The following is a 114,324-nucleotide window of genomic DNA, read 5'->3' on the forward strand; positions in this document are numbered from 1 at the left end:
ATTTTATTTTATTTTATTTTATTTTATTTTATTTTATTTTATTTTATTTGAGATGGAGTCTCGCTCTGTTGCCTAGGCTGGAGTGTAGTGGCATGATCTTGGCTCACTGCCAGCTCCGCCTTGTGGGTTCACGCCATTCTCCTGCCTCAGCCTCCCGAGTAGCTGGGACTACAGGCACCCACCACCATGCCTGGCTAATTTTTTCTATTTTTTAGTAGAGACAGGGTTTCACAGTGTTAGTCAGGATGGTCTCGATCTCCTGACCTCATGATCCACCTGCCTTGGCCTCCCAAAGTGCTGGGATTACAGGCGTGAGCCACCGTGCCTGGCCTATCTTCATTCTATAGATGAAGAAACGGAGGCAAAGGAGGATAACAAGATTTTCCAAAGTTACTCATCCAGCAAATATTAGAGCTACGACTCCAATCCAAACTACCTAACTCTAGTGCTTGCACTCTAAATCACAATGGTAGGTGGCTCCCTGTAGTTTTAATTCACATTTATTATTTATCACTTCACTGGGCTCAGCCTACTCTTGAAAGAGATGGCCGAAGACATGCATCTATGTCCGGATATTATTATTATTATTATTATTATTTTTCAAGACAGAGTCTCATTCTGTTGCCCAGGCTGGAGTGCAGTGGCACAATCTCGGCTCATTGCAAGCTCTGCCTCCCGGGTTCACACCATTCTCCTGCCTCAGCCTCCCGAGTAGCTGGGACTACAGGTGCCCACCACCACACCTGGCTAATTTTTTGTATTTGTAGTAGAGATGGGGTTTCACCGTGTTAGCCAGGATGGTCTTGATCTCCTGCCCTCATGATCCTCCCGCACTGGCCTCCCAAAGTGCTGCGATTACAGGCGTGAGCCACCACACCTGGCTTCATGTCTAGATATTATTAAGTCTCAGTTTTCTTGTTAAGAACGTAGTATTTGGGTCGGGTGCAGTGGCTCATGCCTGTAATCCCAACACTTTGGGAGGCTGAGGCCAGTGGATTGCTTTAGCCCAGTAGTTTGAAACCACTTTGGACAGCATAGGGAGGCCTGCCTCTATAAGAAATTTTAAAAATTAGCTGGGTGTGGTGGCACACTTGTGGACCCAGCTGCTGGGGGCGTTGAGGGGAGGATCACTTGAGCCCAGGAGGTTGAGGCTACAGTGAGCCATGATCACACCACTGCACTCCAGTGTGGGCAACAGAGCGAGACCCTGTCTCAAAAAGATAGTATAAATAATAAAAAGAAAAAAGAACATAATATTTAATAAAATTTTGAAAAAGGACAACTTAAGGAAAAAAATCTTTAACTTTATCCCATTTGGAGTTTAAAAGCCTCTATGTAGTTTGCTGCACAAAAGCACTTGCAATTTTGTCATCAGAATTCTTCATGGTCAATTTTGCTCAATTTTGGATCTGTTTTTTGTAGAAAATAAGTTGGCCGGGCACGGTGGCTCACGCCTGTAATTCCAGCACTTTGGGAGGCTGAGGTGGGCATATCATGAGGTCAGGAGATTGAGACCATCCTGGCTAACACAGTGAAAGCCCATCTTAACTAAAAATACAAAAAATCAGCCAGGCGCGGTGGCACACACTTGTAGACCCAGCTACTCAGGAGGCTGAGGCAGGAGAATCACTTGAACCAGGAGGCAGAGGTTGCAGTGAGCTGGGATCACTCACTGTACTCCAGCCTGGACAACAGAGCGAGACTCCGTCTTAAAAAACAAAAACAAAACAAAACAAAAAAATCATGGACTATTTTGAGGAAGTAAATATATTCATAATCTTGATTGCATTACTGATATGGGTGTATACATGTCAAAACACATCAAATTATACAGTTTATTGCATGTCATGAGCTTAAATTTTTACAATTTTATTCTCTTAAAATTTTATTGTAAAAAGATTTAAGCCCATGAAAGAATGAGTGAACTATAATTATATAAAACAACACAGATTAACTTCACAAACATAATGTTGAACAAAGACTGGAAACAGCCAGGTGAAGTGGCTCACGCCTGTAATCCCAGCACTTTGGGAGGCCGAGGTGGGTGGATCACCTTAGGTCAGAAGTTCGAGGCCAGCCGGGCCAACATGGCGAAACCCTGTCTCTACTAAAAACACAAAAATCAACCAGGCACGGTGGCGCATGCCTGTAGTCCCAGCTACTCAGGAGGCTGAGGCAGGAGAATTGCTTGAACCCGGGAGGCGGAGGTTACAGTGAGCCGAGATTACGACATGCACTCCAGCCTGGGTGATAGAATGAGACTCCATCTCAAACAAAAATAAAAATTAAAAAAGAAAGAAAGAAGCCGGGTGTGGTGGCTCATGCCTGTAATCCCAGCACTTTGGGAGGCCGAGATGGGCGGATCACGAGGTCAGGAGATCGAGACTATCCTGGCTAACACGGTGAAATCCCGTCAGGAGGCTGAGGCAGGAGAATGGCGTGAACCCAGGAGGCGGAGCTTGCAGTGAGCCGAGATCGCGCCACTGTACTCCAGCCTGGACGACAGAGTGAGACTCCGTCTCAAAAAAAAAAAAAAAAAAGAAGAGAGAGAGAGAGACAGAAAGAAAGAAAGAAAAGAAAGAGAGAGAGAGAGAAAGGGAAGGAAGGAAGGAAGGAAGGAAGGAAGGAAGGAAGGAAGGAAGGAAGGAAAGAAGGAAGGAAAGGAAAGGAAAGAAGAAAGAAAAGAGGCCAGATACAAAGAGTACACCAATGTGTGATTCACTCTTAAGAGATGGTAGTATAAGGCAGTCTTCTGGGGTGGTAGTGATTTTCTGTTTCTTGAGCTGGATTATCACATGGGTATATTTACTTCATGGAAATTCATTGAGCTGTGCAGTTAAGATTTGTCCACTTTTCTGTATGTTATTCTTCAGTAAAATGTTTACCATAGTGAGGCACATGTGCTATAATAAAAGGGAAATAATATGAAAATCAACTGTCTCAATAAAAAATTTACAACTGATATTGCACTATAGTTATGTAAGACCTATTAGGAGAAACTGGGTGAAGGGTTCAGAGAACCTCTCTGCACTAATTTTTCAACTTCCTGTGAAGCTATAATTATTTCAAAATTTAAAAATACTATCAACACTGATATTTTAGTGTGTGAACCCCAATTAGATTTTCTTGATTTTTCTTTTCTTTTTTTTTTTTTTTTTTTGAGATGGAGTCTGGCTCTGTTGCCCAGGCTGGAGTGCAGTGGCACGATATTGGCTCACTGCAACCTCTGCCTCCCAGGTTCAAGCGATTCTCCTCCCTCAGCCTCCAAAGTAGCTGGGACTAAAGGTACATGCCACCACGCCCAACTAATTTTTTATATTTTTAGTAGAGACTGGGTTTCACTGTGTTAGCCAGGATCATCTGGATCTCCTGACCTCGTGATCCACCTGCCTCGGCCTCCCAAAGTGCTGGGATTACAGACGTGAGCCACTGCACCCAGCCTAGATTTTCTTTCTTTCTTTTTTAATTTTTTTTTTGGAAACGGAGCCTCACTCTGTCCTCTGTTGCCCCAGCTGGAGTACAGTGGTGTGATCTCAGGTCACTGCAACCTCCGCCTCATGGGTTCAAGTGATTCTCCTGCCTCAGCCTCCCGAGTAGCTGGGATTATAGGTACGTGCCACCACGCCCAGTAGAGATGGGGTTTTTTATTTTTCTATTTTTAGTAGAGATGGGGTTTCACCATGTTGGTCAGGCTGGTCTCGAACTCCTGACCTCGTGATCTGCTGGCCTCGGCCTCCCAAAGTGCTGAGATTACAGGCATGAGCCACCGTGCCTGGCCCCAGCCTAGATTTTCTACTTATACCCTTCTTCTAAAAATTTCCCTTTCCTGCGTACTCCTCAGAATTGAAGTTAAAATCATCATTTTCAATAGAGGCTGTCCCAACTATAGATGACAATTGATAAGTCCTGGGGTGGACATCTGCCCCAATGTGGGCCGGTTGGAGCCTTTTCCTGGGACATGGCGTTTGGACTGAGAAACAGCCATCTCTCTTCATGTGTCCACACTATAATTTGTAAACTGAAGAGCTGCCAGCATGTTCTGTTTTCCACCTTGTGGTTCGGGGAAGCAGAAGAACCTGATGGACAGAGAGAAGGCAGAATGAAGCTGATGTACAAAGGGAGGAGGACACATGAGACAGAGTCTCTTTGACATTCACCTTCCTGGCTCCTTATGTCCAGTTCAATTTGTGTCCTTGGGTTCTGTGAGACTCTTTATGTGTTTAAAATACATTCACCTTGTTATCTAAGAGAAATCAAGATCCATTCAGATTTCTATTACTCGCAACCATAATCCTAACTAGCACATCTACAAAGATGCACAGTTTTTGTCCTGTGGCTTATACCTGGAATATGTCTTTTTTTTTTTCTTTTTTTAAATTTATGAAGTATGAGACCAGGAGCAGTGGCTCAAGCCTCTAATTCTAGCACTTTGGTAGGCAGAGGCAGGAGGATTGCTTGAGCCCAGGAGTTTGAGATCAGCTTGGGCAACAAGGTGACATCGTCTCTTAAAAAAAAAAAAAATTAGCTGGCATGAACCTGTGGTCCCCACTACTTGGTAGGCTGAGCTGGGAGGATTGCTTGAGCCTGGGAGGTTGAGTCTGCAGTGAGCCATGATTGTACCACTGCACTCCAGCCTGGTGAAAGAGTAAGACCCTGTCTCAAAAGACAAACAAACAAATATAATAAAGTATGACTTTACTGTATGTAAGATAAAGATTGGCACTTGTGCATAGTACAATCACAGAAGATATACTAAAGATCATTTAACCCATCCCTCTTATTTTCAGGTGAGAAAACTGCAGGTTAAGGGCCTTAGCAAAAGTCATACAGCCAGTTGCTAGAAGCATCAGACCCAGCATCCTGTCACCTTTTCCACATCAATATTACACGGTAAGTCCTGGAGAGAAACATCAGGATGCTCCACTGAGGGTTTTATTTGTTTGCATATAGTATATTAACTGCATAATGAATTAATCAGAACATAGTCAACAAGGACCTACTTGAAAGATCAAATGAATAAGAGATGATGCATAGGGATATAAATAGTTATAATTATAGGTACTTAATTCTAAAAACAATCTTTAACTTTTATCATTATTAGTCATGGAGGTATTCCATGTGTCACTTAGAACAGATATACATAGTCTATTAAGAGTTAAAAAAAAAATTTGAGGACAGATTACTCAAACATTTTAATTCAAATAGTATCTAGAATTGAGAAAAAAAAATTAAGACTATATTCAACAGGATGTAAATACTAAGTTTGACGTAAACTTCCTGAGAAGTGGAGGTTTGTTCGGAAACTTCCTGCTCGGTCATAACAGAGAGCTGGAACATATCAGTCTACCTCTCTTGATCTGATCTGATACTGTTGATTCGAAATGCTGATTTGGGAGTATTCTTAGCCAAAATAGCCAAGCACAGCATTGTGTTGACTGTATTTTGGGAGGTAACTATAAGGTGGAAAAGAAGTATTATCCAGTTTTTAAATAAAAAGGAGTCTAATGAACATGTGACTTCCTGGAAAGCAAAGCACAGAATAGAAAATGTGTAATTAACAGCTTTCAGTCTTCTGTTCTCTTTATTGAAGTAGCTGTTCCTATCACTGCCAGCCCTTTGGCCATCCAAAGTTGCAGCTGTCTACTTTTTGTTTATTTTTTGTTAAGACAAGGTTTCACTCTGTCACCCAGGCTGGTGTGGATATGGATGTCCTATACCTAATCAATTTCCAGCTACTGGACGTTTAGGTGGTTTCTAATTTACTACCATTATAAAACAACACTGTAGCAAATCATCATACAAAAATCATTCTGCAAATACCTGATTATTAAGTTTTTAGAAACTGAACTCTTTAGTCAAGGTATTTAATCATTTTTAATGACTAAAAATGATTTGTGACACTTTGTGACATAGTGCTTTGTGACACTGCTGTAAGCAACAGATGAGGATTTCCTATTTTGATGGGTGGAACTTTTCTAGGGGTGGTAATATCTCTTACGTGAAGACTTGTTTTGTTTTGAAGATGCAGGAAGTGATCTAACAGAGACTTTCCTTGCTGGCACACTGTACCAGGAAGGAGACACAGCACTCTATCCACCCTACTTGGCCAGTTTGGTATTTGAATGGAAAGGGCAAGTTTGTGTTTGAGGTGGTGTGTCACACTTGTGTCATGTGAGACACAATACGTAGATCAAAGAGGAGAAAAACCTTTGGGCAGTTCTATTAGTCTCCAGTGTGCTTTTGCTAAATATCTTCAATTAAGCAATCTAATACAGATGGATGGTGCTGGTCTTTCTTCCCTGAATCCTCCCCTCTTCAAAGGTGATAACTAATATCATTATTTTCATTAAATATCCATAGACTGAAAGTTCAGGTTCTCAAAGATAGTTTCTTTCTTTAATTGTAATTTTTACTAAAACAAAGAAAAAGAAAACCAAGTGTCATTAACTTTGATTTGAGTATATGTGTGATGAGGGTTAATCTTTTCCTGTTTTAATGTGTATGATACTAAGTGTATCTGCCCAATTTTTATTTATTTATTTTTTGAGACAGAGTCTCACTCTGTCATCCGGGCTGGAGTGCAGTGGTGCAATCTCGGCTCACTGCAACCTCCACCCCTGGTTCAAGTGATTCTCCTGCCTCAGCCTACTGAGTAGCTGGGATTACAGGTGTGTGCCACCATGCCAGGCTAATTTTTATATTTTTAGTAGAGATGGGGTTTTGTCATGTTGGCCAGGCTTGTCTCAGACTCCTGACCTCAGGTGATCCACCAACCTTGGCCTCCCAAAGTGCTGGGATTATAGGGGTGAGCTACCATGCCCGGCCCTGTCTCAAATTTTAGTGCAGTGCAATCTATCACTAAGAAATTTCAAAGCTGTTATTTAAGATGTTAATTATATAATATACAAATATCACAGTTGTGTGGTTTAACCTGTTAAGACATGCTTAGAAAAGAGAGCGTTAAGTATACTGACTTTATTACAAGCCTATATTGGAAGATATATAGTAATATATAGGTACATATAACTCCCTGTAACAATAGGTTATGCGTTATTTAAAAACATAATGTCAAACAACATTACAGTTGGTAATTTATTTAAAGACTACAAGCTTGCCTGTTCACTGCTGCATTTCTATCCTGGACATTTGTGGATATATTACTATATATCAGGTTTATGTACTTTTACTATAGGTATGTAAATATTTGCTGAATGAATAAAAAATAGGAAGATAATTTTAAAAGGTAAAAAATGGCATTTAATTTACAAAACATAATAAACAAAAGTTCTAAGTGGTATTAAGTTCTAGAACAAACCAGATTTGTCAATATAGTTCCAAGTTTAATCTAATTCCAAACTTAAAAATGATGGCATGTAATATCAGTTCATTGAATATTGTAATGAGATATTAAAAGTTCAGAGATGAATAGTAAAGGCAGAGTGGGACTTTTAATACCAGGGTCAAAGGTAGCGCTTGGGGTCTGACTAAACATTTGAAAAAGGACATCAGCCTGGGTGGGCAGGTGTCTATGAAGGATGAGAAAGGAGGCAACTTCTTTTTTTCTCTGGTTCTGTGGGCTTCTCTTTAACGTTTGTTTTTTCACTCTTTATCATCCAAAACTAAAGGATTAATGAACTTTGGAGGATCTGAGCAATCGATCTTCAGTAAATAGGTAACTTGACACAGTCTTAGGGGAATTAATGATAGTGTATGATAGACTTAATGGAAGCTTAGAAAACACTCTTTTTTTGGTTAACTACCATACGCACTCTATTTATTTATTTATTTACTAAAGGTAGTCAAGTGAAGCAGTGCGAGTAGAGAAAGAACAAAGAAATCTGTAACCGGTTGTGATCAATTAGTCATAAACACCACTGCACTCGGACCAGCACATATGCACTCTTTAAAACTTAAAACTTTTTACCAAAATCTTAAATATCAGAACAAGTCAGAAAGCTTGTTTTTTTTAAACCTTTTTTTTAATTATGAAATGTATTACACACAACAAAGACTGTATAAAACATATATAGAGATTTAAAAAATAATAAAGAAACATTTATGTACTCACCAGCTTAAGAATAATTTTTTGGTTAGGCACAGTGGCTCATGCCTGTAATCTCAGCACTTTGGGAGGCCAAGACTTGAGCCCTGGAGTTTGAGACCAGCCCGGGCAACAGAGACCCCATCTTTACAAAAAACAGAAAATTAGGCCGGGCGTGGTGGCTCACGCCTGTAATCCCAGCACTTTGGGAGGCGGTGGTGGGTGGATCAAAAGGTCAAGAGATCGAGACCATCCTGGCCAACATGGCGAAACCCTGTCTATACTAAAAATACAAAAATTAGCTGGGTGTGGTGGTGCGTGCCTGTAATTCCAGCTATTCAGGAGGCTGAGGTAGGAGAATCACTTGAACTCGGGAGGTGGAGGTTGCAGGGAGCCAAGATCGTGCCACTAAACTCCAGCCTGGTGACAGAGGGAAACTCTGTCTAAAAAAAAAAAAAAAAAAAAAAAAAAAATTAGCCAGGTGTAGTGGCTCACACCTGTAATCCTAGCACTTTGGGAGGCTGGGGTGGGCGAACTGCTTGAGCCCAGGAGTTTGAGACCAGCCTGGGCAACTTCGTGAAACTCTGTCTCTACAAAAATATTTTAAAAATTAGCTGGGCATGGTGGTGTGCATCTGCAGTCCCAGCTACTTGGGAGGCTGAGGCTGCAGTGACACATGATTGTGCCACTGCACTCCAGCCTGGGCAACAGAGTAAGACCCTATACAAAAAAACAAACAAAATTTCTTAAATTAACTATTTATGAGAATTGTCAGGTTGACTGTCTGTTTTCCAGCTGAGTTTCACAAAATGGAGCCTGCTTAATAAAACAGATCGATACATTCAAATTCACAGGCTCTGGTAATTTGTACTAAAGAATACTTATTTCTAGAATTGACCAGAGTTATCACAGAACTAGGAGTGTATTATTTTACAGAATAGTAGAGAACTAATTAAGTACCTATGACTTGTAAAAACAGAACCTCATGGTTTTTAAATGGAAAAGTCTGACTGGAAACTACAGTCCTTTAATATTAATTTCTAAACTCAGAAGTGAGATTATGATACAATCAGTTGGCAACTATCTAAGTTTTTCCTAGGCAATACCTTCCTTGGCTGGGTAAAGAATGTATCTTCTCACATGCATATTAATTTGAGTGAAATCTGAGTTAGGTATAAGTTAATATTTATCAAACAGAATCTGTATTAGTTATCTCTTGCTGTATGAAAAATTACCCCCAAACTTGGTGCCTTAAAGCAATAAACAATTATTTTCTTACAGAGTCTATGAGTAAGGAAGCTAGGCAAAGGTTACTTGGGTCTCTTGGCTCTGGGTTTCTCATAAGGCTGTATAAAAGGTGTTGAGCGGGTGCTGCAGTCATCTTAAGGCTTGACTAGATGTTGATGTTGGTAGGACTTAGTCCCTATCAGGGTGTTGGACTCAGGGCCTCCATTCCTCACTGGCTGTGGACTAGAGGCTACCCTCCTTTTTTCTGCCACATGGACCTATCCTTTGGGCAGTTCGCAACATGGCAATTTCCTTTGTTGGAATGAGCAAGTGGGAGCGCAAGAGAGAGTGAGAGGAAGATGAAAGTCAGTCTTTTGTAAACTAATCTCAGAAGTGACATTCTGTCACTTTGCCATATTCTATTCTTTTGAAACAGGTCATTAGGTCCAGCCCATGCACAAGAGGAGGAAATTACACAAGGATGTGAAAACCAGAAGGTACGGTACTTAGGAGCCATTTTAGATGCAGCCTACCATAGTAACTCTAGAAAGAAGGAAATACAAAAAGTAAAAATGCTTCAAAAGCAAGTGGTGCTAAAAAAAAAAAAAAAAGTAAGAATAGGCTGGGCACGGTGGCTCATGCCTGTAATCCCAGCACTTTGGGAGGCTGAGGCGGGCGGATCACTAGGTCAGGAAATAGAGACCATCCTAGCTAACATGGAGAAATACTGTCTCTACTAAAAAAAAAAAAAAAAAAAATTTGCCGGGCGTGGTGGTGGGCGCGGGTAGTCCCAGCTACCCAGCTACTCAGGAGGCTGGCGTGAAGCAGGAGAATGGCGTGAACCAGGGAGGCGGAGTTTGCAGTGAGCCGAGATCGCGCCACTGCACTCCAGCCTGCGTGACAAAGCGAGGCTCTGTCTCAAAAAAAAAAAAAAAAAAAAAAAAAAAAAAAAAAAAAAAGAATAGAAAAAGGAAAAGAAAGTGAAAATGCTAACTCAGCTAAGAGTCATCATTAAAGAATATCTTTTGTATGCAGAGATGGCATTATTGAAGATGATTCCTTCGGGATAGGTGGTCGGGAATAGAAAGACTGCTAATTGAAGTAAGAATACTTCTCAGGCCGGGCGCGGTGGCTCACGCCTGTAATCCCAGCACTTTGGGAGGCCAAGGCGGGCACATCATGAGGTCAGGAGATGGAGACCATCCTGGTTAACACAGTGAAAACCCGTCTCTACTAAAAATACAAAAAATTAGCCGGGCGTGGTTGCAGGCGCCTGTAGTCCCAGCTACTCGGTAGGCTGAGACAAGAGAATGGCCGGAACCCGGGAGGCGGAGCTTGCAGCGAGCCGAGATAGCGCCACTGCACTCCAGCATGGGCGACAGAGTGAGACTCCGTCTCAAAAAAAAAAAAAAAAAAAAAAAGAATACTTCTCACAAAAACAAAGACGGTTCTATGATTTATAGCCATTGTTCACCATTTGTAGAGTTTCTTGCTGTTTTTTACTTTACAATTTTTATAGTGAAGCAAACATGAAACATGAATCAGCAAAGCGGTACTGTGATTTACAACTCAAAAAACAATTCTGGGATACACCAATCAATCAGTAAGAACTTACTGAGCACCTACATGTGCTTGAAAGTTACTGATACTAGAAAAATATAAAACAGTATCTGTCCTCAACTAGTCTGTGGCACGTCTCAAAAATCTATGCAATAGGAATTAACCCCTTACTAGGGTATTGTATCCGATCCTGGGCTCTAAATTCAAGAGATGAAGAAAATGGGAAAAAATCCAGAGGCATGATTAACCAAAGGATTAGAAATTAGAAAACACAAAATAGCAAAAAAACAAACAAACAAAAACCCAAAACAAACAAACAAACAAAAAAACTCCAAAAAATTAGAAAACAGAATTTATGTGGAAAGGTTAAAGGCACAGTGCTTATTTAACCTGAGAAAGGTGAAAGTTGCTCCAGTAATCATCTTTAAGTTTATGAATAGTTACACAGGAGATGGAAATAAATGTTTGTGCCCTCAATGAGAAATCTACAAGAGAACTGGATTTCTAATATAGTATGTACATTAAAAAGTCTTAGAATATATATATTAAGAGAATTGTTTAGGAAGGGTCAATGACTTTTTTTTTTTTAGGGCTTTCCTCACTGTTTTGACAATTATCATGAAAAAAATTCAGTTTAGAATCTAGAACTGACCTGGATGGGATTCAAGGACAGCTGGCAGGGGCTGCAGAGTCCCTGATTCCTCCCGGGCAGTGGGAGCTAAGCTACTAGAAACAGGAACTCAGTTGGTTTCTCGAGTCAGACAAGAAAGGGAAGGCCAGGCCAGAGGCGCCACAGAACTCCCATTAGTTTTGAATGACAACTTTTAAACCTGCAAAGTCTTTGCTCTGGAGGGAGACATTAACTTTACTATACAGGAAAGTAAACAAGCCTGATCTCTGCTCTGAAGGGAAATACTATCTCTAAATTAAGGCTCACCTGTAATCCCAGTGCTTTGAAAGACCAGGGCAGTGGCTGGGTGTGGTGGCTTACACCTGCAATCCCAGCACTTTGGGAGGCTGAGGCAGGAGGATCCCTTGAGCTCAGAAATTTGAGACCAGCCTTGGCAACACAGGGAGACCCCATCTCTACATAAAATTAAAAAATCAGCTGGGCATGGGGGCACGTGTCTGTAGCCCTGCTACTCAGGAGGCTGAGGAATGCACCACCACACTACAGCCTGGGCAACAGTGAGACCGTGTCTCAAAAACAAACAAAAAACTTTATTTGACTATTCTGAATATACCATATTGAGATAAACCAGCTGTTCTCAAGAGCCCCTTTACATAATAAGATCAGATAAATTATAATTGTTGAGGTTTTTATACTTTTTTTTTTTTTGAGATGGAGTCTTGCTCTGTCGCCAGGCTGGAGTACAGTGGTGCAATCTCAGCTCACTGCAACCTCCACCTCCCAGGTTCAAGTGATTCTCCTGCCTCAGCTACCCTAGTAGCTGGGATTACAGGTGCACGCCACCACACCCAGCTAATTTTTGTATTTTTAGTCGAGATGAGGTTTCACCATGTTGGCCAGGATGGTCTTGATTTCTTGATCCGCCCGCCGTGGCCTCCCAAAGTGCTGGGATTACAGACGTGAGCTGCCATGTCTGGCACCCCCTGCCCTTTTTTTTCTCTGAGACAGAGTCTCACTGTGTTGCCCAGGCTGGCGTGCAGTGGCACGATCTCGGCTCACTGCAACCTCTGCCTCCTGGGTTCAAGCGATTCTCCTGCCTCAGCCTCCTGAGTAGCTGGGACTACAGGTGCCTGCCACTACACCCGGCTAATTTTTTGTATTTTTAGTAGAGATGGGGTTTCACCGTGTTGACCAGGATGGTCTCGATCTCTTGACCTTGTGATCTGCCCGCCTTGGCCTCCCAAAGTGCTGGGATTACAGGTGTGAGCCACTGCGCCCAGCCAGGGTTAAAATATTTTAGAACAATTATTATGCTGCTGTATTAGGAAAGCACATCCTTCCCACTTAGTAACCATCCCATTTAGCCTCCAAAAGGACCAAAAGATGCTTTGTTCTTAGATGATTAGTGGAAGATGATAACCACATCTGTGCCCATTGGCACCCTTACACAGTGACATTTCTGCTATGCCTTCCTTTTTGTCAGAGGTAGCCTTCCGGGCTTATTTCATCCATTTGACAGGAGTGCTGACAAGAAACTCTTAGGTGATCAGGATCTAATAAGCCTGTGAGAGAGGTGGTTGTGTTTAAAACCCCTTTTCAGTTGTACCTTTTTTTTTTTTTTGAGACGGAGTCTCGCTCTGTCGCCCAGGCTGGAGTGCAGTGGCCGGATCTCAGCTCACTGCAAGCTCCACCTCCCAGGTTTATGCCATTCTCCTGCCTCAGCCTCCCGAGTAGCTGGGACTACAGGCTCCCACCACCTCGCCCGGCTAGTTTTTTTTGTACTTTTTAGTAGAGACGGGGTTTCACTGTGTTAGCCAGGATGGTCTCGATCTCTTGACCTCGTGATCCGCCCGTCTCGGCCTCCCAAAGTGCTGGGATTACAGGCTTGAGCCACCGCGCCCGGCCTCAGTTGTACCTTCTTTATAAAAACTGTGTTTGAAACTTTCCACACCTCTTCTTGGCCCAAAGGTGATTATTTTTGTTTGGAAAATATGAGATAACTCATCTTAGTTGAGGTTTTCTTTTAGTACTCCCAGGAGAAGATATATTTCTCTTTTCACTTTGAAAGTTTTCCTTTAAAAATAATTTCTTGTTCGTCCCTCTCCAAGATGGCTGCTGAAGATGAGTTACTGCTGCCACAGCTCCCCGAGCTGTTCAAAACCAGCAAAGAGCTTCTGGATGATGCAGAAGTAGTGACTGAACCTGCCGGTTCCCGGATAGTCCAGGAGAAGGTGTTCAAGGGCCTGGACCTCCTTGAGAAGGCTGCCGAAATATTATTGCAGCTCGACTTGTTCAGCTAAAATGAAGATTTGGAAGCAATTGCTTCCACCGACCTGAAGTACCTGTTGGTGCCAGTGTTTCAAGGAGCCCTCACCATGAAACAAGTCAAGCCCAGCAAGCGTCTAGATCATTTGCAGTGGGCTCAAGAACACTATAAACTACTTAACTGTGCCATTGATGTCATGTGGCAGAGTTTGAGCTGCCCAAAACCAAGAACTCAGCTGAAAATCACACTGCTAATTCCTCCATGGCTTATCCTAGCCTCATTGCTATGGCGTCTCAAAGACAGGCTAAGAGAGAGACACAAGCAGAAGAAGGAGTTGGAGCATAGGTTGTCTGCAATGAAATCTGCTGTGGAAAGTGGTCAAGCAGATGATGAGCTGTTCGTGAATATTATCTTCTTCGCCTTCAGAGGTGGATTGATATCAGCTTAGAAGAGATTGAGAGCATTGACCCAGGAAATAAAGATCCTGAGAGAAAGAGACTCTTCAAGAGAGGCATCAACTTCTAACTCATCTCGCCAGGAGAGACCTCCAGTGAAACCCTTCATTCTCACTCGGAACATGGCCCAAGCCAAAGTATTTGGAGTTGGTTATCCAAGTCTGGCAACTATGACAGTGAGTGACTGGTATGAGCAACATCGGAAATATGGAGCATTACCAGATCAGGGAATAGCCAAGGCAACACCAGAGGAATTCAGAAAAGCAGCTCAGCAACAGGAAGATCAAGAAGAAAAGGAGGAAGAGGATGATGAACCAACACTCTACAGAGCTCAGGAGTGGGATGACTGGAAGGGCACCCATCCTAGGGGCTATGGCAGCCAACAGAACATGGGCTGATCTTCCCACAACACAAGAGGATTGCAGGGTGCACACTTCCCACGCCAAGGAAAACCATGCAGTCCTCACCTCCCTGGGTTTCTGCTTCAGCTGTGTACAACGAAGGCAAAGATGCTAAATCTTGCTTTGCATTCAATAAAGTGTCCACCGATTAAAAAAAAAAATTCTTCTGAGATGCCTTCTCTGTTCTGTCATTCTGCAACTTGGGCTGGAAAATGATACTAATTATTTTTGGCTTCATTGGAGTAACTACTGGCCACTTGAAAATTAAATTTTGCCTGGGTGCAGTGGCTCAAACCTGTAATTCCAGCACTTTGGGAGGCTGAGGCGGGTAGATAACCTGAGGTTGGGAGTTCGAGACCAGCCTGGCTAACATGCTGAAACCCCATCTCTACTAAAAATACAAAATTAGCCGGTCATGGTGGTACATGCCTGTAATCCCAACTACTTGGGAGGCCAAGGCAGGAGAATCACTTGGACCTGGGAGGCAGAGGTTGCAGTGAGCTGGGATCATACCACTGCACTCTAGCCTGGGTGACAGAGTGAGACTGTCTCAGAAAAAAAAAAAAAAAATTAAATATTATGCTCAATATCTCCCACATTTAAAAGCAAAATTTTCAAATTTTACTTAAGAGCAAAATTGCAGTGGAACAGTGAGTTTTCAAAATGTTTCTAGTCCTGGAATCTGTTTAAGACTTGAAGCCGTAAAGTAGAAATATAGTAAGTGTTTGTGGGTGTGGTGTCTGCCACCTGTAATCCCACCACTTTGGAAGGCTGAGGCAGGTGGATCACTTAAGGTCAGGAGTTCAAGACTAGCCTGGTCAAATGGTAAAACCCCATCTCTACTGGAAAAAAAAAAAAGAGCTGGGCATGGTGGTGAGTGCCTGTAATCCCAGCTACTTGGGAGGCTGAGGCAGGAGAATCACTTGAACTCAGGAGGTAGAGGTTGCAGTGAGCCGAGACTGCACCACTATACTCCAGCCTGTGCAACAGAGTGAGCCTCTATCTCAAGAAAATGTAAATAAAAAAAAAATAAATAATAAGCATTTAGGCCAGGTGCGGTGGCTCATGCCTGTAATCCCAGCTCTTTGGGAGCCGAGGCGGGCGGATCACCTGTTAGGAGTTCAAGATCAGCCCGGCCAACATGGTGAAACGCTGTCTCTACTAAAAATACAAAAATTAGCTGGATGTGGTGGTAGGCACCTATAATCCCTGCTACTCAGGAGGCTGAGGCACAAGGATCGCTTGAACCCGGGAGGTGGAGGTTGCAGTGAGCAGAGATCGCGCCACTGCACTTTAGCCTGGGTGACAGAGCGAGATTCTGTCTAAAAAAAAAGAAAGAAAAAAGAAACATAATAAGGAATTAAAATAATTTTTTACACACATTTTCTAAAAGCCTTTGAGATATTACCTAAGTTGCTTAATAATTAGCTAGTACAATATCTTGGTAAAGTATCATGATTTTCCTATTTGTCAATTGTTCATTTTACACCTTTTTTTGCTTTTCTACTTTTAAAGATTCCTCCAACTTATAAAATGATTGAAAAAATTAAAATGCAAAATATGTTCTTATTAAATATTTGAATTATCCATATAACTAAGAAAACATTAGGAAATAAAAACTTTACGCTGTGACTTCTGCTACCATCCAGGATGGTGTAACAGGGACCAGAATTAACCTCCCACCTAAAATACTTAAAAAACTGAACAAAAATATGCTAGTTAATTGTTTTCAGATATCAGACAGGAGGCAGTGCAGGACAGTGATTTCTCAGAGAAGGAAACAAAAATGTTGAGTCCTATGATTGCTGTAGGAGAATTTCCAGGCTGCAGCACAGGGAGGAGCACCCCAAACAGATGTTGGCCACCTCTTTGAGTTGAGCAAATAGTTTGAAGATCTGGGAGGTGAAGGCATCAGAATTTACATGGTAAAAATCAGAGGAGAGAACTACATAATAGAAGAGCTCAGAAGGGTTCTCCTTGAGTCTTCAGCTGAGTTCTGATCATCAGAACATGTATGTGAAGAAAACGACCAAGATTTGAGGAAGAAGCACTGGAGAAGAACAAGTAGAACAAAACTTGGATTTAAACAGGACCAGAAACTGTGGTCCAACCACATAGAGTGGAAAAACCTCCTAAGATGCAAGGCATTGAGTAGAGTCTTGAGAAGGTATTGCTTCAGGAGCTGAGCCAAATAAACCCCATATTAAAGGCTGTAATGGACCTTCCTACAAAGATTCAAGGCTGGGCATGGTGGCTCACACCTGTAATTCTGGAACTTTGGGAGGCCGAGGTGGGTGGATCACCTGAGGTCAGGAGGTCGAGACCAGCCTGGCCAACATGGCAAAACCTCGTCTCTACTAAAAATACAAAAATTAGCTGGGCATGGTGGCACATGCCTGTAATCCCAGCTACTCGGGAGGCTGAGGCAGGAGAATTGCTTGAACCTGGGAGGCAGAAGTTGCAGTAAGCCTAGATAGTGCCATCGCACTCTAGCCTGGGTGACAGAGAGACACTCCATCTCAAAGAAAAAAAAAAAAAAAGGTGGCTGGAAGCAGTGGCTCACACCTGTAATCCCAGCACTTTGGGAGGCTAAGCAAGGTGGCTCATGAGGTCAGGAGTTCAAGACCAGCCTGGCCAAGATGGTGAAACCCTGCCTCTACTAAAAATACAAAAATTAGCTGGCATGGTGGCAGGCACCTGTAATCCCAGATACTGAGGAGGCTGAAGCAGGAGAATTGCTTGAACCTGGGGCAGGCAGAGGTTGCAGTGAGCCAAGATTGCGCCACTGCGCTCCAGCATGGGCGACAGAGTAAGACTCCATCTCCAAAAAAAAAAAAAAAAAAAGAAAAGAAAAGAAAAAGAAAAAAGGCTGGGTGCAGTGGTTTACACATGTAATCCCAGCACTTTGGGAGGCCGAGGCAGGTGGATTACCTGAGGTCAGGAGTTCAAGACCAGCCTGGCCAACATGGTGAAACCTCATCTCTACTAAAAATACAAAAATTAGCCAAGTGTGGTGGTGGGCACCTGTAATCCCAGCTACTTGGGAGGCTGAGGCAGGAGAATTGTTCGAGCCTGGGAGGCAGAGGTTGCAGTGAGCAGAGATCACGCCACTGCACTCCAGCCTGGGTGACAGAGTGAGACTCCATCTCAGCGGGGGGTGGGGTGGGGGGGGGGAAGATTCAAAGTAAGCCTTGAAACAACCAATCAAACTGTTTCCAAGTAATACAACTGCATCCCAGAACAAAACCCAAAACATTTAAATACAGAAAACTCCAGCACCATGGAATCCAAAAATTAGAAGGCTTTTGAACAAGAAAATACAACCTATAACAAGGAGAAAAAACAATCAAAAGAAACAGACCCAGAAGTGACAAGGACAATAGGATTTGTTAGTTAAGAACATTAAAACAGCTATTCTAACTATACTCCATATCTTCAAAAAGGTAATGGAAAGTTTGAGTATGATAAGAAGAGGAATGTAAGATATTTTTAAGACTCAAATAAAACAGCTAGAGAAGAAAAAAGAAACAATGTCTAAGATGGACAATATACTAGAGGGGATTAACAGCAGATTAAATACTGCTAAAGAAAGGATTAAGGCCGGGCACAACGGCTCACGCCTGTAATCCCAGCACTTTGGGAGGCTGAGGTGGGTGGATCACCTGAGATCAGGAGTTAGAGACCAGCCTGGTGAACATGGCAAAACTCTGTCTCTACTAAAAATACAAAAATTAGCCAGGTGTGGTGGCCTGCACCTGTAATCCCAGCTACTCAGGAGGCTGAGGCAGCAGAATTGCTTGAACTCGGGAGGCAGAGGCTGCAATGAGCCAAGATTGCACCACTGCACTCCTGCCTGGGTGACAGTGTGAGACTCTGTCTCAAAAAAAAAAAAAAAAAAAGAAAAGAAAAAGAAAAAGAAAGGATTAATAAACTTGAAGGCATAGCAATAGAAATCATCAAAAATGAACCACAGAAATATAAAAGATTGGGTTGAAAAAAATCAGATCTCAATGATCAGATCTCAGATCTCAATAATTTGATCTCATCGCACTGTGCGAAAACATTAAGCAGCCTAATACATGTGTAGTTGGAGTCTCAAAAGAGGGAGAAAAAATGGAGGGATAGAATAAATATTTGAAGAAATAATAGCCAAAAACATTTTCCAAATGTGATCAAAACTATAAACCCACAGATCCAAGAAGTGCAACAAACTCCAAACAAAAGAAACACAAAATAAAACACACCAGTGCACAAATAAAAGTCACAAAAAGAATATATTAAAAACAGGGCCAGGTGTGGTGGCTCATGTATACAATCCCAGCATTTTGTGAGACACAGGAAGTAGGATTGCTTGAGCCCAGGAATTCGAGACCAGCCTGGGCAATGTGGCAAAAACCTATCTCTAAGAAAAATAAATAAATAAAAAATAAAAATTAGCCAGGTGTGTTGCTGCATGTCTGCAATTGCAGCTACTGGGGAGGCTGAGGCGGGAGGACAACCTAACCCTAGAACGTCAAGGCTGCAGTGAGCCATGATCACATGACCACACTCCAGCCTGGGTGACAGAGTGAGACCCTGTCTCAGAAAAACAACAAAACAAAACAACAAAACAGCCAGAGAAACAAGCTACAAGTGCTGAGGAAGAAAGGCAAAAATGACAGAACAGTGTGGCTCACACCTGTAATCCCAGCACTCTGGGAGGCTGAGGCAGGTGGATTGCTTGAGCCCAGGAGTTCAAGCGGCCTAGGCAACATGGTGAAACCACATCTCTACAAAAGGTACAATTAATTAGCTGGGTGTGGGGATGCATATCTATGTCCCAGGGACTCAGGAGGCTGAGGTGGGAGGATCACCCAAGTCTGTAAGGTAAAGGTTGCAATGAGCCATGATCACACCACTGTACTCCAGCATGGGTGACAGAGAGAGACTCTGTATCAAAATAAAGTGTAAATTCAGTGGTTTTTAGTATCATCAGTTGTGCAAGTATCACCAAAATCTATTTTTAAATTATTTTTATCACCTCATAAAGAAACCCTGTGGCCGGGCGCGGTGGCTCAAGCCTGTAATCCCAGCACTTTGGGAGGCCGAGATGGGCGGATCACGAGGTCAGGAGATCGAGACCATCCTGGCTAACACGGTGAAACCCCGTCTCTACTAAGAAATACAAAAAATAGCCGGGCGAGGTGGCGGGCGCCTGTAGTCCCAGCTACTCGGGAGGCTGAGGCTGGAGAATGGCGTGAACCCGGGAGGCGGAGCTTGCAGTGAGCTGAGATCCGGCCACTGCACTCCAGCCTGGGCTACAGAGCGAGACTCCGTCTCAAAAAAAAAAAAAGAAACCCTGTACCTATTAGTAATCACTTCCCATCTTCTCTTACTCCCATCCCAGCTCTAAGCAACCAGTTATGTACTATCTCTGTAGGTTTGTGTATTCCAAACATTTCGTATACATTGAATCATATGATCTTTTGTGACTGGCTTCTTTACACAATGTTTTCAAGATCATTGGGTTGTAGCACGTATTATTACTACCTTTTAACCTACGTAAAATTTCATCATATGGATATAACACATTTTATTTATCCATTCATCAGCTGAGAGACATTTGTCCCCACCTCTCCTTACTTTCTGGCTTTTATACATAATGTGCTGTCAATGTTTATGCACAAGTTTTTGTGTTGGACATGTTTTCCTTTCTCTTGACTATGTAGCTAGGAGTGAGATTGCTAGGTCATATAGTAACTCCATATTTAGCATTTTGAGGAACTATCAAACTGTTTTCCAAAGCATTTGCACCATTTTAAATTCCTACCAGCAATGTAGGAGGGTTCCAATTTCTCAACATCAACATCAAGTAATTTTCAAGCTTCATTTTATCCCATAAATTGTGAGTCCCATGTTGTCAGAATGCAGATAGGTTTTAAGGAAGTTGCTTTCACTCATTTCTTTGCAAAGAAGCTCCAGATACAATCTTTTTTTTTTTTTTCCGTAAGAAAATGGAGTTGGACTAGTTTATTCTGAGACATTTTCAAACTTAAAAAGTCTGTGCTTTTCTGAATTCAAACAGAAAGAATGTCTCTTATTTTTGCACCCTGCAGTTTGGCTTAAATATTAATGCCTGTTTGACAAGGAAAATAATGTTTGTTTGGCAAGGAAATTAAACAAAAAATTGAGTCCAAAAATTGAGTCATTATAAGCAAATCATGTATAGTCTCTAAGAGTTGTCCCTTCCTGCCTGTTTTCAAGTCAAAAACTTGTCATATTTTGTATTTCTTCAGCTGCTTTTGAAAAGTTCAAGTATTACTTTATTAATGTATGAACAATTCAGTAAATGAAAAAAAAAAAAAAGAGAAGAAAATGAACCCACTTTCTATATAGGTAACTTTCAATGTAAAAAAAAATTACATCAATAATTCCCATTTAGGTTACTAGGTTCATAGTACTGGATGATACCAATTACAGTATTAAAGCTATGTTGTACTTTTATTCACAAAAGCCACAAATTTTGAACCTTTATTTTTTCCTCTTGGCTTAAGCACCCAGCAGATTTATAAATCATCTCATACATTTGACAATTACTCAAGCAACTCTCACATTATGAGGGAATGCAAAACCAAAATAAGGCAAAACACATTCTCTATTAGAATCTATTGATTTTTGTGGTTAATAGTAGGTTATGAAATTTAAAATACAGACGCAGCATAACAAAATAGCATGGTCTTTGGAGTTCAGATAGGAATAGGGTTGAGTACTGACTGCCATTTACTAACTGTATAACTTTTGGAAAGTTTCTTACCTTCACTAAAACTCAGTTTACTCATCTGTTAAATAGGGTTAATACCTCCTGCATCATTGGGTTGTTAGGGTCAACAGCTAATGCATCCCACATAAAATATGTGTAAGCAAATTTTATGTGTTTTTGTATTCTCTGAAAATCTTCCTTGAGGACTCTTGGTATAGGAGTCTGTGATTTAGGTCAGTATGGAAGCTGGTTTTTCTTCTTCTTATTTTTCAGATGGAGTCTTGCTCTGTCGCCCAGGCTAGAGTATACAGTGGCACCATCTGGGCTCACTGCAAACTCCACCTCCCAGATTCAAACGATTCTCCTGCTTCAGCCTACCGAGTAGCTAGAATTACAGGTGCTGACCACCACACCCAGCGAATTTTTGTATTTTTAGTAGAGATGGCGTTTTGCCATGTTGGCCAGGTTAGTCTTGAACTCTTGATCTCAGGTGATCTGCCCGCCTTGGCCTCCCTAAGTACTGGGATTACACGTGTGAACCACTGTGCCCAGCCCGTATGGAAGCATTTTAACAGAGCCTGCTTGAGATGATTTCAAAGCTTATGACCTTTTTCTGTCATTAGGTACAGTTGGGATTTTACACACTTTTTTTTTTTTTTTTTTTTTTGAGATGGAGTTTCACTCTTGTCACCCAGGCTGGAGTGCAATGGTGCAATCTTGCCTCACTGCAACATCCACCTCCTGGTTTCAAGCGATTCTTCTGCCTCAGGCTCCCAAGTAGCTGGGATTGCAGGCACGTGCCACCATGCCTGGCTAATTTTTTATATTTTTAGTAGAGACCGAGTTTTATCCTGTTGGCCAGGCTGGTCTCGAGCTCCTGACCTCAGGTGATCTGTCTGTTTTAGTCTTCCAAAGTGCTGGGATTACATGTGTGAGCCACCGCGCCTGGCCACCCACTTTCTTTTCTCCTCAGTCTACATAATTACATTTTCATTAATCCATAATCCATAGTTAATTTATTCCTAAAAGGTTATATTGGGCATTTTTTCCTCATCTCCCTCAAAGAAAGTAGAAATTTGAGAATACCAATTAGTGTTAGAGAACTTAACAACTGGATGATCATCATTGTTGGCAAAGAGCAACTTGAAGTTGAATGCTCTTGGAAATGAGGATCCTTGATACAAATACGATTACCGTATCTATCAATGTGGTTGGGACATTTCTTCTGATAAACAGATCAATTCCAATTTGTATTCTATTTATGTGTGTTTCCATATGTGTATCGGAAGGAGTGTTTATCATTCTCGATGTACATAATACTCTGGTGAAATCCATGGTCAGAAAAGATGAATTAACTTATTTTACAAGTGGATAAAACTGTAGCCTAAAGTGGCTGAGATGCTTAAAGCATAAGCAATACCCCAGGTTCCAAGGCCTGCCTAAACAATACTGTATCTATGGAAACAGTTACTTTTAAAGTAGGTGTCTGGGCAGGCATGGTGGCTTAGGCCTGTAATCCCAGCACTTTGGGAGGCTGAGGCAGGTGGATCATTTGAGCCCAGGAGTTTGAGACCAGCCTGGAAAACATGGTGAAACCCTGTCTCTACCAAAAAATACAAAAATTAGCTGGGTGTGGTGGTAGATGCCTATAGTCCCAACTACTTGGGAGGCTGAGGTGGGAAGGTTACCTGAGCCTGAAAGGTTGAGGCCACAGTGAGCTGAGATCATGGCACTGCACTCCAGCCTGGGTGACAGAGTGAGACCATGTCTTAAAAAAAAGAAAAAAAAAATTAAGCCAGGAGTGGTGCCTCATGCTTGTAATCTCAGCATTTTGGGAGGCCAAGACAGGTGGATCGCCGGAGTTCAGGAGTTTGAGACCAGCCTGGGCAACATGGTGAAACACTGTCTCTACAAAAAATTAGCCAGGCATGGTGGTGCACAGGTGTAGTCCCAAGTACCTGGGAGACTGAGGTGGAAGGACTACTTGGGCCTGGGAGGCTGAGAATGCAATGAGTTGAGATCACAACACTGCACTCCACTGTGGGAGACAAAGCGAGACCCTGTCTCAAAAAAAATTTTTAAACAGTACATATCTTTTACTATACTAGCATGTCCCCAGTGAAACCCTTATGTTTGTTTTCTTTCCGCAGCAAGATTCTTTTTTTTTTTTGAGATGGACTTTCGCTCTTGTTGCCCAGGCTGGAGTGCAATGGTGCAATCTCGGCTCACCGCAACCTCTGTCTACTGGGTTCAAGCGATTCTCCTGCCTCAGGTTCCTGAGTAGCTGGGATTACGGGCATGCGCCAGCACGAATGGCTAAGTTTGTATTTTTAGTAGAAACGACTGGCTAAGTTTCTCCATGTCAGTCAGGCTGGTCTGGAACTCCCAACCTCAGGTGATCCACCTGCTTCGGCCTCCCAAAGTGTTGGGATTACAGGCGTGAGCCACGGCGCCCATCTCCCCAGCTAGATTCGTATTTACAATGTTTAGAACTTTATTTTATGCCCTACCCTAATCCTTGTCTTCAGTGCAATTATCCTTGTTTATCTTATATGTGTGTCTCACCCTTGGCAGGTTCCTGTTCAAGCTATTGCTTTAATGTTTGCCTCCTGGCATTCTTTTTTGGCCATGTACTTAGTATTTAACTATTTTTTGTGTTGTTAATATAAGATTCCATGCAGCAGATTTCTTGCTATTATCTTTTGACTTAATGGATTTGCTGTAATGCCTCATTTTCTCAAGTCTCTTTGTAAATGTAATTATTAAAACTATTCACTTCCAGATTTATCTACTCCCCGCAAAGTGATGGGCCCTCCTAAATATTTCATGATTCCTTCCTTCTCCCTCCATTCCCATTGCTGATGCCTTAGTTCATTACTACTGGGTTTCCTGGACCACTCCAGTGGCTGACTTATTTTCTTTGCTGTTACTTTGCCCTTTTATTTTGTTTTTGAGACAGAATCTTGCTTGTCGCCCTGGCTGGAGTGCAATGGCATGATCTCGGCTGCAACCTCCGCCTCCCGGGTTCAAGCAATTCTCCTGCCTCAGCCTCCTGAGTAGCTGGGATTACAGGTGCCTGCCGCCATGCCCGGCTGATCTAGAACTCCTGACCTTGTGATCTGCCCGCCTTGGCCTCCCAAAGTGCTGGGATTACAGGCGTAAGCCACCACACCCAACCTTGTTTTGCCCTTTTAATCCATCCTAAATAATGTCTTCAGAATTATGTTTCCATAATTTTATTCTGACTATATCAGCATGCTAATGAATCTTGGAATGGCTCCTCCTTTCAGAATACAATGTGATCTTTGTTTGCCATGCCATGTCCTTCCCGATCTGGCATTCGTCTACTTCACCAACCTCATGTAATCCTAGCCTGGGCCCTGGTCATACTAAAATACTCTCCTCTATGCCACTGCATATGCCATTCCCTCTACCAGGGACATCTTTCCTTACTCTGTATCTAAACAAACATAGCCCCTCTCCCCTTAGACTGTGAGTTCCTTCAGAGTGGACCCAAGTGTTCCATGTTTGTATCCAGTCTGGCAGAGTGCTGGATAAACAGTGGACACTTAGTACATGCTTGCATAATTAGTGCAATTAATAGCTGAATGGCTGTGGAATTCACCATCAACAAAAATACCTTATAATGTCTACTAATGATGCAGTTTTCATCAAATAAAAATAAGCATTATTTGAAATGCAAATAAAATAAGCATTATTTGAAAAACAAACAAAAAATGAAAATTAAAAAAATAAATAAAAGCCAGGCGCAGTGGCTCATGCCTGTAATCCCAGCACTTTGGGAGGCTGAGGTGGGCGGATCACAAGGTCAGGAGATCGAGACCATCCTGGCTAACATGGTGAAACCCCGTCTCTACTAAAAATACAAAAAATTAGCCAGGCGTGGTGGCGGGCACCTGTAGTCCCAGCTGCTCAGGAGTCTGAGGCAGGAGAATGGTGTGAACCCGGGAGGTGGAGCTTGCAGTGAGCCGAGATCACACTACTGCACTCCAACCTGGGCAACAGAGCAAGACTCCATATCAAAAAAATAAATAATAAATTAATTAAATTTTAAAAAATGAACAAAAAAGAATGAGAAATAAGCCTTACTTTACCACCAGCCCTTCGATAGGGAGACAAAGGGCTTGATCTGACAAAGACGACACTACTAAGTGACTAACAGGTGGGTAGTGGAGATGAGTGTGGATCCCCTGGATAAAGAAATGATTCACTTCTGGGATACAGAGCAAGATGCTGTGAAATTTCATCATGTTACTCAGAATGGCATGCAATTTAAAACTTAGGAGTTTTTGTTTTTCTGGAAATTTTTGTGTGCTGTTTTCAGATTACAGTTGACCACAGGTAATCAAAACTACAGACAGCAAAACCATGGCTAAGGGGGGATCACTTTATATGCTTAACACATTTTTTAATAAATATGAGGCAAATATTCAAACTGTAGGATACCAAGGAGACATTACTACCACCAGCTTCAATATTCTGTATGTGGAGTTATTCAACTTAATTTTTTTTTTTTTTTGAGACAGTGTCTCACTCTGTAGCCCAGGCTGGAGTGCAGTAGCGCGATCTCAGCTCACTGCAAGCTGTGCCTCCTGGGTTCATGCCATTCTCCTGCCTCAGCCTCCCAAGTAGCTAGGACTACAGGCGCCCGCCACCACACCCAGCTGATTTTTTGTATTTTTAGTAGAGACGGGGTTTCACAGTGTTAGCCAGGATGGTCTCGATCTCCTGACCTCATGATTCGCCTGCCTCGGCCTCCCAAAGTGCTGGAATTAAGGTGTGAGCCACCGCGCCTGGCCAATATTCTTATATCCATTTAATATTCATTTATAAGCCATAGTTAATTCCCATTGGTTTATAATAGGATAGCAATATGTTATTTCACAGAAAATAAAACTGAGGCAGAAAAGAATAAGTACAGTGGCTCATGCCCACATGCTAGCACTTTGGGAGACTGGGGCGGATGAATCACTTGAGGTTAGAAGTTCGAGACCAGCCTAGTCAACATGGTGAAAACCCCATCTCTACTAAAAATACAAAAATTAGTTGAACATGGTAGCATGTGCCTGTAATCCCAGCTGCCCATACCCAGGAGGCTGAGGCAGGAGAATCGCTGGAACCTGGCAGGCGGAAGCTGCAGTGAGCTGAGATTGCACAAGTATAAAGGCCCACTGAGAAATGGTATTTTATTGTATCCCTCACTGCTAAGGAAATGTTGGATCATGAAATCATTTTATCTGTCAAAAATTAGATACACTGGGTGTCATCGCTCATGCCTGCAATCCCAGCACTTTGGGAGGCTGAGGTGGGCAGATCACTTGAGGTCAGGAGTTCGAGACCAGCCTGGCCAACATGGTGGAACCCCATCTCTACTAAAAATACAAAAAATTAGCCAGCCATGGTGGCACACACCTGTAATCCCAGCTAGTTGGAAGGCTGAGGCGGGAGAATTGCTTGAACTTGGGATGTGGCAGTTGCAGTGAGCTGAGATTGCGCCACTGCACTCCAGCCTGGGTGAGACCCTGTCTCTAAAAAACAAAAAAATTAGATACTATGTTTTACAAAGTTAGACAATCAAAGTTGGTTTTCATTTTATAAACAGCACTTTTCCTTATAATCTGTAAGGAGATTATACTCTTATAGCTGTCTGAGGAGTTGTCTTAAAAAAGTTTAACATGAAAACATTTCTCCCCTACTAATCTCTTTTCATATCTTCCTGGATATATTTTAATGACAAATTTCTTACTTGATAAAATAACATACCTGGTCCGTTCTGCCTTATTAATATTCAAAAGCATTATTCATGATAACATCAGCACTTTGCACAACTAAACCTGGTGTTCAGATATCTGCACGAAGCACCTAAATGAGTTCACAGACGAGAACAAGGATACTATAGCATACAAACACATAAGAAGTATTTATTGGTTCACTGATGTTGTGAAACAACATGACAGGTTAACACTTCTAAAAATTGGAGAAAGAACAGTATAATACTACCGCTTATGGGAGATGCTTATTATTTAGTAAAACCCATGAACCTGGCCGTGTGCAGTGGCTCACGCCTGTAATCCCAGCACTTTGGGAGGCCGAGGCGGGTAGATCACGAGGTCAGGAGATCGAGACCATCCTGGCAAACACGGTGAAACCCCGTCTCTATTAAAACTACAAAAAAAAATTAGCCGGGCGTGGTGGTGAGCGCCTACAGTCCCAGCTTCTTGGGAGGCTGAGGCAGGAGAATGGTGTGAACCCAGGAGGCGGCGGAACTTGCAGTGAGCGGAGATTGCGCCACTGCACTCCAGCCTGGGTGACAGAATGAGACTCCATCTCAAAAACAAACAAACAAACAAACAAAATCCATGAACCTGTCAATATTTATATATTTATTTATTTTATTGTTAAGGACTATTCTTTTTATTATTATTATTATTATACTTTAAGTTCTAGGGTACATGTGCACAACGTGCAGGTTTGTTACATATGTACACCTGTGCCAATATTTATTTTAGAAGCAACTATTCACTTAGTCATAACTATGTTCTTTGACTTCCAGTTCAGTTTTTCCCACCATAATTATAACACTAGTTGTAAGAGTCAAAGGACCTAAATTCAAATTCTGGCTCCATCACCAACTAGGTTTATACTCTTAGGTAATCAGTTTCTTCATAAATAAAATGAAGTAATATGTTCTAATTCACAGAATCAAATAGGACCATACAGACATTTTTAAAATGGGTTATAAAAAGTTATAAAATGTGAATATATGTTAACTGGTCTTGTTTGGCTTTTCATCAAAAAATCACTTAGGCCGGGTGCAGTGGCTCACACCTTTAATCTCAGCACTTTGGGAGGCCAAGGCAGGCGGATTACCTGAGGTTGGGAGTTCGAGACTAGCCTAACCAACATGGAGAAACCCCGTCTCTACTAAAAATGCAAAATTAGCCGAGTGTAGTGGCAGATGCCTCTAATCCCAGCTACTTGGAAGGCTGATGCAGGAGAATCACTTGAACCTGGGAGGCGGAGGTTGCAGTGAGCCAAGATAGCACCATTGCACTCCAGCCTGGCAACAAGAGCAAAACTCTATTTCAAAAGAAAAAAAAAAAAAAAAGAAAAGAAAGAAATCACTTAAATGTATCACCTATCCAAAAAAGTAAACACAACAATTTATTTAAAACCTATAGGAGAGGCCAGGCATGGTGGCTTACGCCTGTAATCCTACCACTTTGGGAGTCTGAGGCAGGCAGATCACTTGAGGTCAGGAGTTTGAGACCAGCCTGGCCAACATGGTAAAACCCCATCTCTACTAAAAATGTAAAAATTAGGTGGGCGTGGTAGCGTGCTAATCCCAGCTACTTGGGACGCTGAGGCAGAAGAATACTTGAACCCGGGAGGTGGAGGTTGCCGTGAGCTGTGATCGTGCCACTGTACTCCAGGCTGGGCAACAGAGAGAGACTCTGGACACTTGAATTGGCAGAGAGATGCTCAGAGGAGTGGTAAAGGCAGCAAGCCACCTGATGTGGAGACCAGAAGGTTTGCTGCAGGAGCATTCTGTAATGGAGCATAGCCAGGGACTGCCATGCCTCTAGGCTCGACTTGCTTCGATAGGAGAGTTTAGCTCTAGGGGAACTGTCAGACTTGAACTCTGCTGGGCAATCTTGCCCATCAGACAGGTGTTGCAGGTGATCAGTGTCTATCTGGGCTGGTGGCCCCGGTGGTAAGAATTTAGACAGTTGTAGGCAAAGAAAGGCAGATTTAGCCAGGCATGGTGGCTCACGCCTGTAATCCCAGCACTTTGGGAGGCTGAGGCAGGTGATTAACTGAGCTCAGGAGTTCAAGACCAGCCTGGTCAACATGGTGAAACCTCATCTCTACTAAAACCACAAAATTAGCTGGGTGCAGTGGTACATGCCTGTAACGCAGCTACTTAGGAGGCTGAGGCAGAAGAATTGCGTGAACCCGGGAGGTGGAGGTTGCAGTGAGCCAAGATCGTGCCATTGCACTCCAGCCTGGGCAATAAGAGCAAAACTCTGTCTTAAAAAAAAAAAAAAAAAAAAAAGGCAGATTTATGGCCAGGCCTGGTGGCTTACACCGGTGATCCCAACACTTTGGGAGACTGACGCAGGTGGATCACTCAAGGTCAGGAGTTCTGGATCAGCCTAACACGGTGAAACCCCGTCTCTACTAAAAATACAAAGAAATTAGCCAGGCGTAGTGGTAGGCATCTGTAATTCCAGCTACTTGGGAGGCTGAGGCAGGAGAATCGCTTGAACCCAGGAGGTGAAGGTTGTGGTGAGCCAAGATCATGCCATTGCACTCCAGCCTGGAAAACAAGAGCGAAACTCCATTTCAAAAAAAAAAAAAAAAGCAGATTTATTAGAGTATGAAAATACATTGCAAGGGTGGAACAGGTATGTCAGCAAGAAAAATGCTGACTGAAAACAGACAAAGGCTTGCTGTGAGTTTTTATAGAATGGTGCTTCTGCTGTGTATTGAAGAGGGCTTTGTGCAGTACTGATAATGCCAAGGTTTCGGTGACCTAACTTGCAGGTGTCTGGAGATAAGTTGGGCACACCAACTTGACTTATTTGTGCAGGAGGGCTATGTGTCTTTTTTTTTTGAGATGGAGTCTTGCTCTATTGCCCAGCTTGGAGCACAGTGGTGCAACCTCAGCTCACTACAACCTCCACCTCCTGGATTCAAGTGATTCTCCTGCCTCAGCCTCCCAAGTAGCTGGGACTACAGGCGTGTGCCACCACGCCTGGCTAATTTTTGTATTTTCAGTAGAGACGGGGTTTCTCCATGTTGGTCAGGCTGGTCTCGAACTCCTGACCTCAGGTGATCCACCTGCCTTGGCCTCCCAAAGTGCTGGGATTATAGGCGTGAGCCACCGCGCCCGGCTGAGGTGGGGTTTGACCGTGTTAGCCAGGCTGGTCTTGAACTTCTGACCTCATGTGATCTGCCCGCTTCGGCCTCCCAAAGTGTTGGGATTACAAGCGTGAACCACTGCGCCCAGCCAGGTTTTATTTTTTAACTGTTCTTTGCTGACCAGGGTCACAGAGTTGGCCTTACGTATCACTGTGGGTGGTTAGGAGGTTACATGGGCCTAAGTCTCTGAATTGGGAGTTACACTGGCAGGGTCGCTGTTGGACCATGGGGGAGCAGCATTTATAGCCTAAAAAGACACATGCACATGTATGTTCAATGCAACACTATTCACAATAGCAAAGACATGGAATCAAACTAAATGTCCATCAATGGTAGACTGGATAAAGAAAAGGTGGTATATATTTACCAAGGAATACTATGCAGCCACAGAAAAGAACAAGATCATGTCCTTTGCAGGAACAGAGATGCATCTGGAGGCCAAACTAACACAGGAACAGAAAACCAAATACCACATGTTCTCACTTACAAGTGGGAGTTAAATGATAAGAACACATGGACACATAAAGAAGAACAACAGATACTGAGGCCTATTGGAGAGTAGAGGTTGGGAAGAGGGAGAGGATCAGGAAAAATAACTAATGGGTACCACACTTACCACCTGGGTGACAAAATAATCTGTACGGCAAACCCCCATGTCACAACTTTATCTATATAACAAACTTACAAACATATCCCTGAACTTAGAAGTTAAATACCCCCCCAATACTATATACCTAAACAAATTAATTTACACTACAATCAACAAATCTTGCAGACAACAGGAAAGATAGTAAGAAGAAACATATTTGCTCAAGAGCAAAACAAAATTTTATTTTAAAAATAAGAGAAAACTTTACTTTGTATCATATGATTTCTTTTCAAATAAGCACACAGTCTTATAAATGTATAATATTCAAAATGTTTTGGGGTCTGATTTTTTTTTTTTTTTTTGAAAAGGAGTCTTGCTCTGTCACCCAGGCTGGAGTGCAGCAGCACAATCTAGGCTCACTGCAACCTTTGCCTCCTGGGATCAAGCGATTCTCCTGCCTCAGCCTCCCAAGTAGCTGGAACTATAGGCACGCATCACCGCGCCTGGCTAATTTTTGGAGTTTTTTAGTAGAGACAGGGTTTCACCACGTTGGCCAAGCTGGTCTCGAACTTCTGACCTTAGGTCATCAGCCTGCCTCAGTCTCCCAAAGTGCTGGGATTACAGGCATGAGCTACCATGCCTGGCCTGGGGTCTGATTTTTAAAAAATGTTTTCCTTCTTTTTTTAAGTGTTAAGAATACTAAAATATGGGCCTGGTGCAGTGTCTCATGCCTGTAATCCCAGCACTTTGGGAGGCCAAGGTGGGCAGATTGCCTGAGGTCAGGAGTTCGAGACCAATTGGCTAACTTGGCGAAACCTTGTCTCTACCAAAAATACAAAAATTAGCTGGGTGTAATGGCACACACCTGTAATCCCAGCTACTCAGGAGGCTGAGGCAGGGGAATCGCTTGAACCCGGGAGGTGGAGGTTGTGGTGAGCCGAGATCACACCACTGCACTCCAGCCTGGGCAACAGAGCAAGACTCTGTCTCAAAAAAAAAAAAAAACTAAAATAATAAATTTAAAGTTGGCCTGGAGCCTCTAAACATATTACTCAACACAAAGAAAAAGTCAATCATTTCAAACTTTTGAAACATGTATGAAATACATGAAATAGATATGTAAATTAACTTCCTGGTACATCATAGCTCTCAAACAGTTCCCCCCTTTTCTTTTCCATCTCTGTTCACTCTTTTCTCCCCATACCCCACAACTGTACAGACAGTGTAAAAAAGAATCACGTGGATCAATTAATTAGGCAGCCCACAGAGGTGCTCCTAAGGTCCCAGGAAAACTCTAAGGAATAGCTCTGGGCAAATTCTGGAATGCTAACAATGCAGAGGCCACAAGGTAGCTCAAATCAATTTAACCAGTATTTAATGGGCACCTCCTATGCACAAGATACTGTGCAGAGATATACACTGTGATGAATGAGACACAATATTTACTCTCAAATATGTTATCTAGTGAGGGGATTAAAAAAGCTACGTTAGTAAGTTCATACAGCTGCCATCAAAGGAATAAGCTAACACCAGGGATATGAATGAGGGAAAGTTTACCTCTAGCCTGGAGAAAAGGGAAAAAATAATTTCAATCCATAGGCCTTGCCTGTAAAGACAGTGGGTAAGAGACATGTGTCTACATTACTGAAATCCCATTATAATGACAGAATAGGGGTTTTTAAAAGAAGGTGTAAACCTTCAAGGAAGGGAAGGGAAGGGAAAGGGAAGGGAAAGGGAAGGGGAAGGGAAAGGGAAGGGGAAGGGAAAGGGAAGGGGAAGGGAAGGGGAAAGGGAAGGGAAGGGGAAGGGTAGGGAAGGAAAGGAAAGGAAAGGAAAGGAAAAGGAAAAGAAAAGAAAAAAAAGAAAAGAAAAGAAAAAAAAATGAAACGAAACGAAACAACAACAAAAACAAATGAAAAAGTAAAAATTGAACCTTGGAAGCTAGCTGGATTTCAACAGATACAATAAAAAACAATCCTGGAATCCTTTCTGTTAATTTTAAGATCCCTCAAATCTATTTGTCTATAGCTTCAAGGAAGGAAACTGTTAAGGTTTCTAAAAGTCATAAGGTGGTATAAAAATACCGGGTGCGGCCAGGCGCAGTGGCTCACGCCTGTAATCCCAGCACTTTGGGAGGCTGAGGTGGGCAGATCATGAGGTCAGGAGATTGAGACTATCCTGGCTAACATGGTGAAACCCCATCTCCACCAAAAATACAAAAAATTAGCTGGGCATGGAGGCAGCTGCTTGTAGTCCCAGTTACTTGGGAGGCTGAGGCAGGAGAATGGCGTGAACCAGGAAGCGGAGCTTGCAGTGGGCCGAGATCGTGCCACTGCACTCTAGCCTGGGTGACAGAGTGAGACTCTGTCTCAAAAAAAAAAAAAATAAAAATAAAATAAAAAAATAAATAAAAATAAAATAAAAAAATAAATACCAGGTGCAGTGACCGAGGCCTGTAATCCTAGCACTTTGGGAGGCTGAGGTGGGCAGATCGCTTGAGCTCAGGATTTCAAGACCATCCTGGGCAATGTGGTAAATCCCTGTTTCTACCAAAAAAAACACAAAAATTAGCCAGGTATGGTGGCGCACACCTGTAGTCCCAGCTACTTGGGAGGCTGAGGTGAGAGGATGACCTGAGCCCAGGGAGGACTCCATCTCAAAAAACAAAAAAAGATGGTATTAAAAAAGTTTTGTTTATTTATTTATCTGAGACAGAGTCTTGCTGTGTCGCTCAGGCTGGAGTGCAGTGGCATGATCTCAGCTCACTGCAACCTCTGCCTCCCGGGTTCAAGCAATTATCCTGCTTCTGTCTCCCAAGTAGCTGGGATTACAGGGCAGGTGCCACCACACCTGGCTAATTTTTTTTTATTTTTAGTAAAGATGGGGTTTCGCCATGTTGGCCAGGCTGGTCTCAAACTCCTGACATCAGGTGATCTGCCTGCCTTGGCCTCCCAAAGTGCTGGGATTACAGGTGTAAGTCACTGAGCCGGCCTTAGAGTTTTTATTTTTTTTTAAGAGACAAAGTCTAGCTGTTATCCAGGCTGGGCTGCAGTGGCATGACTGTAGATCAATGAAGCCTCAAACTGCTGGGCTAAAGGAGTCCTGCCTCAGCCTCCCAAGTAGCTGGGACTTACAGGTGTGTGCCACCATACCTGGCTAATTTTTTTTTTTTTGGGAGAGATGGTTTCTCAGGCTGTTATTGAACTCCTGGCCTCAAGCAATCCTCCCACCTTGGTCTGCTAAGGTGCTGGGATTACAGGCGTGAGGCACTGCACCTCGCCAAAAAGTTTTTATCGGGTTGCTGATGGCCACAGAAGCTACAAGCCAGTATGTGGATGGGTGTCTGTCTGCATATTTTCCTTTGAAAAGGGGTAAAAAAAATCTTCAAAAATGTAAATAAGGCTGGGCGCAGTGGCTCACACCTGTAATCCCAGCACTTTGGGAGGCTGAGGTGGGTGGATCACAAGGTCAGGAGTTCGAGATCAGCCTGGCCAACATGGTGAAACCCTGTCTCTACTAAAAATACAAAAATTAGCCAGGCGTGGTGGTGCTCGCCTGTAGTCCCAGCTACTCGGGAGGCTGAGGCAGAAGAATCGCTTGAACCTGGAAGGCAGAAGTTGCAGTGACCCAAGATCATGTCACTGCACTCTAGTCAGGGCAACAGAGTGAGACTCCATCTCAAAAAAGAAAAAAAAGTAAGTAAATATGTGTTTTGTATACCTTTATTATCTTCTTTAAAAAGAAACCAACAAAAATTACTTGGTTATCCATTTATAAACCATGATTTTTAAGAGTTCATAATTTTTAAATCTCAATTTTCAATTATATTGATTCTATTAGTTATGTGATTCTTATGTAAGAGCAAGGTATTATTGTTCACCACATATGGGATAGTGAGAAAATACCATGAACTTATTATTGGACAATGAATTTACTCTGATCATTTGTCTCTCTACCTCTAATATGAGCAATTGAGGGAGAGAGAGAGAGGTGGGAAAGAGGAGGGAATGAAATAATTTCCTTCTATAAAAAAGGGGAGGCCAGGCGCGGTGGCTCATGCCTGTAATCCCAGCACTTTGGGAGGCTGAGGCGGGTGGATCACGAGGTAGCAGATTGAGGCCATCCTGGCTAACATGGTGAAACTCCGTCTCTACTAAAAATACAAAAAATTACCCAGGCGTGGTAGTGGGCTCTTGTAGTCCCAGCTACGCAGGAGGCAGAGGCAGGAGAATCAGCTGAACCCAGGAGGTGGAGGTTGCAGTGAGCTGAGATCACGCCACTGCACTCCAGCCTGGGCGGCAGAGCGAGACTCCATCTCAAAAAAAAAAAAAAAGTTGGGGGGAAGACTACATCCTTAATCTTACTGAGGTACGTCTTTCCACATTAGATTGCACTTGACATCAGAGATACTCAATATTTCTCTGCATTGCCATCAGAATTATAGAACTATTAGTGAAATGATAAAGATTACTGCATTAACCAAAAAAATTCCTTTCCCCTTTTTTATTTTTCTTCTTAAATGTGGGAAAGAGAGAAAACCTCTGTTGTAGCCTAACCTATGGCATCATTCCCCCATGAACTGCTATTCTGTGGCATACACAATACCTGCTGAAAAAGAGGTATTGTGAGCATTACTTAGGCCTTTTATGTATTTTCAACATTCAGAGATTAAATACATTTCTAATCAACCTCTAGAGATTCAAAAATGCTGCTACCAAAACTGTATCTGCTAGGAAGACAATTCAAAAAATTTTACTTTCCAATAAAAGCAGCGAAGAGAGAAATATGTGAATAGGATATAATCACAACAATTCATCTCTGTTAATGTTTTAAAATATTTGAGATCATTCAATCTGTTTCTATACAATGGCAACCAAGAACAGATTGGAAAACAATGCAGAAGAGAGTTGGCTAAGTTAAAACGTACCTTTATTCTGTCAGTGAACAGGTATTTTTTTATGACCATTTTCTGCAATTGGGGAAAGTCTCCTTTCAATTCTACTCCATAGAGTTGCACTGCTGAACTGGAAAGATAATCCTAAAATAGGAAGATACACTATGATACAAATGAATGAACTCTTACTGGTGGGTTTATTTCTACTTGAAATTTAAAAAAATCGAGCTTTAAAAAATATAGTTTGGTCAGGCACGGTGGCTCACGCCTGTAATCCCAGCACTCTGGGAGGCCGAGGCAGGCGGATCACCTGAGGTCAGGAGTTCCAGACCATCCTGGCCAAGATGGCGAAACCCCGACTCTACTAAAAATACAAAAAATTAGCCAGGCATGGTGGTGGGCACCTGTAATCTCCGCTACTCGGGAGGCTGGGGCAAGAGAATTGCTTGACTCCGGGAGGCAGAGATTTCAGTGAGCCAAAATCGTGCCACTGAACTCCAATCTGGGCAACAGAGTGAGACTGTCTCAAAACATATAAATAAAAATAATTCAATAAAGTAAAAATAAAATGAAAGTAATATCTTGTAGTTTATCTAAAACTTACAACTTCCTGAACTGAAAAAGGCTCTTACTGATCAAAGCCTTGATTATAGTTTATTAATTCCCATTATCTAAAAGTTGCATTTTTAAAGATGGGTTTCCTTTATTTTTGAGACAGGGTGTCACTCTGCCGCCTAGGCTGGAATGCAGTGGCATAATCACAGTTCACTGCACCCTCATCTTCCCCAGGCTCAGGTGATCCTCCCACCTCAGCCTGCCAAGTAGCTGGGACCAGGAGTGTACACCACCATGCCTGGCTAATTTTTGTATTGTTTTTGGAGAGAGAGAGAGTTTCGCCATGTTGCCCAGGTTGGTCTCGAACTCCTAGGCTCAAGTGATCCTCCAGCCTTAGCCTCCCAAAGTGCTGGGATTACAGGCATGAGCCACTGTGCCTAGCCGGCCACATGTTTTAATAAGTCTACTAATGACAACCAGAAATCATATTTCGGATTTTGGTAAAACCATTTAAGAACCTAAGAAATAAATACTCATGATTTAATTTTTAAAAGTCCACACTGAAGTGATGTTTTAGAAATAAGCATTGAAACTTAGGATCACAAAAACTTGGAGCAAGATGTGTCCTTGGATAGCATTTAGTTTGCTCATTTACAAATGAGGAACTAGAGGCCTAGACGTGTTAAGTGGTTTGCTTATGGCCATACAGCAATATCCTAGGTCAAGTAAATTTGTCAGCTTTATAAAAGCTCTTATCAACATACTATTTTAGTATAGTACCAAAAAAAGAAGGGGTTAGAAGGCAGGCAATAGTGACAAAATAGCAAGTGTTACAAGAAAGAGTCATACGCTTCTGTTTTGCAGATATTCCTTAATTTGCGTTGCAGAGACAAAGTAGTAAAGGAAGTAAAGGAAAGTAGTAAAGTAGTAAAGGAAATCAGACAGCTTGTCTTTGAAATCCCAGTTGTCATCATAAACTAGAACGTAAGTGGCTACCTATGTCATATCTTATTCTTTTACTTTAATAAAGCCACGCTGTCACCTTGGATGGTGGCAGGCAAAGCTGTTGCTAGCAGAAGAAAATATTTTCCAAATGTTGATGTCTGCAAGTGAGAGGTGACAATGTACTAGCAGCTCTCACTTGCTCTTGGTGCCTCTGCAGCCTCAGGGTCAGCTCTGGCCACGCTCGAGAAAGCCCTTCAGCCCCCCGCTGTGCTGTGGGGGCCCCTCTCTGGGGCTGGCTGAGGCCAGAGCCGGCTCCCTCTGCTCACGGGGAGGTGTGGAGGGAGATGCGCGGGTGTGAGTAGGGGCTACGTGTGGCCCTCGTGGCCAGCGCGGGTTCCAGGTGGGCGCAGGCTTGGCGGGCACCTCACTTGGCGCAGCAGCCGGCACCTGCTGGGCTTGATCAGGGACGAGCTCCCTCTGGGCTGCCGGAGTGCCTGGGTGCCGCAAAGCCCCGGGGGCAGTGCCAGTGAGAGATGAAGGTGGCTGGGCTTCTGGCACTGGTGGAGACTTGGAGACCTTTTCTGTCTAGCTAAAGGATTGTAAATGCACCAATCAGCACTCTGTGTCTAACTAAAGGTTTGTAAATCACCAATCAGCACTCTGTCAAAATGGACCAATCAGCTCTCTGTAAAACGGACCAATCAGCTCTCTGTAAAATGGACCAATCGGCTCTCTGTAAAACGGACCAATCAGCAGGATGTGCCTGGGGGCCGATAAGGGAATAAAAGCAGGCCACCTGGGCCAGTAGCAGCAACCCTGGGGTCACTTTCCATGGTGTGGAAGCTTTGTTCTTTCACTCTTTGCAATAAATCTTGCTGCTGCGCATTTTTTGGGTCCACACTGCTTTTATGAACTGTAACACTCACTGCGAAGGTCTGCAGCTTCACTCCTGAGGACAGCGAGACCACAAACCCACCGGGAGGGACAAACAACTCCAGACAGGAGGAATGAACAATTCCAGATGTGCCACCTTAAGAGCTATAACACTCACTGTGAAGGTCTGCAGCTTCACTCCTGAAGCCAGCGAGACCACGAAACCCACCAGAAGGAAGAAACTCTGACCACGTCCGAACGTCAGAAGGAAGAAACTCGGGACACACCATCTTTAAGAACTGTAACACTCACCCTGAGGGTCTGTGGCTTCATACTTGAAGTCAGCAAGACCAAGAACCTACCAATTCCGGACACACAAGCTGGACAGTACCCTATAAAGGACTATGCTGGGCCTGGAGCTGATGTCAACCAAGACCTTTCCTGATACGTCAGAGTGTACAGGATGATAAATGAATTTCATTTCCATGAGGGAGAAGTAATGAGAAATAAATCCCGGAGAATTAGAAGAGTGAACATCAAATTTTGCTTGGGTATAAGCAATTGCATTCTGGACTTCTAATTCTTTCATCTATATTTCATCTATAAAGTATATTTCATATTTTTTTCCTTAATGAAAATCATCCAGAAGTTTAGAAAAAATTTGTGTGATAATTTTTTACTCATCCACTCTGACTTACATTAGAGAGAACAAATATTAAAATATTAAGTCTGACATTTAAAAGGCCTTTAGGGAACAGCTACTTAGAAGACCGTCTCTATTCCTGTGCCCCTCATCTCCTTCTTGCTGCTGCTTTAGAGATTCTGACTTTTTCCTTCCTCTACTTTCTATGGCCTGTTGCTGCCTGGGACAGCGTCATAACTTCCATACCATCTGGCTTTCTCACCTTATCCCAGAACTAACCTCAGAAGTACTATGTAATGCTGCGTAGACTGTAGACTACCAAACGTATGACTGGCTCTGGAGCTATGCTGAGTGGCAGCCCTAATCAACCTGGAGTAGATTCTGGAGGGCAAGAGAGGAGTGATGTGAAAGATTCACATACACCCATAAATTGCTTTTATCCCACTTAAGTTTACCTGCCACCATTTCTAGCTTCCTAATCTATCTTCTCACCCTAGTTTCTGTCATGAAATATCTGAGATAGGCTGAGTCTGGTTTTCCTCTGATATGTAGGTAACCCAATGACTTATTATATATGTTCTATGTAATAATAATGATTAGGAAGGGGAAAAACCTTGGTCCTAACAGAGGGTGAAAAGTAAAATGGAAGCAGGTAGGCCAATCCCTTAGAAGAGAATAAAAGGTGTGAGGAGGCCTCTGAAGTCATTCTTGGGGGTTGGGCTGTAAGCAGTGTAGTCGTTATCTTCCTAGGATCCTCATCTTCTCTACCCTCTGCCACACTGGTGCTGCTTTGGGTTACAGTCACCACCATAGTCTTGTAGCTAGACATGCCCCTTGTCATAGAGAGGGGGAAAGTCCCTCATGGTGATAAATGTTTCAGATTCATTATAGTTCTCTATAATGGGGAGGCTGGCTTGTTTACCCAGTAATTAAAAATAAGATTTTTATGGGAAGACACATCCTAATCTTTAAATTTTTATCTGTCAAACATAGCTCTTCTATACATATTTTTAACAGGATATTACAGTTATTAACTTTTTTTTTTTGAGACGTTATCTCACTTTGTTGCCCAGGATGGGGCTCACTGCACACCTCCCACATTCAAGCAATCTTCCCACCTTAGCCTCCCAGGTAGCTGGGACTATGGACGTGTGCCACACCACACCCAGCTAATTTTTGTATTTTTATTAGAGATGGGGTCTTGCCATGTTGGCCAGGCTGGTCTCAAACTCCTGACCTCAGGTGATCCACCCACCTTAGCCTCCCAAAGTTATTAATAACTTTTTAGTGTTTCTTCTATTATTGTCCAAATCCTTTTCATTCTGTAAATTTTAACTACCTCAAATGGAAACTAGAAGTATTATTGAGTAATAGGATCTTAAATAAATCAGGGAAGTTTAATCTCAAATTATAGTATAGGTACAATATATTTGTATTAGCAACATATTCCAAATTGGTAGTTAATCTTTGATAATGATATTATCTAAGATCAGTAATATAAGCACAAGATTATTTACCCAGAGGGGTAGCCCACTCTATGTAATAATCCTAAATGTAAGTGAGCAGGGAAATATACGTCTAAAGTAACAGACTAGACAAATCTATCCAGTCTGAACAAAGAAGACTTTCTGTCACTAGAGAAGTTCTCTAATATGGATTGGGATGCTTCACTCGGTCAAATTATAGCCTGAATGAATGATTTCTCAAGATTATCTATCTCTGTCTTCTGTGTCCATGCCCACCCAATAATATCTGATCACTATCTGATTTCTTAAGTAGATTTTTTCTTTTAGACAGTCTTGCTCTGTCACCCAGGCTGGAATACAGTGGTGTGATCTCAGCTCACTGCACCCTCCACCTCTTGGGTTTAAGCAATTCTCATGCCTCAGCCTCATGAGTAGCTGGGATTACAGATGTGTGCTGCCACACCCTGCTATTTTTTGTATTTTTAGTACAGATGGGGTTTTACCATGTTGGTCAGGCTGGTTGCAAGCTCCTGGCCCGAAGTGATCTGCCCATCTCGGCCTCCCAAGTGCTGGGATTACAGGCATGAGCCACTGCACCCAGCCAGATGTTTTTCTTTTAAGTGACTGGGTCTCCTGTTGTCCAGGCTGGAGTGCAGTGGCTATTCACAGGCCCAATCACACTGCACTGCAGCCCTGAACTCCTGGTCTTAAGCAATCCTTCTACCTCAGCCTTCCAAGTAGCTGAGACTACAGGTACACACCACCATGTCCAGCTCAAGTAGATGTTTTTATGGGGAGAACATTTCAGCCTCCTTGGAAATTGTATTTCTCATTCTAAATCAATCAGTGTATGGTTTATCAATCTTTGTTCAGTATGCAGAGTGAGTCAGTTCCTTTGTATTGTCACTTCTGTTTAGTTTCTGAATCTGCAGTCGCCTTTGATTAAATAGTTTCTAGATGTGAAAAACATCTCACTGCCCTACTTGACTAGGAAAAAAAATTGTGAAAAACAGTTTCTAGGCTGGGTGTGGTAGCTCATGCCTGTAATCCCAGCACTTTGGGAGGCCAAGGTGGGTGGATCACTTGAGGTCAGGAGTTCGAGACCAGCCTGGCCAACATAGTGAAACCCCGTCTCTACTAAAAATACAAAAAAATTAGCTGGGTGTGGTGGCGGGCGCCTGTAATCCCAGCTACTTGGGAGGCTGAGGCACAACTGCTTGAACCCAGGAGGTGGAGGCTGCAGTGAGCCAAGATTGTGCCACTGCACTCCAGCCTGGGCGATAGAGGGAGACTCAGTTTCAAAACAACAAAACAAAACAACAACAAAAAAGTTTCTAAATATATCCCGGGGGACATTAAGTGACCTATTCTCCTGAGATAATATTCGTTTACTCTCCCTAACTGCAGTATTTGGTAATAACCATGCCACAGGTTGGCCTTTTGCTTTCAGAAAACATTGAATAGCTTAGTCCAAACTTTGCATACTCATGACATGTAAGAAAAAATACACATAAAGTCGTCACATTTGTACACCTAAGTGCCTACCTAAAGGTGCTGTCTGGTGTGAGCTGCACATCATACAGTAGTTTCTGCTCATTTTTCCTTTCTCATATAATGAATCAATAAGTCTTCATCATAAAGGAATGCACCAAGGTGAACTGTGGGTTCCGGCTGCTGCTGCACCTGGTGGAGAGAAAAACATCAAAAGAAACAAAGTACAAAGAAGTATCTTTTTATTGCTAAATAAAGTAAAATGTCAGTGGTCTATATGCTAACATTCTGAGAGCAACAAAAAGGCACAGTAAGACATTGTTTTGCTTATGCAAGTAACTGCTCTACTTTCGTTTTATTTCTGAGACCTTAGAAGTATATAAAACTCTAGTTGAAAGGAATCTCATAGATCATTTTGTCTATCCTAAGTAGTATATTTTACAAATAGTTACCCAGAAAGATTTCTTCAAAGAAATTATATTAGTTAATAATAGGGGAAAAGTTTAATACCAGGTCTTCGGAGTCCTGCATGTCAGTGACTTACCATTAAAATATTTAACAAGTAATCTTTTCCCAGAGTGCAGTTTTCAAATAATAAAATGCTATTAAAACTTTGTGCTTATAAATAGTAGTCATTTATCAATATTAGTGGTATAGGATATACTAGCAAGTGGCTACAAAGAAATAAATGTTTGATTCCTTTTACCTTAACGGTAATAAACCACTCTGCTTGAATACCTAAAAATGTGTCTACATTTAAACAGAGAAACCTTGGTTGGTATATAAAAATCAGGTATGGATATATAAGGATCAGAAGGAAATTTAAGATAAAAAGTTGGGCCAGGTGCGGTGGCTCATGCCTGTAATCCCAGTACTTTGGGAGGCAAAGGTGGGTGGATCATGAGGTCAGGAGATCGAGACCATCCTGGCTAACATGGTGAAACCCCATCTCTACTAAAAATACAAAAAAAAAATTAGCTGGGCTTTGTGGCAGGCACCTGTAGTCCCAGCTATTCAGGAGGCTGAGGTAGGAGAATGGTGTGAACTCAGGAAGCAGAGCTTGCAGTGAGCCAAGATCGTGCCATTGCACTCCAGCCTGGGCGACAGAGAGAGACTCTATCTCAAAAAAAATAAATAAATAAATAAAAAATAAAAAGTTGAAGTTTGTGGGTCAATTATTAACATATAAGGATTACTTTTCTCATTGTATATATTGTGGATTTCACAAAACTGTTTATATGCATAGCACTATTAAGAATGTGCAGATGGCTAGGCGTGGTGGCTCAAGCCTGTAATCCCAGCACTTTGGGAGGCCAAGGTGGGTGGATCACTAGGTCAGGAGTTTGAGACCAGCCTGACCAACATAGTGAAACCCCGTCTCTACCAAAAATACAAAAATTAGCTAGGTGTGGTGTCGGGTGCCTGTAATCCCAGCTACTTGGGAAGCTGAGGCAGGAGAATTGCTCGAACCTGGGAGGCGGGGGTTCCGGTGAGCCGAGATCGCACCATTGCACTCCAGCCTGGGCAACAAGAGCAAGACTCTGTCTCAAAAAAAAAAAAAAAAAAAAAAAAAAGTGCAGAATTTAGCTCCTTTATTCAGTCATTCACAGTCTGAAAACCACACGGAGAATTGCTGTTTTCAGGTTAGTGGGTGGCAATTTTTTTTTTTTTAAATAGAGATGGGGTCTTGCTATGTTCCAGGCTGGTCTTGAACTCCTAGGCTCAAATGATCCTCTCCCTTCAGCCTCCCAAAGGGCTGGGATTATAGGTATGAGCCACCACACCTGGCCAAGAAGAGATCATTAGCCTTGCTTTACAAAACAATATTCATAACATAGGTTTCCCATTAAGGGTTAGGATTTGAAGGAACTTGAAAGAGAGGACTGCCTGGAGAAGAAACATAAGAACTTTTTTTTTTTTGAGATGGAGTCTCACTCTGTCACCCAGGTTGGAGTGCAGTGGTGCGATCTTGGCTCACTGCAAGCTCTGCCTCCTGGGTTTAAGTCATTCTCCTGCCTCAGCCTCCCGAGTAGCTGGGACTACAGGTGCCCGCCACCACGCCCGGCTAATTTTTTATATTTTTAGTAAAGACAGGATTTCACCGTGTTAGCCAGGATGGTCTCGATCTCCTGACCTCGTGATCCACTCACCTCAGCCTCCTACAGTGCTGGGACTACAGGTGTGAGCCACCATGCCAGGCCAAAAATGAGAACTAATTCTAAAAATAAAGGAATAGAAGAATAAGTAAAAGTGTAAGGTGCAAATGTAGGAGAAGGAAACAAAAAAGTGAGCTTCATCCTTAATACAACTGAGGGAAATGGAACGGAGGAAAAAACAAGGACATGGATGTAGTTAGGATCACACCATTGGCCCTTCTTGGGCTTTGATTGTTTTTCCTGTTTGCCTGGCAAACAGGATACTCTCAAAAAATATTTGTTGAATGAATAGTACTGATGAGTCAAAGGGGTGAGGACTCAAAAGAATTGGGGACATGGTTGAAGCGCTACATGAAAAACTGTTTAAAACCAAATTTAGGGCTGACTAGGCTGAAGAGACTGGGGGGTTAGGAAGAACAGGAGAACCTTTAAGAAACACTCAGAGTAAATTTAACATATTTACTTTTATTTATCTCTTCATGAACTATCCTCAGTCAATGATGTCAGACATTCACTTCTCTTGCTTTATGATCTAAGTGTTGCATTATCAGACTGCACATCATGTGCATTCTGGTGTGACACCATGAGCTGAGACTTTTCCATTGCTCATGAGTGAATGCTAACTGACCTGATTTCTTAATTTTCTTTCTGTATGCTCTCTGCAGCGTGGTCTCTGGAATCCCTGCTGGTGTCTGCCAGTCCTGGTGGTAGTTTCGCATAGTTGAGCTGGTTTCTGCAGCATGATATAATGCTGCGGAGGCAAACTGCGGCAATGTTCTTGCTGTTATTTTTAAGGAAAAAGGATGACTTGGCATAAGGAAAAAATTGGGCCCGCCTGCTCTCTCAAATGACTTTCATGCCTCTCTGAACTTGAGTATCTCTTCTATTACCCTAGGGATTAAGATTAAAGCAGAACCAAAATACTAAAGAAAATTTTTTTTTATGAACAGCATAATCATCTGGGGTTCTTTTGTGACTGATGAATCTGAGCTATGAATGGCTGCGCAGTTCCACTAACCTTAGTGGAAAGTATCCTGATGACAGAATAGTGGCACCACCTGTACCCTGCCATTTTAGATACATAAGTAGCGATGTCAATTCAAGAGTAGTAGACATGCAGCTGGGTACGGTGGCTCATGCCTGTAATAGCACTTTGGGAGGCCAAGGCGGGTGGATCACCTGAGATCAGGAGTTTGAGACCAGCCTGGCCAACATGGTGAAACTCCGTCTCTACTAAAAATACAAAAACTAGCCAGGTGTGGTGGTTGGCACCTGTAATCCCAGCTACTCGGGAGGCTGAGGCAGGAGAATCACTTGAACCTGGAAAGCAGAGGTTGCAGTGAGCCGAGATTGTGCCACTGCACTCCAGCCTGGGTGACAAAAGAAAAACTCCATCTCAAAAAAAAGTTGTTATGCTGTATTTGTAAAAATATTATATTACTATTTTTGAAATGCTTTCAATTCTCTGCTGGATCAATCTACAAATGTAGAATCTGTGGATATGGAGAACCCACTGCACATCCTAAGCATTTACGCTATGTCATTAAATTTAAAATTTGTGGAAACTTTACTTTTGAAGGTTGTGTCGTCTCTATTTAACCATTCACTGCTACCCCGAGACAGTTAAATATAGTTATAATTGTGAAAAACTGAGAATATTGCAACAAACATTTTGACAAACATCATCTCTTTGCATCTTCGGTTATTTCCTTACTATAAATTCTTAGAAGTGCTTCAACATTTTAAAGGCTTTTCCTACATATTTGCACATTTCTTTCTGTCTTGAAGGACATCAGTTTAACAGAAATAAAAAAGAACACAAGCCTCTGGCTGGGCGTGGTGGCTCACACCTGTAATCCCAGCACTTTGGGAGACTGAGGTGGGCGGATCAATTGAGGTCAGGAGTTTGAGGCCAGTCTGTCCAACATGGTAAAATCCTGTCTCTACTAAAATACAAAAATTAGCTGGGCATGGTGGTACATGCCTGTAATCCTAGTTGCTTGGGAGGCTGAGGCAGGAGAATTACTTGAACCCGGGAGCTGGAGGTTGCAGTGAGTTGAGATGGCTCTACTACACTCCAGCCTGGGCATGAGACTGCCTCTCAAAAAAACAAACAAACAAAAAAGAACACAAGTCTCATCAAACCCTCGCAACACTGATTATTATTATAAAAACAAACTTGGGCAGGGCACGGTGGCTCACCCCTGTAATCCCAGCACTTTGGGAGGCCAAGGCAGGTGGACTGCTTGAGTCCAAGGGTTTGAGACCAGCCTGGGCAACATGGTGAAACCCCATCTCTACAAAAAAAAAAATTAAAACGTAGCTGGGTGTGGTGGTGTATACCTATAGTCCCAGCTACTTGGGAGGCTGAGCGCCGTAGGAGGATCACCTGAACCTGGGAGGTCAAGGCTGCAGCGAGCCGTGATCACATGACTGCATACCAGCCTGGGCAACCAGAGTGAGATCCTATCTGAAAAAAACAAAACAAAACAAAACAAAAACCAACTAAAAACAAAAACTGGTTGTTTTAATTTGCATTTATTTAATTACTACTGAGGTGGAACATCTCTTAACATGTAAACAGCGAATGTGTGGTAATACTATGTTGCTTGGAAAAAGATTAAAGGAAGGTGCTAATCAGCTGCCCAAAGGACAGTGGAGTTTTTCTCAAATTACGTATGTAGAGGGGAAGGGAATGGAGAAAGAAGAGCTTCTCTAAAGGGCAAAATCAATTATTTAAAATTTCCTACTTACATCTAATTTAATATATAGGGAAAGAAAAGTCCTCAAAGCTGACAGCCTATGAATCAAACCTCACTTTTTATATCTAGTCAGGTATTCAGTCCCACCACTTTTTCTTTTGAAACCTATTTTCCCTTCATTCCCAATTCAACTATCTCATAGCCATAGTCATCATCTCACAAATGGAATACCATCACAAACTCATAACCAGTTCCTCAATATCGGCTTCTCCCCACTATAAAATACCTTGTTCACCTAAGCTAATCTTGCTTAAACCTCACTTCTGTATCACTCCCTCTCCTTACAAATTTTTAATGATTTTCTGTTTTTCAGTGTATCAAATCTCGAGATTTTTAAGGTCCTCCATATCACAAGTCTACTCATCCATTTTCTTAAAATTTTACTTTTAATTGATAATAATTGCATATATTTATGGGGTACAGTGTATACATTGTAGAATGATCAAATCAGGCTAACATATTCATCATCACATATTTATTATTTCTTTGTTTTTCTTGAGATGGAGTTTCGCTCTTGTTGCTCAGGCTGGAGTGCAATGGTGTGATCTCGGCTCGCCGCAACCTCTGCTTTCCCGGTTCAAGTGATTCTTCCGTTTCAACCTCTTGAGTAGCTGGGATCACAGGCATGTGCCACCACGCCTGGCTAATTTTGTTTTTTTTTTTCAGTAGGGACAGGGTTTCTCCATGCTTGTCAGGCTGGTCTCGAACCCTCGACCTCAGGTGATCCGCCTGCCTCAGCCTCCCAAAGTGCTGGGATTACAGGCGTGAGCCACTGCACCCGGCCAGATTTATTATTTCTTTGTGTCAAGAACATTTAAAACTCACCCTCTCAACAATTCTGAAATATAGTCACATACTACACAATGACGTTTCCATCAATGACAGACTGCACACACCATGGTGGTCCCATAAGATTACAATGTCATATTTTTACTGAACCTTTTCTATGTTTAGATACACAAATACTTACCATTGTGTTACAACTGCCTACAGTATTCAGTACAGGAACATGCTGTACAGGTTTGTAGAAAGTGCAACAGGCTATACAATCTAGGTTTGTGTCAGTACTGTACATTCCATGATGCTCGCACAACAATGAAATGGCCTAACAATGCATTTCTCAGAACCTATCCTTGTTGGTAAATGATGTATGATTGTATATATCTTTTAGCAAATTTGGTGAATTACATTGATTTTCTAATGTTAAACCAACAGGGCATTCCTGAAATAAACCCACTTGCTAATGATGTATTATTCTTTTCATATATCCTGGCCATTTTTAATACACAACAAATGTGATTGAGAGAAAAGTACAATTATTTTTATTCATTTAATAGAACCTATAAAAGCTCTGTAGCTACTGCTCAGCAACATGTTCAATTCTACTCAATGAAGAGGTGTTTACAATAAAGGATACAGAGAATCTCCTGTAAGTTTCTAGTCGCCTATTGTTATTTTAAGCATTTAAATATTTTCTGGATTATCTGGTTAATTTCCTTCCTGCAAACTTTAATTTTCTACCCTTTGTAACTTGATCCTTAATAGAAACTGTATAAGCAGTTCGGAGCAGTGGCTCATACCTGCAATTCCAGTGCTTTGGGAGGCTGAGGTTGGTAAAATGATTGAGCTCAGGAGTATGAGATCACTCTGGGCAACATGGCGAAACCCTGTCACTAGCAAAAAATGCAAAAATTAGCCAGGTATGATGGCACGCACCTGTAATCCCAGCTACTTGGGCTGAGGGAGGAGGCTCACTTGAGCTTGGGAAGTTGAGGCTGCAGTGAGCCCTGTGTTCACACCACTGCACTCCAGCCTGGGTGACAGAGTGAGACTCTGTCTAAAAGAAGAGGCCCAGCACGGTGGCTCACGCCTATAATCCTAGCACTTTGGGAAGCCAAGGCGAGCAGATCATTTGAGGTCAGGAGTTCGAGACCAGCCTGACCAATATGATGAAACCCTGTCTCTACTAAAAATACAAAAATTAGCCAGGCATGGGCCGGGCACAGTGGCCCACGCCTGTTATCCCAGCACTTTGGGAGGCCGAGGTGGGCGGATCACGAGGTCAGGAGATCAACACCATCCTGGCTAATATGGTGAACCCCTGTCTCTACTAAAAAAATAAAAATAAATTAGCCGGGTGTAGTGGTGGGCACCTGTAGTCCCAGCTACTTGAGAGGCTGAGGCAGGAGAATGGCGTGAACCTGGGAGGCAGAGCTCAGATCATGCCACTGCACTCCAGTCTGGGGGACAGAGCAAGATTCCTTCTCTGAAAAAAAAAAAAAAGAAAGAAAAGGAGAGACTTTGTATGAGTTATTGGTTTGGAGTCCTCATTTCTATTTTGCATATTCAGGAAATACTGAAAGCCTTCAGAGTAGAATTTGTTAATAGACTGCTGTTGCATTGTATTTTTTTATATGCCCTATTGGGAACCACACTTGCAGTTCTGGTTCTCAGCTCCCCTCACTTAATGGACTGCAATCAGTCTCCTGTACTTTGAAATCTAGGTCAAGAGCCCACTTCATACACATCATGAAAATAGAAGGGAAAAGATACTCTGCCAGAGGATCAGTAAAATACAGTACTGCTGTATTTTAACTGCTTTTTATCTTTTTTGGGGGGGAGAGGAACTTGTTTTTGCCTACTTTGCCCCTCAGACTTGCTTTATCTTTCCGACATTAGTGCTCATTATTTCCTAGCTTAGCTGTAAAAAGAAACATGTAGCCTCCCACCTTTGTTTTATATCCTGTTTCTTTTTTTTTTCTTGAGATGGAGTCTCACTCTATCGCCCAGGCTGGAGTGTAGGGATGCAATCATGACTCACTGCTACCTCAGCCTCCCGGGTAGCTGGGACTACAGGTGCATACCACCATGCCTGGCTATTTTTTTTTTTTTTGTATTTTTAGTAGAGACAGGGTTTCACCATGTTGGCCAGGCTGGTCTCAAACTCCTGACCTCAGGTGATCTGTCCACTTCGCCTCCCAAAGTGCCAGGATTACAGGTGTGAGCCATGGCACACAGCTATGTTGTCTAGTTTTAATAAACTCTATGAAACTCAAAACCAAAGCCATACTCAACATCTAGCATTGTCTCTTGCTATTCCATCAAATGGTATAAAATTCAAGAAGAGTTATAATTTAAATTTAAGGTCGAGACAAATGTCATGCAAGACATTATTTAAATGACTTAATGCCAGAGATTTAAAAATTTATTTAAAAACTATAGGAGAGGCCAGGCGCACTGGCTCACACCTGTAATCCCAGCACTTTCGGAGGCTGAGGCAGGCGGATCATCTGAGGTCAGGAATTCAAGAGCAGCCTGGCCAACATGGTGAAATCCCACCTCTACTAAAAATACAAAAATCACCCGGACTCGGTGGCATGTGCCTGTAATCCCAGCTACTCAGGAGGCTGCACTCCAGCCTGGGCGACACAGCGAGACTCCATCTCAAACAAAACAAAACAAAACAAAACAAAACAAAACAAAACAAAACAAAACAAACAAAAAAACCTCCCCAGGAAAAAGGAAATCTAACCAGGAAAATGAAAAATAGTTGTTTGGAAGAATCATTTGTGCTGTACTTAGACCACTTCATAAAAAGGTATACTAAGAGATTCAGTGTGGGAAGACAAAAAAGTTCTGGCGATTAATAGTGATGATGTTTACAAAACAATGTGAACACATTTAATGCCACTTAACTATACAGTAAAAAATGGTCAAAATGGGCTGGGCACAGAGGCTCATGCCTGTAATCCCAACACTTTGGGAGGCTGAGGTTGGCAGATCACGAGGTCAGGTGCTCGATACCAGTTTGGCCAACATGGTGAAACCCCATCTCTATTAAAAATACAAAAATAAGCCAGGTGTGGTGCATGCCTGTTTTCCCAGCTACTCAGGAGGCTGAGGCAGGAGAATCACTTAAACCTGGGAGGTGGAGGCTGCAGTAAGCCGAGATTGTGCCACTGCACTCTAGCCTGGGCAAAGAGCAAGATTCTGTCTGAAGAAAAAAAAAGGTCAAAACGGTAAATTTTATTTTATATATATTTTACCACAATAAAGAAGGTATACTAATACACTGCTTTTTAAAAAGAATTATAAATAACCATACTCCTTTATTTTAAGCTCAGTGATACTCTCACTTCTTTCTTAAAATTTTTTTTAATTTTAATTTTTTCTTTTTTTTTTTGAGACAGGTTCTCGCTATGTTGCCCAGGCTAGTCTCATATTCCTGGGCTCAGGCAATTCTCCTACCTCGGCCACCCGAAGTGCTAAGATTACAGGCGTGGGCCACATGCCTGGCCTCACTTCTTAAAATATTCGTGTTAATAAACATTCTTCAGAAACTCAAGTTTTTTTTAAAATTGTTTAACAAATTGCTTGAGCTTCCTCACTACAGGGTCTGCTGAAGAGAGGCACAGGAAGTACCTTTAGATCAGGTACGATGGCTCACGCCTGTAATCCCAGCACTTCAGGAAGCCAAGGTAGGAGGATCTCTTGAGGCCAGGAGTTTGAGACCAGCCTGGGCAACACAGTGACATCCTATCTCTACAGGAAATTTTAAAAAGCTGGGTGTGGTGGTTTGCACCACAGTCCAGCTACTCAGGAGGCTGAGATGGGAGGACTGCTCCAGCCCAGGAGGTCAAAGCTGCAGTGGGCTTATAATGGCGTCACGGCACACCAGCCTCCAGTCTGGGTGACAGAATGAGACCCTGTCTCTAAAAACAACAACAAAAAGTACCCTTAAAAGAAGTAAAAATAGGGCCGAGCGCGGTGGCTCATGCCTGTAATCCCAGCACTTTGGGAGGCAGAGGCTGACAGATCAGGAGATCAGGAGATTTGAGAACATCCTGGCTAACATGGTGAAACCCCGTCTCTACTAAAAATACAAAAAAATTAGCCAGGCGTGGTGGCATGCACCTGTAGTTCCAGCTACTCTGGGAGGCTGAGGCAGCAGAATCGCTTGAACCCAGGAAGCAGAGGTTGCAGTGAGCCAAGATCGTGCCATTGCACTCCAGCCTGGGTGACAGCAAGACACCGTCTAAAAAAAAAAAAAAAAAAAAGTAAAAATATATTCTTTAGCCAGTGACATTGGCTCTTGTTTACAAAATTATCCAAACATACTTTCAAGTCTTCCTGATTTTGAAAAATAGAGTCTCAACTGATATCTCTAAAATTTGAGGCTGAGTACAGTGGCTCATGCTTGTAATTTGAACACTTTAGGAGGCTGAGGTGGCAGGATCCCTTTAGGCCAGGAGTGTGAGGCTGTAGTGAGCTATCATGGTGCCACTGCACTCCAGCCTGGGTGACAAAGACCCCATCTCAAAAACAAACAAAACACAGGAAAAAAAAAAAATTCAAGATTTAGATTACAGATGGCTCCACAAAACAAATCTTGAGGGCAAGGATGTTTTAGTAATTTTACAATTGCCAGCTCTAGGCAGTATGCGACATTTTTGTAGGCACTCAGTGCTTTTAGAATAAATGACCTTATGCTGAGGAATGTGAAAAAAGATGTAAATCGGTGCTGTTTTATTGACAAATGGGATATGAAGAATGAAATGTGCAACACAGGGTTTAGATGAAGTGACAGGAGACTCAGCACATTATGGAAATTCTTATCTTGATTTTGTGTATATAGAAATAAAGATGTATTGGGCTGGGCGCAGTGGCTCACGCCGGTAATTCAGCACTTTGGGAGGCTGAGGCGAGCGGATCACAAGGTCACGAGTTCAAGATCAGCCTGGCGAACATGGTAAAATCCCGTCTCTACTAAAAATACCAAAATTAGCTGGATGCGGTAGTTCATGCCAGCTACTCCAGGGGCTGAGGCAGGAGAACTGCTTGAACCCAGAAGGCAGGGTGCAATGAGCCAAGATCGTGTTACTGTACTCCAGCGTGGCGACAGACTGAGAATCCGTCTCGATAAATAAATAAATAAGTAAACAAAGCTGTACCTCTGGTTTTCTATACTTTCCAGGTCAAATCTCACTATCAGATGTTCCTGTTAACTTCAGTTTGACATCTTATCTAAAATGACTCCTAAAATATGTAATAATGATCATTACAATCCCTAAACCTACTGACTCTAACATCACAAAGAATTTTAAGAGGTCAAGGTTAAAAATCTAAAATTGGAAGTCATCAGCTAACAATGACATTTCAAGTCATGAGTTTGGATAAAAATAACCATGGAGATCAACATTCAGCAAAATACAGGCATAGTGGCCAGGCGTGGTGGCTCGCGCCTGTAATCTCAGCACTCTGGGAGGCTGAGGCAGGAAGATCACCTGAGGTCAGCAGTCTGAGACTAGCCTGGGAAACATGGTGAAACTCTGTCTCTACTACAAATACAAAAATTAGCCGGGCGTTGTGGCGTACGCCTGTAATCCCGGCCACTCAAAATCGCTCGAATCTGGGAGGTGGAGGTTGCAGTGAGCCTGATGGCGCCACTGCACCCCCACCTGGGTGACAAGAGTGAAACTCGTCTCAAAAAATAAACATACACACACACACACACACACACACACACACACAGGCATAGGATAGTTTGCTACAGTTACTAAACATAAGAATATCCTTTTTTTTTTTTTTTTTTTTTTTGAGATGGAGTCTCGCTCTGTCGCCCAGGCTGGAGTGCAGTAGCGCAATCTTGTCTTACTGCAACCTTTGCCTCCCGGGTTCAAGCGATTCCCCTGCTTCAGCCTCCCGAATAGCTGGGACTACAAGGGCATGCCACCACGCCCGGCTAATTTTTTGTATTTTTAGTAGAGGCGGGGTTTCACCGTGTTAGTCAGGATGGTCTCGATCTCCAGACCTCATGATCCACCCGCCTCGGCCTCCCAAAGTGCTGGGATCGCAGGCGTGAGCCAACACACCCAACGAAGAATATCTTATTTTCTTGAGGTTTCATCAGGCTTTACTTTGCCAGAATACATCTATCCCATTTTTCAATAACTAGATCTGGCTACCACATTTCCTCAGTTTTAACGTGTGTGTTTAAAGAGACAGGGTCTTGTGTCGCTCAGGCTGGAGTGAAGCAGCGGGATAAAACTCACTGCAGACTTTTTCTGTCTTAAATCTTCAACACTTGGCTGCGCTGCAATCTCTCTGAGCCTGCCCGATTCGCGAATCGTTCTTTGCTCAAACTGTTAAATTTAACTTGGCTAAGGTTTTTCTTTTAACACTTCCTACTAACGCTACAGCCTAAAACCTTTCCGGCAAAGTGCTTTTTCAGGTGGCAACGTACCAATCCCAACAAGTTTGTGGGAGTAATGGGGAAGAGGACTAACTCTCTATTTTCTTTCAGAAAAAGGGTTAGGCACAAGGAGCTCTAAAGGCTTGTCCGAAGTCTGCTGCAAAGTCACAAACCACTCAGAACCAGGTCTTCCCACACCCAATTAATTCCAAGTGGTACTGTATCCGATTACCCCCATTTTCCAAGAGATAGTTTATTTTTTCCCTCTTTTCCCCTCTCCACTACACTTCCCACTCAGCCCTTTTTGAAATACAAAATAACCTCTCAACTCCCCTCACCAGGCCAATCTCTACAGAGTAAATTCATCTACGAGATCCAAGACGCAACTCCTAGCTCCGGGGGTAGCCGCAGAAGGGTAAGCCTTTGAAAGCATGCCCACTTGGCCACTTTTACAACTTATTTCTGCTCAGAAAGGCGTCAAGTACCCGGTAGATAAGGCACCAGCTAGCAGAAACCTCTTGCTCATTTCCTCTTGTACCTTATAAAATGCCCGCTTTTTTGCTCCAAAGGCGAAGCTGCACAAATGTGCCGCTTCCTCCAGGCTGGCTTCGGAAATAAAATCCCTCAGGGCTCGCTCTTGTTAATTGACCTCTACGTGCGGCGAGCAACTAACTCGCTTTTCCGTTAGAGCACTCTGAGGTCTGGTCAATCTACCCCACAGGAGAGCAGAGACCAGCACGGCGACCCCAAGGAAGGCTTTTGGCTTCACCCCGCCTAAGTCCTCAAAGTCAGCGCCTGAAGCATATCCTTGCCCCCACCGCCTGCCTCTGGCTGTGGTCACTTACACTTACAGGTAGTTCGCATCCACTGTAGCAGCGCCTGGCGGTCGGCAGGAACCATAATGCGAAGCCGCCACAGCATCACTCCCTGCTTTGCGGTGGGAAATTTTACGTTGTAAGAGCAAGACGCACAGGCACTGGTTGGTATTGCGCATGCGCAAGCAGAGACCGCCCCACCCTCCGCGGAACCCGCCTCTAGTCTGCGCAGCCCTAAGTCCCACCCCTCTACGGAGGTTTCTCTTGCGCCCGGGAATCTCTGCCTACAGTCACATCTCCATCTCTCGTCTTTCTGCTCTTAACTGGGAGTGCTCCGCCTAATCACTTTTCTTAAGGTGGATCGTCGAAGCATGACTTCTCCCCCGAAATCACATCCCTAGACAGCCTCCTATTTTACCACTAACTTTACTACTGCAGTTATTCAGCGGTAGGAAACTGAAACCAAAAGCCAGTCGATGCAAATAAACATCTAAACTGTTTCAGGAGCCGCGCAGAAAGAACGCGGCGGTGTGCCCCGGAAGCGGAAGCGCATCCTCCTCTAGAAAGGCTGGACTACGCGGAGTGGTGACGTTTCCTCATTGGGCGGAAGGTTCGGTGGCACTCGTCGGTTTTCCAGCTGGTGGGAGTTGGCGACGCGGTGCTGGGCGTTGGGACCCTACTTTTAGTTTGGGAAGTTGGGTTGTGGGGTCATACCTGTCTGTCTGCTCCCAGTTTTCTTGGGTTTCTTCCCACGGCGTGGGGCTTCGCTAAGGAATTCCCGGCCCCTTAGGGCCACGGCGTTAGCGGTGTCTTTTGCGGTAAGTGTCTGTTTTTTCCCGCCCCACACTACGGAGGGGCAGCTAGGGGCAGCCCCAGCGCTGCTCAGGAGGCGAGAGACTCTGGGGGAAGTCTGTCTCCCTGGCCACCGGCAGTCGTTACCAAGACTGAGGTTCTGTGGCTCTTCTTTATCTCTTGTCTTCCATGAGAAGTTTTATTAAAGATGCACTGTGACCCTTTTGAGTTGTCTGCCGATTTACCTGCGCCAAATAAGATGTAGGCAGTTGCAGGCCTGACTCTTCGTTTTGCTTTCCTGAGCAGGAATTTAGATGAGGCTACTTCCCCGAAAATCTTTCTACTGGTACCAGATTTTTATTTTTCCTGTGTGTGTGTAGTGCTTAACACAATGTCCTGCGTGTAGTAGACGTTCAATAAATGAATATAGAATATCAGTTGAATGCCAATAATGATTTAAGATAGATTGATAGCTCTCTCTGTACCATTTGACGCTGCGACCATCCATTTCTTGAAACTTTCCCCTGCTGCCTTTCTTCATGCTATCCTCACCTGATTGTTTCACATGCTTAATTTAACAAAATATATATTTGTTCTTGGCTACAAGGATACAGAAATGAATAACAGTAACTCTGCTATTGAGAAGCTAACGCACATAAATATACGTGATATCAAGATGGGTAATGAGAAACACTAGTTACGTGTAAAGAGCTATGGAAAGCTGTGGGAGAGCTAAAGTGCTCCTTAGGTGCTTTGTGACCCTCAGCCAGTTTCTATTCCAATCTAGCCTCAATATCCTCATCTACCTAATAGGCTTGTCATGAGGAAGAAAGGAGATTAGGTAAGAGGTTTGGTTTGGTTTAGTGCCTAGAACATAGCAATGGTGGTGCCACAGGGGAGGGAAATATTTCCCTCAAATCCCTTTTCCTCAGTTTTTTTATGTGGCCAACTGGTATTTTCTACCTTAATATAGAGATTATGCAAAAGCATTTTCAGGCCTTCCTTCCAGATTACTCTTCTCACCCGATCTATTTGGAAATTCTGGACCTGCCACAGGATTACAGTAAGATAAACATAAATGTAGCTTTTTAAAAATTGATTTTCTTCTATGTGCCGTGGAGAAAGGCTTGAGCATATGCCTCTTATCCCTCTTCCTTTTTTATTTTTCACTCTTCCTTTTTCTTTTCAACTTTAAGGCCAACCATTTCCAAGGAATTCTTTTGATTTTCGTTTTAATTTTCTTCTTGGTAGCATTTTGTGTAAAGATTCTTTTATGGTTGACCTCATAGCCAAAAAGTATCATAAAGAAATGATTCCCGGTGTTTTGAGTTATTACCTCTTGTTGTTAATTGACTTTTTTTTTGGTTATACTTTTTTTGCTGCAAAACTATGAATTGGTGCTGTGGTATTTACATAAAATGAGTTTTAAAATTTGAAAAACAATTACTTTAATGAATAGAAAGTTGCTTGATACTTCTTGATATAATTGAATATAACCTTTGGTGCTAAGTTAAGGCAGAGGTGGTATGATGCTTTATTTATCTTTTGAAGTCTTGTGTTAAACTGTTATATTTGATTAGGAGTTAGAACTTCTGTCATGCTGGGACAATTTCTGGAGTACATAGTAGGTGTTTAATGAATGAGTAAATGAATACAAGTGGCAGCTCCTTCCCAACCTCTAGTCTGTTGATTAGTTGCACTCTAATTCTCACAAGGAGCACTTTGGAAAATAATTTTCCCTTGACTTAATAATAATCTCAGTCATTACTAAAAATTGGAAATTAGAAAAAGGTATAAGAAAAATAAAAATTGCCGGGCCCAGTGGTTCACGCCTGTAATCCCAGCACTTTTGGAGGCCAAAGCAGGTGGATCACGAGGTCAGGAGTTTGAGACCAGCCTGGCCAAGATGTTGAAAACACATCTCTACTAAAAATACAAAAAATTAGCTGGGTTTGGTGGCAGGCGCCTGTAATCCCAGCTACTCGGGAGGCCGAGGCAGGAGAATCGCTTGAATTCAGAGGGCAGAGATTGCAGTGAGCCGAGATTGTGCACTCCAGCCTGGGCGACAGAGTGAGACTCCGCCTCAAAAGAAGAAAAAAAAAAAGTTGCTAGTTACTCATCATCCAGATATGACAAATGTTATTTTAACAGTTTATTAAAATATAATTCTTGGCTGGGCAGGATGGCTCAAACCTGTCCCAACACTTTGGGAGGCCGAGGCGGGCGGATCACAAGGTCAGGAGATCGAGACCATCCTGGCTAACAAGGTGAAACCCCATCTCTACTAAAAATACAAAAAATTAGCTGGGCATTGTGGCACTCACCTGCAGTCGCAGCTACACGGGAGGCTGAGGCAAGAGAATCACTTGAAACCGGAAGGCAGAGGTTGCAGTGAGCCGAGATCGTGCCACTATACTCTAGCCTGGGCAACAGAGAGACTCTGTCTCAAAAAAAAAAAAAAAAAAAAAAATATATATATATATATGTATATATGCACACACACATAATTCTTACACAGTTCACCTAAAGTGTACAATTGAAAGGATTATAGTGTATTTACAAAGTTGTGCAACCATCACCATAATCAATTTTCATACATTTTTATCATCCCATGAAGAAACCCCATACCTATTAGCAATCATTCCCTATTTTACTCCATCTCCTGAGCCCTAAGCAACTATTAATCCACTTTCTGTCTCTATAGATTTATGTATTCTGAACAATTCATATGGAACTATAATATGTGGTCTTTTGTGACTGGGTTTTTTCACTTAGTTTCGAAGATTAATCCATGTTGTAGCATGTGTTCAGTACTGCATTTCTTTTTATTGCCTACTAATATCCCATTGCATTTTATTCTACGTTTTACTTATCCATTCATAAGTTGAAAGATACTTGGGTTGTTTCTACTTTTTGGCTATTATGAATAATGCTGCTATGACCATTCATGTACAAGTATTTGGATGATATCTCATTAAGATTTTGATTTACAATTCCCTGATGGCTAATATTTTTTAATACTTGTTTTTAGACTGTGTTTAACAAAATATGGATTATATTACATATGCAGTTTTGTAGTCTGCCTTTTGCATTTAAGCCTGTTTTTAGCATTAGCAAGCATATTTTACAAAAGAGTTTTCCTAATTTTTGCTCCCCTTTTTACTCCCCCCAAAACCATAATTCTTGGGAAACCTTGCTTAAATTAATATACCTAGAAAATACAATCCATGTTAATATATACTAAATTATTATTGGTTGTTACCATGGTATGGGAGCTGGTAGAATTAGGGGAATTATATTTTCTACCTTAAATATTTTTGTAATGTTTCAACTTTTACAATGAACGTATGTCATTTTGTAATCACAGAACATAAAGGTGAATTATTTCCCTGTGGAATAAGTAGATTCAGCATGAAAAACACTTCCTAAATTTGAAAGTCATAATTAACATAGTAAAGTTAGTCATTAAAATATATTTTACTAAGCTGGGCACAGTGGCTCATGCCTGTAATCCCAGCACTTTGGGAGGCTGAGGTGGGCGGATCACGAGGTCAAGAGATCAAGACCATCCTGGCCAACATGGTGAAACCCCGTCTCTACTAAAAATACAAAAATTAGGTAGGCATGGTGGCATGCGCCTGTAGTCCTAGCTACTTGGGAGGCTGAGGCAGAAGAATTGCTTGAACCTGGGAGGCGGAAGTTGCAGTGAGCTGAGATCACGCCACTGCACTCTTGCCTGGTGACAGAACAAGACTCCATCTCAAAAAAAAAAATATGTGTGTGTGTGTGTGTGTGTATGTATATATATATATATATTTTTTTTTTTCTAAATACAATACTTACAGGCCATTTTGTTAACTAAATTTACTTTTCTGTGGTCCTAGACTGTGAACACATATGCTGTGCAGAATTAAGAAAAATATTTAATATTAAAGTCAGAAAAGCAAATACTGGTTATTAGCCTTTGACTACTTTATAGAAAAGTATACAGTTGTCCCTTGGTATCTTGGGGGGATTGATTCCAGGACCAAAATCAGAGGATGCTCAACTCCATGATATAAAATGGCATAGTATTTGTTTATAACCTATGCACACCCTTCCATATACTTTAAAGCATCTCTAGATCATTTATAAATACCTAATACAAAATGTAAATAGTTGTTATACCATATTTATATACTTAAGTAAATACTCGTTATACTGTATTGTTTAGGAAATAATGACAAGAAAAGTCTGTACATGTTTACTACAGGCACAATTTTTTTTCTGAACATTTTGATTTGTGGTTGGTTGAATCCATGGTTGTGAAGCCCTGGATACAGAAGGCTGATTATACTATGTAGAAGTAATTTTTCTAAGTATATTTAGTTCTTGAGGCTAGTATTGATTCAAAAAGTCATTGACAAGGACTTAGAAGAAAGAACTTTTGGCCAGGTGCAGTGGCTCACACCTGTCTATAATCTGAGCACTTTGGGAGGCCGAGGCGGGTGGATCATCTGAGGTCAGGAGTTCAAGACCAGCCTGACCAACATGGTGAAACCCTGTCTCTACTAAAAATACAAAAAATTACCTGGGCGTGGTGGCGGGCGCCTGTAATCCCAGCTGCTCTGGAGGTTGCAGTGAGCTGAGATTGCCCCATTGCACTCCATCCTGGGCAACAAGAGTGAAACTCTATCTCAAAAAATAAAAAAAGAACTTTTTTGTAGGGATTGTGTTGTAATAGGATTTGATCATTAGACTCTGTTTTATAATCTCAAATCAGACAAATCTGACATGAATATTTATAATTGTTTATGTAGAGGAAGGTGGGTTTTTGGACACTGCAGTTTCTGTTGAATAAGAATCTGGCAGTTGTAATTGGCACTAAAGTTTAAAGATACCAGGAGTGGCTCCTGGATGATGGGACAGACACTTTAGTAAGATTGTTCAGAAAATGTCCACCTTACTTACACTCCAAATAATACAGAGATAGATACTCTGTATCATTAAAAAAAGAAAGGAAGTTAATAGTTAATCTGCTAGGTTTTTGAAGACAGCTTTATACGTATTGTCTCATTTAATCCTCACAACAGGCGTTCAGGGTATCTACCTTGGTAATGGTATTATCTCCATTTTGCAAGTGAGGAAAGTGAGGCTCAGAGAGATTAAGTAAATGCCCAAAGTAACATAGCCAGTATGTAACAGAGCTAGGATTTGAATCTAAGTCTGTCAGACTCCAAAATCTATGCTCTTTCCAGTACTTCACACTGCAGCAGTAAGTGTGATACTTGGCCCTGTGCTTACCTTACTTAGGGCACCCCAAACTTCAGCCTGTTTCCATTGCTCACTATCTAAATCCTAGTCAGACCCCAGTTAGAAGACCCTGTAACTCGAGCCAGGATCAGTCCTTGTATGTACTATTCTGATTGCAGTGATACTTATCATGTCTTTGTGAATGTTGCAATTATGCCTTCACAAAGAGGAATATATATCTTTAAATATGATTAAAATATGATTTCTCCTATTATGGCATAGCAGCAAAATTTGTCCTTGCAGTTTCCAGCAGGTATATTCAGCCCTATAATTTAAAGCATCATTCATACTCTAGCCAAAGGACTGTGGGAAGTCATTTTGCTTTTTTTGGCAGGGAATGGCTGTTCTATTCCCTATCCTACTTATATCGTAAAATTGTTGTAAGAGTGGATTGAGGTAATAGATGTTCAACTGTAGAAAAGTACTGTGTGCTAATCTGTTACCTTTCTAAAAGCCCCATCTAAGTAGAGATTCTTCTTTTGTGAAATTCTAGCATATCCAGATTTATTTCTATAAATTCATTTTAGTTAGGCAAGAGAATCTTGAGAGTGTCCTTGAATTGTAGATTACTCCAATCTGAGATTAAGGCTTAGCTATTAACATACAAAAGGTGTTTTGCACTTTACTGTACATACTAGAACAAGGTGAGATTAATTTTTAAGTATCTTGTTGGAAATGCATGACAGGGAAATTCTGAAGAAGAATTATAAGTAATGACAAATAGATATATTTAATGTACAGTATAAATTACCCAAGTTACTGATTTTCTTTTGATTCATCATATTATCTTCATTGACTTATTTTGGTGGCTTTTAACAAGTATTTGCAATGCCTTTCATGACTTTAGTTCTTTGGTCTCACTTTTTCCCTAAGGCCTTAAATACATCATTTCATTCATTCATAATGTTCATTTTTATTAAGGATTTACTATGTAAGACTGAGGATAGATAAAGCAGTGAACTCACAGGAGAAAGCAAAAGAGGCAAAAATCCCTGCCCTTATATAGGTTAAATTTTTTTTTTCTTTTTCTTTTTCTTTTTTTTTTTTTTGTTGAGGTGGAGTTTTGCTCTTTCACCCAGGCTGGAGTGCAGTGGCACGATCTGGGCTCACCGCAAGCTCCACCTCCTGGGTTCAAGCGATTCTCATGCCTCAGCCTTCTGAGTACCTGGGATTACAGGCATCTGCCACCATGCCTGGCTAATTTTGATATTTTTAGTAGAGACGGGGTTTCACCATGTTGGCCAGGCTGGTCTCGAACTCCTGACCTCAAGAGGTTCACCCACCTCGGCCTCCCAAAGTGCTGGGATTACAGGCATGAGCCACCATGCCTAGCTGCAGCTTACATTTCAATAGTGAGATTATAGATGACAAATAATATAAATAAGCCATATGTCAGTTGCTAATAGAACAATAGGAAAAAATATAGGGAAGGGGGTTGCAGTTTTAAATAAGTGATTAGGGAAGACCTCATTGAGTAATGGCATCTGGACAAATCTGAAGGAAATGAGGGAGGGAGTTATGTTGTCAAGCAGAGGAAGAGCATGCCGGCTAGTACCGAGACACTGAGGTGGAAATGTGTAGCAGCAATGGCAAGGAGGTCGTATGATTAAAATCATTCATGTGTGTGTGTGTGTGTGTGTGTGTGTGTGTGTGTGTGTGTGTGTGTTGAGGGGGCCTTACAGTCCATTCTGCGGACTTTACGTCTGTGTATATTGAGATTTTAAGCAAAATTTTAACACGGAGTTTTCAGGAACACATCATCCTTGGACATTGTAGAGGAAACACTGTAAATGAAAGGTATTATTAGATGTTCTTACCTCTCTACTGAAATGCAAGATTTTATTTTATTGTTTTTGTGTTTTGTTTTTTTGAGACGGAGTTTCGCTCTTGTCACCCAGGCTGGAGTGCAGTGGCGCCAGATCGGCTTACTGCAACTTCTACCTCCTGGTTCAAGCGATTCTCCTGCCTCAGTCTCCTGAGTAGCTGGGATTCTGGGCATGTGCCACCAACCATGGCTAATTTTTGTGTTTTTAGTAGAGATGGGGTTTTGCCATGTTGGCCAGGCTGGTCTTGAACTCCTGACTTCAGGTGATCCACCCACCTTGGTCTCCCAAAGTGCTGGGATTACAGGCATGAGCCACTGGGCCCAGAGAGATTTTATTATTTTATATATTAAAACTATATGTATTCGTGTCTTATATAATAAAATATATATGTTTTTTAATTTAAGGCAAAAATGTTTTAAAATATACTGCCAGTAACTACTTACAGAAGGAAAAGTGTATTGGAAAACCTCACAGAAGTTTTTAAAATTTTTTAATTTAAAACAACCAGTTAACATGGAAAGTTAGATTTATATTTAAGAATTAACTAGGCAGCCATAAAAAGAATGAAATCATGTCCTTTGCAGCAACATGGATGGAGCTGGAGGCCATTATCCTAAGAGAGCTAATTCAGAAACAGAAAATCAAATATCCATCTTCTCACTTATAAGTGGGAGCTAAACATAGGTACACATGGACATAAAGATGAAAATGGTAGACACAGAGCATTCCAAAATGGGGGAGTTTGGGAGGAGACTGAAGATTGAAAAAGTATGTCTTGGGTTCAAGTTTCAATATTTGGGTCATACGTGTATAAGCCCAGTCCCCAGCATTACACAGTATACTGATGTAACAAATATACACATGTACCCTCTGAATCTAAAATAAATTAATTAAAAAAGTTAAAGACACTTCCTAGAGTTTGCCCCCAAAAAAGTTAACTAGTATAGCTTATCTATTTATTTATTTATTTAGAGATGGAGTCTCACTCTGTCTCCCAGGCTGGAATACAATGATGTGATCTCGGCTCACTGCAACCTCCACTTCCCGGGTTCAAGTGATTCTCCTGCCACAGCCTCCTGAGTAGTTGGAACTACTGGAGTGCACCACCATACCCGATCAAGTTTTGTATATTTTGTAGAGATGGGATTTCACCATGTCAACTAGACTGGTCTTGAACTCCCAACCTCAAGCAGTCTGCCCACCTCAGCCTCCCAGAGGGCTGGGCTTACAGGCATAAGCCACCATGCTTGGCCTAGTATAGCTTTTTAAGATGGAGGATGATCTGTTTATGACATGACCTCTAAAAAAGTTAATTGTGGTGTCATGAATAGGATTATATCACTCCCAGTACCACGGTAAAGGATATGAACTGAAACATCTGAATCTTATTTCTTAAATGAAGAATATTAATTAAGGATCAATAATTATTTTGTATAATGGGTATGGCATAAGAAATAAGTCCTGGATCTTTTCCATGAAGTAGTTGGCTCTCAGGTTAAGTAACAATGTAACTGTAAAAAACTCTTATGGTAAGCAATTTTTTTTCAATTTCATCAAGTATTGGTAGTAAGTTTTTTTAAAGTTCTAAATTACCAAATTGTACTTGAGTAAAAGTGTAGTGTTTAATTTATAGCTCAGCCTGGGATATATGTTTGCCAGTGATAGGTCCTCGAATGCATTTTCCCTTCCTGCCTTTTTTTGATTCCTCTCACCTCTTTGCTTTCTCTATGGTGAATGAGTCAGCTATTTAATTTTCCTGTTTGTCTTAAAATTAATTAATTTATTTATTTATTGAGACGGAATTTCGCTCTTTTGCCCAGGCTGAAGTGCAATGGCGCGATCTCTGACTTACCGCAATCTCCACTTCCCAGGTTCAAGCGATTCATCTGTCGCAGCCTCCCAAGTAGCTGGCATTACAGGCATGTGCCACCATACCCGGCTAATTTTGTATTTTTAATGGAGACGGGGTTTCTCCATTTTGGTCAGGGTGGTCTCAAACTCCCAACCTCAGGTGATCTGCCCGCCTCGGCCTCCCAAAGTGCTGGGATTACAAGCGTGAGCCACTGCACCCAGCCCCAAATTTATTTTTTTTAATACGGATGTATCAGCCCTTGTTGCCCAGGCTGGAGTGCAATGGTGCAATCTCAGTTCACTATAACCTCTGCCTCCCATCTTCAAGCGTTTCTCCTGCCTCAGCCTCCCGAGTAGCTGGAATTACAGGTGCCTGCCACCATGCCCAGCTAATTTTTTTTTTTTTTTGTATTTTTGGTAGAGACGGGGTTTTGCCATGTTGGCCAGGCTGGTCTCGAACTCCTGACCTCAGATGATTCACCCACCTCGGCCTCCCAAAGTGTTGGGATTACAGGCGTTAGCCACCACGCCCGGCCCTGTTTCTCTTATTTTTAATTCCCTGTGTGTTTTGTAGAGGGGATCTAGTCTGGATAATCTTGGTTGACTAAATTAGACTACATTAGCTCAGAAGGGTTACCAAAACAGTTGTTTTGAAGAGTTACCTTTTCTGCTAATATTGTTCATATTGGAAAATTGATATTCCCCAGACCTTGTTTTTAGAGCCCTTTGAAATCTCCGTTTCCTTCTAACTGTATACCCCTCTGTCCTGACCTGAATGTTTTGTTTCCTGTCCCCTAATTAATGCTCAGTGATCCATAAGTACAGTGCATATATAAGGCATAAGTGTGTCCCAGACTTGTCTCTCTCTCCATTTCTGACTATGCTATTTCATCTTCCTCAAATTCCTTTTTGTCTTCTCCACTTACTAAAATTCTACTATTATTTCAGGACCAAATTCATACTCAGTCTTTCCAATAAAGCCTGTACCCTCTGCCTTAGTCTAAAATTCTTCCTTTTCTTTTTTCTTTTTTTTTTTGGAGACAGAGTTGCACTCTGTCACCCAGGTTGGAGTGCAGTAGTGTGATCATGACCTCCTTGGCTCAAGCAGTCCTCCCATCAGCCTCCCTAGTAGCTGGGACTACAGGCACATGCCACCATGCCTGGTTACTTTTTTTTTTTTAAGAGATGAGATCCTGCTATGTTGCCCAGGCTGGTTTCCAACTCCTGAGCCCAAGTGATCCTACTTCCTTGGCCTCCCAAACTGCTGGGATTACAGGCTTGAGCCACTGTACCTGGCCTTTTTCTTCCTATTTCTTTTTTTTTTTTTCTTGTTCCAGAGAAGCAGAATCAATAAAGTATGTGTGTGTGTGTGTATAAATATATATGTAGAGAGATGGATATAAAGATAGATATTTGTTATAAGGAATTGGCTCAGGCCGTTATGGAGACTTAAATCTCAAGATCTGTAGGATGAGTTGGCAAGCTGGAGACCCAGGAGAGCCCATGGTGTATATCCAGTCTGAATCTGAAGGCCTGAGAACTCAGAGAGCCATTGATGTTCTTTTAATCCAAATGCTTGAGACCCACAAAGAACCATTGTTTCAGTTTGAAGGCAAGAAAAGCTGATGTCCCTGTTAATAAGCAGTCAAACAGGAGGAATTCTTAGTGTTTATTTTAGTATTCATTTATGTGCCTTGTCTTACCAGCTAGTAGATAAGCGTCTTGAGGGCAGGGACTACAAACCATATTTGCTTGTTTATCACCCATAAGCCCTTGCATCCTTACAAGTAGTAAGTACATCTAATATATAATACTTTATAAAATAGTAAGATTTTAGAGCTGGAAAGGGTTTTTGACTCTTATTTAACTGAAACAAAGTCTGTTGCATGTGACTATTTTTTGGAAAAACCAGGATTAGAATTTTATTTTCAATTCCTCATCCAGGGTTTTTTCTAGTAGTTCTTATTAATAATAAATGATAACTTAAATCGTTATCTTATGTTAGAGTTTTCCTGGAATCAGAAACAGGTTTAAAATAGGAAGAGAACCAGCCTTGGCAGTATAGTGAGACCGCGTCTCTACAAATAATAAAAATTAGCTGGGCATGGTGGCAGGCATCTGTGGTCCCAGCTACTTGGGAGGCTAAGGCAGGAGGATTGCCTGCTCCCAGGAAGTTGAGGCTGCAGTCAGCTGCGATCACACCACTGCACTCCAGCTTGGGTCACAGTGAGTAAGACCATGTCTCAAAAAAAAAAAAAAAAAGTAAAATAATATACCTCTTTCCTTTGTGGTTAGAAGAATAAAATGAAATAATGTATGTGGAATCACTTAGTACAGTGCTTTAATATAGCTAATAGCTCAACAGTTGCTTTTTTGTACTAGAAAAGTTATTAAAACTTTTTTCTTTCTTTTTTTTTTTTGCTTGGGAGCAAGAATCAAAATTGTTTGCAGAGTCCTTTAATGTAGGAAATTAGGCAATATTCCTGGAGATTTCACCTTATTTTTCTCTTTTAATTTAAAAATATGCATGATACATAATTCAGTATAAGTATTGTGCCAAAAAAAAAAAGAACACATTTAATGTGAGTTTGTCATTATTTCCTCAAAGTATATTATTTGACATGTTAAATTTGCTGATTCATATGCAAGATTCCAATTAAGTATTTGAATATAAGGCATCATAACCAAGTGGCAGTTTTATCTTTATGACATGACTATATTTAAGCACAGGTTGAGGCTATGGAAGGTGAAATTACAGTAGCTAAACACTAGAGTGATTTGAACTGAAATACTCTTTAGAACTCTTCAGTCATGGAAAATGAAATTGATTATTTTCATTTAATTTTTTTTCCTCTCCAGAGTTCTTTGTAAGTACATCTTAAAGCTGTCAAGATGGTTCTAGCAGACCTTGGAAGAAAAATAACATCAGCATTACGCTCGTTGAGTAACGCCACCATTATCAATGAAGAGGTATGTAAAATATTGTATGAAAAATACATATGATTGTATATTATCACTAGCATTGGGAAGATGGCTTATTAATAATCTCTGTATTTATATGTATTTTGATGTAGACTTAATACTTGTAGACAGAAACCTAGAAGTGGATTCAGTAAGTAGTGTTTTATTGAGAAATTAACTACAACTTCAAATTTACTTCAACTTTCTATAAAGAATTTTCCCAAAAAAATCCAAAACAAAACTGACCTTAGCTTACATGTAAAAATGACATATTTTATCGTTTGAAAGTGTCTTAAATCTGGAACTGTACTTTTGTTTTCTCTGTTGATAAAGACCTAAAATTTCATTACCCTGCTTCTTTCTTCTTGGCTAGGCCTGTGTTTATCTGTCCTTTTCTTTGTGACTTTTATTTAGCAGTTTTGTAAAAGGCTAGCATTTCCATCTTGTCTGTTTTGATTCACTTTCTTTGAAATCTTCAGTTTTTTGGAGATTTTTGTAAGCCACTCCTTAGATCATATTAAAATACTTTTCTTCCTGGCTATATTGTTTTAAGATATTTCTTTGTTCCATTTGTCTCCCACAGATTGTATCTTAATGATTTATTAATTGAAAAAGATGACTATGGTTCACAAGTATACTTTATATTTTGTATTAACAATGGGAAAGTACTGAATCTGGTGTTAGAAGGCATTGTTTAGAGTCCCACTGTAGCTATTTAGTAGCTGTACGATGTAAATTTGGGCAACTCAACTTCAGATTCCTTAGTGTGTAAAATAGGAAAATAGCATTTACCGTAGAAAATAGTTTTAAGTATCAAATGAACTTTCTAACTTGGAGGTTAGAAAACTAATTCTTACGTAGAATTTGATCTCAACACTAAGCTAATGGAATTAAATAATTTTGAGACCATCTTAGAGATCATTTAGTTCAGCCTCTTATTTAACAGAAACAGAAAGTCAGTTTCATGTGATTATTTATTTGGAAGAACCAGGATTAGAACCTTTTTTTTCCTAATTCCTCATACAGGGCTTTTTCTAATACTTCTTATTAAATAATAAATCATAACTTAAATCATTTTTGTCTTGTATTTCAGAATAAATAAAACAACTTTCCAAACAGTTTTCCCTGTTGGGTAGCCCTTATGTTCTTTGTCTTTATAGTAGAAAGGAAAGGAAACCGGGGGAGGAGTTCTTGGTGGGAAGTAGAGTAACAGCTGTTGCTTAAATTGGCAGCTTCTCTGTTCTTGATACTGTGCTGCTAGCTAATTAACAAGGAGAAAGCCCTCTAGTGAAAGATCAGTTCCAATTTTATCAGACTCCTTTAATGAGGGATAGAGAAAACTGATAAGCCTCTCCTTGTAGGGCATACAAAGTGAGGTGAAGGAGAGAGTTCATTCAACAAATAATTGAGGGCCTATGTTTTTGCAGACATTTTTGCTGGCACCAGAGATACAGTGGTGAACAAAATAGACTAAAATTCCTACCCTCATAGAGCTTACATTCTAGTGTGTGAGCACTTTATATACATGAGTGGCTAAAGCCTCATCTTAAGACTTTTAATTTTATGACCTTTTAACTACAGTGCCTTGCAATTCAACAAACATATGATGATAATAAGTTATTAATAGAGGCTAGCCTGCTTTCCAGCTGTATTCTGCTGCACTAAGTAAAAGTGACAAGACTGGCTAACTTTCTTCTGTCACATTTACTTCCACAGTTGTCCAGTTTTTAAGAAAAGCAGATATTAAGCTGGGCGTGGTGGCTCACACCTGTAATCCTAGCACTCTGGGAGGCTGAGGTGGGTGGATCACCTGAGGTCAGGAGTTTGAGACCAACCTGGCCGACATAGTGAAACTCTGTCTCTACTAAAAATATAAAAAATTAGCTGGGCGTGATGGCAGGCGCCTGTAATCCCAGCTACTAGGGAGGCTGAGGCAGGAGATTCGCTTGAATCCGGGAGGTGGAGGTTGCAGTGAGCCGAGATCATGCCATTGCACTCCAGCCTATGCAACAATAGCGAAACTCCGTTTCAAAAAAAAAGAAAAAAAGAAAAGCAAATATTGTGACTATATACCACTACGTAATAACAACAGGAGCTCTTCAGTAACTTAGAAAACATCAAAGGCAACATCTATTTGTAGAAACTTTTTTTGGCTTGAATATTGTCTTTATTATTATTACTTTGTATGTGTGGTTTTTTTTGTTTTTTTGTTTGTTTTTGTTTTTGTTTGTTTTTTGTTTTGAGACAAAGTCTTACTCTGTCGCCCAGGCTGGAGTGCAGTGGCACTGTCTTGGTTCTCTGCAGCCTCAGCCTCCTGAGTAACTGGGATTACAGACACATGCCAGCATGCCCAGCTAATTTTTGTATTTTTAGTAGAGTTGGAGTTTTGCCATGTTGGCCAGGCTGGTCTTGAACTCCTGACCTCAAGTGATCTGCCCACCTCGGCCTCCCAAAGTATTGGGATTACAGGCGTGAGCCACCATGCCCAGCCTATACTTACTTTTACATAGGAATAAAATTGTGGTAATTAATATTTGGGTGTGTAAAACTAAATGGGGTTTCTTATTTTGACAAAATGACTTACATTTAATAAAATTATCTCTTCAGAACTAACTGAAAAACCCAGTATTGTGGTATTATTTTATTAAGCTATGGTTATATAATTGATCAACCATTGTTTTTATGGAACTTAAATTATACATTGGGTACTTTAAATTTCATTTATTTCTTTATTTTCAGGTATTGAATGCTATGCTAAAAGAAGTCTGTACCGCTTTGTTGGAAGCAGATGTTAATATTAAACTAGTAAAGCAACTGAGAGAAAATGTTAAGTAAGTTAAATTAATCAGGTAAAAAACAGGCACAGTTAAGTTTAGTTTACAGGAAAGAAGTGCTAACTAGAAGTGTTTGCTATATCAGGAATCATTTCTGCTCTGCAGCACTGGAAAAGTGCTGTGTGGGAGCTCATATGTTCAGCGAGAGCATGTGTAGTATGTTTCCATAATGATAGTTCAAAGAATAAACTACATGTGGTTTTCATTTAAATACATTTTTTTTTCTATTTTACTAGTCTTTTATTTGGATGGATTTAATTAAATGCTGTGTAGTATTTTAATATATAAAGCCTTTTAACAATTCAGGTTCTTCATAGAAAAGTACTGCCATTTTATTCTTTTTAGGCTTAAGATGATATTAACCGTTATTGGAGAGCTGTATTCTCTTTCGTTCTCCTTTTGGTTTCTCTGTTTCATATTTGAATGAGAAATTAATGTATGTGGTCTCAGCTGTCATATTCATTGGGAGAGGCACTGAGTTGGCAGGACACACAGAACAATACAGGTAGCTGAGTTAACTGCTTGAATCTTATCCCTTATCATACTTTAGATATTTCTTCTTGTATTGTTAGACTGAGATTAGTTGTGGGACTACCAGCATTTAAGCATTTAGAAATAGAGAAAGTAGCCGGGCGTGGTGGCTCACGCCTGTAATCCCAGCACTTTGGGAGGCTGAGGCGGGAGGAACATGAGGTCAGGAGATGGAGACCAGCCTGGCCAACATGGTGAAACCCCGTCTCTACTAAAAATAAAAAAATTAGCCGGGCATGGTGGCATACGCCTGTAAACCCAGCTACTCAGGAGGCTGAGGCAGGAAAATTGCTTGAGCTTGGGAGACAGGTTGCAGTGAGCCGAGATCATGCCACTGCACTCTGGCCTGGCTGACAGAGCGAGACTCTGTCTCAAAAAAAAAAAAAAAAAAAAAGAAGAAATAGAGAAAGTAGTCCTGATTTCTGTTGTAAAGATATGTAAAATATATAAGCTGCAAGCAAAGTAAATAAAACTAGTTCTTTGTGGTGGTATTAGGACAAATTTATACTTTCAGGTGTAATCCTTGAAAACCAAAGTCTTGTGTCTAATACTTCATGGCTAAAACTCTTTATGATATAGACTTACGAATCTGTAGTAATTACATGCATGTTAATTGGAAGACTATTAATATGAATGACTGAATAGTCGTACATTCTTTGGAGCAGAAGCTTTTGTTTCTTAGAGTTTCTTAACTGATTTTCTCCTCCCCATCCCAATCACCAACCACCATCATAAAGGTCTGCTATTGATCTTGAAGAGATGGCATCTGGTCTTAACAAAAGAAAAATGATTCAGCATGCTGTATTTAAAGAACTTGTGAAGGTAAAAGTATATGAAGATTGTGCTGTGATTCTATACTCGGTGAATAAAAATACATTAGCACTACACATATTTCAGAATATTTTTAACATGTCTTTATGGAATATTCATCTGTATTAACATATTAATGAAAGGATTATTAAGTTTTCTGAGGAACCTTTTTTTTTTTTTTTTTTTTCTCCTTTGAGAAGGAGTTTCACTCTCGTTGCCCAGGCTGGAGTGCAATGACGTGATCTTGGTTCACCGCAACCTCCGCCTCCTGGGTTCAAGTGATTCTCCTGCCTCAGCCTCCCAAGTAGCTGGGATTACAGGCATGCACCACCACGCCTGGCTAATTTTGTATTTTTGGTAGAGACAGGGTTTCTCTATGTTGGTCAGCCTGGTCTTGAACTCCCGACCTCAGGTGATCTGCTCGCCTTGGCCTCCCAAAGTACTGGGATTACAGGTATAAGCCACTGCACCTGGTCAGGACCTATTTTTATTGTAGACTTTACTGAATATACAGAATTCCGAGTGCAGATGTGACGGCTAGTACTATTCCTGCAAAAAATGCCAAAACCAAGATGCGATGAGTGAAATTTCACTACAGATTGGTTGATGAAAGGGCCTAAGTTTTTCTTCTTTCACTATCGTGTTTTGCCTAGTGATGGTCCTGCTTTTATATGGCAAAGTCACACATAGCAAATATTCTTTTCTACACTGTTCATTGTGTAAGGAATTCCCTTTGCAAAGACCAAGTATCCCAATTCTTGCCTAGATTATGAGCAATTTTGAATTAGTGAAAGTTTTATTTTCAAGTAGTAAATATAGCTGGTTGCCCCTGCCTCATCTTATTGCTGATCATGCAAATTATGGTGAAAATCTTAGAGCTTAAAATATATATATATTGGCTCAGTTGTGGAAGAAAAAAAGAAAGGAGCTGTTAAAAAAATTATTTTAGTCCAGGCACAGTGGCTCATGCCTGTAATCACAGTGCTTTGGGAGGCGGAGGTGGGAGGATTCCTTGAGGCCAGGAGTTTGAGACTAACCTGGGCAATGCAGTGAGAACCAGTCTCTACAAAAAAAAAAAAAAAAAAAAATTGGTGAAAATAACTGGTGCAGGCTGGTTGCAGTGGCTCACATCTGTAATCCCAGCACTTTGGGAGGCTGAGGTGGGTGAATCACCCAAGGTCAGGAGTTCGAGACCAGCCTGACCAACATGGTGTAATCCCATCTCTACTAAAAATACAAAAATTAGCTGGGCATGGTGGTGCACGTCTGTAGTCCCAGCTACTGAGGAGGCTGAGGCAGGAGGATTGGTTGAGCCCCAGAGTTCAGGGGTGCAGTGAGCCATGATTGTGCCACTGCACTCCAGACTTGGGGAGAGGGTGAGACCCTGTCTTAAAAAAAAAACAAAAAAAATTTTTTTAGAGCAATAGATGGCTACTAGTTCTACAATCATTTTCCCCGCCACATTGTATGAATATTTTCTTTCTTTTTTTTTTTTTGAGTCTCCCTCTGTCACTGAGGCTGAAGTGCAATGGCATGATCTCTGCTCACTGCAACCTCTGCCTGCCGGGTTCAAGCAGTTCTCCTGTCTCAGCCTCCCGAGTAGCTGGGACTATAAAGGTGCACACCACCACACCCAACTAATTTTTGTATTTTTAGTACAAACAAGTTTTCACATCTTGGCCAGTCTGACCTTGAACACCTGACCTCAAGTGATCCACCCGCCTCAGCCTCCCAAAGTGCTGGGATTACAGGCGTGAGCCACCATGCCCGGCCTGAATATATTTACTGTTTTGGTACCAACCGCACTGAAAGGATTTTGAAAAAGTTGTGTATCTCAGACGAGTATGTAATTTTCATTTACTCCACTAGACTAATAAATTAAAAAAAGAAAAAAAAGAAATTCAGACCTAAAAGAGAATTTATCCTGTTCATACTTACCAGTTTGCAGTTGAGAAAACTGAGCTAGTTAGTGGCAGACCCAGGTATGATCTCCAAACTCCTTGTGTAAGACTCTTCATTTCCTGATTGCTTTTCACTTAGTGTCTGAGGTCAGCACAGTGTGAGTGGAATTTTTTCTTTTTCTTTTTCTTTTTTTTGAGATGGAGTCTTGCTCTGTTGCCAGGCTGAAGTGCAGTGGCGCGATCTTGGCTCACTGCAACCTCTGCCTCCCGGGTTCAAGCAATTCTCCTGCCTCAGTCTCCCAAGTAGCTGGGATTACAGTCGTGCGCTACCTTGCCCAGCTAATTTTTTTTTTTTTTTGTATTTTTAGTAGAGACGGGGTTTCACCATTTTGGCCAGGATGGTCTCGATCTCCTGACCTAGTGATCCACCCACCTCGGCCTCCCAAAGTGCTGGGATTATAAGCATGAGCCACCGTACCTGGCCTTTTTTTTTTTTTTTTTTTAAAGAGATAGTCTGACTCTGTTACCCAGGCTGGAGTGCAGTGGTGCAATCATGGCTCACTGTAGCCTCAACCTCTTGGGCTCAAACAATCCTCCTGCCTCAGTACCCGCCAAGTAGCTGGACTACAGATACATGCCACCACACCCAGCTAGTGTTTGCATTTTTTGTAGAGACAAGGTTTTGCCATGTTGCCCTAGCTGGTCTTGATCTTCTGAACTCAAGTGATCCACCTGCCTTGGCTTCCCTAAGTGTTAGGATTGCAGGTGTCAGCCACTGTGCCTGGCCGGAAATTTTTATTGTTAGGGGCTCATAACTATAGGCAATTCTGGAGCATCAAGTGCTTTATTAAGAAGCATATATTAAGTACCTACTTTATTTCAGGAAGTATGCCAAATGCTGCTGACAGCAGAGATAAATAAAACTGGTCCTTATACACAGATGCTTATGGTCTAGAGCAATGGTGTACAAAACAAGGTCAAAATTATTTTCATAATACTAAGACACTATTTGACTTTTGTACTATGTTGACGTTTGCACTGAAAACAATGGTAGATAAAACTCCCTAGTATGAATCAAGGCAGTGGCACCATACGATACTAGTAGTTTCTGGACTCTTTATTTATTTATTTTTTTAAAAACAGAGTCCCTGTCATTCAAGGTAGAGTACAGTGGTGTGATCAGAGCTCACTGTGGCCTCAAATTCATGGGCTCAAGCGGTCTTCTCTCCTCAGCTTCCAGAGAAGCTAGGACCAACGGCATGCACCACTGTGTTTTGTTGTTTGTTTGTTTTGAGACAGGGTCCTACTCTGTTGCCCAGGCTGGAGTGCAGTGGTGTGATCATGGCTTGCTGCAGCCTCATCCTCCCTGGGCTCAGGTGATCCCTACACCTGAGCCTCCCTAGTAGCTGGGACTACTACTCTTTGAGCCCAGGAGTTTGAGACCAGCCTGAGCAACATGATGAAATCCCATCACTACAAAAAATACAAAAATTAGCTGGGAACGGTGGCTTACACCTGTAAACTCAGTTACTCGGGAGGGTAAGTTGAATCTGGGAGGTGGAGGTTACAGTGAGCTGAGATCACGCCACTGCACTCCAGCCTGGGCAACAGAGCGAGACCTGTCTTTAAAAAAAAAAAAAAAGCCACCAGGCACAGTGGTGCATGCCTGTAATCCCAGCACTTTGGGAGGCCGAGGCGGGTGGATCACCTGAGGTCATGAGTTTGAGACCAGCCTGACCAACATGGTGAAACCCCGTCTTGACTAAATAAAAAAAGTTAGCCGTGTGTAGTGGCACATGCCTGTAATCCCAGCTACTTGGGAGGCTGAGGCAGGAGAATGGCTTGAACCTGGGAGGCAGAGGTTGCAGTGAGCTGAGATCACGCCATTGCACTCCAGCCTAGGCCACAAGAGCGAAACTCCATCTAAAATAAAAATAAAAAGGACTTGTGTCTATCATCTATCTCCGTCATGAGTTTGACAGTATCCCACTACTTACTTTTCTGATGAGAGTCACTATTGATATTAATGAATGAAGTTTTTTGATTATGTATAGTGAAATATATCAGTGAAGAGAGATCTGCCTAACTCAGTGAACCAATGTTTTGTGAATAACTAGCACATGATATTACAAGATCATGTACCAGTATGAGTCACTTAAAATGCAAGATGGAATCACAGATTTTAATGTAACAGAGTATAAAAGTTTATATGGTTTTAGATTCTACATTACAGCTAACCTTTACAAACTACCATGATTATAAAGAAGCTCTGAGACCAAGAAGTTGAAAACAGCTGTTCTCAAGAGTGGGAGAAAGAGAAGACAAATTTATTAAATTATTTAGTAAAACATATATGTTCCAAATAATGGGTCCATAGAGAGCTGGGAGATTTTGCCATGACATGTAGAAAATGGAGGTGAATGTGGAGCAGCATCAGTGTACTGAAAGGATCTATGAGGAAGGGAAGTGGATTTATGTTTAAGACATTTTGCCTGTTTCAGAAGTTTGCCTAAGGGGCGGTTGATGCTTAGGAAAGGTATGAGAAAATGTATTTTTCTCTCTTCTCTATCTCATGGCTTTCCTTGAAATTCAGGTATAATATGGATTATGTAATTTTTATGGTTGGCTTGGCAGACTTTCTTTCAAAGGTTTAGACTTTGTGGACCGCGTGATTTCTGTTGCAACTACTCAGCTCTGCTGTTGTGGCACAAAAGCAGCAAATGGGTCAGTCACAGTGGCTTATACCTGTAATCTCAGCACTTCGGGAGGCCAAGGCTGGAGGATCGCTTGAGGCCAAGAGTTCAAAAGCAGTCTGGGCAACATAGCAATACTCCGTCTCTACAAACAAATACTAAAATTAGTCAGATATCAGCACACACCTGTAGTTCCAGCTACTCACGAGGCTGAGATGGTAGGATCGCTTGGGCCCAAGAGTTCGAGACTGCAGTGAGCCATGATTGTACCACTGCACTCTAGCCTGGGTTACAGAGTGAGACCGTGTCTAAAAAAAAAAAAAAAAAAAAAAAAAGTAGTAAATGAATGGGCATGGTTGTATTAGATTGAAATTTTTTTCAATGTAATAACTAGAAATGTAATAACTTTATAGCCTGTTGCCCAGGCCAGAGTACAGTGGCCTGATAATAAATAGCTCATTGCAGTCTCAAACTCCTGGGCTCAAGCCATCTTCCTGCCTCAGCCTCCTGATTAGCTGGGACCACAGGTGCATGCCATCACACCTGGCCAATTCTTTAAATTAGTAGGGACAAGGTCTTTTTTTTTTTTTTTCTGAGACGGAGTCTCGCTCTGTCACCCAGGCTGGAGTGCAGTGGCCGGATCTCAGCTCACTGCAAGCTCCGCCTCCCGGGTTTACACCATTCTCCTGCCTCAGCCTCCCGAGTAGCTGGGACTACAGGCGCCCGCCACCTCTCCCGGCTAGTTTTTTGTGTTTTTTTTAGTAGAGACGGGGTTTCACCGTGTTAGCCAGGATGGTCTCGATCTCCTGACCTCATGATCCACCCATCTTGGCCTCCCAAAGTGCTGGGATTACAGGCTTGAGCCACCGCACCCGGCTGGGACAAGATCTTACTATGCTGCCCAAGCTGGTCTCAAACTCCTGGTCTCAAGCAATCCTCTTCCTTTGGCCCCCAGAAAGGGCCGCGATTATAGGCATGAGCCACCACACCCAGCTTCTATTGAAACTTTATTTGCACATAGTTTACCAACCCCTGATCTGGGACATTAACTATTATGGATTTATTATTATATCATACATTTCAAGTACCAAACGACTGACTCCCACGTGAATTACTTTTTAAATGTCCCATGCTTTTTTTTTTTTTGAGATGGAGTCTTGCTCTGTTGCCCAGGCTGAAGTACAGTGGTGCAATCTCAGCTCACTTCAAGCTCCGCCTCCTAGATTCACGCCATTCTCCTGCCTCAGCTTCCTGAGTAGCTGGGACTACAGGTGCCCACCACCACACCCAGCTAATTTTTTGTATTTTTAGTAGAGACGGGGTTTCACCGTGTTAGCCAGGATAGTCTCGATCTCCTGACCTCATGATTTGCCCACTTCGGCCTCCCAAAGTGCTGGGATTACAGGCGTGAGCCACCGTGCCCAGCCCTAAATGTCCCATGCTTTTTTAATTTGGAGACTGTCCCTATATGAACCTCAGTTTTCCACTGACTGTCATTTTAAAGTTGGTGATTGTTTTTTACTAGCCCTCTAAATGTAGTAACTTTGCAGTAAATATTTGGCATTGGAGAATTTGCAGTTTGACCTTGAAAATCTTTCACGTATAATCTGTAATTTTGTTAAGTAAATATTTGTCAAATTGAATATGAACGTTAGCACTCTTGAGTATGGCATCTGCTAGCCACATGTGGTTATTGAGCATTTGTAATGTGGCTAGTCCAAACTGAGATGTGTTTTACATATAAAATACACACCAGATTTTCAGACTTTGTATGGGAAAATAAATGTAAAAATCTCATTAAATTTTTAATATAGATTACATATGAAAATGATAATTTTTTAGATGTATTGGGATAGATATTAAATTTAGTATCCCCTGTTTTTACTTTTTAAATGTCAGTACTGGAAATTTTAAAGTTCATGTGTAGCCTTCACATACATTTTTGTATTACCTTTCTGTAGTGCTGATGTAGATTCCTCCTGTGGCTTAAACTTGGTTTTTACATTTTATTTTATACTCCAGCTTGTTCTAAAAAATGTTGTGAGATCTTTACTTCTGAATTGATTTGGAGTATATACTTGATTATGACTTGTTAAATTCATGTTCTTAAATTTTACTCTGTCTATACAAAGGAGAATAGTTATATTAGAATAGCGTATGGTAGCTTTTATATGAAAATGCCCTTATTTATATAATTTAAAAGTTGTGGCAGCATGGTGTCTCACGCCTGAAATCCCAGGACTCTGAGGCTGAGACAGAAGGATTGCTTGAACCCAGAGGTTGGAGACCAGCCTGGGCAACATGGCAAGACCCTCTCTCTACAAAAAAAATGTTTTAATTAACTAGATGTGGTGGCGTGTACCTGTAGTCCCAGTTACTTGGGAGGCTGAAGTGGGAGCATCATTTGAGCCCAGGAGATCGAGGCTGCAGTGAGCTCTGATTATGCCACTGCACTCCAGCCTGGGTGACAGAGTGCGACCCTATCTCAAAAAAGAAAAAAAATGTTGTGGGGAAGGGGTTTTGAATTTAAATGTATGTTAACCTGATTTTATTTTTAATTTATTTTTGGTATTTAGCTTGTAGACCCTGGAGTTAAGGCATGGACACCCACTAAAGGAAAACAAAATGTGATTATGTTTGTTGGATTGCAAGGGAGTGGTAAAACAACAACATGTTCAAAGGTAAATTGAACTTAATTTAAAAAGAAGCCATATGGAAGATAGGTTTGTATAAATCAAGTTTTGTACTTAATGTAAAAATATATTATAAAGCCTGGCTTTATAATATTGAAATGTATGTTTTATTAATTATAATTAGAATATATTAATATATTATATATATTTTATTAAAATATATTTGTGATATATTAAAATATACTATAATATATTAAAATATCTTATAAAGCCAGGCTTTATAATATTGTTGCTTTATAATTTTGTGTTACTTGATGTATGTTTTTAAATAATTTTTTGTAGGATAAGAGAAGAGATCCTCATACTTTCTTATTTCCTTTTTGTAAGAAGGTAGACATCTATAACTATGCTATTTTATTAAAGAAAGACCATTCCTATCCTTTCAGGAAGTGAGTGTATTATTTTTGGAGAAGAGAACATGGAGTTTACTTTATCCTCTATAGCTCAGGACTCCTTTTTCAGGTTCCTACCCAGCATACTATAGATCTTCATTTTGCATATCCTTATACAATGTTTTTTTAGACAGTCTTACTTTGTTGCCCAAGCTAGAGTGCAGTGGCATGCGAACATAGCTTACTGTAGCCCTGACCTCTTTATGCTAATTTTTAATTCGGTTTACCACTCCTTTTTCCCGAATTGGGTGTCTCAACAATATTATGGGATTTTTCCACAAACTTCATATATGTTATAGTTTGAGGGGGAAAAAGAGAAAAGGATGATTTTTAGATCGTTTTGTTGTTGTTTGTTTTTAATTAACGTTAATAGTAGTTAACATTTTTTACTGTGATCATTTGCTACTTGATCATTTTATATTTGAATGCTGCTGCATGACAATTAGAATATAAAACTTTGTAGGAAATTTGCCATATTCAAAAATCTTTAATAATCAGGAGAATTATACGCAGTTTTATTTTACTTCTTAGGTAAATAATAAGGAAAAACAGAAGAAATTATATGTATAATTTGTTATATTTTATGATATTATATTTTTAAATCTTTTCTCACCCAGTTAGCGTATTATTACCAGAGGAAAGGTTGGAAGACCTGTTTAATATGTGCAGACACATTCAGAGCAGGTAATGTCTTGAAATTTGAAAATTGTTTTCTATAATTTTTATTTTCAAGTTTGAGGATTCATGAACTCTTTATCTTCTAGGGGCTTTTGACCAACTAAAACAGAATGCTACCAAAGCAAGAATTCCATTTTATGGAAGGTAGGTTACTGTTTTTTATTTTAACACTCATATGCCTCTTCTTGTCTGTCAGCTTTTTTTTTTTTTTTTTTTTGAGACAGAGTCTCCCTCTGTTACCCAGGTTGGAGTGCAATGGTGCGATCTTGGCTCACCGCAGCCTCCACCTCGTGGGTTCAAGCAACTCTCCTGTCTCAGCTTCCTGAGTAACTGGGATTACAGGTGCCCACCACCACACCCGGCTAAGTTTTTGCATTTTTAGTAGAGACAGGGTTTCGCCATGTTGGCCAGGCTGGTCACTCCTGACCTCAGGTGATCTGCCTGCCTTGGCCTCCCAAAGTGCTGGGATTACAGGCATGAGCCACCACGCGTAACCATGCCCTGCTAATTTTTTTTTAAACTTTTTGTAAAGTCCCTGTCTTTACAAAAGATCCTATGTTGCCCAGGCTAGTCCTGAGCTCCTGGACTCAAATGATCCTTCCACCTCAGCCTCCCAAAGGGCTGGGATTACAGGCTTGAGCCACTGTATGCAGCCACACACATATTCTTATTAAGTATATTTCTACCTGAGTTTTTGGTGGTGGTTCTTAATTTAGGGGAAAAACTTTTTTTTGTAACATTATATGTCTTTATTTGATAGTAGTGATCTGCATATAAAAAGTTGCCACTAATCAGAAGAATGCAAATTAAAATATCTAATTTCTTGATTTTTCAAGTTGACAAAGATTGTATTAGGGATTGTGAAAATGTAGTGAAATAGGGATGACATTAAACTGTTATGGAGGAGGTTTGCCTCATAAAAGTGAAAAGCCTTAAATGGTCATACCATTTGTTCCAAATTCAACTTATAAGAGTGCTCAAAGAAGAAACATTTACCAATTATATTGGCTGTATTTTTAATATCAAGAAATTGGAAAAACTGCCATGCACAGTGGCTCATATATATAATCCCAGCATTTTGGGAGGCTGAGATGGGAGGATCACTTGAGCCCAGAAGTTGGACACCAGCCTGAGCAACATAACAAGACCTCATCTCTAGAAAAAATAAATTTAAAAAATTTTTAGGCTGGGCACGGTGGGGTTATGCTTGTAACCCCAGCAGTTTGGGAGGCTGAGGCAGGTGGATTATAAAGTCAGGAGTTTGAGACCAGCCTGGCCAACACAGTGAAACCCTGTCTCTACTAAAAATACAGAAATTAGCTGGGTGTGTTGGTGGGTGCTTGTAATCCCACCTATTTGGGAGGCTGAGGCAGAAGAATCGCTTGAAACTGGGAGGCAGAGGTTGCAGTGAGCCGAGATCGCGCCACTGCACTTCAGCCTGGGTGACAGAGCTAGACACCGTTTCAACAACAAAAAAATTTTTTTTAGGCCAGGCGCGGTGGCTCACACCTGTAATCCTCGCACTTTGGGAGGCTTAGGTGGGTGGATCACCTGAGGTCGGGAGTTCAAGACTAGCCTGACCAACATGGAGAAAGCCCATTTCTACTAAAAATACAAGATTAGCTGGATGTGGTGGCACATGCCTGTAATCCCAGCTACTCAGGAGTCTGAGGCTGGAGAATCGCTTGAACCTGGGAAGCAGAGGTTGTGGTGAGCTGAGATCGCACCATTGCACTCCACCCTGGGCAACAAGCGAAACTCGGCCTCAAAATAAATAAACAAACACATTTAAAAAAGAAATTGGAGGCCAGGTGTGATGGCTCATGCATGTGATCCCAGCATTTTGGGAGGCCAAGGCAGGCAGATCATGAGGTCAGAAGTTTGAGAACAGCCTGACCAACATGGTAAAACACCGTCTTTACTGAAAATACAAAAATTAGCTGGCCTGGTGGCAGGCGCCTGTAATCCTAGCTACTTCAGAGGCTGAGGCAGGAGAATCGCTTGAACCCAAGAGGCAGAAGTGGCAGTGAGCCGAGAGCTCGTCCAGCCTGGGCGACAGAGTGAAACTTTGTCTCAAATAAAAAAGAAAAAGAAAAGAAATGGGAAAAACGTCAAATGTCTAATAGGAGGGCATTATTTAATAAGCAATATAGCCATCTGATAGAATGCTGTATAACCTCAAAGTTATGTTTTACAGAAATATTTTTTCTTTTTTCCCCCCGTGTTATTTTTAAAGAGACATGGTCTTGCTCTGTTGCCCAAGTTGGAGTGCAGTTGCTTGATCATAAGCTCACTGCAGCCTCAAACTCATGGACTCAAGTTGTCCTCCTGCTTCAGTCTCCCAAGTGGCTGGGACTACAGGTGCATTCCACTATGCCAACTAGATTTTTTTTTTTTTTTTTGTGGAGTGGAATCTCACTATATTGCTCAGGCTTGTTACAAGAGTATCTGCTGGTTTCATAAAATGCTTCTAAATGGATATTAAATGGAAAAACGTGTGAAACACTGTGAACATGAATTCAGTTATTAAATAAAATATAAAAAATAAATTTGAAGGAGACACAGTTCATTCAGAAAAGACGTGCGATAGAATCATACTGGGTTTTGGAATTGGAAAATTGGATAATGCTTCATGCTTTTTTAGAAGTAGATTTTGTATTTAATACTTTATAGATTTTCTTCTTCTAAATTGAAATTGGGGTCATTTTGGCTTTTTCAAAATAGATTAAAGGTAAACTAACAATTTCTGAATTAGTAGTATTTGGAAGTTTTGCCGTTTTGTTAACTCATTTGTCCATGTTATATAGCTATACAGAAATGGATCCTGTTATCATTGCTTCTGAAGGAGTAGAGAAATTTAAAAATGAAAATTTTGAAATTATTATTGTTGATACAAGTGGCCGCCATAAACAAGAAGACTCTTTATTTGAAGAAATGCTTCAAGTTGCTAATGCTATAGTAAGTAGCTTTCAATGTAAAAACACTAGGACTTTGGTTAATTTAATTATAAAACCGGATTGAATATATGACCAATAAAATTTGTTTTGGGCACCTATATCTGTGTGGTAGTGACTTAATTTCATCATTTTTGCTCTCTGTTAATATAAACTTTTCATAAGTTTGAAAAAATAATTTCCTTTCTCACTTAATCATCCTGTTAGTATGCATAAGAAAACGTTTAAAAATTAGTAATTAGGCTGGGTGCGGTGGCTCACATCTATAATCCCAGCACTTTGGGAGGCTGAGTCAGATGGATCACAAGGCCAGGAGTTCGAGATCAGCCTGGCCAACATGGTGAAACCCCATCTCTATTAAAAATACAAAAATTGTCTGGGCGTGGTGGCGGGTGCCTGTAATCCCAGCTACCTGGGAGCTGAGATAGGAGAATCGCTTGAACCCGGGAGGCAGAGGTTGCAGTGAGCTGAGATCATGCCATTGCACTCCAACCTGGGCAACAAGAACCAAACTCCATCTCAAAAAAAAAAAAAAATTAGTAATTAGCCTTTCATGTCTGATGAATTTCCTTTTTAAAAATTCAGTTGGAAATACTTAGGTGAATTTTGAGAATTTTCCAAAATGAAGCATTAAAAAAGTATTATCATTTTTTGTCTCTTTAAAAGTGTGATGGAAATAATTTGGGGGAGGAGAAGCAGTTTATAGATATCTGCAGCATATATTATTTAGGAACCCATGTCTTGGCATTGGAGTATTAGCAGTAATTCTTTGGTTTGTGGTTAATGCTAATAAGTTTCTTTTTATTTATGTTGTTATTTTGACCAAGTTGAGCAGATCTAAGGGAAATAGTCTCAAGTGTGTTTTATCCATTTTGTTTTCAGTATACACTCTTCTGCTTTGATTTGCCTTTGCACTTTTTTTGCCTAGAATGCCGTTCTTTCAAATCTTTGCATAACTTTTTCCTTTTTATTCAGGTCTCAGCTCAAACATTAGGTCCAGAGAGGCCTTCCCTGACTGCCCTACTAGAAGATGCTTCCCATACGTCAAAACTGATACTCTGTATCCCATTTTAGTTGTTATACATCTGAAATGTTTATCTATTTATTATCTATGTCCTCGGACTAGAATGCAAGTTTCTTAGGACAAATATTTTCTCATTTACCTTTTTGTTCTCAGGACCTAGATGGTACCCAATAATACATAGTACTTCAACAAATATTTATGGATTGAATAATTATTTATATTGTAAATATTGTGGGATTTTTGTTTGTTTGTTTTTCTTGAGATGGAGTTTCACTCTTGTCACCCAGGCTGGAGTGCAGCGGCATGATCTCAATTGACTGCAACCTCTGCCTCCCGGGTTTAAGTGGTTCTCCTGCCTGAGCCTCTCATGTAGCTGGGGTTACAGGGGCTTGCCACCACGCCTGGCTAATTTTTGTATGCTAATTTTTGTATTTTTAGTAGAGACAGGGTTTTCACCACGTTGGCCAGGCTGGTCTTGAACTCCACCTCTGGTGATCCACCCGGCTCAGCCTCCCAAAGCGCTGAGCTTACAGACATGAGCCACTGCGCCTGGCTCTAAATATTGTTTTTTAGCTTCTAATGATGACATTTGCTTAGGATCAATAAAAATCTTTTCTAAAGTATCTTTTCTATTTAAACTTTCTAGCAACCTGATAACATTGTTTATGTGATGGATGCCTCCATTGGGCAGGCTTGTGAAGCCCAGGCTAAGGCTTTTAAAGATAAAGTAGATGTAGCCTCAGTAATAGTGACAAAACTTGATGGCCATGCAAAAGGAGGTGGTGCGCTCAGTGCGTAAGTATCATTGATACTGTTGTCCTCTGTCTTGGGATTGTATGGGGAAGAGTATGTGTTTATAGCTTTCATATTGATCATTTAAAATACGTTTCAATAGTGAGCCTGATATGGTTTGTAAAGGAAGTTTAAATAGAAATAATTTTGGAGCCCATCTGATATACTTCTATTACAACTTGCGAAATGAAACTTGAGTTTTGTACCTTTGTCTAATTAGCTTTGGAGGCGGATTCACTTCAAATATCAGATCTGCTGGAAATTTGTGGGGCTCTTTTGAGGTTATTTTATATTTTCTTTTTTTTTTCCAGAGTCGCTGCCACAAAAAGTCCGATTATTTTCATTGGTACAGGGGAACATATAGATGACTTTGAACCTTTCAAAACACAACCTTTTATTAGCAAACTTCTTGGTATGTACAGTGGTGGTGATATAGACAAATCTCCAAGAAATACAATGTATCTTTAGGACAAAATAGGATTTTAATTCTGTCCTCACTAATTTAAGAACATCAGTTCCTTCTATGACTTACTTTCCTTACCTGTAAAATAGAGATAATACGTATCTGTTTTCTGTGGTGAAAGTGGTAAAATGAGGTGTCTAGTAGAAAGTTCTTTGGAAAAGTTTTAGAGCACAATACAAAAACAAGTGGTTTTAATTATAGTAGATGTAAGGGCAATAATATTTTGGCAGTGTCTCAAGGTGGTATATAGTTAGAGAGCATGGAATTTGGAGTTAAACCCTGGGCTACAGTCCCTGCTTTGCGACTTGTTTGTTGCTACTTAACTTTTTTTTTTTTTTTGAGATGGAGTTTCGCTCTTGTCACCCATGCTGGAGTACAATGGCGGGATCTCAGTTCACTGCAACTTCTACCTTCCGGGTTCAAGCGATTTTTCTGCCTCAGCCTCCCAAGTGGCTGGGATTACAGGCGTGCACCACCAGGTCCAGCTAATTTTTTTTATTTTTAGTAGAGACGGGGTTTCACCATGTTGGCCACGCTAGTCTCGAACTCCTGACCTCAGGTGACCCACCCACCTCGGCCTCCCAAACTGCTGGGATTACAGGCATGAGCCACCGTGCCTGGCCATGCCACTTAACTTTCTTAGCTTCGGTTTTCTCATTTGTGTAGTGTAGTAAGAATACCTATCATAATAACCTCACAAGGTTATTATGTATGTGAGTGTGTTTTGTATAATGTAAAGCAGGATATAGTATTAGTTGTTAATTTTTCTTTTTTGCATCTTATAGGTATGGGCGACATTGAAGGACTGATAGATAAAGTCAACGAGTTGAAGTTAGATGACAATGAAGCACTTATAGAGAAGTTGAAACATGGTATATGAGTGACAAAAAAGCACTTCATCTCAGATGTCTTCCATTGACTTTTCTTTATAAAGTTACTATTAAGTTGTTTGAAATATAATATTTATTAGAGTCAGATCTTCTACTGCTTATTATTTTAGATGATTTATATGCAAATCATTTAAAATCTAGGTGCCTGAGCAGTTACAGAATTCAGTGTTTTTATTTTCTTTATTGTAATAAAATTAAGATTAAAATCAAGGCTTTCACTAGGTTCCTTGAAATGTATGTTTGTTTGTTTTTTAAGATGGAGTCTCACTCTGTTATCCAGGCTGGAGTGCAGTGGTGCAATCTTGGCTTGCTGCCAACTCTGCCTCCTGGGTTCAAGTGATTCTCCTGCCTCAGCCTCCTGAGGAGCTGGGATTACAGGCACGTACCACCAGGCCTGGCTAAGTTTTGTATTTTTAGTAGAGATGAGGTTTCGCCATGTTGGCCAGGCTAGTCTTGAACTGCTGACCTGAGGTGATCCGCCCACCTCGGCCTCCCAAAGTGCTGGGATTACAGGTGTGAGCCACTGTGCTTGGCTCGTTCCTTGAAGTTAAACAGGTTAAAAGTAAGTTAGAACACAAGGATGAAATTAAATATACCACATTTTCTTTACCCCACATGAAAGACCCCTCCTATAGGGAAGGATATTACTCGATTAGGAGCTCAAGTTCTTAAATAATAACATACCAGTGTTTGTATCTCTGATCTATTATTCAGCTGTATAACTTTTTGAAATTACTTAGCCTCAATTTTGTCATCTGTAAAAAGTACATAATACTAACTACTTCATATGGTTGTGAAGACTGCATTCGCCGATGCATGTACAATGTCTGGCACATCATAAACACTCCGTGTATATTATTCTCGACCATTCCAGTTGTTCTAAAAATAATCTTTAATTACCATAGCAACTATTCGCCTCTTTGCTGCTTCTCACTCATCTTACCAGATAATTGTGCCTTTACCTTTCTCTTAAATGCTGGTGTTTCTCAGGGATCATTCTAAGTCATCTTTCTCAGGCGCTTCAGACTCATGTATCTGTGTTTACTAGACCATTCTTGGATGTTTCACAGACATCTCAAATTCAGCATATCCTTATTCCCATCCCAACCTCTCACCTCGTTGTCTCATCAATGAATATTAACATCATTTATATTGTTGCCAGAGTCAGAAACTTGGGTGTCATTATTATTTCTTCCTCACTCTGCCCACTCCTTTCTCCATCAGTTAACTAGTCCTAGTGTTCCTACCTCCTAAATATTTCCATTCCATCCCCTTCTCTGTAGCTGCTCTACAACTATGCTAGTTCATCTCTTTCCTAGATCATCTTATTGTAAGTCTTTCAACAGATCTTCCAGCTTCCTGCACTCTTCCCCTTTGATGTATTTTTTCATACTACAGCCCAAAATCATCTTTCAAAACTGCAAATCTTATCCCATTACTGCTCTTCTTAAAATTCTTTAATGGCTTTCTATTGCCCTTATAAAATTTTTAACTGATTTTATGATCTAGCTCACATCTTCCATGTTGTGTTTTTTTTTTGTTTGTTTTTTTTTTTTTGAGACGGAGTCTCGCGCTGTGTCACCCAGGCTGGAGTGCAGTGGCGCGATCTCGGCTCACTGCAAGCTCCGCCTCCCAGGTTCAGGCCATTCTCCTGCCTCAGCCTCCGAGTAGCTGGGACTACAGGCGCCCGCCACCACGCCCGGCTAGTTTTTTGTATTTTTAGTAGAGACGGGGTTTCACCATGTTAGCCAGGATGGTCTCGATCTCCTGACCTCGTGATCCGCCCGCCTCGGCCTCCCAAAGTGCTGGGATTACAGGCTTGAGCCACCGCGCCCGGCCCCATGTTGTGTTTTAGCACTGTTGTTCTTAGTATTCTGTGTGTCAGCTATGCTGTACTTCTTTTAGTTTCTCAAATGTACATTCCTGTCTCACATCTGGGCTGTTGCCTTTGCTTGTCCCTCTATCTCTCTTCTTACCTCTGCCATCATCTCTGGCCAAGATGGCTAACTGCTACTTATACTTCAGATTTCTCCTTAAATGTCCTTCTTCAGGGACATTTCACCTGAACCCTAGACTGAGTTGGAACCTTCTGACAGATGTTTCTATTGCTTCCTACAATTAATTTTTGTATTATTCACCACAATTATTTGATGTCTGTTTTTCCTGCTTGATGGTGAAGGTAGAGGTCATAGCTGTGTTATTCATCTTTTATGTTCACAGTACCTAGCACAGTGTCTGGCACATAGTAGGCCTTCAGTAACTATTGAATGAATGAATTTATACTTCGTTGCCTGTTTCTTTGCCCCTTTTTTCCTTTTCTTTTCTTTATTTTGGCACAGAGTTTCACTCTTGTCACCCAGACTGGAGTGCATTGGCACAATCTCAGCTCACTGCAACCTCCACCTCCCAGTTTGAAGCAATTCTGCCTCAGCCTCCCCAGTAGCTGGTACTACAGGCGTGCACCACCACGCCTGGCTAATTTTGATATTTTTAGTAGAGATGGGGTTTCACCATGTTGGCCAGGCTGATCTCGAACTCCTGGCCTCAGGTGATCCGCCCGCCTCGGCCTTCCAAAGTGCTGGGATTACAGGCATGAGCCACCATGCCTGGCCACTCCTTCCTTTTTCTATCTTGAATAATCCTACCACTGTTTCTGCTAGCACTACGAAGCTGGGTGTATATTCCTATTCTGTTTCCTTTCTTACTCCTGACTCTCCTGAAGTGTTTTGTTTCTGTTCCTAATATTCTACTCATTCTGAGATCTCCAAGGGTCTCCTAATTTCCACATGTAGTGACCTTTCTTGTTTTCCTTGGTTCCGAATATTTAAGTGTTTTCTGCCTTTTCTGTTTTCATACTCTTAAGTTCTATGTCTATAGATTTCTTATATTATCCTAGCTTTAATTATCACTTCTGTATAAATGGCCAAATATGTATTTCAACCTTAATCCTCTCTTCCACTGTTTAATTCTGTGTTTCTAGTTGCCTGCTGTAACGTTTCTTTTAAGATATTGTACTGTCACTTCAAATTCAGAATGCCTGAATCAAATACCTTTTCTCTTTTTATCTTTAGGACATAAATAGAAAATACTTTCTCTTTTGGCTTGTTCCATCCCTGTTTTTAAAGCGTAGATTAATATACATACAATGAAATGCTCAAATCCTAAGGATATCTTTCTTTTTTTAACAAATGCACAGTAACCCACACCCAATCAAGAAACAGAACATTTCCATTACTCTAAAAGGTTTGCTTATGCCCTTTCCCAGTAATACTTCATATTATAGAAGCCCTGGTCTATGCATGGTGGCTCATACTATAATCCCAGTGCTTTAGGAGGCCAAGGTGGGAGGATCATTTGAGACCAGGAGTTTGAGACCAGCCTGGGCAACATAGTGAGACCCATATCTCTTAGAAAAATCCAGTGGCATGCATCCATAGTCCTAACTACTCTGGAGACTGAGGCGGGGGGGGTCACTTGAGCTCAGGAGTTTGAGGCTACCAGTGAGTTATGACTGTACCACTGCAATCCAGTTTCGGTGATAGAGCACAACCCTCTTAAAAAAATAAAGAAATTCTGAATATATCCTTTTTTTTCCAATCTCTTTTCTCTAAGCATATTTTGATATTCGTTCATGTAGTCGTACTTATCTATAGTTTGTTGTTTTTATTACTGAATAGTATTTTTTCCACAGGTATCCATTTTCCTATTCATAGATCTCTAAGCTATTTAAGAAACTCCAAACAATCTTCTAAAATGTTTTGCTATTCTGTCACCAACAATATATGGCAGTTCTTTATGGTCCACATCCTCTTTAACTTTTGATATTGTCAACCTTTAAAATTTTACTCATCCTAGTAGGGATAGTTTATATGCCTTGTTTTCAGGTTTCTTGTGTGTTTGTATATGTGTTTTCTCAGATAGAATGTTAGCTTCTCTAGGATAGGACCTGTCTGTGTGTCTATATATTCTCCCTAGCATTCATCCTGTCATCTTGCACATGGTAACTGCTTGGTGAATATTTATTGATTGTATATTTTATAAGTATGCTTCAAGATGAATTCATGATTAAGGATGAAATTAGTTTTGTTGAATGGAAATGTACATACTGTAATGTATCCAAATTATTTATATTGTATTTCAGGTCAGTTTACGTTGCGAGACATGTATGAGCAATTTCAAAATATCATGAAAATGGGCCCCTTCAGTCAGATCTTGGTTAGTTATCCTTAAAAGTTTATACTTTCTTTTGTTTTTATTAAATTTTCTAAGAATAGATACACTTGCTTTAATTATTTTTACATTTGGGTAAAAATAGGTATCTTAAGACTTAGTGTCAATATTAAACCTAATAGTTAAATGTGGACATTTTGAACTATTAATCTTAAGCTATTATTGACTTTATGTTTAAATCTGTTTTAGGGGATGATCCCTGGTTTTGGAACAGATTTTATGAGCAAAGGAAATGAACAGGAGTCAATGGCAAGGCTAAAGAAATTAATGACAATAATGGATAGTATGAATGATCAAGGTAAGATGGCAGATTATTTTCCTCAGGGGACAATGTTCTGAATATCAGTAAGATGAGAGTTTCACTGTGTTCTTGTGGACAAGATGTGGAGAAATTTTGACTGAAAGATTATTTTTAGGTAGATTTGTAATAGCTTGAAAGCTCTTACTCAAAGGGTTATGATCATTGGATTGCCTTCATCAGTGAGAGAAATGTCTACTACAATACTTCTCCAAATGAGATACAAGGAAAGGATACTAGTTCTTCATGATGTTGATAGAGATAACTTAAAAGAACTCTGTAGTCAAATTCGGTGGAATGCTAGTTTTTAAAGAGTTAAATTTGGCCGGGTGAGGTGGCTCACGCCTGTAATCCTAGTACTTTGGCAGGCCAAGGTGGGAGGATTACTTGAGGCCAGGAGTTTAAGACCAACCTGGCCAACATAGCAAGACCCTGCTTCTATGAAAAAAAAAATTTACTAAAAGTCTCTTCATAGCTTTAATATTGCTAACATACATTGGGAAACTAAGAAATGGATAGCTTAAGCAATGCTTAGAAAATTCTTTCAGTCTGAAACATAAGGTTTCAGTTTTCTCAGTATACTGCTGTGTTCCCCTGACCCTATAAAGGCATACCTCAGAGATATTGTGGGTTTGGTTCTAGACCACTGCAGTAAAGGAAATATCATGCAGTAAAGTGAGTCATACAGATTTTTTTGGTTTTCCAGTGTATATAAAAGTTATGTTTACACATACATATACTGTAGTCTATTAAGTGTGCAAGAGCATTATGTCTAAAAAACAATGTATATACCTTAATTTAAAAATAGTTTATTGTTGGCTGGGTGCAGTGGCTTACGATGCCTGTGATCCCAGTACTTTGGGAGGCTGAGGCAGGTGGATCACCTGAGGTCAGGAGTTTGATACCAGCCTGGCTAACATGGTAAAACCCCGTTTCTACTAAAAATACAAAAAAATTAGCCAGATGTGGTGGCACATGCCTGTAATCCCAGCTACTTGGGAGGCTGAGGCAGAGGAATCGCTTGAACCCGGGGGCAGAGGGTTGCAGTGAGCCGAGATCGTGCCACTGCACTCCAGCCTGGGTGACAGAGACTCTGTCTCAAAAGAAAAAATAAAAAGTTTATTGCTAAAAATGCTAATGATCATCTAAGCCTTCAGTGCATTCTAATCTTTGCTGATGGAGGATCTTAGCTTGATGTTGATGACTGCGAACTGATTACAGTGATAGTTGCCAAAGGTCAGGGTGGCTGTGGCAGTTTCTTAAAACACAAGAATGAAATTTGCCCGATTGATTGACTCTTCTTTTCACAAAAGATTTCTCTGTAGTATTCAATGCTGTTCGATAGCATTTTACCCACAGTAGAACTTCTTCCAAAGTTGGAGTCAGTTCTGTCAAACCCTGCTGCTGCTGCTTTATCAACTAAGTTTATGTAATATTCTAACAATTTGAACAAATTTTCATATCTGTGCTTTATCTACTATCTAATTTGTTGTTATTTTTTGTAGTCTCTTTTTCCTGAGCTCCAGGTTTTCATAGTAACCCAAATAAGATTGTCCTTTACTTTTAAGGTTGTCTTTTTCCTCATCGTCTTTAACACTGCAAAAATGTTTGCACGTAGAATTCACAATTGTGGCATATCTGAAGTATCCATTCTGTGCCAGGCACTGTCCTGATCACTTTAAATATGTTAATTCATTTTATCATTATAACAACTCCTATAGCATATTCAGTTATTATCTGTCTTTTTCAAATTAGGAAACTGGTACAGGGAAGTTGAGTAATTTGCCTAGTATAGAACCTTTCCTGACTTCCTTCCTTCTTTGAATGAAGGCCCCTTCCTCTATTTGCTTAACTCTGTCATATTGCTTGCCACAATGTGCTGCTATTAGTTTTTCTTTCATTTGATTTGAGCTGTTGGAAAGAATATTATATGTATTTCATAAATCTTTTATAAGGAAGATGTGGCTTAAAAGCTGCATTTATCAAATGGATTTGGAGGTTTTGATCGTGACTTTATTTTGAGATATTGTATCTTCGTTAGTATTGCATTGATAATTAGACTTCAACTGGATTTCAGTTCACTTCTGGACAACATACTTAGAGGGTATAGACAAATTAGAAGATATAGGAAATCAGGATGATCAATGGGGTTCTAAACCATGTTAGAAGAGTCAAGAGTTGGATATTTGTCATCCAGCGAAAATTCACAGGAGACATAATGGCCTATGCATTTGAAAGCTGGCCAGGTGTGGTGGCTCTCACCTGTAATCCCAGCATTTTGGGAGGATCATTTGAGGTCAGGAGTTCGAGACCAGCCTGGGCAACATGGTGAAACCCTGTCTTTACTAAAACTACAAAAAAAATTAGCTGGCTGTGGTGGCGTGTGACTATAGACCCGGCTACTCGGGAGCCTGAGGTGGGAGAATCGCTTGAACGCTGGAGTTGGTGGTTGCAATGAGCCAAGCTCACACCACTGCACTGTGGCCTGAGTGACAGAGCAACACTCTGTCTCAAAAAAAAGATTTTGAAAGCGTTATTTTTTATGCGTGGCAAGGAGACATATACATGAATGAGAATGGAAGTGCCAAGTAAACGGATTTCAATTTAATATGTGTAAAGAAAAGATTTTTCCCTAAGTGTAACAGAATGGCATAGACAGCTTTACATTAGATAGCAGGTCATCTTCTCCTGGGGATATTAAGACCAAGGCTAGATAACCATTTATTTGGGGGATATTGCAGAAGGAATGCAGACATAATGGACATTTTGACTAAAGTCCATTCCATTCCTGAGATTGCATGCAACTGAAGAAATGCACCTCATATTCTAAGAGTCATCAAACAACTGTGGGAATTAATTCACTCTTTTTTTTTTTTTTGAGATGGGGTCTCGCTCTGCCGCCCAGGCTGCAGGCTGGAGTGCAGTGGCTGGATCTCAGCTCACTGCAAGCTCCGCCTCCTGGGTTTACGCCATTCTCCTGCCTCAGCCTCCTGAGTAGCTGGGACTACAGGCGCCCACCACCTCGCCCAGCTGGTTTTTTTTTTTTGTATTTTTTAGTTGAGATGGGGTTTCACCGTGTTAGCCAGGATGGTCTCGATCTCCTGACCTTGTAATCCGCCCGTTTCGGCCTCCCAAAGTGCTAGGATTACAGGCTTGAGCCACCGTGCCCGGCCATTAATTCACTCTTAAAGCTACTCAGAGAATTAAAATACTAGTAGTAGTAATTACTTGATTATAGGAAATAATTTTTCTGTTGATTTTGGATAGAATCTTCCTCCTTCTGCTTGCTTATATAGTCTGCATTTGTGAATTCATGATTAATATTTACGATAGAGCTAAGGTGAGCATTTGTGTTCATTTTTTAAGTATACCATATACCTCTGGTGTTTGGAGGGCCTGGAGAGGGTAGACATATGAAGTATGGAAGTGGTGGACATGGGGTCTCAAAACATTCTATTAATAGTTTGCTTAAACTGTAGGGAAAGTACATGTGCGTTTTATTGTTTTTATAGCAAAAGTACACGTTTGTTTTACTGTTTTTATAGCTTATGAATACTATAAATGTTCTTTTGAATATATTCCGTATTTTCTTTCTTTCTTTTTTTTTTTTTTTTTGAGATAGAGTCTTGCTCTGTCACCCAGGCTGGAGTGCAATGGCGCAATCTTGGCTCACTGAAACCTCTGCTTCCCAGTTTCAAGCAATTCTTCTGCCTCAGCCGCCCGAGTGGCTGGGACTACAGGCGCGTGCCACCATGCCCAGCTAATTTTTGTGTTATTAGTAAAGACGGGTTTCACCATATTGGCCAGGCTGATGTCGAACTCCTGGCCTCATGAGCCGCCTGCCTTGGCCTCATAAAGTGCTGGGATTACAGGCGTGAGCTACCACGCCCGGCCTCCGTGTTTAAGTTTTAAAACTCAAAAGCAAACATAGTGAATGATAACATTTGTTAAATCGGGGTGGTAGTTTGACTATGTATTATATCTGTTTTTCTATAAGTAAGATATTTTGTAATATAAAAAGAAAAATGAGATAGTTATCACTTTAAAAACATATCTGCTAAGCTCTTTGAAGTTATATATTGCCCATTTGCACATAACTGCTTTGATGGTGAATGATAATTGTGTGTGAGAGTAATTGACTCTTGTCTACAGAACTAGACAGTACGGATGGTGCCAAAGTTTTTAGTAAACAACCCGGAAGAATCCAAAGAGTAGCAAGAGGATCAGGTGTATCAACAAGAGATGTTCAAGAACTTTTGACACAATATACCAAGTTTGCACAGATGGTGAAAAAGATGGGAGGTATCAAAGGACTTTTCAAAGGTAAGAAAAATAAGCTTATTATTAGTTAACAGACTGAAAAGAAAGGAAGTTGAGTACAAAGTTAAGAGTACTGCCAGTATTAGAAAATTCACAGCTGAATTTCATGTTATTTTCAAGTACTTCGAGGATTTATGTGACCCATGATTTATCTGTTTTCATATTCAAGGTAATAAGCATTAATATTAAAAAAAACTTTACATCTCTGTAGTGTGGGTAAATGAAAAAAATAATAATGCTTTTCTTTTTGTGAACACATTGTATTAAATTTAGATAATATAAGGAAAAAAAACCAACGCATTACCTTTACTCCCCAGAGAATCCAATGGATCCTACTGCAAATAACAGTTGTTATAACTAAGTTTTCTTCTGATACATCATTAACTATTTTTCCATGTTGTCAAATATTCTTCAAAATATAATTCTTGGCCGGGCGCGATGGCTCATACCTGTCATCCTAACACTTTGGGAGGCTGAGGCGGGTGGATCACTTGAGGTCAGAAGTTCAAGACCAGTCTGGCTAGCCTGGTGAAACCCTGTCTCTACGTAAAATACAAAAAATAGCCGGGCATCATGGGGCATACCTGTAATCTCAGCTACTCGGGAGGCTGAGGCAGGAGAATCACTTGAACCCAGGAGGCGGAGGTTGCAGTGAGCCGAGATTATACCACTGTACTCCAGCCTAAGCAACAGAGTGAGACTCCATCCCCCAAAAACACACACACACACTTCTTAACTGCTGAGTAATACTCTTCCAGTTATGCATGTATCTTTGTCTAATGTAATGCCAGTTTTTTGGACAGTAAGGCTGATTCATTCACTTCTATATCAGATTAGTTTTTGTGCAGTTCCGTGAGACCAGGGATTTTGTCTGTTTTGATCGGAAACATAGTAGATGCTAAATAAATTTTGTAGTAGTATAATTTCCATTATATTTATTTGTTTATTTATATTATTTTGAGAGAGTCTCTCTCTGTCACCCAGACTGGAGTGCAGTGGCGTGATCTCGGCTCACTGTAGCCTCTGCTTCCCAGGCTCAAACGATTCTCCTGTCTCAGCCTCCTGAGTAACTGGAATTACAGGCACGCACCACTACCACCTGGCTAATTTTTGTATTTTTAGTAGAGACGGGGTTTCACTATGTTGGCCAGGCTGGTCTTAAACTCCTGACCTCAAATGATGTGCCCGCCTTGGCCTCCCAAAGTGCTGGGATTACAGGCTTGGGCCACAACATCCAGCCTCATTTCCATTGTAATGGTTGAATGTTTTCTCAGTATGTGTGTTTAGGTTATTAAGTTTAACATTTCTTTGTACATTTACTGGTTTGAATTTCCTCTGTGAATCGCCTCTTCATGTTCCCTGTCCAGTTCTTCCATTTTTCCCCCTTTTATCTTTGTAATAACTCCTTAAAATCTTTGGTTTATGTCTTCGAATATTTTCCCCCAGTTTTTAATTTACCTTTTATTTTTATTTATATTTTATAACGAATAGTAGTTGCCCTTTTTAATGTAGCCAGCCTGTCTTTTCTTTTTATTTCTTTTATGCTCATAAACAGCTTCCCCATGTTTATTTTTTCCTTTTTTTTTTTTTTTTAACAGAGGTAATCAAGTTAACCTTCACCATGTTGATACCACAGTTGTCACCATTTTCTTCTCTTCTTTTTTTTTTTGAGACAGTCTCGCTCTGTCACCCAGGCTGGAGTGCACTGGTGTGATCTCGGCTCACTGCAATCTCCGCCTCCTGGGTTCAAGCAATTCTGCCTCAGTCTCCCGAATAGCTAGGATTTCAGGCACGTGCCACCATGCCCAGCTAATTTTTGTATTTTTAGTAGAGACAGGGTTTCACCATGTTGGCCAGGCTTGTCTCAAACTCCTGACCTCAAATGCTTCACCCGCCTTAGCTTCCCAAAGTGCGCTGAGATTACAGGCGTGAGCTACCACGCCTGGCTTCTGCTTGTTTTTGGTTTTATTTTATGTTTGACTTTTTATCTCAATGGAATTTATTTTGCTGTGTATTGTGTATCGTAAAAAGATAAGTTTTTCCAAAGACTATCAACTGTTCCAGTCCTCTTTTTAATTTTTTTTCTATAATGTAAACAACTAATTCAGAGTCTGTGAAAATTTGCCTTGAAACCCATTAAAATGAATTTATTATTTCCAAAAATACCGATTAGACAAGCTCCAAAGATGAACAATACCACTGAATAGCTTCTAAAAGCATGAGTATTACCTTTTATCTTTGAAGCTTTCCTTATTTTCCTTGTGATATCCTATTTGCTCTTTTGTGATAAGGAAGAAAAATTAGACAAACATGTTGAAAACTGGTTATAAATTCCTGCCATCCCATGCTATTTCAGATAGTGATTAATAAACACATTACATCACTGTAATGTCTTTCCCATGTAGTCCTGACTAGTTTTGATAGGACAGATTCACCATCCAGATCTTACTTATGTACTGATTCTCAATAAAAGAATAACCCCAAGATGAAGTTGGCAGTGGATATACACACAGCTGTGTCACACCAAACTTGAAATACTTTTTAGAAGTTTTAAGTGCTGATAAACAAACTCTTAGGATAAATCACTAATGAGCATGGAATTCCCAGCTTCTTCAGTTTTATTCATCATAAATGGTTTTCACAGATTTTATCATAAAAACGTATCTTCTCTTTCATTCATAGTTTATAATTCACATGATTTATTCACGTTAACCATCTGTGATTGGAGAATCAAGAGGAGCTTTGAGTCCCATTTTTTATAAATGCTTCTGAGAAGTACCATAGTTAATGCCCCTTTCAAATAAATAATTTTGGATGGGTGTGGTGGCTTACACCTGTAATCCCAGCACTTTGAGAGGCCGAGGCAGGAGGATCCCATGATCCCAGGAGGGCAAGACTGCAGTGAGCCATGATTAGGGCACTGCATTCCAGCCTGGGCGACAGAGCAAGAGCCTGTCTTAAAAAAAAAATAAAACAAAAAAAAGTTGTTGAAGCAATTCTCTGCATTGTTGTAGTGAAGATCTCTTGCTCCTTTCTTTTATGAGTACAGCTGTTGTCTAAAGGATGTTTTTACCTATTCTGGCTCAGAGTGCATTTATTTTTTGTTGTTTTTTGTTTGTTTTGTTTTGAGACAGTCTCGCTTTGTCACCCAGGCTGGAGGCTGGAGTGCAATGGCATGCTCATGGCTCACTGCAGCCTCGACCTCCCAACCTCAAGCTCTCCTCCAATCTGAGGCTCCCAAGTAGCTGAGACTATGGGCACGTGCTGTTACACCCAGCTAATGCTTTTTTTTTTTTTTTGTAGAGACAGTGTTTTGCCATGTTGTCCAGGCTGGTCTTGAACTCCTGAGCTCAAGTAATCAGCCTCCCTTCGCCACCCAAAGTGCTGGGATTACAAATGTGACCCACCTCACCCAGGCTGCATCTCTTTCATTGGCTGCCCTTTTTACTGTGGTGTTTTGACATAGTGTAGAAATTCCTTGACAAATGAAGTTGCATTATTTGTCTTTGTATTCTCTGAAGGTTTTCATTACTTAAAGAAAACTTCTGGCTAGGCGCCGTGGCTCATGCCTGTAATCCCAGCACTTTGGGAGGCCGAGGCGGGCAGATCACGAGGTCAAGAGATCGAAACCATCCTGGCCGAAGTGGTGAAACCCTGTCTGTACTAAAAATACAAAAATTAGCTGGGCGTGGTGGCGCGTGCCTGTAGTCCCAGCTGCTCGGGAGACTGAGGCAGGAGAATGGTGTGAACCCGGGAGGCGGAGGTTGCAGTGACCGAGATCGTGCCATTGCACTCCAGCCTGGGTGACAGAGCTAGACTCTGTCTCAAAAAAACCAAAAAAAACTTCTTAGATACATGCACACCTTGACATTCTCTCAGACTCATACTTTACTTTCTACTCTTTTTTTTTTTTTTTGAGAGAGAGTCTTGCTCTGTCGCCCAGGCTGGAGTGCAGTGGCGCAATCTTGATTCACTGCAACCTCCACCTCCTGGATTCAAGCAATTCTTCTGCTTCAGCCTCCCGAGTAGCTGGGACTACAGGCACATACCACCATGTCTGGCTGATTTTTTTTGTATTTTTAGTGGAGACAGGGTTTCATCATGTTGGCCAGGCTGGTCTCAAACTCCTGACCTCAAGTGATCCGCCGGCCTCGGCCTCCCAGAGTGCTAGGATTATAGTTGTGAGCCACCATGCCTGGCCCAGCAGACTCATACTTTCACATTCATCTACCAGCCATCTAGTCTCTTTGCTAATTAACCCATGTCTATAAACTCAGCTTTTTGTCCAGCATTCCCCTGTATCACTATTAAGCAGTCGTTATAGCTTACTATTAAAAACCACTGGCTGGCCAGGTGTGGTGGCTCATACCTGTAATTCCAGGACTCTGGGAGGCTGAGATGGGTAGGTCACGAGGTCAGGTGTTTGAGACCAGCCTGGCCAAGATGGTGAAACCCTGTCTCTACTAAAAATACAAAAATTAGCTGGGTGTGGTGGTGGGTACCTATAATCCCAGCTATTTGGGAGGCTGAGGCAGGAGAATCACTTGAACCTGGGAGGCGGAGGTTGTAGTGAGCCAAGATCGCACTGCTGCACTCTAGCCTGGGTGACAGAGTGAGACTCCGTCTCTAAATAAATAAATAAAAAATAAAACACTGGGTACAGTTTTTGCTAATAGTGGCTTATTCACAACAAATAAAGTATTAGCATAAATTGCAGCCTTAAGAAAGGCTTTTAAATGTCCTTTTATATAGAATTTTATATGTGCTTCTTCAAAAAATAGTATGTAATTGAGATAAAGATTAGAAAGGAATATGTAGAAATAGAAATAATTTTGTTAGAGTGATAGGATTATGTAATTTTTTCTTTGTATTTACTCACTTCATCAAACTTTCTATTATACCCTGATTATACTGATTATATTACCTCCTGTACTGACTCAAAATCTTTTTATTTTTTCCTCAGGTGGTGACATGTCTAAGAATGTGAGCCAGTCACAGATGGCAAAATTGAACCAACAAATGGCCAAAATGATGGATCCTAGAGTTCTTCATCACATGGGTAAATACCAAGTTGTTAGCAGTTGCTAATGCAGTTTTTATAAGGGTTGAGTTTGAATGATATAAGCCTTTTGTTGTAATATTACAAAAATCTGTTCAAAAGGTGTGATTTCAGGGAAATGGTCATCTGAATCCTAAGTTGAATTAAATTGTAATAGGGCTTATTAGGTGAGGTCTTATTCACTCCTCTGCTGCCATCTCTGTGATGTTTGAGCAAGCTGTTTAATCATCTTTTGTTTGTTTGTTCTGGTGACTTTTTAGTCACATATCTGTTTTAGAACCTGGATATTTTTAATTATATGACTGAGGATTTTTAACCTCAGTTCTACTTTGACTGTATAACCTTTACAAAGTTCCTTAAACTTTCTGAACTGTACTTTCCCCTTTGGTAAAATCACATATCATATCTCATCAAGAAATTGTGACAATTAAATGAGGTAATATATATGAAGACATTCAGTAAAATTCTGGGCATATAGTAGATGTTCAATAAATGAATTCTTTTCTTTTTGTAAGTCCTGTGGAATAATCCCCTATTGATTATTTTTTATGTAACTTAGAGTAAGACCCTTTTGGATTGATAAGAAAAAAATTTTTTGTTTAGATGTATTGACTGTGTGACAGGTAGTATCCTAAGATCTTTTTATGTATCACCTCATTTATTCCTCACAATAATTCCATAAGACAGGCTATTATTCATTCTTTTTTATTGATGAGGATAATATAAATTTTTAGGTGGTTCGTTCTTTAAGGCTGATAACTAAATTGCAATCAGAATTCAGTATTTTTAGAAGTACTTATTAGGTAAAAGTAATAAATGTTTCCAGTTCTGCTTAGTTACTGTTTTTAACTCTACTTCCCTACTTTTGCTCTAGGTGGTATGGCAGGACTTCAGTCAATGATGAGGCAGTTTCAACAGGGTGCTGCTGGCAACATGAAAGGCATGATGGGATTCAATAATATGTAAAGAAAATGCCTTAATATATACTGACTCAGTTGAGTACCTAATTTGCTGAGACCTCAGAGTTTCCCTTCTTTTTGCAAATTGGGGGGAAAGTGTATTTTTCTTGCTTATCATGCACTCTTTCTTTTTCTTCTCGCCCCCTTTACCCCTCCTTTTCTTCTTCCTTCTTTCTTTCCTCCCTTTAATGTAAGGGGGAAATACATGGTTTTTGTGGAAATCATTATATGTTTGCTTTAGATTTTCTTCTGTTTTCACCATCATAACACTTAAGTTAAATCATGATGTAAACTTTTAGTACTTAAAGGTTTTTAATCGTCTCGAAGGCCAAGCATCACATTTGTAAACAGTCCTGGTCAGTAGTTAAATAATGTTTCAATTAAAGTGCTGTAAAATAAACTTCAAAGTGGTTATAAGGGGTTGTTAACTTTCTTTATGGTTAAAAATTACCAGTTTATCACACTAAAAACTCAATGGAAAAGCCAATAGATAAATGTCATTTAAAACTATGCCTGGGGCCGAGCACGGTGGCTCACGCCTGTTATCCCAGCACTTTGTGAGGCCGAAGCAGGTGGATCACCTGAGGTGAGGAGTTCAAGACCAGCTTAGCCAACATGGAAACCCCATCTCTACTAAAAATACAAAAATTAGCTGGGCATAGTGATGCGTGCCTGTAGTCCCAGCTACTCAGGAGGCTGAGGCATGAGAGTCACTTGAACTCAGGAGGCGGAAGTTGCAGTGAGCTGAGGTCCCACCTCTGCACTCCAGCCTGAGTGACAGAGTGAGACTACGTCTCAAAAGAAAACAAAACAGAGAAATTAAGAGGCCAAGCATGGTGGCTCCTGCCCAGGCTGATCTGGAACTCCTGAGCTCAAGTGATCCACCTGCCTTGGTCTCCCAAAGTGCTGGGATTATAGGCCTGAGCCATTGCACCCAGCCAATCATTGATTTTTTTTCTTTTTTCTTTTTTGAGACAGAAAAGAAAAAAGAACTGTTGCCCAGGCTGGAGTGCAGTGACACGATCTTGGTTCACTGCAACCTCTGCGTCCCAGGTTCAAGTGATTCTCCTGCCTTAGCCTCCTGAGTAGCTGGGATTACAGGCATGTGACAACATAACTGGCTAATTTTTTTTTTTTTTTTTGTTGAGATAGAGTCTCCTTCTGTCACCGATGCTGAAGTGCAGTGGCATGATCTCTGTTCACTGCAACCTCCGCCTCCCAGGTTTGAGCAATTCTCCTGCCTCAGTCTCCTTAGTAGCTGGGAGTACAGGTGCGTACCACCATGCCCGGCTAATTTTTTGTATTTTTAGTAGAGATGGGGTTTCACCATGTTGGTCAGGCTGGTCTCGAACTCCTGACCTCAGGTGATCCACCCATCTCAGCCTCTCAAAGTTCTGGGATTACAGGCATGAGCCACTGCACCTGGCCAATTTTTGTATTTTTAGTAGAGATGGGGTTTCACCATGTTGGCCATGCTGGTCTTGAACTCATCGCCTCAAGTGATGTGCCCACCCTGTCCTCCCAAAGTGCTGGGATTACAGGTACGAGCCACCATGCTCGGCCTGTTTTCTGCATACCAAAAATACACTTGAAGAAGTTGATATATTTCGATGATAATAGCTAATGTATACATCTTCTAAAGGAAAAATAATTGCAAGTATTAGGTTGTCACTATTATATATTAAAAATAATGACCTGACAGTTCGAGACCAGTCTGACCAACATGGCGAAACCCTGCCTCTATTGAAAATATAAAAATTTGCTAGGCGTTCCAGGTGGCTGAGGAGGCCTCACCATCATGGTGGAAGGCAAAAGGCACATCTTACATGGTGACAAGAGAGAATGAGAACCAAGCAAAAGGGGTTTCCCCTTAAAAAACCATCAGTTCTCATGAGACTCATTCACTACTATGAGAACACTATGGGGGAAACCACCTCCATGATTCATTTATGTACTACCAGGTCCACAGACCCCCTGGTGTCTCCCAAATATCATGTCCTCACATTTCAAAACCAATCATGCCTTCCCAACAGTCCCCCACAGTCTTAACTGCTTAACTTGCTTAACATTTCAGCATTAACTCAAAAGTCCACATCCAAAGTCTCATCTGAGACAAGGCAAGTCCCTTCCACCTTTGAGCCTGTAAAATCAAAAGCAAGTTAGTTACTTCCTAGATACTATGGGGGTACAGGCATTGGGTAAATACAGCCATTGCAAATGGGATAAATTGGCCAAAACAAAGGGGCTACAGGCCCCATGCAAGTCCGAAATCCAGTGTGGCAGTCAGATCTCAAAGCTCCAAAATGATCTTTGACTCCTTTGTCATACATCCATGTCACGCTGATGTAAGAGGTGGGCTCCCACAGCCTTGGGCAGCTGTGCCCCTGTGGCCTTGCAGGGAACAGCCCCCCTCCCGGCTGCTTTCACAGGCTGGTGTTGTCTGTGGCTTTTCTAGATGCACAGTGCAAGCAGTTGGTGGATCTACCACTCTGGGGTCTGGAGGACGGTGGCCCTCTTCTCACAGCTCCACTAAGTAGTGCCCCAGTAGGGACTCTTTGTGGGGGCTCCAACCCCACATTTCCCTTCTGCACTGCCCTAGCAGAGGTTCTCTGTGAGGGCCCCGCTCCTGTAGCAATCTTCTGCCTGGACATCCAGGCGAGTCCATATATCCTCTGAAATCTAGGTGCAGGTTCCCAAACCTCAGTTCTTGACTTCTGTGCACTCACAGGCTCAACACCACGTGGAAGCTGCCAAGGCTTGGTACTTGCACCCTCTGAAGCCATGGCCTCAGTTGTACCTTGGCACATTTTAGCCATGGCTAGAGTGGCTGGGACACGGCACCAAGTCCCAAGGCTGCACACAGCAGGGGGCCCTGAGCCCAGCCCACAAAACCATTTTTTCCTCTTAGGCCTCTGGGCCTGTGATGGGAGGGGCTGCTGCAAAGTTCTCTGACATGCTCTGGAGACATTTTCCCCACTGTCTTGGTAATTAACATTTGTCCCCCCCACCCTTTTTTTTTTTGAGACAGAGTTTTGTTCTTGCCCAGGCTGGAGTGCAATGGCACAATCTTGGCTTACCGCAACCTCTGCCTCCTGGGTTCAAGTGATTCTCCTGCCTGAGCCTCCTGAGTAGCTGGGATTCCAGGTACATGCCACCACACCTGGCTAATTTTGTAATTTTAGTAGAGACAGAGTTTCTCCACGTTGGTCAGGTTGGTCTCAAACTCCCAACCTCAGGTGATCTGCCCACTGCAGCCTCCCAAAGTGCTGGGATTACAGGCATGAGCCACCACACCTGGCAGCTCCTCATTACTTATGCAAATTTCTGCAGCCAGCTTGAATTTCTCCTCAGAAAATGGGTTTTTCTTTTCTATCACATAGGCTGCAAATTTCTAAATTTTTATTCTGTTTCCCTTTTAAAATGGAATACTTTTAACAGCACCCAAGTCACCTCTTGAATGGTTTGCTGCTTAGAAATTTCATCCGCCAGAGGCTGGGCACAGTGGCTTACGCCTGTAATCCCAGCACTTTGGGAGGCTGAGGCTAGCAGATCACGAGGTCAAGAGATCGAGACTATCCTGGCCAACATGGTGAAACCCCGTCTCTACTAAAAATACAAAAATTAGCTGGGCATGGTGGCATGCGCCAGTAGTCCCAGCTATTTGGGAGGCTGAGGCAGGAGAATTGCTTGAACCCGGGAGGTGGAGGTTGCAGTGAGCCAAGATCATGTCACTGAACTCCAGCTTGGGTAACACAGTAAGACTCCATCTCAAAAAAAAAAAAAAAAAAAATTTCTTCCGCCAGATACCCTAAGTCATTTCCCTCAAGTTCAAAGTTCCACAGATCTCCAGGGCAGAGGCAAAATACTGCCAGTCTTTTTGCTAAAGATAGCAAGGGTCACCTTTACTCTAGTTCCCCAAAAATGCCTCATCTCCATCTGAGACCACCTCCGCCTGGATTTCATTGTCTATGTCATTTATCAGCATTTTGGTCAAAGCCATTTAACAAATCTCTAGGAAGTTCCAAACTCTCCTACATTTTCCTGTCTTATGCTGAGCCCTCCAGACTGTTCCAACCTCTGCTTATTACCCAGTTCCAAAGTTGCTTAAACATTTTTGGGTATCTTTATAGCAGCACTCCACTCTACCAGTACCAGCTTACTGTATTAGTCTGTTTTCATGCTGCTGATAAAGACATACCCAAGACTGGGTAATTTATAATGAAAAAGGTTTAACTGACTCACAGTTCCATGTGGTTGGGGAGGCCTCACAATTATGGTGGAAGGTGAAAGGCACATCTTACATGGCAGTCAACAGGAGATAGTAAGAACCAAGCAAAAGGGATTTCTCCTTATAAAACCAAGGTAATAAGTCTCATGAGACTTATTTGCTACCATGAGAACAGTATAGGGTAAACTGCCCCTATGATTCAATTACTTCCCACCAGGTCCCTCCCACAACATGTGGGAATTATGGGAGCTACAATTCAAGATGAGATTTGAGTGGGGACACAGCCAAACCAAATACCAAAATTAAATCCTTTAATAATTTGAACAAGGGGCCGGACATGGTGGCTTGCACCTGTAATCCCAGCACTTTGGGAGGCCGAGGCAGGTGGATCACGAGGTCAGGAGATCGAGACCATCCTGGCTAACACAATGAAACCCTGTCTCTACTAAAAATACAAAAAATTAGCTGGGCGTGGTGGCGGGTGCCTGTAGTCCCAGCTACTCGGGAGGCTGAGGCAGGAGAATGGCGGGAACCTGGGAGGCAGAGCTTGCAGTGAGCCAAGATTGTGCCACTGCACTTGAGTCTGGGTGACAGAGCGAGACTCCATCTCAAAAGAAAATAAAAATAATAATTTGAACAAATTTCCATTTGTTTTTCACTATTGTTAAAATTGACTCCATTGTTTTTTTGATATACTCCCAATTTAGACCACTAGCTAGCTGTAATACTGTACAACATTGAATTCTTCCTGAATTTTACTATAATGTTAAATTTATGTAACCATAAAACTAGGTATAGCTTCCTTAAGCTTACAGTACTCATATAATTATAAGACAACGAATTGAGAAATTAAATATCAACAAACTACAAAATGAAGAAAGGGGAAATGAATGACTTTTTATTAATTTTTTTTTTTTTGAGACAGGGTCTTTGTCACCCAGGCTGGAGTGCAGTGGTGCAGTCATGGCTCACTGCAATCTTGACCTGGGCTTAGGCAATCCTCCCACCTCAGTCTACTGAGTAGTTGGGACTATCAGAGTGTGCCACAACACTCAGCTAATTTTTTTATTTTATTTCATTTATTTTTGAGATGGAGTTTTACTCTGTCACACAGGCTGGAGGGCAGAGGCACAATGTCAGTTCATTGCAACCTCCATCTCCTGTGTTCAAGTAATTCTCCTGCCTCAGCCTCCCAAGTAGCTAGGATGACAGGCATGTGCCACCACACCCAGCTAATTTTTGTATTTTTAGTAGAGATGGGTGACTCACACCTGTAATCCCAGCACTTTGGGAGGCTGAAGCGGGCAGATCACCTGAGGTCAGGAGTTAAAGGCCAGCCTGGCCAACATGGTGAAACCCCGTCTCTACTAAAAATACAAAAATTAGCTGAGTGTGGAGCCATGTGCCTGTAGTCCCAGCCACTTGGGAGGCTGAGGCAGGAGAATTGCTTGAACTTGGGAGGTGGAGGTTGCAGTGAGCCAAGACTGTGCCACTGCACTCCAGCCTGGGCAACAGAGTGACTCTGTCTCAAAAAAAAATTTAAAAAAAGATGGGTTTTCACCATGTTGGCCAGGCTGGTCTCAAATTCCTGACCTCAAGTAATCCACCTGCCTCGGCCTCCCAGCATGCTGGGATTACAGGTGTAACCCACTGTGCCCGGCCAATTTTTAATTTTTTTTGAGACGGAGTCTTGCTCTGTCACCCAGGCTGGAATGCAGTGGCGTGATCTGGGCTCACTGCAAGCTCCACCTCCCGGGTTCACGCCATTCTCCTGCCTCAGCCTCCCAAGTAGGTGGGACTACAAGCATGCGCCACCACACTCAGCTAATTTTTTTTGTATTTTTAGTAGAGACGGGGTTTCACTGTGTTAGCCAGGATGGTCTCGATCTCCTGACCTCATGATCAGCCGGCCTTGGCCTCCCAAAGTGCTGGGATTACAGGCGTGAGCCACCGCGCCCAGCCCCGAATTTTTTAATTTTTTGTGGAGACGAGGTCTCACTGTGTTACCCAGGCTGGTCTTGAACTCTCAGGCTCAAGTTATCCTCCCAGATAACTTGAGCCTCCCAGAAGTGCTGGCATTACAGGCATAAGCCACGCTGCCCTGACAGAAATTAACGATTTAAATGTGATAGATGTCAGTGCGCTGAAACTATCATATTTAATGGTATATAAGATACAAAGGTATATATATGCCCAATGCATCACAATTTTCTGGAGAAATTTTTTGGAAAAAATTAAATTCTTTTTATCATGCAATAACTGTGTTATATAAACCATTATTTTGTTCAAGTAAATACAATATGTTACAATGTGAGAGTAAGTCCTAAGTTCTAATATGCAGTAATAATGTACTGTTATTAGTAATGTGAAACATAGTATCACATAACTAAAAATAAATATAATGTTATATATGAATAATGATAGGTGGCAACAAAACCAGGAAATTTGTTGGCGCTAAAGCCCCATAATATGCATATTAATGTAACAGTAAAATTAATATATTAGTATTTTAGTGAATTTAGAAAATATAAACAGCAAACTATAATATAAAATAAATTTGAATGACTGTATTTTACAGGTAGCTCTGGTACATATACACATACAAGCAAATATTTCAGTAAAAAGATGGAACAAAGTATTGAAAATTAAAATGTGAAGGAATTTCAACTTGATACTTATGTAGAGTAAAATATTTTACTATTTGAATACAGAGAGCAGCCAGAGAATTTGAATGAGGTCTAATAAAAACAACAATGTCAGTGAGAATCATGGTTAAATAACAATGTAATTACTGATCTTCCTCAAGACAGGAATAGTTATTGATAAATGAATAGTTATTGGTAAAGCCAAGTAAATGATCATATCCAAAACCAGAAGGCCATCATCATAGCTAAAGTCTATATGATTTGATTTCCTTATCACTATCATTCTTTGGATTCACTGGATTAGTCATCATCCTCAAAATTCTGCCCCAAGTTCTAATTATCACGTTCCAAACATTTAGGGGTGACATGAAGCTTGAACCTAGTACATTCTTTGCTTTTGAGCCATGAGTTGTAGGAATGATGAGTTTACACCTCACATGCTGGGGATTAATTTAAACTTTACCTTTAAGTCAGCCTTTGGCTTATTTTTGTAGCTAATTTTGTAGTTAATGGATGCACTATGAAATCTTGCTATGATAGTTTTCCTCCACACTTTGCCACTGGGGTAGATAGGTACTCAGTGTTCAGTAATTGCTCACCTAAGACCCTAAACCCTATTTCTCTTGTACTGGCCTTTATCTGTAATATGGGTATATTTAATACAATATAATTTTTGGAGTTTTTTTTTTTTTTTTTGAGACAGAGTTGTGCTCTGTCGCCCAGGCTAGAGTGCAGTGGCACGATCTCGGCTCACTGCAAGCTCCGCCTCCCAGGTTCACACCATTCTCCTGCTCAGCCTCCCGAGTAGTTGGGACTACATGCACCCGCCACCACACCCAGCTAATTTTTTGTATTTTTGGTAAAGACGGGGTTTCACCATGTTAGCCAGGATGGTCTCGATCCCCTGACCATGATCCGCCCGCTTCGACCTCCCAAAGTGCTGGGATTACAGACGTGAGCCACCGTGCCTGGCCAATTTTGGAGTCTTTTAAAGTAAAAATACGCCTTGTAAGCTGGTAACTATGGTATTATTTCCTTTTATTAATGCAGTGCTGACTGCCATACAGGTTCTTTTGAGTTTGATGCATATGCTACTTTTTGCAGTCCTTTCATTACGTTTTTCTCTCTTCATTTGAAGAGCATGTTATATCTTTTAGCTTCGCTTGGCTTAAAAGGTTCTCCCATTAGCCTAACACAGTGCATTCTTGGTACCACTTGGATCATAAGTGGAAAAACGGCCAAGAAATTGCACAGTAATACTTGTTTGTAAGAGGAATGATTCAGTTGAATCTGACACTAAGAAACTCCCCTACTTGAGGTCTGAGATTCCTCTGACAGTGCTGCATATAGGCTTTTCCTTTGCAGCCTGTGACTGTGGACTATTTTTCTTAAGCAAGATATGCTAAAGTTTTGTGAGCCTTTTTCCAGAGAGAGGTCTCATATCTGCATCAAGTGAGAACATATAATGTCTGCATATTTTCATATTTCAGGAATCATGTTTGCTTGTGTTTTATGCTTTTATATAGAAAGAGAAACTTGTACCTCAGTTACCCAAAAGAGGTAGGAATTGTTATTGGATATCATCATTGGCCCATGCTTTCTGACCCTGGGAAATCAATTAAGGGGTTCATAATCTCAATTCTGTCAGAACTGGTATAAGAAATAACTGCATGTTTCTTGGCATTCCACTTGGTAGGAAATAAGAGTGTGAAACTCTTCAGTTGATGTGTGTCCGTTGTTTTTTTGCAATTTTCTTCTTACTGTGTTAAAAAAAAAAAGCACGATCTTGCTCTGAGAGGTGAAGCATTCTTAATTATATCTTTTAAGATCAATAATATAATCCTTTCAAGGATTATGTCTTTATTATAATAAAGATAATTTGTCTTTAACAGAATCAATAATATAATCCCTTAAAGGATTATGTCTTTGCCAGGCACAGTGGCTCACAGCTGTAATCCCAGCACTTTGGGTGGCCAAGGTGGCAGGATCACCAGGTCAGGAGTTCAAGACCAGTCTGGCCAACATAATGAAACCCCATCTCTACTAAAAATACAAAAAACAGGCCAGGCGCGGTGGCTCACGCCTGTAATCCCAGAACTTTGGGAGGTCGCGGCGGGCAGATCACGAGGTCAGGAGATCAAGACCATCCTGGCTAACATAGTGAAACCCCGTCTCTACTAAAAATACAAAAAAATTAGCTGGGCATGGTGGCGGGCACCTGTAGTCCCAGCTACTAGGGAGGCTGAGGCCGGAGAATGGCGTGAACCCGGGAGGCGGAGCTTGCAGTGAGCTGAGATCACGCCACTGCACTCCAGCCTGGGTGACAGACTCCATCTCAAAACAAAACAAAACAAAACAAAAAACAAAAAATAAGCCAGGTGTGGTGGTGTGTGCCTGTAATCCCAGTTACTTAGGAGGCTGAGGCAGGAGAATGGCATGAACCCGAGAGGCGGAGCTTGCAGTGGGCTGAGATCACGCCACTGCACTCCAGCCTGGGTGACAGACAGACTCCATCTCAAAACAAAACAAAACAAGAAACAAAAAATAAGCCAGGTGTGGTGGTGTGTGCCTGTAATCCCAGTTACTTAGGAGGCTGAGGCAGGAGAATCCTGTGAACCTGGGAGGCAGAGGTTGCAGTGAGCTGAGATCGCGCCATTGCATTCCAGCTCGTGTGACAGTGCAAGACTCTGTCTAAAAAAAAAAAAAGGATTATATCTTTATATTTGTTATAGATTCTTATCAGAAGACCCTTAGGGTTCTACAGATTTTAGATTAAGATGCATAGCTCTCCAACATTAAAATTACTGAGTCTAGGCAGAGTGTGCAAAGAAAGCTAGTATTTTATGCCTAATACCATATAGAAAATTCTAGGCCGGGCACGGTGGCTCACAGGCTGAGGCGGGTGGATCACTTGAGGTCAGGAGTTTGAGACCAGCCTGGCCAACATGGTGAAACCCCGTTTCTAGTAAAAATACAAAAATTAGCAAGGTGTGGTGATGTGTGCCTGTAATCCCAGCTTCGGACCTGAGGTGGGAGAATCACTTGAGCCTAGGAGACTGAGGCTGCAGTGAACCAAGAGCACGCCACTGCACTCCAGCCTGGGTGACAGTGAGACTGTCTCAAAAAATATTTTGGTAGATATCATTGGTATATTCTCACCACACACACACAAACACAAAACCTGACCAAATTTTAATTAACAAAACAAAAAGCTTACATAACATCAAATCTAAAAATTCACGTGGTATTTCATCTGCTTCTTACATATAGAGCTTTAAAGCTTACTAACAGACTTTTTTTTTTTTTTTGAGACAGAGTCTTGCTCTGTCGCCCAGGCTGGAGTGCAGTGGCCAGATCTCAGCTCACTGCAAGCTCTGTCTCCCGGGTTTTACGCCATTCTCCTGCCTCAGCATCCCTGAGTAGCTGGGACTACAGGCGCCCGCCACCTTGCCAGGCTAGTTTTTTGTATTTTTTAGTAGAGACGGGGTTTCACCGTGTTAACCAGGATGGTCTCGATCTCCTGACCTCGTGATCCGCCCATCTCGGCCTCCCAAAGTGCTGGGATTACAGGCTTGAGCCACCGTGCCCAGCCACTAACAGACTTCTAAAAAGAAACATACTTTACTCATTTCCATCCAAATCTTTCCAAATAACATACTCACTTTTGGTGTAGAAATTTCTTGCCTTCCTAACACTTACTGGCCTTGTATTTTTTGACGTTTTCATTCTCAATGGGGTGGAATGGCTAAATGTGTAGGTGGTGGAATCATACTGCCTGGGTTTCAATCCTGGCTCTGCTGCTTACCAGCTGTGTCACTGGAGCAAGTTGCTTAACCTCTCTGAGACTTTGTTTCCTCATCTGTAACATGTTGGTAGTTACAGTAATGTCTCAGAATTGTTGTGAGGAATAAGAGTTAATACAAGGAAAGCAAAGTACCTGGCATATTGTGCTCCATAAGTGAAATCACTACCATGATTTTAATAACTTCTTTAGCCTGGGCAACATGGCGAAACCTCACCTCTACAAAAAATACAAAAATTAGCCAGCTGTGATGGTGCACGTCAGCTACTCAGGAGGCTGAGGTGGGAGGATCATCTGAGTCTGCAGTGAGCCGTAATTGTGCCACTGCACTCCAGCCTGGGTGATACAGTAAGGTCCTGTCTCAAAAAAAAAAAAAAAAAACAAACTTTTTCTTTATGCTTAGACTCAACCTAAAATGCATTTTTATTTTTATCACCTTTTTTTCTTGTGCATTATTTTTGATGAAAATATATTGTCCTGTTTGACGGATAACTTACAAAATATTCTCTATCAAAATATATATATGTAGCTATGTTAAAACCCTAAGAATGTCTTGATTATCTGATGAACATTCCTGGTTATCAAATTTTATTCAGATTTATTTTCCCAGCCTTAAGCAGAAATGGTTCAATCCAAATTTACCTTTTTAGCTCTATATGTATCATTAAATGATAAATTTAGACCACATTATGTTTTCAAGTAGATAAATTATAATACTTGAATTTATTTTTGTCATAGTGCTACAATACAATTTATGTTACAAAGTGAAAGAAGGAAAAACTTGGCACATTGCCTTGGTGCCTACTTTTAGTTGAGCTATAACAGTTTGGAAATAATGACAAAAATATAAATGCCCAAAATAAAACTATTAGAATTTCTATGCTTTTATGTTGCTTTGAGTTGTTGATTTGTAATAAACTGGTCTTCAATTGCATATTTGTGTTAAAAATAACTTTTTAGGAAATACTTCCAGTTCATGTTAGAATGTAAGTTGTACTTTGAATTTTCAGTAAACGAAGAAATACATTTGTAAACTGTGAAAATATATTCTGCTTCAGCAATGAAAATTGTAATTTGAGGCCAGGCATGGTGGCTCACGCCTGTAATCCCAGCACTTTGGGAGGCTGAGGTGGGTGGATCATGTGAGGTCGGAAGTTCGAGACTAGCCTGGCCAACATGGTGAAACCCCGGGTCTACTAACAATACAAAAATTAGCCAGGCGTGGTAGTGCACACCTGTAATCCCAGCTACTCGGGAGGCTGAGGCAGGAGAATTGCTTGAACCCGGGAAGCGGATGTTGCAGTGCGCCAAGATTGCGCCATTGCACTCCAGTGTGGACGAGACTCCGTTTCAAAAAAAAAGAAAAAGAAAATTGTAATTTGATATTTAATTGCCATTTTGGAAAATAAAATCATGCATTTATAAATATTCCCCAAATTTTTAGTAGTAAAGATGGTTGACTGCCCTGCTTGCCAGTAAGAAGGAAGAGATTTTGAATACATATAATGCAGAATTGTGTTGTTTATGAATGCCAATTCATGAAGTCTTAACAATTGGTTCTTTTTGTTTTCAATTTATGGCTGAATTTGGTTTTGCTGTTTTGGATTGTCTCAACTCCCTGCTAATGACACCATACAGTCAGATCATGTACTAACTTGTTTACTTCAGCAGCAACCTAACTTGATTTTGTTACCAGGATACAGAGCATTATGCATTTCCAACTAGTTTTTAAAGTGTAGATGGTTTTCAAATGATTGTTTTAAAAATTTTTGTTTTTGTTTTTAGGTTCTAGTTATACAAAGGATAGGAAGTGTACAAGAACATTAGGCAGAGGATAAGGAGAAGAACTTTGGCACAGAAGAGAGAGCAATATTTAATATTTGGGCCTGCTGTTGCTATGCTGAAAAACATTTACGAGGTCATATAACTAGGGAGCATTTCTGAATTAAGATTGGTATGAAAATGGAATTTAAAGTATCAAATGAAGGCTCCCATAGCCAAAATAATATATGTTTTGGTTTTGACCCGCACGTATTTGTGAAAATGGTCATGCTAAAACAACAATAAACCATGTACCTGCAGAACCTCAGACTTGTTTGATGTTGAAGTCATGCAGTAATTGCATGATTTTTTACTTTGGTTGAACACTGAGAAAGACGGAAAAAATCTGGGATGCCCCCCCCCCTCTAACATACGCACACGACTTTAAGACACAGATAAAACACTCCTTACATTTGTCAAGATGGAAGCTTACTACTGCCCTTTGCTCTCCTTCAGGTCTTTTCACTTAACATTTTCTACAGTTATACTTAAGTATTTCAGACAAGAATAAGCAAAAATCACGCCTGGGGCTCTTCTTTCGAGGGTATTTTGGCTGGACTGTCACCCACGTTAGGAATGGAAAGTGCAGCACAAGCCGTACATTTTACATTTTCAGCAACCACATCCCATCACTAGCTTTTGAAGTATGACACAGCTGTCCTCATTTTACAAATGCAGAAACCGAGGTCCTGCCGGGGTGACTGCCCCGGACGCAGCTGGTGGGGGGCTGCGCCGAGGTCCAGACGCCAGGCTTCAGGTACACGTACCAGGAATGACGTCACAGGCGGTGCCAGGCGGGGATCCACGAGCTCGGGATGCGTGCTTGGCCGGAAGCGACGCCTCGCAAAGCCCCGCCCCGCCCCGCGCCGCCCCGCGCCGCCCCGCGCCGCCCCGCCCCGCCCCGCGCGAGCCGGTAGTTGCGCCTCCCAGGCTGCAGT

The 114,324-nt window shown here is 41.2% G+C and overlaps 2 protein-coding genes, 1 long non-coding RNA gene and 1 pseudogene across 4 annotated transcripts in view; 3 read left to right on the top strand and 1 right to left on the bottom strand.

The window, feature by feature from the left end:
- Window positions 1–13,567: 13,567 nt before the first annotated feature.
- LOC112628976 lies at window positions 13,568–14,578 on the top strand (annotated as a pseudogene).
- Window positions 14,579–35,768: 21,190 nt separating this feature from the next.
- LOC112628979 lies at window positions 35,769–54,786 on the bottom strand. Its single transcript, XR_003120511.1, has 3 exons — window positions 54,678–54,786; window positions 41,777–41,914; window positions 35,769–35,893 (listed from the first exon to the last, which is right to left on the bottom strand). It is a non-coding gene; the product is annotated as an uncharacterized LOC112628979 (long non-coding RNA).
- Window positions 54,787–54,922: 136 nt separating this feature from the next.
- SRP54 (signal recognition particle 54) lies at window positions 54,923–101,308 on the top strand. Of its 2 annotated transcripts, XM_025392350.1 has the most exons (17): window positions 54,923–55,257; window positions 55,380–55,465; window positions 67,268–67,378; window positions 70,109–70,200; window positions 71,472–71,556; window positions 78,715–78,819; window positions 79,841–79,907; window positions 79,988–80,045; window positions 82,709–82,859; window positions 84,526–84,674; window positions 84,983–85,083; window positions 85,920–86,006; window positions 90,166–90,239; window positions 90,444–90,552; window positions 94,705–94,875; window positions 99,836–99,931; window positions 100,806–101,290. In XM_025392350.1, the coding sequence occupies exons 3-17, from the start codon at window positions 67,301–67,303 to the stop codon at window positions 100,895–100,897; spliced, it is 1,515 nt and encodes a 504-aa protein (XP_025248135.1). In that variant the 5' UTR covers window positions 54,923–55,257; window positions 55,380–55,465; window positions 67,268–67,300; the 3' UTR covers window positions 100,898–101,290. The 2 variants fall into 2 exon arrangements, with proteins under 2 accessions (XP_025248135.1, XP_025248137.1); XM_025392352.1 differs by lacking the exon at window positions 70,109–70,200 and having other exon boundaries at window positions 55,152–55,465; window positions 100,806–101,308.
- An 11,622-nt stretch (window positions 101,309–112,930) lies between these two features.
- FAM177A1 (family with sequence similarity 177 member A1) overlaps window positions 112,931–114,324 on the top strand; it is a 41,189-nt gene continuing 39,795 nt past the window's right edge. The window contains exons 1-2 of the mRNA XM_025392359.1: window positions 112,931–113,212; window positions 114,003–114,143. The gene's annotated coding sequence lies outside the window, so the exon portion shown is untranslated. The remainder of the gene's footprint in view (window positions 113,213–114,002; window positions 114,144–114,324) is intronic.

Source organism: Theropithecus gelada, chromosome 7b (assembly GCF_003255815.1).
Source record: "Theropithecus gelada isolate Dixy chromosome 7b, Tgel_1.0, whole genome shotgun sequence".
Taxonomy (NCBI): Eukaryota; Metazoa; Chordata; class Mammalia; order Primates; family Cercopithecidae; genus Theropithecus; species Theropithecus gelada.

What these genes read in the sequence shown, in the direction of transcription:
- SRP54 (XM_025392350.1), top strand. Translation starts at nt 67,301, where the DNA reads ATGGTTCTAGCAGACCTTGGAAGAAAAATAACATCAGCATTACGCTCG. An exon ending in TGCAGACACATTCAGAGCAG is followed by an intron (nt 79,908 to 79,987) that starts GTAATGTCTTGA and finishes TTTATCTTCTAG; the next exon opens with GGGCTTTTGACCAACTAAAA. An exon ending in TTTTATTAGCAAACTTCTTG is followed by an intron (nt 85,084 to 85,919) that starts GTATGTACAGTG and finishes TGCATCTTATAG; the next exon opens with GTATGGGCGACATTGAAGGA.